General features: G+C 38.7%; 1 protein-coding gene across 2 annotated transcripts; it reads left to right on the top strand.

The window, feature by feature from the left end:
* The first annotated feature begins 20,716 nt into the window (after positions 1-20,716).
* Positions 20,717-121,329, top strand: Ankrd55 (ankyrin repeat domain 55). Of its 2 annotated transcripts, XM_004848511.3 has the most exons (12): positions 20,724-20,927; positions 21,215-21,305; positions 54,555-54,677; positions 59,524-59,654; positions 63,746-63,855; positions 72,135-72,195; positions 77,165-77,293; positions 97,251-97,435; positions 104,556-104,723; positions 109,009-109,643; positions 118,740-118,832; positions 120,712-121,309. In XM_004848511.3, exons 2-12 carry the CDS (start codon positions 21,266-21,268, stop codon positions 120,831-120,833), a joined length of 1,797 nt encoding a protein of 598 aa, XP_004848568.1. In that variant the 5' UTR covers positions 20,724-20,927; positions 21,215-21,265; the 3' UTR covers positions 120,834-121,309. The 2 variants fall into 2 exon arrangements, with proteins under 2 accessions (XP_021117069.1, XP_004848568.1); XM_021261410.2 differs by lacking the exon at positions 118,740-118,832 and having other exon boundaries at positions 20,717-20,927; positions 120,712-121,329.
* The last annotated feature ends 2,254 nt before the right edge of the window (positions 121,330-123,583 follow it).

Genomic DNA, 123,583 nt, shown 5'->3' with positions numbered 1-123,583 from the left:
TATAGCTGGTCTTTAGGTTTTGAGTCTCTAATGACTCTTAGGCAATCTCATTTTCAGTATACCAGGAAGAACAACTGATTAGATCAATCACAACACCTGAGCCCAAGTGATACAATCAGCAGCAACAATAGCATCAAGCACAGTTTAGAAAATGACAATTTGTGGTAGTTATTAATCTATCACTTACACATGTGAATTAAATCAAAATCAAGGACCATCCCAAAATATGTTTATAGTGAATAAACTCTTCAATATAGCAACTTTACCCTTTGGGATGGGGGCTTAGAAGGAGTTGGGGATGGAGGGATAGATAGGTAGGATAGGGAAAGGTTAGAAGTGAGGCCAGAGGGCACGGAAAGATCACGCAAACTCTAGGAAGCTGGTGAAGAGAAGAGGAGAAGACACAATGAAAGAACAAACACAAGAATGGAACAAAATATGGCAATAGGGAGGCTAGAAACTGTATTCACTTTCCTTTAAAACTAGTGACAATTGAGAGAAGGAAAAAGAGAAGAAAAGAAAAAGACAGAAAAAAAAATTCAAATTAGGACAGGAACAAAAAGGGAGAGAAATGAAGAACAAGATGGGAGGGAGAAAGTGAGAGAAAAACTGAAAAGAAAAAAAGAAAAAGAAGAGAAAAAAGGGAATAATTTGAAAAGACAAAATACATAAAAAAAATTTAAATTATTAAAAATAAGAGGAAAAAAATTACTTTGAAAATAAAAAATAAAAATAAAGGGCCTCCTTCAGGGTATGTCTCTGCTGTCACAATAGATAGCATGGGCAGGAGTGTACAGATATAAGTCAATTAGTCTCAGCAAGCCAGCAGCTGTCCCCTGAGGTTCAGGCTGATTGCTGGCTGAGAAATCAGCCACGTTGAGACTCAACACGTTGACATCTCACGTTGAGATCTCACATTGAGATCTCTGACCTCCTGCTGGGTTGGACTCTTCAAGTTTCTACTCTAGATTCCAGCTGCCCTTCCCCTGAAGATAGCACAGGTTCCAATGGGAAGTAATGATCCCTCTAAACTTACCAACTATGGTGGTCTGGTGTGCCTTTATTGCAAAGATTTTCTTCACTTTTCCAGTGGGCTTCAATTTTCATGTAGGAGCCTCAGAGAGGCCCTCTTTCTCTTATTCACTTCTGCTCTATCTTCTGGAGCTCAGATCAATGGCCTTTCTGACCCACTCCCCCGCTGTGGTGTGGATCCAGGTGCTGGCATGGCCCAGTGGCCAGAGGTGGAAGGGGGGCTGCGTTGGCACTCCATGAGCTGCTCGGCTCCTCTGCTCCTCCGTGCCAAAGGGGTGGTGCCACTGTGCAGGCCGCATGCTGCTCAGCTCCTCACTCTTGCATCTTAAGTTCTTCATGGTGACACTAATGTCTAGAATTCCTCCAAGGATATGATATTGTTTTTTATTAACTATTTTCCTAAGTAGAGGTAACACTTATGGCTTCTATTTGGCCTTTTCCACCATAATAGCCCTCACTCCACAGATTAGGGAATCAATATGGAATTCTGCCGAAACTAAGAATATCTGTCCCAATTATGTATTCTCAAACTAAGGAAATAACCTCAGGATGGACTCAAGGTCCACTCAATACACTATAAGTTGCACCATGGCTAAAACTTCATTGTCCCTATTCTTTTTTTTTTTTTTTTTTTTTTTGGTACCAGGATTGAATTTGGGTCCTTGGGCTTGCAAGGCAGGCGGCAGAACCACTGTGCTAAATCCCCAGTCCCCAGCCCTTTTGGCCCTATTCTTAACTGGAGGCCCACAATTATGTTTTGGGTCTCCTAGAATCAGCATTAGTTCAGAACCATTATCCAGAAGTCACCAAAATGTTTGATCATTTCCTTTTCCTCAGTGTATGCTGTTATGCTTTGGATCTGAAATGTCTCTTCAAAGTCTTATGAGTGGAAGGTGATTGGATCATGGGGTCCTGTACTCATTGGTGGATTCATCTGGAAAGGTATATCTCCCTTCCAACTCCTCCCTTCTCTCTTCACTTCCTAGAAACCACGGTTTGAGGAGCTTTCCTCCACCCAGGCCCTTCCACCATGCTGTTTCTGCTTGGAGCCAACCAACCATTGACTAAAATCTTGAGCCAAAATAAACCTCTCCTCCTCTAAGGTGTTGTTTTCAGGTATTGTGTCCCACTGACAAGAAAGTGACTAAGACATAAGTTACCCTGGTAAAAGGACATAGGTCCCTTTGGAGAAGGATGAGAGAAAGATAAGAAGTATGAATTTTTAGTAGTGGACCAACATGCTTCCTCAAGACCTGGCCTCTCCTTTATTCAAGGAGTTTGGAGTCTGTAAACTTTCTCAAGTCAGAGAATTTGCTGAAAAGCTGTGCTTCTCAATTGCTACAATTTGAGGTAGATTTTTGTTCATTTGCCCTGAAATTTTTCTGCTTATATAAATCCAGTAAAGATTTAATGGGCTTCCTGAAAACATTTGACTGGGAAGGGAAACTGGGGATGGGGGTGGCAAAAAAGAGAATAGAAGGGAACAATGGGGAACAAAGCTTTTGTAAATAAGGAGGGGAAGAGGGCTTAAAGGGAGGGGAGGGGAATGGGAGAAAAAGAAAAATTAAAATATGTCATGTACAGGCACAAATTCCCTGTGATGAATGTTATCATTATGTATCTAAAATGTACCAGTAAAATTAATTTTAAGAAAAAGATTTAGTGGGCTTCTTATTACCCTTCTGAGAAGACCATGATTAATTAGCCAACACCATTGGTCTGAATGAATCAGACCACTCCAATCATTGCTTTGCCATTGCTGTCCATTACAGTAAGTACAGTATGCCTGCCTTTGGCAGCTGAGTGCTACCACTTGGCCTCCACCACTTGCTAATCCAATTATACCCATCTCATTTAAATTTCCCAAGTGAGTGTCTGTGGTCCTCACCATTAAGTCTGGCACCAGAGAAGAGCAACGAAGGAGCTCTTCAAAGATGCTGGTGTTTCCCTCAAGTCTGTTGCTTAAGGTATTAGTGAAGGCTAAATTTTTCTGGACCCTCCTAGTCCATGATCAGCTGGCTCCAATGCAGAAACATCATGGAAGAAGAGTGTAGTAGAACAAAGCTACTTAGCTCGTGGGAGCCAGGAAAGAGAACAGGGGAAGAGTGCCAGAGAGGAAGAGGTAAAGGACCAGATATAATACTCAAGGTCATACCTTTATAACCCAGCCAGACATATCGAGAGCTGTGCTCCACCAATCCCATGGGCAGCCCCCAAGCTGATCAAGTTGTCACAATCAGGCTTAACCATCACATGCCTTAATCTTCCATCAGGGAGAGAAAATTCTTTCCAGAGAACCTGAGCTTATTAACTCTTCCATAAAGTTAAAAGCCCAGACACCTAACCTCTGTTCAGGTTCTGTCAGAAGATACCTTGTGCATTTGCATTAAAAATAAGGCAAGAATTATGAGTGATTTTCTGGGTGAATAATTCATGTTGTTTAAACAAGCCTTGATTGAGCATCAACCATTTACAAAGCAAAATGAGAATTTGAGCCCAGGTCTTATGACCCTATGTTCACTGTTTTTTCCATCACCACACATTGTTTAGGCTAAACTGCCAGGGCCCCACCCTTACTCTCACAGTAATATTGTATGCTTATATGGGAAATGCCATGGCCTGTGCAGCTGAAGGGTCCATGGAGGGAGAACAGTGGGGGATGAGAAAAAAGACAAAGAGATACAAAAGCTGGGGCCAGGTGGAGCCTTCCTCCTGATGGGAGATAGGGACTGCCAGGCAACTGCAGTGTGTTTCTCTATAGTGTTAGAGATAAGGGAAATGCAAAGGGAGGAGAAGGGGCTGGTCTATAACTGGAACCAGGAGAATAGCGAAGATCTGAAGAACATCATGCTTTGATGGTTTTATGGGGAATGGATGGGGAGGAAGGCACATCTACAGCATGGTGCCCCCAGCAGGGAAAGGCCCTGAGATTTCTAGAAAAATATTTGCGCCGGTATGTTTTTCATAACATGTGCTAACAAGTCCCCAAGCCATCTAAGTGTGGCCCTCATGCAGGGAAAGGCCCTGAAATTTCTAGAAAAATATTATTTGAGCCAGTATGTTTTTCATAGCAGGTTCTACCAAGTCCCCAAGCCACCTAAGTGTGTCCCTCATGCAGTAAATCCTTTAGAACTGTTGTCTTGTCAGAACATCTGCACAGCAGTGCCTGCTCTCAACAGCTGGGGAGGTAAAGCCCCACTGCAATCAATCAAGGAGACACTGGGTAGTCAGGAAGGAAAAGAGCAAATGGAGACTTTTTATTTCTAAAAGGATGTCAGGAAGTGAAGAACAGATCTGTTCAAAGAAATATCTCAGTTTTGCTTTGATTTTAAGGCTGAAAGATAAGCATATGTGTAGGCTGAAAGATATAAGCATATGTGTAGGAGGAAGGAAAAGGATAGAGAGGAAGAACAAATGAAATAACTGGTGGAAATTATATTACTAAGTATCTATAGGAAATACTATGTAAGACATTGGTCAAGAACTTGGCTATTTACATCAATTTACTTCACCTCAAAATACTTATATGGAAGGCGCTAATATTATTCTGTTTTCAAATGAGAAAAATAAGGCATTGCTTACACCGTATGTAGTTCAGAGACTGGAATTGGATTTAGCTACTCCATACCTATGTTCTTAACACTGGTGCAAATCTCTGGGGAAAGTTTCTGGGTATAACGAACTGCACTAGTTATGGAATAGCAATCTTACAAAGAAAAGACACTTGTTTCTTTCCAGGAGAAGGCATTGAGGAAAGGCCAGGGGAAGGAACAGAGAAATTCAGAAGAACAGTTGAGGGCATTCATCTTGGATGGCTAGGTTGATTCTTTAAGTTCCTTTAGATTCAAGATAGGGCCTAGACCTACTTAATAGCAAGTATATATAATTCTATTCTTCCCCCATGCTGATTCTGGCATACTTGCCCTAGTGCAAACTTTGAAGACACATTAATATCCTGGTGTCTATCCTGAGATTGTACAGCTTAGACTCTTGATGTTTCCTATGTAGGGGATCAAAGCTGATAGAGCAATGAACTCCAAAAGTTCTGAAACAATGCTTAGTCCTGTCCTTGGAGAGGTGAAAGAGCAAAGCACTGATAAGTCATGGATAACAGCAGAATAGGGTCACACATTATTCAACATCTAGTTCACAGATTCAGATTTACCATTTCTTGAAAAGAACCCAATTACAGAATTTATTGAAAAGAAAATCGATATAGAATACCCAGTACTAAATTATGTTCAAACTACACGTACCAGAAGATACCAGTAAAACCAATTGTGTTGCTCAGCTATTACTGTGACAAATACCTGAGATAATTAACTTATGAGAAGAAAAGGTTTATTTTGGCTCAGAGTTTCAGTCCATGACTCATTGTCCCTGTTGCTTTAGGTATGTGGTGAGGCAGCACATCATGGTGGGAGCATATGGTGAAGCAAAACTACTTACATTATGAATGAGAAGCAAAAAGAGAGGAAGAGGCTGGGGTTCCACAACTCCCTTCAAAGGCATACCCACAGTGACCTGCAGACCTCCCACTAGGTCTACCTCTTAAAGGCTCCACCACCTCCCAATTGCACCACCCTGGGGACCAAGGCATTACCACATGGACCTTTGGGAATATTTACATTTCAAATTAAAGCACTAGTTAAGGCAGTAGGAATTAGTGGTTAAGTAGCCGTAAGTTTGGTGTTTTATTATGTTTTGCTTTCTGTACTGTATTTTCTCAAATCCAATGGCTTGATGAGGAAGTGGTCACAGTTCAAAAACAGTAGTAGTAATCATCTATTGAGCTCTTTTAGGCACCAGTTACTTTATATGCAATGCTGTGCTAGTAAATCAGGGAAAGAGGGAGAGAGGGAGAGAGGGAGAGGAAGAAAGAGAGAGAGAGAGAGACAGAGAGAGAGGAAAGAAGAAAAAGGAAAGAAAATAAAAGGAAAAAGAAAGGAATATAGCCTGGCTTGTAGCAATTTCCATGGTGAATACAGCCACACAGCCAATTTCAAACTACCAAATCCAAGTAGGAACTGGTTCCTGCACATCACCATTTTGTTACCCCATTTCACCCTTACAACAGCCTTTGGGAGAGGCACCATTCTTACCTTCAGTGTACATCTTAGGAGGCATATTTAGAGAGAGTTAATAATTTTCTCAAGTACACAGAGTCAGAATGGGGCAGAGCTTTATGGGGAGCTCCAATATATGGCCCTAAAAGCATTTAGCCATAACCCAACTCTATTTTTACCTTGAAAAGAGCCACAAAGTTTCAAGGTGATAATAGTCACTAGCTATTAGCTAGTCTCCACCTCTGGCTAATCTCTGTTATAGATTCATTTTCCAAGGCCCTTAGGGTTTCCAAGGGTTTAGTTTATTTTTCTGAGTTTTCACTATTCAGTAGCAAAACTCTATGTAAACTCCCATGAGTATATTTTTACATAATATTTGAGAAGATATTCTAGCCCCTCCCAACACAAAGGATGGACTGACTTCCTGCATCAACCAGGAACTTGCGAGTCCTTTATCTAAGAATCCAGAATCTTTGGCTCCTGTCCAGATCTATTAAATCAAAATGTACCTCTTAAGTTAATCCCCAGGTGATATGTGTGCCCATTAACATTTCAGAAGCATTGATTTAGCTCACAACACTCAAACTGGGGCTCTCATTCAAGAACACCTCACACTGTAAGTTGATCTTGCAGTTGGCAGGGATTGACACTGAAGCAACAACACATTAAATGTTTTCATGCCCCATTTTCAATCACAGAACAGAACTGTTCTAGAGAGTGAGACTTTTGCTTCATTGTAAATATTCTACTCAGTCAAAGAGCCACAGGCTTCTCTTCCATTAACTTTCTTGGTAACCTCACATTTTACTTTTCTAACTATAAGTTCTATAAGGAACTTTGGAGAGCCAAGCTCAATTAGTTTCCTCTTAATGAGCTCTTCTCAAAAAATAATTCAAAGAAAAATATTCTTCTAAACACTCCAGAGGTTTTCAAGAAGGAAGGGGGTCAGTGAGGAGGAGTGAGATTGGGGGAGCAAGACCTCTATGACGTGATAACTTAATTCAAACCACAGGACATTGTTTGAACTTGGCCAATCATTCACAAATTAAAAAGAGAAGTAGAGGATACGTGGTCATAGAACTTAAAAAAACGTTAAAATATTCAGCAAATTTGCCATCTACATAGATATTTAAAAGCATTACGAGTTGGACTTTTATTTTTCCTTTGTTTTCCAAAATCCACTTTCTTGCTGAGGAAATTATCACAATCTAGATGCAATTGTATGCAAATCCCCAAAGTTTACAGTTGAGATGGAAATGCACTTCAGAGAAAGAAAAAATCAAAAATATCTATTTGGAATTTTAAATAGAAGGGCCCAAATCATTCTAAGTTATGAATACCCATGAAAATAGCAGATATGAGCCTAAATACATCTAAGTATGATAACAGGGTGAGAAATCCCATTATATATTTCCTCTAGACAAGGTAGGATAGCAAACTTGCCTTTTAGAAGCAGCATTTGTCAACAGAGTAAAAGGATAAAATGAAGAGCATCTTGTTGGCCCAATGTTGGGAGAGGGTTATTGCATTCTTAAGGAAAATGGTTATTCAGAGATATTTCTTCAGGCTTCTGGTGAACAAGAATAGCATCCAAGGACTCTGAGATGCCCAGAGACAGGAGGTAGCTCTCTTAGTCACCTGTAAAGTGGAAGGTCCTTATGACTAGGGACCACATGCCTAATCTGATCATCACCATTTCCCCAGCACCAAAACCATGCTTAACATGTAGTTAATACTCATTAAATTTATCAGGTGATTAAATGAATAAAGTTATGGCTTCAGATTATCTGCATGCTGGAAATACCTTATCAATTCCCACCCAAAGTTTTTCATGAAAATCAAAGTATATAGTAGCCCCAAAGCTAAAAAGGAAAGAAAAACATATGGCAAAGTCAGAAAGGGGAATGTCTGCACTAACTAGGAGTGGGATTGCTCAGGCTGGGAAGGAGAGGTAAAGGGTAGCACTCACTGCAGGGCCAGCAGGTTTCCATCATCAGTTCTCTATTTTGCCAAAAGTCTGATTTGTCCATTTGGGTATATAACATTTAGCACTTAACAAAACAGTGCCTATTACTGGCTACTGGCTACATGCACAACATTATTTTGGCACTGTGTCTTTTTTATTTATTTTTTTTCCCGGTACTGGGAATCAAATTCAGGACCTTGCACTTGCCAGGCAGGCGCAGCACTGCTGAGCTACATCCCCAGCCCTATGATTTTGGCACTGTGAGCAACAGATGATCAGCTCATGATTCAACTCATGCCTTCTGGAAAATTTAAAATTTAGTTGCAAATATAAGACTAATAGAACCAAAAAACAATGCAAAATGTCAGGAAGAGAGGCATCCAAATGTAATTTATGGTTAAGTTCCCCCCCCAAAAAAAATATATATATATATGCCAATTACCATAAAACTGAAGTTTTATTTACACTTATTTTCCCATCTGAGCATTATAAAGTTGAGTCTACTTAGTAAAGGAGAAAGATATCATATTGAAAGTTTTATTTTAATATGTCCAATGATTTTTAACTTTGTAATCTTTTACTTATTCTCAGAATTTGCAAGTTTTGAAAGTCTGTAGTAGAAAATTATATTTGTTCATTTAAAGTTGAAACTATGTCTATCATAAAAGGTTGATTTTTCTCGTGAACATTATGAATAATTAACCTACCAATTGATTTCATTGGTCTATTTTTTATTGACTCAACAAAGATAAATGACTATGTAGGTCTTTCTAGAGTAACAAATCTAAAATTACTTTTTAGTAAAACAGATAAGTGACTTCAATAGATTTATTTAAAATCAATGTAAAATCTCAATTTCCCACAATAACACTTTACATACATTACTAGATTCTAATTATTACAGCAACAATGTAAAATAAGCATTTTTGTCCTCATTTATTACTGAAGTTACATGATTTGCTCAATATCCCATAGGTAGAAATCTTCTAGAGCAAAACTTCTACTCAAGGTCCATTTCCAAGCTTAGTCACTGTTATTGCCCAATCTTAGCTTCCTTTCAAAGCAACTATTCAGAAATTTCTGTTTTTGCCCAAATAATATTCCTAAAATTTCTCTGTGAGATTACTTTTGATTAGCCACACAACCAGAATATCTTAAAACACAGCAGCACATCTGTATTCTCAAATGCATGGTCTCTTGTTTACTTTGGAAAATTTCAAGGACATCAGACATTCTTATGATCAAGGATTGGGGTTCTAATGCCACACTGTCAATTAACAAATCTTCAGCTTAGACATGGAAAAATCCTTCAGAGACATTTCATTCACTCATTAAATATGGAGTTATCACCTTGTCTCTGTGCTAGACTGCAGGGACATGGAGTAGACAAGGTCTCTCCCCTTACGAAGTTTATCTTCTTGTACAAAAGTGTCATCATTTGAATTCCCCCAGAAGCAGACTCTGAGACAAGGATTTCAATGCAAGTAACTTACTGAGAGGTGCAGGAAATAGCAGCAGAAAAGTGGGCAAGTAATACAGGGAGGGAACAATGGGCCATAAAAGTATGTTATTAAACCTGCTCTCACAGGTAGCTGTGGAGTGTAATCCTGAAAGAGACACTTGGCAAATGAAGTAAAACAGCTTGTGCCAGAATCATTCCATCAAGGGCAAGGGAGCTTTCTATATAAAACAGTTCTAGAGCACATGATGGCCTACTCAGCGATGGAGAGGAAATGGTTAATTACTTGGTACTTCCGGCCCACCCTTACAGTCAGCAAAATGGCCTTCCACCTTCTTCAAAGATGCCTTCAGACCAACATACAGACACTGGCATTTGGAAGCTAGCAAAAACACACTGACAGTTCTGGGGACTGACACCACCCACTAGAGGGAGACAGATGATGAGTTACAAAATAATTATAGATAGTGATAATTATAAAAGGGGGAAATGAGGTCATTTTATTAGCTGTGATTGAGATTGGGCGGGAAGGCAGGTAGTCCTTGAGATGGGAAGGTCGGGGAAGGCCTCTCAAAGCAGAAAGCTGGGTGGCAAATAGGGCACTAAAGGGAGAGAATTTAGGCCAGTATTGCTCAAAGTATGAACTGTGGCTAGTGGCAGTTCAGGAAATATCTGTCACCAGTTAGTGGCAAAGTAAGTACAAAACTTGTGGCCATTTAGAAATGGTTACTGCAGTTTGACATTGCCATGCTCTCTGAGCTTGTCATGATAGACTTATCTCATTGAACATGGACTTGACCAGTTTGGGTGTCCTCAAATTGGTATGGAAAGTCATGCACAAGAGCTTAGTGTTAACTATGTGACATTTCAAAGTTAGTTCATCAATTATACTGAAGTATATAAATATCTGAGAAAAGTAAGCATTTATTTATTTTTAAAACCTGCTAGTTTCAATCATTTTAATTTTCAAAAAAACTTTTTAATTTTAGATGATCATTAAAAATTAACTTATTGCCGGGGATTTAGCTCAGTGGTTCTGGTGTCTGCCTTGCAAGCACAAGGTCCCAAGTTCAATCCCCAATACCAAAAAAAAAAAAAATTTAAAAATTAACTTATTGTGGTAAGCTTTGTATTGCTTTTTGATCTCTATTGAGATATCATGTGCATATAGTAATATTCACTCTTATGAGGTGTTTAGTATTATGGCTGTGACAAGTGATTATAAGATGTTTACCTATCACCTCAATCAAGCCATTGACTATATCTATCACTCTAAATTTTTTCTCATGTTCCCTGGCAGTCCATCTCTTCTCTCTGGAAAGCACTCATCTTATTTGTATCTTGATATTTTATGCTAAGGATGCCTTATACATAGAATCGCAGTGTATGGCTTTTGTGTCTAGTTTCTTCAATTCAGTTTAATGTATTAAAAATCATGGATTGGCCCTCAGTGCAGAGGGTGTGAACCTTCTGGGCCACTGTACCACCACACACAATGCCCAGGAGCAGAGCCACCCCCAGATCAGAGCAGGTGAACCTTCCAAGCAGCCATACTACTGCCCCAAGCACAGAGGAGGTGAGCCAGGGCCACCCGGTTGAAATGAGAAGACATGTAAACAAGTCTCAGAAACAGACTTCCAGATCATCTAAAGCAACCATGAAAGGAAATGAAATGGAACAATCTGACACTCAACCACCTGGACTCCCTGAACTGGCAACGAAAGAGGACCTGAAAAAAATGAAATCAGAAATAATTTCTCAGGTAACAGCAGAGATTGTGCCTATAGTGCAAGACATGATTAATAAATCTAGAGAGGACACTGACAAAAAAAAATAGAGGAGCTGAGGAACATAATGGGATCCCAACATAGGAAGCAAATGGAATCCATAAAACAGAGGCAGACATTTCCAGGAGATTAAAAACTCCATTGAAAGATTACACAACAGAATGAGCCAATGTAAGGACAGAATTTCAAATATAGAAGATAAGGTTGCAATTAGGGACCAGAACTAGGAAAAGAAAAATTTCTTTTAAATAGTAAGGGACCACAAGAAACCAATCCAGCATCTGCTAGAAGATGCAAAGAAGAATAACATAAGACTGATCAGAGTCAATGAAGAAACAGGAGAGAGTGCAGATGACATAAAAAAAACTGTTCTGAGAAGTGATGGCAAAAAACTTCCCAAGCAGGGGAAAAGAACTTGACATACAGATAAGTGAGGCACATAGGACTCCAACTAGTCTTGATCAAAAAAAAACTACAAATAGGTATATAATAGTTAACATTCCAGAACAAAATTCTACCAGCAGACAGAGAAAAGAAACAAATCATATAAAAAGGAAAGCCTATCAGAATCACAGCAGACTTCTCAATGCAAACACTCAAGGTAAGAAGAGCTTGGAGTGACATATTTCAAACACTAAAGGAAAACACCTCCAACCCAGATTGATGTACCCTGCAAAATTATCTCTCAAAATTGAAGGTGAAATAAGATACTTTTCATGACAAAGAGCACCTTAGGAACTTCATAAATATCAAACCAGCACTCCAAAACATTTTAGACAATATCCTAGAAAAAGACAACAAGGATCACAACCACAGGAAGCCAGGCAAAATGAATCCATCAGCAATGACAAGAAATTAAAGCAAAGGAGGAGAATCCAACAAAAACAAACAGTCACGACAATGATAAGTCAATACATATCAGCTAAAACCATCATTGTTAATGGTCACAATTCACCAATCAAAAGAAATAGACTGGCAGAATGGGTCAAGAAGCAAGATCCAACAATATGCTGCATATAAGAAACACACTTAATTTAAAAAGAAACTCATAGATTGAAAGTTAAAGGGTGGAAAACAATGTACCATGTGACAGGAACCTGAAAAAAAGCAGGAGTAGCTATCCTCCTTTTAGACCAAGTGGATTTCAAACCAACGCTGATTAAGAGAGACAAAGAAGGACACTACATCCTTGTAAAGGGAACAATCCAAGAGGAAGAGATGACAATCATAAACATATATACACCAAACACTAGTGTGCCCAACTATATAAAACAAATACTAACAGACATGAAAAATCAAATAAGCACTAATACAATAGTAGTGGGGGACCTCAATACCCAACTGTCACAAATGGATAGATCAACTAGACAAAAAATAAGCAATGAAATACTAAAACTCAATCAAACTCTTGAACAAATGAACTTAACAGATGTTTACAGAGTGTTCCACCCCACAAAATCAGAATACACATTCTTTTCACCGGCACATGGGTCGTTCTCCAAAATAGATCAGATTCTCACTCATAGAACATGTTTAAGTAAGTGCAAAGGAATTGAAGTTATCCCCTGTATATTGTCAGACCATCATGCAATGAAATTGGAGATCAATACCAAAATAAAGCACAAGAATTTCATAAACACATGGAAATTGAACAACACACTTCTGAATAACCAGTGAGTCACAGAGGAAAATGAAGAACCTAGACAGCTCCTATAATTAAGTGACAATGACAATACAACATATTGGAATCTATGGGACACAATGAAGGCAGTCTTATGAGGAAAATTCATAGCAGTGAATACTGATATTAGGAAAACAGAATGAGCCCAATTAAATAACCTGATGCTAAACCTCAAGCTCCTAGAAAAAGAAGAGCAAGACAAACCCAAAATTCAGACAAGGGAGGAAATTATAAAGATCAGGGCAGAAATCAATTCAATGGAGACTAAGAGAAAGATACAAAAAAAATCAATGAAGCAAAGAGTTAGTTCTTAAAAAGAACAAACAAAATAAACAAACCCTTAGCCAACCTTATAAAAAAAAAAAAGGAAAGAAAAGGTACAAATCCATGCAATAAGGAATGAAAAGGGTGAAATTACAATGGACCCAGCAGAATCCAGAGGATCATCAATACCTACTTCCAGAACCTATACCCCAATAAGATGGAAAACACAGAAGAAATGGACAGATTCCTTGATATGTATGAATTACAAAAGTTGAATGAAGAAGACCTAAAAAGTCTAAACAACCCAGTATCAATCAACGAAATTGAAAACATAATTAAAACCTTACCAACTAAGAAAAGCCCAGGTCCTGTTGGATTCACTGCTGATTTCTACAAGGCATTTAGAGAGGAACTGCTGCCACTACTGTTTAAACTCTTCAATGAAATTGAAAGGCAAGCAATACTCCGGAATTCATTCCTGAAAGCAAGCATCACCCTGATCCCCAAAGCAGAGAAAGTCCCAACTGAAAAAGAGAACTATAGGCCAATCCCATTAATGAACATAGATGCAAAAATCCTTAATAAGATACTGGCAAATAGAAAGCAGAAGATCATCAAGAAGATCATACACCCTGACCAAGTGGGATTCATCCCAAGGATGCAGGGATGGTTCTTCTTACACAACTCAATAGATGTAATACACTGCATCAGTAGACCCAAAGGCAAAAACCATATGCTCATCCCAATAGATGCAGAAAAAGCATTCCAGAAAACCCAACATGCACTTATGATAAAAACCCTACAAAAAATTGAAATAGATAGTCTCTACCTCCATCTGATAAAAAGCCATCTATGAAAAACCAACAGCCAATATCATACTAAATGGTCAAAAACTGAAATCCTTCACACTAAAATCAGGAACAAGACAAGGATGTCCACTATCACCACTCCTGTTCAATATATAGTTTTGGAAACATTAGCCACAGCAATTAGACAAGAGAAAGAAATAAAAGGAATACAGGTAAGAAATGAAGAACTCAAATTGTCATTATTTGCAGATGACATGATACTGTATATAGAAGACCCCGAGAACTCCACCAAAAGTCTTCTAGACTTAATAACCAAATTCAGTCAAGTAGCTGGATACAAGGTCAACACATAAAAATCAATAGCTTTCTTCTACACAAACAACAGACTCACTGAGAGAGAAATAGGGCAAACAATTCCTTTCACAATAGCATCCAAAATACTGAAATACCTAGGAATCAACCTCACAAAAGTAATCAAAGACCTCTTCTCTGAAAACTATAGCACTCTGAAAAGAGAGATTGAAGATGCTATCAGAAAATGGAAATACATCCCTTGATCCTGTGTAGGAAGAATCAATATAGTGGAAATGGCCATACTTCCAAAACTGCTATATAGATTCAATGCAATTCCAATTGAAATTCCAGCAGCATACTTCACAGACCTTGAGAAAACAATCCAGAAATTCATTTGGAACAAGAAGAGACCCAGAATAGCAAACACAATTCTAGGCAATAGAGACATGGCAGGGATATCACAACTCCCAACTTGAAACTATACTACAAAGCTACTGTGATAAAAACAGCATGGTACTGGCAAAGAAACAGACCTGAGGACCAGTGGAACAGATTAGAAGATGCAGAAACAAAGTCAGACACACTCAGCCATCTCATCTTTGATAAAGGAGCCAAACACCCTCATTGGAAGAAAGCCTCTTTAATAAATGGTGCTGGAAAAATTGGATTTCAACTTGCCAAAGATTAAAACTAGGCCTATATCTCTCACCATGCACTAAACTAAAATCAAAATAGATTAAAAATTTAAATGTTGAAAGAGAAATGCTGAACCAGCTGGAACACAGGTTAGGTAGAACCCTTGAAGTCATCGGTGTAGGAAAAGATTTCATGAACAAAATCTCAGTTGCCCATGAACTAGCACAAACAATCAACAAGTGGGATCTCTTCTTATTAAAAAGCTTCTGCACAGCAAGAGAAACCACCAACAGTGTGAAGAGACAACCCACAATGTGGGAAAAAATCTTCACCTGCTGTTCTTCAGACAAAGGTCTAATATCCCGAAGCTATAAAGAACTTTAAAAAATCAGACCTCCCAAATTTAAAGGCCAAGTCCAAAAATGGGCATCTGAAATGAACAGACATTTCTCAGACAAAGAAGTAGAAATAGCAAATAAGCATATGAAAAAATGTTCAACATCACTGGTCATTCGAGAGATGCAAATGAAAACAATGCTGAGATTCCACTTCACTCCAGAAAGAATGGCTGCTATCATGAAATCAACCAATAACAAATGCTGGCGGGGCTGTGGGGAAAGAGGAACCCTGCTACACTACTGGTGAGAGTGTAGACTGATGCAAGCACTGTGGAAATCAGTATGGAGATACCTCAAAGAACTAGGACTGGAAGTCCCATTTGACCCTGCTATTCCACTGCTGGGGATCTTCCCCAAAGAATTAAAAGAATCATACCACAGTGATATATGTGCACCCATATTCATAGCGGCACAATTTGTAATAGCTAAAACTTGGAAGCAGCCCAATTGCCCACCAACTGGAGACTAGATAAAGAAAATGTGTTTTTTTTATAAAATGGAATACTTCTCAGCCATAAAAAATGAGAAATTAGAGGCATTTTTACCTAAAAGGATGTACATTGAGGCGATACTATTAAGTGAAATATATAGGACACACATGTGTAAATACCCAATAGTTTTTCTAGTCTGAGAAACTGAAAGTTTAAATAAGGACGAAAAAGTATAATAGATAATATGAAATAGGAAGAAAAGGGTCAAAGGGGAAGGGGAAGTGAGGGGGTAGGGGAAAGAAGAGAATGGAATTAATATGAGAAAATGAAAAATGGAAACAACATCTTTGTAAATAGGGAGGGATGGAGGGTTGAAGGGAGGTCAGGGAAATGGGGAAAAAATAAGAACCAAGGGAGATTAAGTAAAGGTGCAAATTTCCAGTGATGAACGTCATTATATTGTATACCTAAAATGTACCAATAAAATTAATTTTTAAAAATCATGGATTGATTTCTGGTGACATCAATTTGTTCCTTTTTATTGCTGAGTGATAGTGCATCATGTTTGACTTTTGAGGGTGGATCTCCCAATACTGAACCAACACTGCCATCCCTATAACAAAACCACTTTCTACATACTGCCAGATCTGACTTCTAATAGTTTGTTTTGTTAAACAAATTTCTATCTATGTTCATACTTTTTTCATCCATTATCTTTATCCAGTTTTAGGATTAGCACAATGTTGAGTTCCTAAAATGAGGGGAGAAGTGTTCCTTTTTGTTTTTCTGTTTTAAATGTTTGATATAATTTATCAGTTAAAATGTATATGAGCCTATTGTCATATAGGTAGGTTTTTAAGCCAGGAATATACTTTCTTTAATAGGTGCTATTCAAATTTTATATTTCTTCCAGAGTTAGTTTCATTAATTTGTCTTCCAAGGTACTTCTTAGAAGTTGTCAAATTTATTTCAAAACAGATTTTTGAAATATGCTTCCTATATCCTTTTAAATTCTGTAAAATCTGTGGGTTTTGTCTCCTAGGTCTTGATATTTTAATTTTAAAAATGTGTAATTGATATTGTGTAATAGGAAGTAAAGGTCTAAAGGAGCAGGGGAAATGAGAGAGGTAGGGGAAAGGAAAGTAGGGGAAAAATATGAGAAAAGGAAAAAAATGGAAACAAAATCTTTGCAAATAAGGAAGGGTGGAGGGGGTGAAGGTAGGTCAGGGGAAGGGGAAAAAAATAAGAACCAAGATATTCAATCATGTAGATTTGTCACAATTGTTTATCCATTCACCTGTTGATTAATATTTGGATTGTTTCCAGTTTGGGATGATAATAAGGTTGTTATAAACACAAATATGCACATGTCTTTGTTTTTCATGCGTAAATTCCTGGGAAATTGTGTCTAACTTTGTAAGAAACCACAAAACTTTTCCAAAATGGCTGCCCCACTGCATGTCCTCCATTAGCAGCGTACAAAGAAGAGTTGCAGCATTCTTTCTAGCATGTTCTGGGAACTTGGTTTGTTGTTATCAAAGTCATTCCAATTGATATATAGTGGTACTTTGTTATTATTTAATTCACATTTTCTTATTGATTTATGATGTGAGCACCTTTTTCCCTCATTCTTATTACCATGTTCGTCTCCTTTTTGATGACATGTCTATTTTAATCTTTGTCTTTTTGAAGATTTGAGTTGTTTGTTTTATTAAGTTTTGAGGATTCTTTAGATATTCTGCATGCAGATCTTTAACCAGTTTTGTGTTTTGCAAATATTTTCTCCCTGTCTGTAGGTTGTCTTTCTACTTTCTTACTAATATCTATCAAAGAGTAAAGGTCTTAATTATTACAAAGTAAAATCACAGAGGTTACTATGATTAAGGAAATTAATTTTAAATTTTATTTAATTAATGCATTTTAAGTAATCACATGTAGCTAGTGGCTATCAGACAGCACAACATAGTAATGCCTAAATGCACCTTTAGTGAACAATGAGTACAGTTTTGGTCATTATTTCATCATATTTTGAGAATGCATTGATCCATAATGGTTTGGAAATTTAAATACTTGATCCCTAACCAGAGATAGTCTGAGAAGCACTGAACTGGGCAGATGTCACAACATACCCCTTTCTGGCAGGGGCATTTCTCATTGTAAATTCACAAAGTAGCATTCTAGAAAGGAAGTGAATGACAAAGTGCAGAAGTGGAGGAATATTCTAGGTAATGTATTCTGAGAAAGTGTGACTGGAAGAATGGCATTTGAACTGATAAATGCTTACAAGTAACAGGAAGGTTTTGCAAAGTCTTTGGCATGGACAAGGGAGTAGCATATTAAGGAACACGAAGGAGTCCAGTGTGGCTGGATGTTGAGCAGAGGCACAGAGTGGAGAGGAATGAACTGGAGAGGAGGGAAAGGGGCCAGATTTTGAATGGCTGTACAGACTTGAGTGTCCTCTCTCCCTTTTCTTGACCCTAAATAAAGATTAATGTACCACAGGCCCTGAATATGGACATGTGCTTTCCAAGGGGAGAGGATGGACTGTGGGAAGCACAACAGAACTTTTGGAGTGATAGAAATATTCTATACCTTGACTGTGGTGCTGCGCAAATGCCCTGTTTGAAAAATGCACCAGAAGATATAACCCAATATTTTACACTAATCTTCGGTTGTATAGAAGCATCCCTATGTTTGCGACCCAAGAAGCAGACTGAATGATAGTAATAGTCAACTCTCAAAAGAAGTTAGGAGGTGGGGTTCTTACACTATAGATTAAGATGCTGAGGGTCAAAAAGTTGCATAGTTTGCTTGAAATCACACATCTGACAAAAAAAAACTCAAGCTCATGTCCTTTCCATCTATTTTATTGCCTTTCTTAAACATGAACCCAATGGATCCCTTTTACAAACATGAAAATGTGTACACATTTTAATTTGGTTTGGATAATGATAAATGCCACAGAAATGTAACAATTTTGGAAAATTTGCATTTAAGAGTTCCTCTTCTGTATTAATTTCCAAAAGTTTCTGTAACAAATTATTGCAAACTTGGCAGTTTAAAACAACAGGAATTTATTATTTCACAGTTCAGGAGACCAAAAGTTCAAAGTCAAGGTGTTTGCAGAGTCTCACCCTCTTCCTGCTTCTGATGGCTACAAGTGTTGTAGCCAACAAGTGGCTGGTGACTGCATCATTCCAACCTCTATTTCCATGTCTGTATACCCTCCTCTTCTTCTGTTTGTGAGTTTCTTATAAGGACACTTATCATTGAATTCAGACCCACCTGCATAACTCAAAATGATTTCAATTTGAACTCCTTAACTTAATTACTTCTGCCTAAACCCCCTTTGCAGGTCAGGTCACATTCACAGGTTCTGAGGATTAGAATGTGGGCATACCTTTTTGTGGATCATTCAACAAATCATTCAGCTCACTACCTATTCCATGCACTGCAACCTGGGAACTGTCTCTGGGCAGTGAACTGAAGAGTCATCAGGCTGACCTCAACTGTTAATCTTTTCCCACAATCACTGTGCTTTGCTCCCTGCTGTCTGACCATTGTTTCAGTGATGCCACTCAGTCTTCTGGTTGTTTAAGACAGGAGGTAAGTCCAGTCCCCATGACTCCAGTATGGCCAGGAGCAGAAGTTGCATCCAAGAATGTAAGCTCATTTGAGTGTTGAGATCCCTCTTGTCTTGCTGAAGCCTACATTGTTAGTGCCTATAGAAATGACTGGGCAGTAGTACTTCTTCCAAAGCAGTTGATGAATTCAGGATCAGATGAATGGAATTGAAGTTCATCTGAATCCTTTGTTTCCCACTTGTTTGGGGTTGAGTGGAAATATGACATAATGGAAAAAAGACATATGTTCTGCTTGTATTTTAAATAAAGAGAATACAGGGCATTTTGAAGGAAGAGACTGATGTGGAAAAGAGGATTGAATATTGTTGAGTAAGAGAATTATTATTATTAAGTGATAGTATTGGTTTTTTGGGGGGTTTTTTGGTACCAGGGATTGAACTCAGGTCCTTGCGTTTGCACAGCAGACGGCGAAACCACTGAGCTAAATCCCGGGCCCCAGGTGATAGTATTGTTGAGTGAGTGGTAGTATTGTCACAGGGAAGTGGCAATTGAATTGAAGGCCCTCCAATTTATTAATGGAAAATAATTGATGGGCACTGACAAAATATTAAATAAGAGAAAAGAAACATCCACTGTACTCTTGTTGTGTCATGTCTAGAATATAGAATTTGGTTTGTTTGAACTTTTTGTATCAGATTTTTATCATAAATGTAAAATAATAGATACTTTTTTAACGAGCAAAAAACCCACAGAGATTGATAAAAACAAATAAGAAATTCCCTACTCTAATTGCAATCCCCTGAGGTAACCAATATTAACAGTTTAGTATGTGTCTCTTTCAGTGTTCCTGTGAACATATATAAACATATTTACATATATAGTGAGTGGTTACTGGTTTATGAATATGTAACAAATGAAATATATAACATATTTGCTTCATTTAATAATAGATTAGTGACATCACCATCAGATGAATGTACATAGATTTATTTACCTCAGTTCTTTTAGGATAGAATATGAATTTACTATAATTTACTCAGCTACTTCTCAAATAATATACATTTTTCAAGTTTCACCACACATAATGCTGCAGTAAACATCCTTGTGACTGTAGACAGTTTTAATTTTGTCATCACAAATACTTGAACCTTGAAATATAACCTTTTAAATCCCACTTCCTTCTCCACCCTCCCTGTCAGTCGGAGACCAGAGCTGACGGGAGTCTGAAGATGAGACACAAAGTGGGTAATTATTCCATACAGCACATGGCCAGCAGCCTCCTCCCACAATATTTACGTCCTATTCCATTGAGGTGGCACTCTCAGCTCACGTGACCCAAATGCAGTTCTCGCTCCACCAAGAGCACAGCTGAACGCAGTCTGCATTGGCAGCTCTGCACATGCTCCGTCTGGCCCTGTGACTCCTCACTCACCCATTGAGATTTCTGTTGGTTTAAAGCGACGTTCCAGCTGCTGAAGCTCCGTGACCTGCAGCATTTTCCTGGCTCTCATCCAGAGCAGGTGATCCCCGTGAGCAGTGCTTTTTTTAGGGTTTGGGCTGCTTTATTTATCTGTTTGGCAACGAGTAATGTATAATACTTACACACAAGTACTGCTGATGAATGAGATTGTTAAGAGTAACTCTTTCCCTAGCATGAAAAGTATTTACCTATTTTTATCATTTGCCTTGACAACAACCTGCATCTCTAGTGCACTTTTAATTCCCAAGCAGGGGTCTTGGCAAGCAAGGCTGTATCCGACTGTTGTGTTGACTGCAACCTGTGAAATGATGTTTTTCTCCTCTCTAGAGACCTGGATACTTTTTGCCGTTCTCATGGTAAATGGTGAAATAAGCTACCATGGATTTCAGCACCTCTTCTGTATTTGATCAGCAAAAAGGTAAAACAGTGTTTTATTATATTCTTTGGCTCATAGCTTCATTAGTCCAACAGGAGGGATTTACAACTACAAGGAGAGGGGTGTGTGTGTGTGTATGTGTGTGTGTGTCTTGTGTATGTGTGTGTATGTGTACGTGTGTGTGTGAGATGTGGAAAGAGAATTCCACCTAGAAAACAAATCTGTTCTGAATGTTCATTTCTAATTTGATAAGCATCTGGAAAAGAAAAATAAGCTTACAGTGTTCTGTTTTACTGAGGTATTACTACCCACAAATTTTTTAAATTGAGTTGCAAGCATACCAGCTATTTCAGATGGTTCATTTTTATTCTGCTTTTTGAAATATTTAAAAATATATTAGAGAAAGTAATATCAGAAGAATATATCAGGTCTTTCTTTTTAGTCTGTTAACCCAGTGTTTCCCTGCTATAGCCTCATTAGCATCTCCTGATTTCCTTCAGGAATAAATGTTGCCCATATATATGTTGGGTCAATATAATAGCTCATCTGAGATTGTATAATGACTTATCACTATGTTATTATTTGCAGTGACAGGGTACATCTTCCTTCCTCATACTTTCCAGAATGGAGGTAGTTTCTACATGGAAAGGTTATTGTGAAATTAACTCATCCTATAACAAGCATGTAGCTAGCCATACAGTCTATGCATATGTATTTTGCATATGCAGTGCACATATACATATATATGTGATACACGTAATTATGTCTTTTTACATATGTACAGGAAATTTCTATTGTTTAAATGTAATAAATATTTTAGAATCTTTTTAAAAGTGTCTGATCTCTAAACCTTTTTCTACAATCTCTGAATATTCTTCAAGACCCTAAATTGTTTGCTGATTTCACTTGTTTTGGCTACAAAATGAAATAATGCTTTGTGCAAGCCTCGTTAAAAAAATTCATTGCTTTTTTCTTTTTCCCTTTTGCTGTTTTAACCCATATGTTTACTATCCCTCAATCTATGTCTGGCTTCATAGGTGAATTATTTTAGCTCAGTAAGTTTCTCAAATAGTAATTTATATAGATTTCTTAGTTAACGAATGTATTTTAGTATATAGTGTCTTCCCTAGGTCTTAACTCATTTTGAATAGTGTGTGTGTGTGTGTATGTGTGTGTGTGTGTGTGTGTACTTTCAGAATACACTGGTTCACACTGCGTTTGGACACAATCACCCTAGAAAAAAGGATTATTACAGCTCTGCCCACCACTACTCATTCCTCTTTGTACATTTTGTACCATTGATGACAATCAGCACAAGCAAAAATCTGCTTAGCAGCAAAGCACTTATAGTGGCTAAAAAGTGATGTTATTGAGCCATGCAATCCACAGAAAAACACAATGGGTTTATTTTTGAAGACTAATTCAAGGGAGCTGGGACTGGCTACAGAAGAGCAAGCCCTTCATAATGATTTCATCTGTTACACTGTGGGAACTTCTAGCAGGAATAAGCTCAAAACATAGCTAAAATATTAACTTAGAGCATTTATTTTCTTACTATACTTTTCATATGAGCAATTTCTCCTCCCTAGGCCTGATTCTCCCCCATAAAAATTAACCTTCTCCTCACTATCTCTATCCCTATTTCTCAATCGTTTCTATCTTTCTTGGGAGAATACACTAATGTGGAAGTAGCAGGGATTTCTAAATCTTATAGACACAGGTCAGAATGCAGGATTAGTTACTTCTTAGCTGTGTGACCTTGGTAAGAGACACAACCTCTCTAGGCCTTAGTTTCCTCAGAAATAAAATGAAGAAAATGATGCTTATGTAGCAGGATTGTAAGGATCTAAATAATGAGTGTCAGATTGCTGGACATGAAATAAGTATTTTCAAATCATATTTGCTGCAGCTGTTGTTTCTGTTATTATTACTACTGTGTTAGTGACCTTTCTATGGCAGGGACAAAATACTTGACATACACAATTTAAAGGAGAAAAGATTTATTTTAGCTCACAGTTTCACAGGTTTCAGTCTCGAGTCAGCTGGCTCCATTGCTTTAGGGTTATGGTGAAGCAAAACATCATAGCAGAAGGGCATGGTAAAGCAAAACTGCTCACCTCATGGCAGCTGGGAAGTGGTAGGGGGGAGCCAGAAGGAAGGGATCCACACGCAGTCCCCACAGTCATTCCCTCCTACCTCATTCCCTTCAACTGGCCCTTACCTCCTCAATGTCCATTCAGCTATGAACTCGTCGGTGGATTATTTCATTGAACAGGTCAGCGCCTTCATGATCCAACCACCTCTGTGGCCCCACCCTTGAATGCTGCTGCACTCAGGATCAAGCCTTCGACACTCAAGTCTTGGGGGACACCTCAGATTTAAACTATAACAGCCAAGCCAGATGTGGTGGTCCATAACTATAATCCTAGCACAGGGGAGGCTGAGGCAGAAGGATCACCTCAAGTTCAAGGGCAGCCTGGGCTATGTAGTGAATTCAAGGACAGCCTGAACTACATAGCAAGACCTTGTCTCAAAAAGCTAAAAAACAAAACAAAACAAAAACTATAATAACCAACTATAAGTTCTTTAAGCTAATGACCTGTTAATATCCAGCTTAAATTTAGCAGTTTTCAGATCAAATGAGGGTGTATTTAGTACTGGGCAACTAGATTACATTAATTGTTTTTAGAACCCCAGGGTACCATTTAGAGCAAGCTCTAGAGTAATAATTAATACAATGATACATGAATAGTTCTATTACGCCATTAATCCTTCCTCTTCCTTAAAATCAGGAAAGATCATTATAGGTTTAGATCATCAAATAAATTTCAAAGATTATATTATTAAATAAATTGCAGTGAAGTAACTTTCTCTGGAAAAGTTGAATGTGGACCTTAGTGGAGGGTTTTCCATGAATTCTTAGTGCCTGTGTTAGGAAAACGATGGTGATCCCGTAAAGAACACAGGCAGCCTGAATTTGGTGGCTCTGGGGAGAACCTCCTGGAGTAACTCCAAAGGAGAGAGTCCAAGTCCAGGTTATTGAGCTGGGTCTTTTATGGATAGGGTAGGGAGGTTAGTGGGACAAACTTTGGGCTGATGGGAGGTGGAGGGCTTGAGATTGAGGGAAAAAGAATGGCTGAGTACGGGCAGGGTGTGTCGAGTCTGAGCAGAGTAGGCATTGTTCCTGGGCTCAGGTTGGGGGGCTGCAGGATGTAGGAATGGGCTGATTGTTCTAGGAGCTCAGGAACTGTGGGGAGCTGGGGGGGCAGAGTCAGACCTATCAGTCTGGAGAATCAAAACCCTAGTGACATGGAGTTCACATGCTGATGTTGACAGGAGAATACATAACATCTGGAAGAACCTTAGAAGTCATATAATCCCCTGGTTCTCAAACTTAACTGCACAGGAATCATCTGGGGAGGTGTTAAAATGTAGACGCCTGGATCTTACCCAGGGAAATTTCAGTTTAATTGTTGTAAAATGTAATCTGACAAATGCTTCCTAGGATGTTCTGATGTACAACAAAGATTGAAAACCAGTTATCCAATTCATCCTACTAACATTTCAGAAGGGAGAACTGAAGCATGGAGACATTCAAGGATGGGCCCCTTGTAATATTGATCGCATCCTACTCATTATTAGCAGAGGACACTGGGCCCTCCCTGGGTGCTCTCTGTCCAAACATCAGGACAACAGGAAGATTCCTGGTAATCAGTGGGGGTAGCTGTGTACCAGCACTGGGCTCATGGTTGTCCAGTAAATGATGGAGCAATATAATGCCAAACGACCTTTAAGATTCCACCAAGATGGGCTGGGGATTTAGCTCAGTGCTTCTGCCACCTGCCTCAAAAGCACAAGGTCCCAAGTTTGATCCCTGGTACCAGAAAAAAAAAAAAAAGATTCCACCAAGATGAATTTAGTAAGCTAGAATCCTTCCAACTGTGTCTTTATTTCTCTTTGACTGATGGTCAAGATACTCATATACCAGAGTCGTGGAGACAGATAGACATTTGTACAAGTCCTGTCTCAGCCCTCTTCCAGTTGCATGAATTTCAATAAATTGATTGATCTCTTTGGGCTTTAGTCTCCTCTTCTGTGAAATGTGGATAACATTACATTGCTGGGGGCTTGTAGATCAGGTTATCTGATAGGCCCTGTGGTTTAGGGCTTTGCTTTTTAAACGAAGAGGGAAGAAGTGTGGGTCTTCAGAACTCCCCATTTTTATCTTGTGCATCCTGCTTTCCCCATAGCAAGAGCTCTCTGATCTCATGTGCTTTTCCTGGGTGTCTTCCCTCTCAAAGCCCACGTTAGGGAAAGGAACTATAGTAAAATCATTTACTACAGAACACAGAGATTCCTACTGAAGGTGATATATTATGTAACTGAAAATATTTGCATTTTTAGCTTTGCTACTACTTGTGGAAAAAGATTTGCTGTACCTGGAGGAATCCCAGGCTACAGAGAAAAAAGGAGAAATAAGGGTGCTCCCCAGGGCTTCACCCAGCCCTCTGTGCGGCTAAGAGTGAGGAGGGTGGACCCTGCTCCAATTCTGTGAGGAAATGGGTTTGATGAGGCTGAGCAGAGAATTTCCAGGCACTGAGGGAATTGTGCACTTGCCCCACTGTTTTCCTAAACCTGTTCAACTTCAAAACCATGTTCTTTCTGTCACAGTGCATTTCTTTCTTGGCCAGATATAAAGTTTAATGAAAAAAATTAGGTATCAGAAAATACTCAAATTAATGAAACATTTATTTTCATAAGCAAGCTGTTACACTGCACCATTGTGTTTTATATTTTTAAAGCTCCCACACACAGATGTACTAGTTTTAAATCCCAACTTCTCATCTACAATGGGAATACCAAACCAAAAGATTTGCACTTTGCTGAAAAAGCAAAAGTTTAAATCACAATATGGCAACCAGATGCTTCCAAAGGAAAAATAAGCAAATTTTGAAAGGGATTTGGGGCAAAGAGCAAAGGAAAGGCAGGAATAGGAGAAAGGAAGGAGACAGGTCTGATTTGGGCTCAGCTGATGATTTCAGGATCAGAAACTTGTAACAGGAGCCTGGAATGAAACCCAGGAGCACTGAGAATTCTGTGATTGGTTTTCAGATTCAGAGTTCAGATAAAGGGAGACTAAGTGGCAAATCACCAACCCACTGGTATACAATCAAATTACTTATTGCCTCTGAGAAGATGTTTAGCCTTCCCCCGTCTTGATTAAGAAAAAGGGGAAGGAAAAAGAGATGGAGACAAATCTCTTTTCCAATGTTCTTGCTCACTCAAGCCTGCTAGAAGACTGCTAGAGAATCTTTCAGCCTCTGTCTTTGTTCTGCACCCTTTTCCCCCTATCAACCAACTCCTGAGAGATTATGATAGGTCCTCCATTCTGTAGCCCTGCTGAAGTTCCCATCCCTTCCCACCTTAGGCTCTGGCTCTAAATAACCTGAGAATTCTGTTCCTTCCACTCTCCCCAGCTCCTTTTGCAGACATGTAAAGAAAAAAGTTCCTGAAAGATCTTATCCAAACAATCACCATGAAACTTCAAGTGATTTAGTATGACAAACTAGCACGAGGTGTCAGTGGTGACATTCTTCATCATGGGACAGCTTCTGTCCCAGGGGAGTGTGCATCAAGAGGAAGGATTGGGGAGTGGTATCCACAGGGAAAGAGGGCCTCAAGTGGGCAGCCACATCTTCTCAACCTACCCTGACATTGTTTCCTACAACTTCACTAGATCATTCATGGTTCTTCACCAGATCAATTTCTGACCCAACAGTCAGCTGGAACACCACACTGAATTTTTTTTTACCATCTCTATTCATTAACATCACAATACTTCCAGGATGAACCAACTCTGTTTGGTACATGATATCCAAGGATTTTCCCTTTGACATGATCATTTTGCCAAAAGGATATTTTAATGACACCTAAAAGAAAACCATTAAACTTATAGCTGTTTTTAGTATGTGACAGATATGAAACAAATCTGTCACCCATCCCCAAATATAGGATAATGTGGGAAAGTAAAAGTCTGGATTCACCAAGGTCTAGGGCTGATGTAAAAGATGGGAGGTGGATAGGCTAGACACCATCTCACAGAGAGATCACATTTAGTGGGGAGTCACACGCTGAGTGACAGGCTTAGTGGCTGAGTCACAGACTATGCTTACTTGTTCTCAGAAAGACAGCTGGGGATTCAACACAGTGTCCACTGGTTCTGAGAATTCTCTTATACCATGAATGAGCTTCCTTTCAGATTTTCTGGTTTATCTTTTAAAATCACAATTGTTTTTCCCCAATATTAATAAACATTAAAAATGAAAGCAAACTAATAAAATAGGTTTGCCTGCTTAATAAGAGCCCTTTATTTGTTTTTTCTTCGTAAAAACTGAGAATGGCACTTTCTCATTGATGAGTCTGTTTGTATTTTATTGGATATAATGAGAGAGGAAGCAATGAAAAGACATTTCACTCGACACAGGAAATATTTCCATTGCTAAGTGGATCCTCTGAACATTTAAAATGCACCTGATATGTAATAGTGTTCTAACTCTTTTTAACTTTTTATTTGAAAATAACTCTAAACTTACAGAAAATTAAAAGTAAGAATAGTATAGAGAATACTTGAATATCTTCTACCCATATCCACCTAATGTTAATTTTACTCCATTTGCTTTATCATTTGTTTTGTCTCTGTTGGTCCCTGTCTCTGTGTGCACACGTCTCTCTTTGTGTGTATCTGTGCGTGTGTATGTGTGTATACCTTTATTTAATCTACTGTCTGTATTCCAATTTTGTCTTTTGACCCAATAATGTCTTTTATAGCATTTCTCCCCAGTATGGAATCCAGTCTAAGATTGTGCTTTATATTGAGTTATCATGTCTCTTTGTTCTCCATTAAGCTGGAACATTTTCTACAAACTTTTTGTCTTTTATGATGTTGATATTTTTTATAATTATCATCTCTCTCTTTTGTTAAGTACTGAGTTCCTCCTTTTGAATTTATCTGAGACTGCCTCCTGATTCAGTTTATATTATACATCCCAACCAAAGCACTGCACAGGTGATGTGGCATCTGTCTCAAGTTAGCCTAATGTTGTTTAAATCCTTTATAATGTTTATCTGGGGGTAGAAGTGTTACAGTATTCGATGTCATCTGGTTCTAACAGAGTTAATAATTTTTTTTCCTAATTGTACAATTGATATCACCTTCTTCAAAAAAACTCAAGCTATATAAGAATGAATGCAGTATAGAAAATGTTGAATTTCCTCACTTAGCAAAGGGCTCTGTTCTTCAAAGTCTTAGCCACAGCCTGTTCCCAGCTTCTCAGTACCAATATGGATCCATGGAAACTCACTCCACATTGGTGCTGGGGAGTGGCTTCCAAAGAGAAACAGGAGATCAGGCCAAGAACGTTAAACATTACTTATGATTAGAAGAACAGCGTTAGTCTATTAAGCAGCTCCCATATGCCATGTACTGTGCCAAACCCTTTATTTCTATTATCACATTTAACCTTTGTCACAGCCTGAGACAGATTCCATTTTGATCCATCTGAGGTTACGTGACTTGCCCAAGCCACATGAGACAAGGAACAAAGTTGTTGTGTCGTCAACTTAGTCTTCTCACCTCCAGTCCTTTCTCACACTCTGCTCGCGACAAGGTACACCTTCTGGATTCTGACAGCCCATGCCCTATACCCTATCTTGACATTTAGCACTAGAAGGAGAAGAAACATGAGGCAGCTAGAGTCCTTGGCCTGATTCCTGCTCTCATTTGCTTAAGCTGAGCCAGATGTGACTCCCCTAGGCTGGGCTTCTCTTTGCAAGGCAATCTGCCAAGAGGCCTTAGCTCACTGTAGCAGCCCAGCCTTTTCTGGGGTGGGAGTGGATCTGGTCTCCATGGCAGCCTGCCTTTGGAGCAAAGAATGGACCCACATCCAAGGAGGAGGAGGAGGGGTTAAAAGGGTGAGATGCACCTGTGCCATTGATGTGGTGGGAACTGGGGATCTACAAGGTCAGGATTTGGCTATCATCAGAAGCTTCTGAGAGCACGTTTGTTATCATCCTCTGACTCAGTCCATTTGTTCTGGTCAGCAACACATTGACATTTCTCCAAGAGAGAGTTCAGAGAGCTCTGATGCTATAAACATGAAGACAGCACTTGATAAAAAAATTTTTTTCAACTTTGGCATCCTACTCTTCAGTTGTGGTTCCATCAACTTTACCCTTGAAACCACATCTTTGATCTTTGCTTCAACACAATAAACAGGCACATCCTACTAAGTTTTAAAATCTCACTTTTAAAAACTGTGAGAAAAACATGAATTACCCCTTTCATCCTTCTGATTATCTAGAATTATTTTAAAACATTGTCCTAGAGTTTTGATCACAAGTAAATTGACTTCATAAGGACAACAGAATATATAGAGAAATTGCCAGAGACCCCTGTAGTCAGGTTCCAGTACCCACCTGCCCAGTATATGATGCAGGCCTGAGAAAAAAATACACTAAGAGACAGAACTAGGAGAGAAAGCAGGGTGCCAGGATGACCAATGCCAGTGTAACCGACAAAGGAGCTGACCAGTCCCCGGCACTCACTTTTATTGGCACTCAATTGGGGTAAAGGTGATGTGTGGTTTCTGTGGAAATTAATGTAAACAAGGCTCAGAAAGGACAAGACAAAGCATTCTCCAATTAGGAACAGAATAGACAAAATGTATTATTGTAATTAGAACATTATCCTTCTAGTTAGAAGGTTTTAGTTGTGGGAACAGAATTTGGGTGCGAGTTACGCTGACCTCGGCACGTAGGCTTCTGTCAGACTCACTTCTACAAAAAAAGGCAATTGTGGGGTTAACTCTTCATGGCCTGCTTTGGCCATAATTAATATTCAATCCTCTGCAGAAATTGAAATAGGTATTTGGTATCAGGTGGCTGCATCAGAAACCAGTTTAAGGAGGGACCTTGGAAGTGTTTTGTCTTAAAGAGTAGTACTTTAAGAATTGAAAAGAATCTTAGTAAATGTATCACGCAACCTCTTCCATATGTATGAAGACTGAAACAGGGATTCATACTGGTACAGTTCCATGGCCGCTGGAACTAAATTGAATGCCCAAATTTCAGTGCTGCCTCTTAACTGCATCACTCAGCTGTTTAACATCTTTGCTACCCTCTTTCTTCACCTTGTAAGTTAAGATGGTGATACTATAAAGGATTGCTACAAAGAATAAATTAATACATAGAAAGCATCTGGAACCATGCCTGAGCCACAGTAATAGCTCAGTAAGCACTGGTGTGGGTTATCGGGTGGTTATAAAGATTGTTATGACAATCCTCAGAGAATTGTTACAAAGATTTAATGAAGCAATACATGCAAAGCCCTTGAAAATGTGCCTGGCCCATGCTAATCACTTAGTAAGCGCTACTGATTAGTATAAATGACTTACCTAAGGTCATATGGACAATTCATCTTTTCAAGCTGGGAGAAGTTCCCACCCTTTAAGCTGTCTTCTCTACAATGAATTCACAACAGAGCTTCCATTTTCATTTGAAAGGGGCGGGATTTGCTTGAGCAGAAAAACCACACAAGAAGCAAATTAATTCTCTAGAGAAGCTCAGAGAACTTGAAATGCTATTTCTTTTCCTTTCCTCTGTTCCTGATATTCTACCCTCTGAGAATAGATGCCTTTTAGATAAAAACTCTTCCCTTTGCTCAAAAGCCACCCTAGCTGTTAGCCTCCACCTTCTATGTCAGTACCACATAGTTGCTGGGCTTTATGCCGCTCTGGTAATCTCTCTAGTGTTGAAGTCACGCTTCATTATTTTAATTATTATAGTTTTATAATGTTGTACTATTTAATAGAAAAAATGTCCTTCAATAGTATTGTTTCAATTAGATTGGATATTCTTCCTCATTTTTTGTCTCCTCTTGTTTATTTTTGCCTTTGGAATGGTAACACAATTGCACGCTTTCAAGGAATTAAAAAATATGCAATGAATAACCCACCCACTCCCCTGCCTCCAGTCATCCAAGTCCCCTCTCCGGGATTGAAACAATATAACCAGTCCCTGGAGCACCCTTCAGAGAGATTTTAAATATTAATAAGCAAATACTTAATAGATTCTTTTTTTCTTTTTTGAAAGCTATGGCTGACAATTTATTCTAATAAGAATTAATATTTTTCTGATTCCTCTGTCCCCAAAACTGCAGGACTGCTTTGGCTGAAATGATATTAAATGTAACTGAATCTGGCAATAATTAAAATTTGCTTAAACTAGTCATGGTGGTACATGTCTGCAATTCCAGTACTCAGGGAGGCTGAGACAGGAGGATCACATATTTGAGTCCAAGCTGGACAACTTAGCAGGGCCCTGTCTCAAATTTTTAAAAATTGGTTCAATTCCCTAGTACAGCCAAAAACAAATGCTTATACTATTTAGTCTTTCTGTCTAGGAACATGGTGTTTACTTACATAAATTAAACTTTTCTGTTATATTTCACAGTAAAGTTCTATAGTTTTGTTCATTTGATTATGAATATTTAGTGAATTCCCATATTTTACATTTTCATTCTAATGAGTTATTTTCTTTTTCATATTATTTGATATAGACTGTTTAAGTTCTGACTAGCGTAATCGAGTCCTATTAAGTCTACTAGTTCTGTGGTTGGTTTCCTTGTTCTGCCTGAACCTTGTTCTGGGTAATAGCTGTAGTGCCCCTTGTGCTCCTAGGATTCATTCCAAGACTCCAAGTAGATGGCCTGGAACCATAGATATTACCAAACCCTCTATGTACTGTTTCTTCTTATGCATACATACCTATGACAAAGTTTAATGTATAAATTAGGCACACAACAGATTACCAATAACAAACATAGAACAATTATAACATATACTATGATAAACATTATGTGCATGTTGTCTCTTTTATTCAAAATATCATTGTACTTTCATTTTTAATTTAAAGGAAGTACTTTGTAGCTTCCCTTTGGCATTTCTGATTTACCAGCATCAATACTCTTGCTCTCTGGGGCTTCTACTAAGTCAAGTAATGGTCACTAGAATATAAGCACTGTGATGCAGTGGCAGTTGGCCTGATGACCAGGATGGCTCAGTGACTAATGGGAAGGTGGGATATATGACATGGACAGGCTGGACAAAGGGACGATTCACATCCCTTTGTGGGGCAAAGTGGGACTGCAAAGGATTTCATAATGCTACTGATAATGAGGTGCAATTTTTTAAATTACAAAGTGTTTATTTCTGGAATTTTCCATTTAGTATTTTCAGAAAGTATTTGACCATGTGTAACTGAAACTGAAGATTAGGAGAATACTGTTTATTCAAGTGAGAGGGGCAATACCACTTAGTGGTTGAAAATACTGGCTGCAGATCAGATGAACTGGTTTCAAATCCCACTCTGCCCCTTAATAGCTATGCAACTTTAAGAAAAATTACTAACCTTTCTGTGCTCAATTTCCTTGTACTATCTGTTTCATAAATTTAGTGAAACAAAAAAAGGGCCTAATTGAAATGAAACTGTTAGGACAGTGCCTAGAACATAAGTCACCTGCTGTATAAAAGTTAGCTATTATGATTGTTTTGTTCTTCCTTTGTGATTATTATACCCCATTTCTTTTTGCTTCTTATCTTACTGTATTAGAGTTGGTTATTTCTTTTCTTCTCCACTGTTTCACTGTTAGTTGTGATGTTTGCAATTGGTTTGAAAGAATTATATTTAATGATATTAAGAGTGTGAAGCCAGGCATGGTGGCACATAGCTGTAATCCCAGAACTTGAGATGCTGATGCAGGAGGATTTCCACCAGTTCAAGGCCACCCTGGCCTACATAGTGAGTTCAAGGCCAGCCTGAACTACACAGCGAGACTCTCTCAAAAGAAAAAAATGTAATCTTCTTGTACTTTCATGTTTAAGAAACGTATCAAATTTTACCAAATGCTTTCCTGTCTTTTATCATCTAATCAAGCACTTCCCCCTTGTTCTCCTGGTGTGATATATTTTATTAATGGATGACTTCGAGTCAAAATATCTTTATACTTTGGAATAAACTCTGGTTTTGGTGTGGTATATCATACTTTTCATACCCATCTAAATGTGATTCAGTACAATTACATTTAGAACTTAAAATTTTGTATTTACAAATTGATTGATCCATCTGGGTGTGGCGATGCATGCCTGTAATCCCAGCACTTGGGGGGCAGGAGGATTACCGTGAGTTTGAGGCCTGCCTGGGTTACATAGTAAGTTCAAAGCCAACCTGAACTACATAGTAAGACAATGTCTTGAAAAAATTTTTTTTGATTGATCCATAAGTACCTCCATGTGTGTGTGTGTGTGTGTGTGTGTGTGTGTGTGTGTGTGTGTGTACCATTTAGGCTAACTCTACAAAATAAATGAGAAAAATTTCACTCTTTTCTGTCCTTCAGTATAAGAATGATTCATTCCTTAATTATTAGACTTCTATCTTGACATTTTTTTAATCCGCTCGCATCCACTGTAGAAAGTTTATGCCATTGGCACGAGCTCTGACTCCATTCCTAGTGTACCACCAGCTCTTCACAGGTGTGCTTCCAACTTTGAGAGAATGTGTGCAGCTTTTCTTTCTGCTGTGAGTAGGAACTATAGGATGATGATGTCTGTCGGGCCACATGGACCTGTGCAGCAGAGTGGAGGGTGCAGTACAGGCTGCTGTGAGAGCAAGTGGAAGGTAGAAATGTAAAATGTTCACCCACCATGAAAGAAGGTTCACAAGTTCCCTGGGCTCGATGGAGACTTTGTCTGTGAGTGAACAGGTGGTAATAGACAGCAGAGCCTGTGGGTCAGACAGAAATGCAATCTGGGGCCTGACAGCTTGTGGCCTTGCCTGGGTTTCACCACTTGCTAATTTAGGGCAAGTCACACACTTGGTAGCTCTCTTTCCTCTCCATGAAATAGGATAATTGTAGTCCCTACTTCATGTGGTGAAAATTAAATGATTTGATTTATATAAAGTGCCTAGCACTGTATCTGATGTATAGTGAGCACTATAGAAGTGATGGCCATCAATATGACATCATTATGGCTGTTATTTAGGCAGAGATCCCCATGAGTACTGCAATAACAACTGATGCTTTTATACTGAGAGATGTTCTTCTGCAGATGTGATTGTGTAGCTGTTTTCACTATCTTCAGGGTTTTCTTCGGTCTTCTACTTCCTTCAGATGTGCTACCAAAAATACCAGAATTCAAAACTATACAAGAAACATTAAAAAACCTAAAAAATTTGAATGTGGATTGAGCAGAGGATTCAATAGAACTTGAATAACATTGGCCATATTCCCAAGTTCATGCATGAACCACTGCAGAGAGGATGGTTCTGGGGGCCCCTGCTTCTCAAGTTACAGTTCCAGTGAAAGGGCTATAGGTAGAGCCTCCTATGAAATGTTAATAATGATGTAGTATATAACTTTGTCATTACAAATTAGCAAGAAAAGGGAGAATTATCCAACAACTGACTACTTGGGAAAAAATTCATTCCAGTATACAAAAATAAAGTTTTAAAATTCCATATTAAATACAATTAGATGGTAACAAACAAGTACAAGTTTCCACCAGGATACCATTTTTAATCATAAAAGCAATGAAACAAGTTTTAAAATGCAGTATCCATAGTCTTTGACTTTCTAAATGTTGAAAATGCATAAAAAGTAACAAAACAAATGAAACCAAGAAATTAAGTGGAAAATAGGTACAAGTAACTGCAGCATCTATAACTAATAAAAGTGTTGGTGTTACTATATGTGAAACTTTAAAATGAATTGGATAAATATTTTGAAGTAACAAGATATAAAGAACACCAGTAGATAATTCATAAAATGGTCAAAAACATATGAAAAAAATTCTTTCTATGGAACAGTAAATGAAATGAAATGGCCATTGTTATTCTTCTTTCACATCTACACAAATTTATAATGCATAGCATCATTGAGGATAAGGTGAAATATGTGTTCTCAAGCATTGCTTGGGGATTGTGCTGGTCTAACCATTCTGGAGGGCAATTTGACAAAGTCAAATCCATTGACTCCCTGATTCATTTCTAGGACTGTAGTTCAGTGCTTAGAAAGGAAATCATCAAAGATACTGTTATGCCTTGCATCTAGAAGTTCCCCCTAAAGCTTCATGCGGTCATAGGTGGGGCTTTTCAGGGATGGCTGGATCTAGAGTGTGTTCTACTGGGATCAAGGGTGTGTGATTACTAAATTAGTTCACTGATTTGTTTGGCATAGTTCTGAGTAAGGTTAAGAGTGTCCTATCCTGTATGTGAGTGCTACCCACCCTAGTAGTCTGGATAAGGTAAAGAAAGAAGGTCACTTATTGCTTACTGTTTGCTACTTTGCTGCTTTGATGCCTTCTGCCTGCCATGAACTGTTTCTTCTCTGTGCTGCCCCTCTGTCATGCCAACCTGCCTTGGAGCCAGGCAATTATGAACTGTAACTTCTATAAACTGTGAGCCAAATAAACCTTTCATCCTTTAACTTTGGGTGTTGGGTATTTTGTTTCAGCAACAAAAAAAGTAACTAAGACAGATACCAAAAAGATATATGCGTCTTTGCTATTCTGAATTACACTATATTGTAATATATATTGTGATATAGTGTAATTCAGAATAGCAACAGAATTTTTAAATGTCCAAAAATAAGTGAATAATTAAATCAGTTGTGCTAAATCTAGTTAATGAGATTTTATGCCACATTTTACATGTAATATTTTCAAATCTTGACATGGGAAAAATGTTTATGGTATAATATGAAGTGAAAAAGAGTAAGTTTGGCATAGTAACATATGCCTTTTGAGAGGCTAAGGCAGAAGGATAGCAAGTTCGAGCCTAGACTGGGAAAATTATCAGCTTATTGAGAACCTGTCCCCAAATGAAAAATAAAATGGGCTGGGGATGCAGCTCAGTGTGAAGGCCCTGGGTTCAATCTTCAGAAGAAGGAGAAGGAGAAGGAGAAGGAGAAAAGAAGAAGGAGAAGGAAAAGGAGAAGGAGAAGGAGAAGGAGGAGAAGGAGAAGGAGAAGAAGAAAAGAAGGAGGAGAGGAAGAGGAAGAGGAAGAAGAAAAGAAGGAGGAGAGGAGGAGGAAGAGGAAGAAGAGGAAGAAGAAGAACAAGAAGAAGGAGAAGAAGAAGAAGAAGAAGAAGAAGAAGAAGAAGAAGAACAACAACAACAACAACAACAACAAGAGGAGGAAGAGGAGGAAGAGGAAGAGGAGGAAGAAGAGGAAGAAGAAGAAGAAGAAGAAGGAGGAGGAGGAGGAGGAGACTGAGAAGGTACACATACATACTACCCATATCCAAAAAATAAAATGTTGTTGACCCTGCTCCTTTGATGGCTATCAGGCTGCTTTCATTCTGAACGAGTGTCCTGCAAACCTGTTTGTTAGTACTCTTGTCAACACCCTTTATCTGATCCCCTCTTGTAGAAGAATTTCAAGGGAGGAGACAGAAGAGGAGCAGGAGGAGAGAGGATAGATTTGCTTAGTAAGTGAGCAATGGAGTGATCTTAGTTTTAGCTAAACTCACACAGGATCTCAGAGAATTTCAGTCCTTTTCTTCAGATTCTGACTTTGTATTTCAGTCCATAGGATGATTGGTAAATGTGGGAAATTTGGGATTTTCATCACTAGCCTGGCCAACTAGCCCTGCTGCCACTGACACACTGACAGACACCACCCCCAAGTGTCAGCCACAGCCATGAGGCAAATGTCCTACATTTTCAAGGCCCCATCCACTTCGGGCAGCAGCACCTTCCAGAACTTTCTCCCTCCTGTTCCCTGCCTCCTGGCCTCAAAGCTATTAGGAAGTTTTAACCCCTTTGTTTGCAACTCGGGAACTTCCTTTGTCTATTCTATCACGTTTGAATTGGGACTACTCATTCTCAGCCATGTCTATGTTGGGTGAAGAATGGGGTGTGGGGAGAGATAGCTCAGTATCTGAGAGAGGAAGATGGACAAAGCAGAGGCTCATGACTGACTATGCACTCTGAAGCAGCCACATCCTTCAGACTTCCAAGCTTCATCTCCTGCTAGCACTTTTCCTCAGTCCTACATTACATTATGCGGGGGTTAGAGGTACAGGGGTTCCAGGAAATGGGGTGCAGCAGGATGCAAATCCATCCTGCCACATGAGTCAAATACGTACCAGACACCTACATTTTTTAACCCGTATTTTAATATTGATTCTCCTTGAGTATATTCCTTCTTCTGATTTGTGTTTTGATAATTTCTGTAATCCAAAAAATTATTATAAATAAAATAACATAAAGTGACAGGTCAATTAAATCAAAATATCTGGAAATAGGATTCAGGTATCAGTTATTATTGTTTTCTTTTTAAGTTCCCAAGGTGATTCTAATGTATAATCAATGTTGAGATTTAGGAGCATAGTCAACCTTCTCATTTTACAAAATAGTCACTTAAACCCAGAGCCATTTGCAGGAACACTAGACTAAATACATTTTTATTTTCAAAGAAAGACTCATTGACATGAGACATCATTTCTGTGTTACCTTTTTAGATCTTGCAAAACTACAAGCTCAGAGCTCTGATGGCATGGTTTGAACAAGCTTTATTGAAACCATGTATTCATAATATGGGAGGGCTTAAGGGAGTTGCTCATTTATTTCAACTCTACTTTAGTGCTAATGACATGTTTTATAAAATTAAATGAGCAAAAAAAATCTTGATTTTCTGCTCAAACATTAGGAAGAAATAGCCTCCACTTCTCATTATTTTTCCCTACATCCCCAAGCCACTAAGTTGTACAGGCTGAGCTGGAACTTGCAATTCTTCAGCCTCATACTCCCAGAATGGTGGCATTACAGGTTTGCACTACCAGGCTCAGCTGCCTTAATTTCACCATTTCTTATATCCACCTTCTTCAATTTTCCAACTGGGAGAGAATATGCTAATAAAGTCCATAAGTACATATTTATTCATTATCTACAATATGTCTAACACTACTCTCACTTATATTATCTAAAGCTTAGGTTTTGTTTTGTTCCATAATAAGGGCAAAGCCATACAACCAAAATAATTATAAATTGTAGTGAGGTCCCCTAAAATGTAATCATTTACCAGTTGAGTCTTATTTTATGCTTTTACAAAGCAACAAACCAAACAGGTAACCAAGAATAACCCCAATATCATGAGAAGCTATTTCATTTCAATTTTTAAAGCATGTTTAGGAACCCACAATACAATAATCAAGGAAATGTTATCAATCTGTTACTGTAGACAGAAATCATACTTCTGTGGTTCAGTGAAATTTTAGAGAACACTTAAAGAAGAGACCCTGTCCAATCTGGAAATGCATCACTGATTAAAGGGGCATAAAATAGAATCCAGACAGTGAGCACATCCATGGAAAGCTGACAGGATGGAGTCACAACAGGTCATTAGGAACATGTGGAGCTCAAGGACCACAGCGTGATAGCCTTGGTCAATATCAGACACTTAGGCCAGTCATCCAAATTAAATTGTTTTCTTAAAGCCATTTTTAGGAGATCAAGTTACTAGAAACAGTTTTACAAGTGGGCACAGGAGAGGGGCACCAGGCAGATGCCTTTTAGAAGAGCCAAGGAGGAACGCCTCCCAGTCTTTCCCAGCCCAATAGTCATCGCTCATACAGTGACAGGTGATTCATTATTTTGTTCTCCATAGATGTTAGGTGCACACATAGAACATCAGTCATAAAAGGAAACTTAGAGGTCAACCTCCCTATGGGGCCAACTCACTGTATGCATCTCTCCACAAACGTGACGTGTTTGGTCAGAACCTGCTGAAGCATGGGTAGTGATGTGGAGTACACACCTCACAAAGTAAATCTCTGCTATTTTTAACATCTCTGGTCATTCAAAAGCTTTTTGTATTCCAGTTTTTACTCCAGAATTAGTCCTGGATCTACAAAAAACAATTCTAAACTATTTTTCCACCTTTTCCAACATCTGAAAGCAGCTTTATGTTCAACTGAGTCTACTCATCTCCAGTTAAACAAATCCTTCTTTATTTTACCCACTTCTCATCCTCCAGAGTCCCCAATTAAAATGATAAACACCTGACTAACATCTGTCATTTCTAGCAAGTGATAGAAGTAGGTAGAGTCAAATAGTTGATTCAGAAGAAAGTAAGGCAGATTGGAGGAAGAATGGTTGAGATAATAACACTTGACTTACTGTTTAAGTTCCAAAAGCAACTAGGCTAGAATAATTTTTCATCAATTAATGCAAGATTCTTACATTAATCATTTACCTGCTCATTTACTGAAGAAGTTTCTGACACAATATTTTAACATCAAAAAGATTTCCACAAAAATTCAGCGGATGAGAAAACTTATTTGAGTACAGCATACATATTGAATCAGTCAATAAATGCAATCACTCTATTCTAAAATTTCTACATGTTAAAAAGCATCTTTTAAAGAATTAATATTAAAATGAAAATGCATTCTATGAAAGTGCAACTTTAAGAAGCATATTTATTGAAGATAAACACAGCCATGCTTCCTGAAACAGAAAATCAAATTTCCAAAACCCTCTCTGTCCAGGAGATCTGCTAAACATGTCTTAGCATCTTCAGCTGAGAGGAGCATGCCAAGGAACACAGTGGGGTGGGTGTGCTGAGATTCAAGGAAATACTATATAGCATGACAAGTCTGATTATGAAGGAATGTCTAATTGTGGCCACATATTTCCCTTGCAACAATATTTTTGCAAGACTTTCTTCCCATAGGACAAAAATCTCTTCTTTCCACATCCACAACATGAAGGTTACTTTGACTCTTCCTTCCCCCAGTTGGCATATGCAGAAAGTTGGGATCTGTTTTTCTTTTTTAAATGTCAGATAGAAACTATCTTCTTTCCACATGAATGGCACTTTGTAAAACATTATTAAAGTCTCAGACAATATTCCCTGAGGGTCAGAAGGAAAAAACATGAGGCATAGCAAAATGTTTCAGCTCACAAAACCACTACAGCCTGCTGCAGAGGGTCTCATTGGGGGAAAGAAGACAGAGGTGCCTATTTATGTCAAAGCAGACATGTGTACAATAATATTAAATGGCACACTTTGAGCATATACTTGATGCCAGGCACTGCTCTCAGCATTTCATGTGAATTAACTCACTTTACTCACAGAACAGCCCCAGGTAGGCAATATTCTTATCCAATTTGAGCAAAGAAGAATGAACATAGAGAGATTAAGCAATTTGGCTAAGGTCATGTAGCTAGCAGATAAGTGGTAGTGCAGGATTCCAACTCTAGATGTTGGGTCCCAAAGCCTGTGCTCCTACCATGTTTCTATATTGTAAGTATGCTGTACATCACATGCTATATATGATAAAAGTCACAAGATACTAACTTCATTTCAATGACAGCCAATTGTATTATGGCTTTAAATTTGTTCCTGTGTCAGTAGAGAATTGCAGATGAGCTCTTAATTCTACCCTGAAGAACAGCACCATCTGGCTCAAGGACCACAGAGACTCTCTATCACCAGTGGGTGGCAGTGTTGTCACATGGAGTCTTGGGGGTGTGGTGAAAGCTTGGCATCTACCCTAAAGGTGAAAAGCTGCTGCCTTGGGGATAGATCATTCTGAGTAGCCCAAAGAATGTAACTTCTCTGCTGTCCCCCAGCATGCGGTATAATTCTCCAGGAGGAAAGAAGAATCTAAATTAGAATGCCCAGTAACCTATTTCTTTAAGTGAGTCCACCCAGCCCTGCCATAATGTCTCTAGATGTTTCAATCATAGATTAAAAATTTGTTTTCTCACTGGGATATGTTGTGATTCTTGGGGATAGAGACTCTACCACCTTTGTACCCGCACTCTTATTAATCTCTGGTAGGTGTTGAAAAGAATGGTTCAATGAGTACAGATAAGCTCTTTCAAGGGAATCTGTTCCATTCCAAGGAAGAGTCCAAAAAAGATCTTCAGAGTCCTCTGCAGTTGCTCACAATCCAGACTTCATGGGCCACTCTAGTGAGGGCTGAGTCATACAAGGATCCTCAGACTAGACTAAACTGTAGAAACTCTCTCAGACACCTGGTCTGCATGCTTGAAACTGCAATACCCAAGCTGCCCTGACACTAGCCTGACCCTTCCACAAGAGGGGCACAGCTTAAGCAGAGCAAGGTCAAGCTGACTTTTAAGGAATTTAAACAAAATGGACCACGTAATCAAAGTTCTTTGCCAAAGAACTTACAGGAACCCAAGGCAGAGCCACAATATGAAGCTCTAGAAAATGGGCCCACATTAGTGCAAAATCTGAGAAGCTGTGGGGACCCCAAACATTTCTATTAACCTCTCCTACATCTGAAATTCCATTACTAACTCTAGGCCTTTTGGGTTATATAGATAATTTATGACAGATGTAGGAATCAGTTAGTTTCTGGATAAACCCCCCAAAATGAGGGAAAGAGATAATTTCAAAAATATCTCTCCTTGTAATTTTGAGGTTAAAAATTAATAACCATATAAAGTATGTAACGTTTTAAAAAGTCTACTAGGGTATTTACCAAGGTCAAAATTACAAAGGTTAGAATTTAGTCAGAGTTAGTTTTAGAATTTCAAACTGTCAGTATCAAGGACTTCTTTTCTTAGTTATAGGCATAGTAATATCTGTCTACCCTTTTACTACTAGTGTATTAATGTAAAGCTAGTAAGCCACCACCATTTAAGAAAAAAATTACCTTGGCTAACATTGATGAGCATAGACAAATACAAATTCATTATAGGCAATTTGGAAAATAGAGAAAGTTCAGAAAAATAACCAAGAAGTTAGCTCTACTTTTTTTCCCAGTACTGAGGATTGAATCCAGGGCCTCGCAAATGTAAGGCAAGCACCCTACTCCTCATCTACATCCCCAGCCCTCTTTTTTTTTTCCAGTACCAGAGATTGAACTCAGGACCCTGGACTTGCGACTGAGCTAAATCCCTGGCCCTCCAGCTCTTTTTAATTCTTATTTTGCAACAGGCTCCCACTTTGTCTCCCAGGCTGGCTTTGAATTTGCCATCCTCCTTTCCCTTTTGAGTAGCTGAGATTACAGGCATGGAGTACTGCACCTGGCTTTTATTTTTCCCCCTTTTTTTTTCTATTTATTTTTGATGCATGTTCTTCTAGCCTTTTACATGTTTCATGTATGTACATATGTATGTATATGTGTTTCATATATATGTATATGCATTTATAATTTTTCACAAAATACAGTCTAGATCTTCGTACATGCTTCTTTCTTCCAATTTCCTCTCTCTCTCCCTCTCTCTGTAAGTTTGTGTAGCTTTCACCCAGAAAAGTGGGAGCCATTCAAAGTATGCTTCTTATAAAAAGAGATACAATGGTTAGATGGAGAGAGAAAGAGAGAGAGAGAAGAGAGAGAGAACAGGATTTAAGTCCTATTTGTTTATATAGATCTTTCAGCTATCCTGGCTTTGTGACCTTCAGTACAAAAATACTTTCCTGCCCCCCACTTTAGATTCCATAAGTCATTCGTATCTTTTGTACCTATTATTTCTACATCACTCTATTTCTACAGAAATTCTTTGTACTGTCTCCAAGGTTCGATGGAATCATTTGCATTGGCCACAGTGTAGATTGGCTGTTTCTACACAACCTCTAGACAATCTCCTACATTTCCTCTTTCTTAATCATTCTGGTTTGGTATCATATTTCAGGGCCAAGAGGATCTGTGAAGTACATTCTGTTCTGCCTCCAAGACCTTCCCTACCCTTGTACCTGTGCTTCACTCTGTCTCAGAATTCCTCAGCATGGTTTCTTGGTGATCTTCTAAACAACCCTGGCCATCTTCAATAACAGAAAAATTATTATCTTTTGTGATGACCTGAAACATTTACAAAGCTCTAACAATTAAAATACCTTTCTCTCTGTCACTCTCACAAACTACTATTTCTAATTGCTGATGTTTCACAGAACAATTTAACTAATGTCTGCATAAAAGCCCTTTGAAAATCAATCCTAAATACAACTTCAAAAATAATAAAATACTTAGAAATAAACAAGCAAGGAGGCAATGATGTACATACAAAACTGCTAAATTGCTAAAAGATTAAAGACACTAATAAATGAAAAGATATCCCATGTATCCTAAATTAGAAGTCAATATTGTTATGATGTCACCACCACCCAAAGCAATCTGTAAATTCAACATAATCTCTACCAAAATGTAATGTTTCTACATAAATAAAATAATTTATCCTAACCTTCATATGTAATCTCAAGAGACTCAAATAGTCAAAAGAATTTTATAAAAGAAATACAAAGTTGGAAGGTCTCACTGACTTCAAAGCTTACAACAAAGCAATAGTAATCAAAAATGTGGTACTGGCATAAAGACAGACATACAGTATAGGTAATTGGAATAGAACTGAGTGTTAACACCACTGCTTAAATAATTTCCAACAAGGCCAAGACCATTTCACAGGAAAGAACAGTTTTTTCCAGAATATAATGTTTAAGCAACTAGAGTCAAACAACAAAGAATGCAAGCAGACTCTTACTTTATACTATATTTTTATTTTTCATTTATTTTATTTTATTGGCACATTTGAGGTATACAATATAATGACATTCATCATTGGAAATTTGTGTCTTTACATAATCTCTCTTGGTTCTTATTTTTCCCCCTTCCCCTGCCCTCCTTTCAACCCCTCCATCCCTCTCTATTTACAAAGACGTTTTTTCCATTTTTCATTTTCTCATATTAATTCCATTCCCTTCTTTCTTTTCCCCTACCCCTCCCACTTCCCCTTCCCCTTTGCTCCTTTTCTTCCTATTTCACATTATCTATTACAGTTTTTAGTCCTTATTTACCCTTTCAATTTCTCATGCTAGAGCAACTATTGGGTATTTACACGTGTGTGTCCTATTTATTTCACTTAACAGTATCGCCTCAATGTGCATCCATTTAGATATAAATGTTTCTAATTTCTCATTTTTTATGGCTGAGTAGAACTCTATTTAATAAAAAAAAAAAAAAAGAAAAAGACATTTTCTTTATCCAGTCTCCAGTTGATGGGCATTCGGGCTGCTTCCAAGTTTTAACTATTACAAATTGTGCCGCTATGAACATGGGTGCACATATATCATTGTGGTATGATTCTTTTAATTCTTTGGGGAAGATCCCCAGCAGGGGAATGGCGGGGTCAAATGGGACTTCCAGTCCTAGTTCTTTGAGGTACCTTCATACCGATTTCCACAGTGGTTGCACCAGTTTACACTCCCACCAGTAGTGGAGGAGGGCTCCTTTTTTCCCACAGCCCCGTCAGCATTTGTTATTGGTTGATTTCATGATGGCAGCCATTCTTTCTGGAGTGAGATGGAATCTCAGCGTTGTTTTCATTTGCATCTCTTGAATGACCAGGGATGTTGAACATTTTTTGATGTGTTTATTTGCTATTTCTACTTCTTTGTCTGAGAAATATCGGTTCATTTCAGATGCCCATTTTTGGATTGGATCTTTAAATTTGGGAGGTCTAATTTTTTTAAGTTCTTTATAGATTCTAGATAGTAGACCTTTGTCTGAGGAACAGCAGGTGAAAATTTTTTCCCACATTGTGGGTTGTCTCTTCACACTGCTGATGGTTTCACTTGCTGTGCAGAAGCTTTTTAATAAGAAGAGATCCCACTTGTTGATTGTTTGTGCAAGTTCACGGGCAACTGAGGTTTTGTTCATGAAATCTTTTCCTACACCAATGTCTTCAAGACTTCTACCTTACCTCTGTTTCAGCCGGTTCAGCATTTCTATTTTAATATTTAGAGCTTTAATCCATTTTGATTTTAGTTTCGTGCATGGTGAGAGATATAGGTCTAGTTTTAATCTTATACCATATTTTAAAATTAAAAATAGATCAAAGACTCAAGCATAGGATCTAAAAGTATAAAACTCTTAGACAAAGGCATGGGAGAAAGCTTCATGACATTAGATTTGACAGTGATTTCTTGACTATGATGCCAAAAGTATGGGCAATAAAAGAAAAAAATAGACAAATTGGGCCAGGGATTTAGCTCAGTGGTGTCCCTGCCTACCTCGCAAGCGGAAGATCCTGAGTTTGATCCCCAGTACCAATAAAAAAAAAAAAATAGACAAGTTGGATTATATGAAGTTTTATTAACTCTTGTGCATCAAACGAAGCTATCAACAGTGTAAATAATTAGGTCATAGAATGAGAGAAAATATTTGCAATCACATATCTGATAAGGAGTTAATGTCCAGAATATATAAAGCATTACAACTCAACAACAACAAAAAAATCTTATTGAAAAGTGGGCAAAGAATTGAACATTTCTCCAAAGATACATACAGAGAAGGCCAATAACACACACACAAAAATGCTCAACATCATTAATCATTAGGGAAATGCAATTCAAAACTACAATTAGTTGCCAGTTTGCACTCATTAGGATGGCTATTATCAAAAAACAAAAACCTGACACACACAATAAATAAGTATTGGTGAGGATGTGGAGAAATTGGACCTCTTGTACTGTTGATGGGAATATAAAATGATACAACTACCACATAAAACAGTGTAGTGGTTTCTAAAAACATGATTATCTCATAATTGAACAATTCCACTTCTGAGAATATACACCCCAAAATTTAAAACAGGGTCTCAAAAAAGATTTGTATAACCATCTTTATGACCACATTATCCACAAATGTTTTATGTAAAAAAAGGTATATTATTATTAGAAAATGAGCTGAGAGACAGATTAGCAAATGAAAAATATTCTAAGATCATGATACACAGTGTATTTACCATGGTTATTCTCTAATAATTTTTGTTATGAAAAATTATTTTTTCATAAAACAGCTTTTATATTTTCTTTATTAATATTTACTTGTAATACATTAAAATAAAAAAATTTTAAAGAAACATGTAATAAAAACATAACATTGCACTCCCCCCCAAAAAGGTGAAATCAATACAAATGTCCCTCAGCAGAAAAAAAGATTAACAAAATATGGCATATACATACAATGGAATATTATTCAGCATTAGAAATGAAGGAAAATTTAACACATACTACAACATGGATGAACCTGTGGAGATTCTGCTCGAGAAATATGGTAGTCCTAAAAAGACTGCCTTTGGGACACACACACACACACACACACACACACACACACACACCGCCCCACTCCTCTGTACAGCCACCTGGTTCCACACTACAAAGACGCAGAGGACACCAGACCACCAGACCACAGTACTGGGTCCCACCACTCCTGGCCCAGAGGTAGGGGCTTCTGAGCCACTGTCCCACTGCTCCTGGTCCAGAGGAAGGGGCTCCCTGGCCACCATCCCTCTTGCTGCTCCCAACCCAGAGGAAAGGGCTTTTGGGCTGCCTTCTGTCCCACCGCTCCCAGCCCAGAGGAAGGGGCTTCCGGGCCACCATCCCTCCCACCACTCCAGGCCCAGGCATAGGGGCTTCTGAGCCATCAACCTACTGCTCCTGGTCCTGAGGAAGGGGCTTCCCGGCCACCATCCCTCCCACTGCTCCCAGCCCAGAGGAAGGGGCTTCTGGGCCACCATCCCTACCACCACTCCCAGCCCCTGTCCCACCTCTCCTAGCTCAGAGAAGGTGATCCTCATGGGCGCCAGCAGCATCCCCTGCCCCCCCAATCAAAATGAGAAAACACATAAATAAGTCTCAAAACCAGACTTCCAGATCACCTACAGCAACCCCAAAGGGAAATGAGATGGAACACTCTGATACTCAACCACCTGGACGCACTGAACTGACAACAAAAGGGGATCTGGAAAAAATGAAATCAGAAGTAATTTCTCAGATAACAGGAGAGATTGTGCTCTTAGTGCAAGACATGATTAATAAATCTAGAGAGCAGCTGAGGAACATGATGGAATCCCAACATAGGAGACAAATGGAATCCATAAAACAGATGCAAATAGATGTCCAGGAGATGAAAAACTCCATCGAAAGTTTACACAGCAGAACGAGCCAATGTGAGGACAGAATTTCTGATATACAAGATAAGAAAGATTGCAATTAATGACCAGGAAAAGAAAAATTGTTTCAAAATTATAAGGGAACATGAGAAATCAATCCAGTAGCTGCTAGACGTTGCAAAGAAGAATAACATAAGACTGATTGGAGTCAATGAAGAAAGAGGAGAGAATGCAGATGACATAAAAAACTCTTCACAGAAGTAATGGCAGAAAACTTCCCAAGCAGGGGAAAAGAACTTGACATACAGATAAGTGAGGCATATAGGACTCCAAATAGCCTTGATCTAAAAAGACTACCTTTGATTCCACATAAGGCACAGTGAGAGGGCTGGGGATTTAGCTCAGTGGTTTCACCGCCTGCTGCACAAGCGCAAGGACCCGAGTTTGATCCCCAGTACCAAAAAAAAAAAGATAGTGAGAGCCAAATTCACAGGCATAGAAAGTGGAATAGTGCTGGAAATAATGGGGAGTTATTTTAATGATTGTAAGTTTTTGAAGATAAAAAGAGATGGTGGTGATGGCTGTCCAATAATTTGAAGTACAAGATGCCACTGAATGATATACTTAAAAATGATTAAAATGGTAAATTTTATGTTGTTTTCTTTTTTTTTGTATTTTTTCCCCATTAACTTTATAGGTACATTTTAGGTATAAAATACAGTTACATTCATCATTGGTATCTTGTACCATTACATGAGTCTCTTGGTTCTTATTTTTTTCCCCTTCCCTTGCCCTCCCTTCACCCCCTCCACCCTTCCCTATTTGCAAAGACCTTGTTTCCATTTTTTTCATCTTCTCATATTTTTTCCCTTCCCTTTTTTCCCTTCCCCTACCCCTCCCAATTCCCCTGCTCTTTTAGACCTTTTCTTCCTGTTACACAAAATCAGTTATACATTTTTAAAATTACAATATTAAAATCTAGGAGACTTTACCACAGATTTTACAGAATTTAAAAGGATATAGAAAGCATATTATGAAAATCTTTTTTGAAATAAATTTGAGAACTTCTAAGAAGTAACTTAGAAAACAAATTAATGAAACTAATTCTGAAGGAAATATAATTTTTTTTTTTTTTTTTTTTTTGTACCGGGGATCGAACTCGGGTTCTTGCGCTTGCGCAGCAGGCGGCGAAACCACTGAGCTAAATCCCCGACTAGAGGAAATATAAAATTTGAATAGCACCTGTTAAAGAAAGTATATTCCTGGCTTAAAAACCTACCTATATGACAACAGCAGGCTCATAAACATTTTAACTGATAAATTTTATCAAACAAAGCAGATAAAAGAAGGAACACTTCTCCCCTCATTTTAGGAACTCAACATTGTGCTAATCCTAAAATTGGATAAAGATAATAGAAGAAAAAAGTATGAACATATATAGAAATTTGTTTAACAAAACAAACTATTAGAAATCAGACTGGCAGTATGTGGAAAGTGGTTTTGTTATAGGGATGGCAGTGTTGGTTCAGCATTGGAAGATCCACCCCCCAAAGTCATCATTTTAACAGAGGAAAGGAAAAAGCCATATGATCCTGTCACTAGTTGGAGAAAAAGTATTGGACCAAATTCTACAGCTGTTCATGGTAAAAGCTAACAGGAGACTAGAAGTAGAATAGCAACTTCTCAACAAATTAAAGACATGTACTTCATACTTCCAGTGAGAATGCCTTGTATGAATGGAGAAGATACAATGCTTTCTCCTTAAGGTGGGGAACAAGGGCAGATATGCTTACTCTTTATCTGTCCATTAAACTTTGAAACCTAGTCCCCACCAAAATAGTCTGGCAATAAAATGACACAACTAGGATAGGATTGGCACGGCAGAAGCAAAATCTTTCTATGTAGATGAAATGATCATCTACAGAGAAAATACTAAGAAATCTCTAGGAGCCCCTAGAACTTGGACTTGAATTTAGCAGGATTAGAAAACACAAGGTATATATAAAAATTCAGGTCTGTGTATACTTGCTATAAATGAAGAACTGGATATTGAAATTTAACAGTTATGTAGGAGTACAAAAGACCCAGAAAAGCCAAAAACAAAAGCAGTGTTGGAAGACGTTTAGCACCCAATTTTAAGACTTCTTCTAAAACTACAGTAATCAAAGCAGTGTTGGTGTAAGGAAAGACATATAGATCATTGGAATAAAACAGAGACTCTAGAAATAGAACCACACATATATAGTCCACTGAGTTTTGAAAGATTATTTAACATTAGCATTTTATAGAATATAAACTCGATTTAAGAGCCGAGGAAGAGATAGTGTCTTCAGCAAATGGCACTAGAACACCTGGTATCCGTATATAAAAAAATTAACCTCGACCTTTTTTTTCCATACATGAAAATAACTTGAAGGGATCTATGAACCTAAATAAGAAAGCCTAAAAGTATAAAACTTTAAGAAAAAATTATAAGGGAAAATATTTATGAATTCAGAGTAGGCAAGAACTACCTAGGATACAAAAAAACATGATGTATAAAAGAAAAAAATTGATAAATGAGATTCCATCAAAATTTAGAACTTTAAATGACATCATTAAAATGAAAAGTAGTCCTTAAACAGACCATATTTACAATGCATATAACCCATGAGCAGAATATATAAAGAATTCTTAGAGGTCATTAATAGACAACCCAACTAAAATGTAGACATAAGAAGATGATAAATAGCCAGTATAGCACAAGGAATGGTATGCAACTCTACAATCAGAAAAATACTAATCAGTACAATAATAAGATTGAATTATACACTCATTAGGGAGATGAAGTCAAAAGTTTTAAGCCTTGTCATGACTTTTTCTTTTTGTTGGATTCTCCCCCTTTGCGTTTAACTTGTCATGCCCAATGGATTCATTCTGCTGGGTTTCCTGGGGTTGTGATCCTCATTGTCTTTTCCTAGGGTATTGTCTAAAATTTTTTGGAGTGCCAGTTTGGTATTCATGAAGTTCCTGAGATGCTCTTTATCATCAAAGTATCTTATTTCTCCATCAATTATGAAAGATAGTTTTGCAGGGTACATCAATCTGGGTTGGAGGATGTTTTCCTTTAGGGCTTGAAATACATCACTCCAAGCTCTTCTTGCCTTGAGGGTGTGCATTGAGAAGTCTGCTGTGATTCTGATGGGTGTTCCTTTCTATGTGATTTGTTTCTTTGCTCTCACTGCTTGTAGAATTTTATTCTTCTGTTGGATTTCTGGAATCCTAACTATTACATGCCTATGTGTAGATTTTTTTTTTATTAAGGCTAGCTGGAGTCCTATATGCCTCACTTAACTGTATGTCAAGTTCTTTTGCCCTCCTTGGGGAGTTTTCTGCCATCACTTCTGTGAAGAGGTTTTTTTTATGTCATCTGCATTCTCTCCTCTTTCTTCATTGACTCCAATCAGTCTTATATTATTCTTCTTTGCATCGTCTAGCAGCTGCTGGATTGATTTCTCATGTTCCTTTACAATTTTAAAGCAATTTTTCTTTTCCTCCTCACTAATTGCAATCTTATCTTCTATATGTGAAATTCTATCCTCACATTGGTTCATTCTGCTGTGCAGACTTTCGATGGAGTTTTTAATCTGTTGGAAATCTGTTAGTATCTGTTTTGTGGATTCCATTTGTTTCCTATGTTGGGATTCCATCATGTTCCTCAGATCCTCTATTTTTTTAATCTGTGTCCTCTCTAGATTTATTAATCATGTCTTGCACCATGAGAAAAATCTTTGCTGTTATCTGAGTAATTATTTCTGATTTCATTTTTCCCAGATCCTCTTTTGTTGCCAGTTCAGAGAGTCCAGATGGTTGAGTATCATAGTGTTCCATCTCATTTCCCTTTGGGGTTGCTGTAGGTGATCCAGAAGTCTGTTTCTGAGGCTTGTTTATGTGTCTTCTCATTTCCATTGTGGGGGGGGGGTTTCTTCTGGTGCCCACGAGGCTCACCTTCTCTGCCCTAGGAGCTTGGGATGACAACGGGGGAGCTTCCTTCCAGGTGCTGGGACTGGTTCACCTTCTCTGCCCTAGGAGCTTGGGATGGCAGCAGGGGAGCTTTCTTCTGGGTGCTGGGACCATCTGAGCTTCACTGTCCTAGGAGCCTGGGATGGCGGTGGGGGAGCTTCCTTCCGGGTGCTGGGACCGGCTGAGCTTCTCTGCCCTAGGAGCCTGGGATAGAGGCAGGGAGCTTCCTTCTGGGTGCTGGGACCGGCTGAGCTTCACTGCCCTAGGAGCCTGGGATGGAGGCAGGGAGCTTCCTTCCGGGTGCTGGGACTGGCTCAATTTTATGTTGTTTGTATTTTACCATAGTTTAAAAAAAGAAACTCTTCATATGTCTAAAGGCTACCATCATGACCCTACTGAGTAATCTCCAAAGTAAACACATCTATTTCCTTCAACCATTTCTCATGTGACATGAGTGAAATCCATTTGTACCTCATTCTGGTTTCTCTTCTCTGAATGTTCTCCATCTACTTGTAGCCCCATTTAATCCACAGCCCATAGACCTCAATTAGAAACTGATTAATTAAGAATTTAATATGACTACTAGACTATTAATAATTCAGTGAGAGTTCCTACTAGTTTATTAAAACATTGCTAATTCCTTGGAGCTGTCTAAAATTCTAAATTCTTTTCTAATGTGCCATTACTAAAACCATTTATTGGTTAGAACTCTTTCAGTGACTGAAAAGAAAACCAAGCCATACGTACATGATCATGCAAACTTATTTAAGCAAAAAGGAAATTTACTGGCACATGTAAATGTCCTAGAGATGGTGCTGGCATAATATATATATAGCTTGATTCAAAGTTTCAATGATGTCGCCAGGCCTCAACCATTTCCTTCTCTTAATCTAGCTCTGCTCGCCTCCTTGTTTGGTCTTTGTTCCTCTTACACAGGTTGTTCACCCGTATGGTGTCACCAAGCTTCATGAGTTATGCAACAAAGTGAAAGTACTGTTTCCAACAATTCCAGTCAAAGTATGGACTCTATAATCTTGTTATAACTGGGCCCTGAATCAGTCTCTGTAGGAAGGATAATGCAAATGCTGAGTAGCTTTGTTCTAGGTCACAGCTTCCACCTCCTGAACAAGATGTAGTCAACTCCCTTGAATCATATTATGGGCTGAAAGTGGATCAGAGGTGGTCCCCAGAATAACTAGGTTAAGGTTAACATCAGGGGGAGGGAGGTTGGGCAACAAAAGGATTAGTTTCAACATTCTTCTGTTAGTTCAACTTGGTATTTTATGGAATAAGATATCTTACCTTCTGCTCATTCTTATTAAATATGATCTTATTTGAATCCTCCTGGCAAGGTGTCTTGAGGATCCTCATTCTATCAGGCAATGCAACCCCACAGTGTGATGAATATGCCTTACATATGTTTTTGCATTTGGTCATGAACAGGTTGTAAATATATTTGTATATATTATATAAGCACGTTATATAACACAGACACCATAAATACCTACAGTTCTGTTGTCACCTTTGGCAGCTCCTTGGCCCACCACCATTTTCCTTTCAAGGATCACCTTTGGATGTGCTCATATAGCCAGGTACCAGGCCAATCTTTGTGCTTACATCTGGGCCTTATTTCTTGTCCCAAAGGTATTGTGGGCTGTCTTAACACAATGTCTAACTACAGGGAAGGTTTTTGTTAGAAAGTTAATGTCCTATGCAATGTATGGGTTCTTTAGTCCCAGATTTCTAATGCTGTTTAGGTAAGCCAAAAAGGTTTTTTCAAAAAGGAGCAGTAGGAGTAGCAAAGTATGTGCCAAGCTCTGTTCTAAAAAGCCTATACAATTAAATATTAATTCATTTTCTTCCTCACAACAACCTCATGAGATAGGTAGTTGTTATCTTCATCATTGTCATCATTATCATCATTATCTGCATTTTAACAACAAGGAAATTAAGGTGCAGAGAAGGTAACTAGCCCACAGTCACACAGCTGGACGATAAAGGCAGGACTTGTACCCAGGTTATCTGGCTACTCCAGACAAATCAGGAAGCAACCACTCACCTTACAAAACAGTGTGTTTGTAAGCAAATCACTTGCAGTAAGTTCCTTCTGGTACAGGTTAAGTGGTTAAAAATCATTAATGACTTCTCAGAAATACTAGGACAGAGAAAACAAACCAAAGGATTAGGATTCCTGCCAACTAAAGATCAATTAGAGCTGAAAAGCTCTGGCATAAGGTCCACGTCAGTAGAAAAATATTTCTTTTAAAAACTTTTCTACACAAATATTGAGTCTCTCAACAATGACTATGCTTCGACAGGGGGTCATGCCTGGGAGAAGTGGGGTAAGTAGAGAAGCTCAGCACAGCATCCCACCAGTGGCTATCCATGAGGAAAATCTTGCTTGCCATCCTTCCTGTCCCCCTCCCAAGCACACACACCTAGAGTCATTTGATCCACAGTTCTCTCATCGCCTTTGTCAGTACTATTCATTGGCTCAGTAATGTTCCTGAGTCAGAGGGGCTGCATACTGCCCCATTTCTTCTGGAAAGATTATCTCTTAAAACTCCAGACAGTTGAAATGAAGGGACAACATACACAGACACAGAGTTCCAAGGACAAGCACCACAGTGGTAAGCCGTTAACTCAGCTTACAACTGACAAAGAATTGGGATGGGGGAGCAATTATCAGGGGTCCCTGTGAGAGATGATACTGCAGAGGAAAAACTGGTAGGAAGGAGATGGCTAATACTAAACACTGTGCTGGCTGGGAGTAGAAAGAATTGCCCCATCTCTCTCTCTCTCTCTCTTCTCCCTCCCAGTCTCCTGCCTGTGCTTCCTATGGACAAGCCAGAAGGCAAGGATAGGTTAGCAGGTCAGGAAAGTTTTCTCAGTGCAACTGGAAGAGAGAAAAAGGAGCACAGGGCCTCTCTCAAAAGTGGGTAAACTGAGTCATTGAAAAGATAAATAACAAGCTTCAGATAAAAAAAGGGAAACCCAGAACCCAGATAAGGGCCTTACTTCTCTCTTTGGTCTCACTGATTTTGAGAAATATGAAGCTTTAGAAAAATAATCATAAAACATCACAGATGTCTAACTCCTCAGGCTCCTTTCCCACATACAGCGGTGTCCCAGTTGCCCACAATGGCCCGTCTTTCTGCAGAAGTAGTGAGGGAACATGTGATTGGTATGACACAGCCTTCTGCCTGGATTCACTAGAAAAGTTTAATGAATCACTGCTGGGGCTGTTGTTATTCTTTGAGTGAATTCAATCCATACACTAACTGTGTGTCTGTTTGACTCATGAAGGTGACTCATCTGAGGAAGTTGACCTGACCATGGTTTGCCAGGCAGCATCTAACGGAGATGTCAATGCTTTGACTGCTGTGATTCGGGAGGACCCTTCCATCCTAGAATGCTGTGACAGTGAAGGTGAGATATCTTTGCATTTTGAACTCAAATTGTAATATTTAATCCCTTTAGATATGTCCTTTAAAATGAGCAATACAAATACAATTATCTCTGGCCACTTTGATACTGGAGAGACAAGAGATAGCTTGCCTGTGGCTATGTATAGATACTTCCATGTTTCTTTACATAAAGGTGTTAGACACAAAGCTTTAACTCAATAGAATAAACATACACTGCTCTCCAAATTTGTAGACAGGTTTAATGCAATTTCTTAAGAGGTACCCTTGGCATAGAGTGGAGACTACAATTTCTATCAAAACTCCAGCAAAATCTGTGTGTGTGTGTGTGTGTGTGTGTGTGTGTGTGTATGTAGAAAAGATGAGATAATCTAAAATTATATAAAAATTCAAAAAAACTAAGAGTTAAAACAATTTTGAGAAAGAAGAATAAAGCTGAAGAAATTTGTGTACCAAATTTCAAGATTTATTGTGTAGCTACAGAAGTCAAGACTATATGTTCTTGGCTAAGTGGTAAATGATAGAAAGGAACAAAGAACTCAGAAAAAAAAAAAAAACCTACACAAATACACCCAATTGATTTTGACAAAAGTATAAATATAAATCAGTGGATAAAAGGCAGTCTCTTCAACAAGTGTTGCTGGGAGCAAAAAGTTAGGGGGACTGGAGGGAGGGAGAAAAGGGGAAAGAGGGAGGAAAGGAAGGAGGAAGGGCTGGAAGGAAAGAAGGAAAAGAGACAAACAAACAAAGAAAGCACACTCAACCTAAGTCTAACACATGATACAAAATTAACTTAATATCAATCATGGACTTAAATGTAAAACATAAAGTTTAGAAAAAAATCCAGAAGAAAATCTTCAGGATTTTAGGGTAGGCAGACAATTCTTGGCCTTAACATCAAAAGGATAGTATATGAAAGGAAAATTTTGTAAATACAGATTCATCAAAAATAAACTTTTGCCCCACTGTTGAGAGAATCCAAAGACAAGACTGAGAGTGGGAGGCAATATTTGCAAACCACGCATTCCACAAAAACATACTGTTTTCAAGGTCACTGCTCCATAGACATATAGAATTATGTTACTTCACCCTACTTACTTGCAGAATAAACTCAATAGATTAACTTATGTGCCTCAGTTTCCTCATCTGAAATGATGATGATAATAACTCAAAGGATTTGGGATTTTTTTTTAAATGAGAATTTGATGTATTAATCCATCTGGATTTATGCCTGGCCCTAACAGGCACTCAATAAATATTAGCTATTGTTTGAAAAATATTACAAATAAATATTAGCTATTGTTTGGAATTTCATAACCAGACTGTAACTACTTGAAACCAGTCAGGACAAGACAGTGAGTCTCAGAGTGACTCAGTTTCTTAGCCCAAGTCCCACAGCTAGTAAAAAAGCTGAAATTGGAACTCAAATATCCTCTTCCCTCAGCCAGAGGAATTCTTTCTGCTCTTTATGTCATAGTGTACAGGGAGTAATCCTCTTGGACACTTCATTACTTGAAAGAGTGGATCATTTAAGGAAGCAAATGCTAAGGCTAGCTTCATGCATGCCACACCTGACCTACTTGCTTCACTCTTTATTTTGTGTAAAAATATCCAAACATAAAGTTCAGAAAACAACGTTATTCTGTATTCACTACCCAGAATTAACAATTTTGACAATTTGTGGTGGGGTTTTTTGGGGGGGCGGTTGGTTAAGGAAAAAGTTACAGACCACTTGAGGGCTCTTTCTATCCTTTTCTGATTCTATTCCTCTAAAATAACTAGCCACTATTGTGAAGTGGATGTGTATCTTTCCTGTTCCTGTTTTCTGCTCTAATTATATTCACATAAGTATATAATGATCCATTGTTATTTTTATTCATAAAATTTACATGAATAATATTGTATCTTTCTGCAATTTGCTTTCTTCACTGAAAATTATGTTTTCAAGATTTACTCAAGTGAGTACAAGTTAATTAAGTTTGTATATTTTAAACTGCTCTATGGTATTTCCTGGTGTAAATATAACATAATTTATGCATTTCTCTATTAGTGTTTATTTATGCCATCTTGTTAATTAATTTAATTCTTCGTTGATCATTCTTGATTATATCTCTGTTCATCAATGTGAAAGTTTCTTTATGAAATACACCTGGAAGTAGAATTTCTTGATCATATGTTATAAATATCTTCAATTTTATTAAACCTGTCAAATTTATTTCCACAATAGTTGTCTAATTTAAACTTAAGTGAATAGTAAGTTTCCAAATATTTGATAACAAATGGCACTTTAAACTTTTAATAATTACTAATTCAATATGTACAAAGTGGTATGAAATGTCTTATTAATATGCACCCCCTATTTGTGAGATCCCCTTTTATATATTTATTTTTTGTATATTTTCTTTGCCTTTTATATGTTTATTTTTTGTGTATTCTCTTTTGTAAATTGCTTATATATACACATGTACCTTTCTTTGTCTCTTACATTGTTTATTTCTTTCTGGTTAGATTGTTCTTTAGTTTAGGTAATAATATTTTCTTTATTTTAAAATAAAAATAATTTCTCCCAATAGCTGACCTTTTCATTTTGTTTACATGGTAAAGAAATTTTAAATTTGAATATAATTTAATGTAATAAGGCATTTTTTTCAATTTGTAGTTTTTACATCTCCTTCTGTAAGGCCTTACTAACTTTAAGGTTAAAAGGATATGCTTCTATTTTTTTCTAAAGTTGTTAAATTTTGCCTTTCATATTTCATCTGGCTATGTTTATTTGTGATGTGAAGTCTGAATCTAATGTTACTCTATGCCTTTAGTAGACCCAGATGGCCAACATCATTTATTAAATACCTTTTTTCCCCTTATGCCACTGTAGTGACATACTGAATTCCTGTACAGTTTTGACTGTTTCTTGTACTCTCTGTTCTGTGAATCTATTTGTTTTGATTTGCATAACTTTATAATAAATTTTGTTGATGAATAAAGTAATTTCTCTCCCTTTTTTCTACTTTAAAATTATCTTGAAATATTTTTGGCACTTATAAATAAACTGTAAAATTTTTCTTTTAATTTCACAAAAGCTTTGTTGAAAATTTTTGGATTTACATTGAATTTATTGATTCATTTTCAGGAAACTGATAGCCCTACTATATTGAGTCTTCCCTTCATAAACCTCTTAGATCTTTACATATTTAATTCTTCTTTTCTGTCACCCAATATGTTTTATCTACATGTCTTGCTTTTCTTCTGCTAGATTTATTCCTAAGATACTTTTATTGTTATTTTTATTACTTTTCCCATTGCTTTAGTTTCTAAGAACACCTTTTTGTGTACTAATTTTATATACAGCAATAATGCTGTACTATCTTATTTGTTCTGTTTTGTTTGTGCTGTACAAGGATAAGTATAGCAATTTGAAATAAATTTGGGAGCCAAATTTGGCGATGAATCTTCTGTCACTTCTCTCTGAACCTCAGAGATTCACTTATGCATTTCAAAATTGTTTTTTAATGTCTAGGTGCTAGGTAGAGTGGTTAGTACTCGGGCTACAGTGATGAGCACGAGATTTGTGTTTCCTTCCCCTTAGAACTTGCAGCTTAGAAGAGACAATTTTAAATAAATGATCATCCCAATAAATGCATAAAGAACTAAAAGTTATTAACAAAAAATAAAGAATGCTGAGAGATAATAACTTGGAGATCTACTTTACAACAGATGATGAGGAGGTATTCTCTGAGGACATTTATATGTAAGGTTGGATCTCAAGATAGATATAAATTAGCCAGGCAGAGCATGTAATTTTATGAAAATAATGTCTAAAACTTCTTTAGATTTATTTACTGAATATTTCAGATTCACAAATTGCTTCAATAACTGCCCTTTTTAGTAAGTGCTTTCCTCCACTGAAGTTATAATAACATTTGTTGACAGAAACAAGGAAAGAAGGGAGGAAGGAAATTTTGCCACTTTTTTGAGACTTGGCACTTCACTGCTGCTCTCATTCAGCACAGATACCTGAAAGTCTTAGAAGGGAGAAATCTGGAGAGGAATTGGGGTGCCAGCGTCTTTCAGTAAGGGCAGTGTTCCTCAGATCTTCTCATTCTCAGGAATTTCTGAGTGATAGCTTCTAAAGAATGATTACAAAGTCAATGTGAATCTCAAATCAGGAGACTTAAGCAATTCCCAGCTGTCAAAAAGTTGTGCCTGATGTTTGGTTTCCCACCCTGAGGAATGTGAAACACTTAGATTCTACTTCACTAGGCTGGCTTGTTCCAACAGCCCTGCAAAGTTAATCAAAATGTGTCACTTCATCTTTATTTTTGTTCAGGAAGAAAACACATTTTAAAAACCCAAATACCTTTGCCTATATTGATTTTAAAAGCAGAAAAATATTGATTGCAGGTGGCTCCTTTAGCAAGAATTTGTACAACCCCAGGCTAGGCTACCACAAAGCTTTACCATCCATAACTCCAATAAAAGCATGTTGGATCTGTCTTCCTGGCTGGAGTTGCTTTCCAAAGGCACTTCTTGATTCTAGACTTTCCAAGCCAAGTCAGAATGAACCTTCTTAAGTCCCAAGTTATCCTGACCCCACATGATTTTCATCATCTGCCCAAAATGTTTTAAACAACAATTTACTGAAAAATTACAGATGATTGAGAAAAGGCCAGTAAAATACAGTTTATATATAAATGTAGCAAAATTATCTTTATCTTTCTTCAGTCCCATACTGAAGTTCAACAGCTGGATTTATTTTACAAAAAGCAGAATAAATGAATAAGCAAATAAAGTCTACTCATAAATTTTATAAGTTAAACATTTTTAAAGGCTTCTGACATGTCTCATTCCAGGATGTACGCCCTTGATGCATGCGGTTTCTGGACGTCAAGTGGACACAGTGAAGCTGCTGCTAAAGATGGGAGCCAACATTAACATGCAGGATGCTTATGGCCGTACAAGTTTATGCCTGGCGACCTACCTGGTACCAACTTGTGTCTGTTAGAAGGACTAAGGAGCAAGGGTGCTAAAAGTGTTGTTCTGGGGGGGTCCCTCTTGAAGAAAAGTGCTCTTAATGCAGCTGGCCAGTGGAAATAGAACTTAAAGGTCTACATCAATCATCTTCAACATTTATATCACCACCTATAAGTTGATTTTATGAATTTAAGTAATTTTGGATCCTTCAAATGTCAAGAGACAGGAGATGTCATCATTAGAGAAACATTCTTTTCTATCTTAACAACATGAGAACTTGGAACATTTCTGGCCCCTCCACAAAAGAACGCCCTCCATAAATAACTCAGCAAGAGTGTTCTCCTTTTGAAGATCCAGTTAACATCTATGTGGGTAGGAGCAGTTAAACGGATACTCCAGGCTGAGGAATATGAGATACAGGAGAACGGGGAAGGGGAAAGGGAGGAAGAAATAGGGAAAATATCGTCTCAGTTCCAAGTCAGTGTTCAAGTTAGAAACTGTGTGATACCAGGCCTCACAGTGGATATGACAGTTTGGTGTTTCTTCAACCTTAGAACAAGCTTGGTTAAGGCTCATTGAAAATCCCTGAGCTCTCTCCTCTCAAATGCTCCCACTGATCCTTCTGGGAGGCCCCAGGGCTGCCTTGAGTCCATGTCAAATAAGTTTTAACTGCCATGTGGGAGGCACCATTCTTCTTCCTCCCCAACAAGGTACCCAGAAATCTTCATCATCTTCCTGTATCGCTGACCCATGTGTTTGCTATTGCTGTCATTAAAGTGACAGATTCACCTTGGACCAGCCCCACTGAGGTGCCCTGCTGAAGCAAAACACTTCCCTTCTCTGAACACACCACCCTTTCCTGCCACAGTCCAGCACAGAATGCAATGATGCATTGCCCAATCCTCACAGAGATTTCTTCAGAATTCAATTTTTCATTATATATTTGTATGCATTCTTTCTCTAGGACTCAAAAATATATATGGAAGAAATTTTTCAAAGCACAGTGAACAGATCTCTTGTGTCAATATCCTGTAAGGTGCATGTTAAAAATGCATGTTCCTGGGGTACACTCCAGACTTCCTAGTCAGACATTCAGGGAACAGGACTAGGGAAGAAGATGGAGATCTATGGGTTAAACAAACTTCCCTGGCAATTTTTATGTCCTCTGGAGTTTGAAAACCACTGCTCTGTGGGTGCTAGTTGAGATCTCATATCCCAGACAGATGTATGACTATCTTCTCAGTCACTCCTTTATATCATATGCGCTCCTAACTGCTCGTGCTGCAGATTTTTTTGGTATTTGAGCTGAGAAAAAGAGAACATTTACACCAATGGGTTAAAGAAGTAGGTAAACGTACCTTCTAAAGTTCACTACACTAACCTCTACCATATAGTGAGAACAAGCATTCTTTCAAATTCCTAAAATTCTAAATTTCAAATTTCTTTGGCTGTACCATCATACAAGGGACTTAGAAGCCGTGCTCTGCTAGACCCAAGTGAATTATAAGGGACACCCTTGAGCCTGAAAAGGTGACACCTTTTCAAACACCTCTTTATAGAAAGGCATTCTAAAGAGCTGGGTAAGGGAAGCAACCTATATGATACTATGTGGTGCTGTAACAGGATTAGTGAGACCGGAGTTAGGATTCTAATAGGCAGTAAGGACACTGGCCCCAAAATGGAATCAGGAAGCCCAGAATGGAGTCTGCTGAGTCATAACCCTCCAGGGATCTCACAAAAATATCTAACAGGTGTCCTTGGCTGTCTGGGATCTCCCCAGAGCATGATCAGGCCCATCATTGGCTCAAGGGTGCACAGGCCCTGAATGGACACTGCATGAACACTGCATAGATTGGACCCAAAAAAATATGTAGTCTCCTATAGGGTAGGGATTATACTGTTTAACACAACAGGCCAAGCTCCCTTCTAAATCCCTTAAAAATCCCTAGACAAAGAACCCTCATGGGTATCCTACTCAGAACCCCCTTCCAGGCTAGCAGAAACTTTACTTCCTTGCTTTTATATCTTTTACTTTCTTGCCTTGATATTTTTAAAATAAATTTGTTTGCACCTCCTTCATCCTACAGTTTCATTCTTCATCACTGTGGGACACCATCCCAGTATTCCATAACAGTGCCACATCCTTAGCTATGACCAGCCTCTCTGTGGCCCCCTAAGACAGGACCCTTTCGCGGTTCTGCAGAAGCCCATGGGAATGGATTGTCCTGGGGGCTGCACTGTGGAGCCCACCACTCCTTCCCAGCAGTGTTTGTATTCAAGTATTCAGTCATAGCTATAAACTCAGTGGACAGTGTTTATATGTGACTTTGAACAAACCACTTCACGTCTTTGTGCTTCTTTCTTCATTTATAAAGTGTAGGAAAAACAATAACCTAAGTTTATTACAATGGAAGGAAAAATGCATGTGGAATCAGCCAGCACATAGTAAGTATAAAACACATTTGTTCCTTCTGAATAGTAACAAGAGTTTAAGATATCTTCACTAGCTTCCTAATTTTTTTCTAGAAAAAAAAAATTAAAAAGAAAGAAAACCACATATACACATGGAGATCCAGGAAATGTTGCGAAATTATTTTTTTAAATGTTTCAAATCTTTCCCCACCAAAGATCTGCTTTTCAAAAACTGTAACTCTTGGGTAACTCTAAGATTCATTTATTATTCCTTTCTTTTGAATCTCCTTGTCATTTTTTCTGTTTTTAACCGTAGAGCTTTATGACTTAGACATTAGGAACTATAAAACAGGCATAATACACTAGTAAACTATGATTCAAAATTGACAATTCCAGAAAAATATTTACTCCTAAGACAGATATTATTAGTTTATTCTATAGAACCATAATTAATATTCTAACCTATGAATTTGATGTGCTTTTATTGACAGATCTTTTCCAGACTTCAAAACCAAAAGGTTCTTTTCTTATCATTATCCTCCTTCTTCCTGCATTTATTAACATTTTTGGTTTTTGATGCTTCCAATATTATGTTAGGGGGAAATCTTTAGTCATCTTTTTCATTTTACTGGGAAATTTTGAGACTTAACTATACACAAATGGAGAAAGGCAGGAAGCCTGCTTCTGAACAAAACAGAGAGTTCTCACATTATTCTTCATAAAAATAGTTTCATCTATTGTTATTCTACATATAATTTGATTGAGTAACTCCAGCAGTTCTGGATGAATGTAGGAGGCCTTCTCCACAACATGAGAACCAAACTTGAAAGTCGCATGGGACAGAGAGGGAGGGCTGGCCAGAGATCATTCCTGACCTTTGAAATGGAAGAGATTACCCAGCTAGAAGTGTTGCCCAAGGAAGGGACAATCGTGAGCTATAGTAATATCAGGTCTCAATCTGCACAATGAGTGGACAGCAGGGAGGAGGGACTAATACATAAGTAAAACACACCAGTGGGGAACCCTTGGAAGATGATTACAATACCACTATGTTTATGAGTTCAGCCTGTTAACATCAGATCCCTGCCCCTGGAGTGGGGCTTGGGTTGGGCTTCTAGGCATTGAGATGGGGACAACTAGAATAAGCAAGATGCTGTGCTATTGTTGCTAGTAAAAGTACTTAGAAGAGAGGACCCAGGCCTATGTATCAGTCATAGGTTAACTGAGGTGAAGAATGGACACTGGGACTCAGAAATGGTATAGGAGTCCACTTGTTTAGAATTGGACATTGACATCCAAGTTAGACCACTGACAAACATGATTTGGAGATAAGCCCACAGAATGAGGCCAAATCAGGTTAATCACCCCCAGTCACATGTCACCTGTGGCCCTGGGAACTGGTACAGACTGACCATATCAAGGATATAAGTGGTCCTGGAAAGGAGAAATGGGAGGCAAAAGAGAGAGGGAGTCTAGGGTTGGTCTTCCAGAAATCCTGGGAATCAGTACCTCAAGATTTTCAGCCTCTCTTGAGGTATCTAAATTAGAATTGTGACCCTTAACTACTTCAAGTCAAATAAACCATGCTTTTAGCCAAACCAAAGAAGAGGGGTGGGATTAGAGAAAGTTTGTTGGCCTGTGTTATAGGAGTTTGTGTTATATAATCATGCAGTTGCTCCTGCCTTTCAGGGTTGGCTTGAAGGCTGTGTGAGTCTGCTCAGAAATGGTGCCAAACACAATATCCCAGATAAAAATGGCCGTCTGCCACTTCATGCTGCCACTGCTGAGCCTGATGTGAGGTAAGCAGCCAGGTCCCTACAACATACAAGTTGGGAGAGAGTCAACTTACACTAGAAAATCATCTAATATCCATTCCTTGTAACTGATAAAAATAAAATCCATCCTTTTTAAAGTTTTTTTGAAGGTGTAGTAGACAGAGCAGAATAATCTTAAATTCATTCCTTTTCTATTTAAATAAGACATTTTTCTCCTAGAATTTGATTTAAGAAGAAATGCTATTTGTTATCTTCAGAATCCATATACTCATTCAATTAGTCGGTTATTCAAAAACTATTGAACTGGTTGAATTTTGCTATTTATTATTATTGAATTAGTATTTATTGAGCACTTATTATGGACCAACTATGGTTCTAGTCCCAGAGAAAGAGTTAAGTGGCCCACTGGTAAACAAAAGAATGAGACTTCTAATAATGACCAACATTTTGAAGAATATCAAACATGGTAAAAGGACCATGACTGGGTAGAGAGATTGTTGTCTAAACCCAGAATCTATTTTATATCTAGGAGCTAGGGGTAGTCAAAGAAGCCTGAGGCTGGGAGGCCAGGAGGTTGGAAGGAAAACCAGAAGCTTGGGCTCCTGGAAACCATGTAAACAAAGATCCTCAAAGAAAGTGGTTATACAAGGAGATCGAACTTTTGTATGATATTGAGCAACCAAGAAAAAGTTTTACCCAGACCAAGGGAAAATTCCTTTGCGTCTGTTTGGCCTCTATCTTCATTCCTCTAAAAGGCCCTCTCAGCAACTCGTCACAGTAATTACTACTATGAAATGGTAATATTGTGGGCTCTTCCTTCACTTATGCTTGTACAGCACATACCTTTGGCAGGAATGTAGCATTCCCCAGGCCCATGCTGCAGGCCAGCACCATAGGGAGTTTTTTGCATGCCTTGCTCTCTTCAACCATGTGCAAAACTAAAACCTAAAGTTCTGCAGGGGTATGGAGATGACGGGCATAATCAGGCTGAGAGATAACAAGATTTCATTTCAATCTTTTTACAGAAAAGTAAGGGGGCTTGGGAAATTCAGGACTGTTCCCAAGGCTTGCCTCTTATACTTGGGCTATTTCCAAAAACAACAGAAAACTAGGATTTACCCAAAGCTCAACAAAGCAAGGAAACTTAGAGAAGAAACAGCAAGCCCAGACAGTTAACAAACAATAAACATGGTGTGTAAGGAGATGACTCCCTTCTGATGAATGTTAAATTTTTTTAAAAAGACAAAGAAAAAGAAACAAGAATGAGTTATTTCCACACAAATATTTAGCCACCAAAATCATACTGTTTTTCCAAGAGTGGTCTTTAGAAAGTAAGTTTAAAACTTATTTTTTAAGATTATTCTGCCTTGATTTACTGTACTTAACTGCCTATCCCTGCCTCATTGACAGTAGTCAATTAAAAATCTACTAACTGATTCTGGAAGATAAAAATCCTAAGTTATGGTAATAAATGCTACTGTAGGGCCGGGGATTTAGCTCAGTGACACCATGCCTGCCTCACAAGCACAAGATCCTGAGTTTGATCTCTGATACGGAAAAAAAAAAAGCTACTTTAGCAGATAAAACCCAAAGCTCCAGTGTTTTAACACAACAGAAGTTTTCTTCTCAGACATGTAACAGTCCAATGTAAGTAGTGTCCTTGGATGATGGATGGCTCCCCTTCCATATGGCATTTGGGGACCCAAGCTTCTCCCATTTGTGACTCCATTATCCCCTACGATCATGGGGTACCCTTCATTCAGCCTGCAGATGGGGAAAGAAGAATATAGAGAAACCTCACTTATTTCTGTAAATCCTCAGCTTGCAAATGATACGATCATGTCTGTTAACATTCCACTAAAAACTAGTCATTTGAACACTCTGGGTATTAATGAGTCCAGGGAAGATAGTCCCCAGCCAGGAATCTAATTTCCACCAGTGATTCCCTTCCATGAAAGGGAAACACGGATTTTGGTGAAAAGCTAGCTGTCCCTGCCATCCACTCATGCACCTGAGAGGTGAGCTAAGTCTTGTTAGTCAAAATTACATTCAGGGTCAATTAGGACAATCAGATTCATCCTCTGAAATTATTGCAATAATAAATTGAAAACCAGTCACATAGATGTCCTCTTTTGTGGACTTGAATATCTCTTTTTTAATATGCCCAGTAGTGCCCCTGGACACTCTAGGGTCTCATTACATTGCTATAACTGGGAGGAGAGCAGAGAGCAGTGGCTTTGCCTTCACTTGAAATTGTACTTATTGACATACCCATCACCCTTGGATGAGCTGAAGCCAGAAAAATAAACATCTGTCTGTGTGCTGAGGATATGGTTATACTGTCCTGAATGGAGATTTGATTCTGAAAGATAAAATCCTGCTTTTGTCAAAGATAATAATACTAGCTGCTAATAACTAATAAAACCCAAAAGTTGAGATTATTCCAAAACCAGAATTATTTCTAGTAAATATCCTCAAATATCAACTGAGTTAAATCCTAACAACTAATGCAGCAAGTCAACTAGCTTAATTACCGAAAGAATATTTAGAAATCAGATTGCCTTAAAAAATTCCTTGTGAAATTATATTACTAAAAATTAAATATTTTATAGTTTTATTAAGAAATTTTATGGTCATGACAGAAACTGCATTAAATAACATCTACGTTAAATATTTAAAGCAGAATCTAGGTATGGTGGCACATGTCTGTAATCCCAGAACTTGGGAGGCTGAGGCAGGAGGATCACCACAAGTTCAAGGCCTGCCTGGGCTACATAATGAGTTCAAGGCCAGCCTGAACTGCATAGTGAGACCCTGTCTCAAAAAAAAAAAATTAAAGCAGAAACTAAGACACACTCTGTTGCAGAGTTGGACTGTAATCACCTATTTGTTTGTGAATCAGCATAAACTTTGAATTGTTTTCTGAAAAACTAAAAAAGAAGTGGTCTGGTTTATAGATACTTCTTAATCCTATCACCATAACGAGGAAAGCAGAGATCCTCTACTGGAACATTGGGAGCCTATTTGACCACTTGGTTTTCCCAGGAGAACACAAGCTGAGGCCAGCTTGGCTGAGCACTGAAGCATATAGGTCTGCACTTAACCTACTATGATGGTAAAAATGACAACAGTGATGACCAAAGTTCTAAATGTTTTCCATGTTCTTCCTCATTTAATCTTTATCATCACAGTATGCAGTAGCTAAGTCTACTCATTTAACAGATGAGAAAACTAAGGCATGGGAGAGCTAATTAATTGCCTACTGACATATGAATGTAACCTGCCCATTGGGGTTTCTTTGTTCCTCAGACCTATGATTGTCATATTGGCCATATTTTGTTAATAAGCCCTTGACCTATGTTGAGAGACCTTATAAGAAACAGCCTTACAAAACTTACTAGCTCATTGTCAGTACATTTTTTACTCATGACAGCATCTAAAATATCTTATACAAGCAACCACAGGAAAAATTTCTCATATAGGAGGAATTTCTGGGTTTCTTGGAAATTATTTTGTATTTTATTACATAGACTCTGATTTATGACTATGTTTCTTTCTATGTTTAGAAAACTCAAAACCCAACTGAAATCCCACTTCAGGCACATATGTAGTGCTATCACATCTTCTTTATTCTACCCTTCTTTTCGTTTTGTCTAGTTTCTTCACTTATTTTGTCTTCCTCCATGTAACTAAAATCCTTCTTAGGTTAAGGTCAAGAGTGACCAGAAGTCAGATTGAATTTAAACCTGGCTCCATCTCTTGCCAACTAGTTTTTTGTTTTGTTTTGTTTTGTTTGTGGGGGGGTCAAATTAGTATATCAAGGCCCAGCTAGCTTTATTTTCCAGAAAGTAGGGAAAATGAAAACCCTGCATTGTAGGAATGTAGACAGAAGTAAGCAATAAAAAATATGTAGGAAATATGGAACACAGCACCCAATATATTATCCATGTTCAGGAAGTGTTGTTGATGATGAGACTGATAATATTAATGATAATGATGATGATGTCATGGAAGATAAATAGAAAGACAGCACTGGTCAGCACTAATGAATGAAATCCTGTTACTGCCACTCCACCAGTTGCCATCCTCCCCTTCACCTTGGCACACACAGATCCACAGACACAGGTCCTAGTGGCTGCCACACATATTTACTGCAAAGGATGTCAGGATGTGAACAACATTCCTACTTGTGTTGATGCAGGGAAGTGAACTGCTGCTAGACTTCAGAACCCAGTGAACATTAAAATCAACCTTTCCGCCCTCCAAAAACTTCTTGTCACCTTCATTAATGCAGATACATCTATATTTTCGTCCTAATAGTAAGCAGAATGCACAGACCACAGGGTGTTTATACTGGTGCTAAAATCACTGAGCAAGCTCCCTTCCACTTAATGTTCACTGGAAATTATTCAGAGGGAAGCCTCAAACTAAAGCTGCTTATAAACAAGACAAGGGAATATTTCAGTTAGCCTCTGGCCTTTGAGGAATTCTGATTCCCTCACGGAAAACAACTCCCTAGCAAGCCAATCAGTGCCAATCTACATCTGTAGTCAAATCCCAGTGCAGTGGGGATCGAAGCAGATGCAGGAATAAGTGGTCTATAATTATGAACGTGAAGACATGTTGAATTGACAAAAGGAAAGGAACACAAGTTTCATCTCACAAGACCCCTTCCTGCTTTGAATGCTGTGCTTCTCAGCAGGTCCAACTTTTTCTCCTTTCAGATCCCCAGGGCTTTTCTTGCTCCCTTGGCTGGACAATCAGAGGGCTCCAGTGTAAAAGAAGGGGCACAATCATTAAGACAAAACTCCAAAGAGAACAGAGTCGTGTTTGTACAATGCTGCACATGCTAGTGTTGGAAGGCAAGGAGCAGTTTCCTCTGAAAGCAGCCACAGGGCTCTCTGAAGGCCTTTTTCATGGTCTCCATAGTTACTGGCAGATTCCCCAGCACTGCCACAGTGCCAGAAGCTGTGCCTGTTTTCATCACTCTTGACTACAGCCAGAAGGAGGAAGGAAATCATTTCCTCAGGGTCCTGTTCTGTAGTCAGGACCTGCTCTAACCTGGTGGGGCTGTTTCTCTACAGCATATTCTCACATGCAGGCAGCTTCAGTAAGAGCAAACAGCTGGCTTGGGAACCATTTTCCCCACCCATGATTGGGCTTTAGTTGAACAGGGGAGACTCAGAAAAAAGAAGGCAAGAGCTTTTAAATATATTAGTCATCATATAATAGCTATTATAAGTGCATTGTATGCATTGACTCACATAAAGTCATAGCAAATCTTTAGGAATTGGGAACTATAATTATTTCCATTTTACAGATAAGAAAATGCAGGCATAACAAGTTTCATAGCTTTCCCAAGGTCCAGGTTGGTTGGCAGGGTATGGAGAATCCTACCCAAATTGGGCCAGCCCTGACCCTGTGCTTGTATCACTCATGTCTGAAAAGGTTCCTGCTGTGGACTCAGGCCTGCCATTCTGGTACCTGAGCTGAAGTGGGCCTTATGCTGCTGCCTCAGAGATCCAAAAGCAGGAGGGAGTTGGAACTGCTGCTAATGGGAGTTGTGAGCAGAAATACCCCTGACAAAATAGCACAAAGTGGGAGCTCTGAGAAAACAAGATGAAGAAGACTACAAGTTATGGAGACTACCAGTTATGGCAATGGAGACAGATGTAGACAAGCGTCTTGCAGACCACCTTCCTATAACACAAAGCAGCAAAGAAGTGCCAGACTGAAACCTCATCTGCTTTCTAGTAGCCTAGTTGGGCTGGATCACTGAGCCATTATGATGTGACAGCCTTAACGAGTAATATAGACATTTGGTTTGTTCTGTTGTGAAACAAGAGAGAGACAGACGGACAGACAGACTTCATCTGTAAATTTGTGTTTCGCTTTGAAAATCAGTGAGGCTTACAGACAGGAATTAAGTAGAGTCTGGCAACATAGATTGGCATAAATCAATCAGGGTCGTGACAAGGAAAATGCAATATCAAAAGGAGGCAACTGAAGAAAGTCTAGTGGAAGACTATTTAATACTAATCAACAACAGATAAGTTAACTCCCTACTTCATCTCAACCTTCAAGAGTAAAAATGTTTACCTTTAGTGGAAAAAATGTCACCACTCTCTAGGCCAAAAAGCACAATCGTTGCCAGAAAGGGGGTTCCCTTTCTCACCTCCTCTCGCTTGTGCTCCTACTGGCCAAACCCAATCCCAAGAGTGGATGCTACTCTTAGAGGTCAACCTCACACAAGGATATTTCAGAGCAGAGAATGGATTTGAGAGGCAAATAGAAAAGCATCCAGGCTTAGGTTCATCCCACAACCTTCAGAGACCCACCTAGCATGTGACAAGAGCTCTTGCTCTGCCCACCTCCATTCTAATCCCGTCAGAGCCCCACTTCCCTCAGTGAGATCACTGCACCAGAGCAGCTCCAGAAAATCCTGTCTGCCTATGGATAAACTCAGTCTACTCAGGGCTAACTGAGAATAACCATGCTGAACCCAGCTCACCACCAGCCTTCCCCACTCGCTGTGCCCCAGCTAAAAGGGCTTAAATAATAGCCACTAATAAGGATGGGGGAATTGACAGTCACCATTGAAATCCTCCCTCCAGCCACAAAGCAGCCACATGGGAAATATATGAGAAAATATATCTCATGATGAAATAATTATAAAAACAAGAACAGTATTGTCTAAATTCATTTATTTTTATAACACCTTCCTACCTGACAGAGGGTGAGTCTAGAATTCAGGAAGCATAAAAGAGATGTACTGCTTTCAGTCATGGCCACTGATCCTTTTAAGTTTGTGTGCCAGGAACTTTCCACCTCTTGTGTTACTCTATCCCCCATACCACTGCTGTTTGTCATTCCCTCTGTTTTACCCTTGAGGATACAGAAGCTCAAAGAGGTCACATAGCAGTGAGGTCAGAATTACATCTCAGTAGCAGCCTGGCTCTCCAAAAGTCAGTGACAAGACTAGATTTAAACCATAGGCTTCCTTGCTATTTCACCCCCACAGCCTATGACCAGAATTTAATCCCTACATAAGCTCTCTGTGTCACATTTACTACTAAAGCAAATAATTACTCTATCTTTCTTTTCTTCTAATATAAGTAGCAACTTAAAACTTAATGCTGTAGATGTGAACTAAGAATAAAAATGGATTAGGAAAGAGACTAAACAATTTTATTTTTCAAATAATTCTTCCAAAAATAATTTTGAATTTCATTCACTGCCTGCTCTGTACTATTCTTTATCTTCCTGATGGATGTCCATTGAGTAACACATCTACCACTTTTCTCAATAGTTTCCAACCTAGCTGTTTACCAGAATCTCCAAAACCACTTTTCTGAACCATAAAAACTAGGCTTCTCCCAGACGTGTGTTAGAAATCCTGAGTTTATAGTGCAACATTTGTGGTTTTACAAATCTTTCCCAGTGATTCCGAGATTGGACCAACACTCAAACTTCTAAAGTTAAGAGTCCTAGAAATAACACTTACTGTGTTGCAGGCATGCTGTAGATACTTTGTGCATATTAACTCATTTAATCTTCAACATTGAGCTATAAGGAAGGTTCTTATTGTCCCCATGTCACAGATAAGGAAGCTTACACACAGAGGAGTTAAGTAACTTGCCTGAGGTATGGACTTAGTGGCAGGGTTGGGATGTGAATCCAGGTAGTCTAGCTCCAGAGTCTGGGACCCGACCACTGTGTCCAACTGTCTCACTCTCTCTTATAGAAAGAGTGCTGACCTCAGTCAACTCAGTATGGGACCCAAATGGGATAAAAGCTTGCACTTCAGAATCATTGGTCACTGTTCCACACCAGTTACAGTCATCTTCTGCTCAGATACTTCTCTAGTTTGCAAAGAATGAGCAAAATTGTAAATGTGGACTCTCTGCCAGTATTATCAGTGTTTAAAAGGCATGACGTAGGTACTCGGAGAGAAGCAGTTTGAAAACACTAAGATTACATGAAATGAATGAAGAAGCACTGAATGATTTTGGTTCTTGAAGAGCATGCATAAGGTAAGCTGATGAATAAGTACAGCCTAAAGACTCACTTTCTCCATCCCCCACCCTCCTTGAGGAGCATCAAAACAGTGAAGAGGTAGGACAAGACAGAGGTACTCCTCACAGACACCTTCTTAATCATTAAACTGATCTTTCTCTCAGACACATGGGAAGGACCCTCATCTTCTTTTGGAGACTTTCAACTGACTATCTCTAATGCTGTTTTTATACTTAATATAAGGCCCCATGACTGTCCTCTTGAGCCATTTCTGTTTTCCCTTTTAGGCTCTTGACAGTCCTGCTGCAACAATCCAACCTCAGTGAAATTAATCACCAGGACAATGAGGTGAGTCTGCTCTCTCGGCCACAGGCAGTCATTCTGCTTGTGAGTGGTGGGGTTGGGGCCTCTCTGAACCTTAGTTCTTCATCTGAGAAGGAAGAAAGGGAGAACATTTTTGTGTTCCTACCCTGAAAGGGAAGTCCGTGTCTCCACTGCTTATTTGCAGGCAGAAATGTATCCTCATCATGGGTGTGGGTAGCTTCTAATAGGAAGAGCTTTGTTGCATTAAACTGTTAGGCCTTAGTCATATGACTAAAATTTTGTAATTTCCCTCTGGACATTAAGAAATAAATATTGCCCTCTCTTCTCAAATCCCCAAAACTCAGATGGCAAGCAATAGTTCCACATGTATTCTCTCTAAGCAAAAGAGGATAGAAAGCTAATAATTCTAGGCTAGCTGCTCCAGAGGCCACATTATTAATCCTGGTGATCACAATTGCTGCGCCCTTCATGTTGCAAAAGCAGTGTTGTAGATGCTTCCAAAAGACAATCTCCAACTCGAGCAAAGTTCTTAGAGGAAAGTCAGTCGGACACTGCAGAACCGCCCAGGAGTAGCTTAGGTTCTGGCTATAATTATGCAACTCTAAAAAAAAAAAGCAATTCTGGTTTTCATTAGCCCATCTGCTTTCTTTAACAAGCTTCTTAAAACCAACTTAAATTCTGGGGTTTTGATGGAATTTCTTTATAAATATGTGTTTGGTTTAGCTGCACATTACCAAGAAGGTCCAGTAATAATAAAACAGTCTAATAATACTGAAAGCACAAATATACAAAATTCCATACTCCATTATCTTTGAGGAGGCCAGTTAGCCACAGCTAATGGGGTGAGAGGTAAGCCTCCTAATAGCTTTCTCTTGTATAACCCCTCCCCATCTGTCTTGAGCCTTTTGCTAAAGGCCTCCTCCTGATAGCATTAGTGACCACACACCAAAAAGCCCCTATTTGCAGGCTGGGTCTGAGGTTGCATGCCTCCTGAGCTCAAGTCACACACTGCTTTCACACCCCTAATTTTCAGTGGTTTAAAGCCAGACTCCAGAAGCCCTGTTTTAAACTTCTGCTTTAAAAACAAGAACCAGAGATGAAACAGTCCCACTGATCACTCTCTGCCCATGATGTGAAAGCAGAGTGCTTGAGTGACTGCACTTTATGTCAGCAGATTGCTAGGCGAGTTTCCAACCACTTCCTCCACCTCCAGTCCCTGCCCTCACCTGAGTGGGTCTTATTTAGGAAGGTAGTAATTCAGTCATTCATATACTAACACTAAATTACACTTATAGATCTCCAATTCTGTCCACTCCCCAACTGAACCAACACCTACCCAAAAAGCCATAGTGTCCTTTTTTCCTCCAGGTTGGGAGGCCTCAGGTTGATAGAAACAATGAAATTAGACACACATCTTTCTAAGAGTCATAATTGCAACATCTTGCAGATAATGTGTGGCAAATATTTTAAAGCTCCTTTGTTCCTCCTCATGCAAAGTGACCTCTGTAGGAAGATTCCTTCTGCGATTACACCAATATTTGGACCCATGGAGTTTTAAGTGCAAAAAGTAGTGGCCTCAAAAGGGGCACTTCCTATGCAGTGTCATAGTTCCTCTTCAGTCTGTGTCACAGCAAGTCTGAAATCCACCAGAAACTAACTCCTGATGTTTGCCTGTATTTTTCATACTACAATATATTTGCCATATATATTTAATATACAATCGTCCCTTGGTATCCACGGGGGATAGGATCCAAGACTCCCCAGGGTTACCAAAATCTAAAGATGCTCAAGTTCCTTATATAAAATGGCATAGTATTTGCATAGAACCTATGTACATCCCCCCATATACTTTAAACTAACTATAAATTACTTATGATGCAACTTACTAATGAAATGTAAGTGCTATGTAAATAGTTGTTATACTTATTGTTTAGTGAATGATGACAATAAGTCTGTACAAGTTTATTACCAACATAATTTTCCCCTAAATATTTTCTATCTACAAATGGTTGAATCTATAGATATGAAACCTATAGATATGCAAAGCTCTGTTTGTGTGAGTATGTGTGTGTGTGTGTGTGTGTGTGTGTGTGTTGTCAGTGTTAATGTGCACCAATCAGTATATATTTGCAAGGGCCAGAAACTCTTTTCCATTGAAAAATAAGGACAATTATGAAGGCTAGCGGTGCAGTCAGTGGTAGATTGCTTGCCTAAAACTAGGCCGTATGTTTGATCTTCAGTGCCTAAAATAATAATAATGACAATTCTAAAATGGAAATAACTCAGCCCAACCTCGTATGTTACTGGAGATGGAACCCAGGGCCTTTGCATGGAGCTACATGTCCAATACCCTGCCCCATCTTTTTAAAAATTTTGACACAGGGTCTCACTAAGTCACTGAATTGCTCAGACTAGGCCTCAAACTTGCAATTCTCCTGCCTCAGCCTCCCAGAATGCCAGGATTACAGATGTAGATCACCAAGCCAAATTCGAAGCTTTCATTTTCATTTATTACTTGGGTAGAATTTCTATATTTAGCTTCTCTATGTGTTAAACAGTCACCCTCCTTCACTCTCCTCTCAACTATTTTTTTTGGTACCAGGGATCAAATTTGGGACCTTGCACCTTTGAGGCAGGCAGCGAAACCACGGAGCTAAATCCCCGGCCCCCTCTCAACTATTTTTTAATGAGCTCCCATTGTATATGAGGCATGGAGATAACAGTTAAAACTGACACACCATACATCTGCTAAATACCAGGAAGCAAAACCAGTAAAGCCAGAATCAATGCTTTTTAATAATTTAAATATTACAAGTAATGCAATAAATTCCTTTTGATTGCTTCCACCCTGCTACTTTTGCTCTCCGGTATTCACTGTTTGATATATCTCATTCCCAATCTTTTAAATATATATTCGTGGAAACTATGGAGTATTACATAAAAGATATCACACCCCAGCCCTTGTTTCCAATTTTTTAAATATCTTTAATCCTGGCCATTAGAGAAATATAAATTAAAACAACACTGAGATAGGCCCGAGGATTTAGCTCAGTGGTTCTGCTGCCCGCCTCGAAAGCACAAGGTCCCGAATTTGATCCCCTGTACTTAAAAAAAAAAAAAAACAAAAAACTGAGATACCATCTTTCTCCAGAAAGAATGACTATCATCAATAAATCAAATAATAACAAATACTGGCGAAGCCATAGGGGAAAAAGGAACCCTTCTACATTGCCGATGGGAATGTAAACTAGTATAGTCATTATGGAAATCACTATGGATAGTCCTCAAAAAATTAAAAATAAACATTCCATTTGACCCAGCTATCTTACCAAAAGAGGTAAAGTCACCATATTACGGTGATACATACATATTTGTGTTTATACCGATACAATTCATAATAACTAAATCTTGGAAGTGGCTATATGCCTATCAACAGATGAATGGATAAAGAAAATGTGGTATTTAAACACAATGAAATACAACTCTGCCATAAAAGATGCAAACAGATGCACCTTGAGACCATAATGTTAAGGGACATAAATCAGACACATGAGTTTAAGTAGCTCATGGTTTCTCTTATATGAGAAACCCAAAATGTAAATGAAGGGTAAAATAAAAGATAGATAACAGGAAGTAGGGAGATCTTTTTCAAATGAGAAGGGGAACAGAGATGGAGGGAGGATAAAGGGAGGGAAGGTAAAAGGGATGAAAAAAAGCAAAGTGAAGAAAAATGGAAATAGAGCTTTTGCAAATGGGAAAGGAAACGAAGAGTTGGAGGATGCAGGGAGGGATAAGAGGGGAAGGGAACAAAAAAATGAATTAAGATGTGTTATCTACATGAACTAACCCCCCCAATAAATGTAATCATTATGCACTGCAAATGTGTACTAATAAAAAAAATCTAGGGGGCCAGGAGTTTAGCTCAGTAGCGCCACACCTGCCTCACAAGGACCTGAGTTCGATACCTCGTACAAAAAAACAATTTTTTTAAAAATATCTTTAACACTGAATACTGTTGGCACTTCTTGATGAAGCCAATGGCTCTGAAGCAAATGGAACTGAGAACTGGAAAAGGAGTGATTTATGCAAAATTTTTAAAAATAAAATCCCTTGTGTTCAGTTTCTAATCTCATGGGCCTAGTTGAAAATGAAGGGGAGTCTTTAAAATACATTAAAGTACTCAAAAGTAAAAATCCAGCTATTTAAGTAGAAGCAAAACATTCCACTCTTTTTAGACCAGCATTCTCTTCTACATGGAACCAATTCTTTGAAATAGCCTCAAGAATATCTCTGGAGTGTTATATGACACTTGAAACTTGAAACCTGAAAACACATCATAATTTATAAATTAAAATATGGAGCTGGTTAAGAGGATTTAACATTCTAATTCCAGTGCCCTACAAACTTCAATCCCTAGATTAGTTCCACGCTCACTGGGACTTGGGAGCTCCTTTAAAGCTCAGTTCCCCTTCTATAAAGTGAGAGGGACAAGTGCACCTGTCCCTGCCCTTAAGGTGGGGTTTTGCATTCTACCATGACTCCCATCTCAGTGACCTTCCTTGAATATCCTGTCTCTGTGACAGGTGTGACAGGTCCTGGGTGTCCTCTTGCCATGATTCCTCTTGCAGAGGCATTTACAATAGGCTGTACCCTCTTAGTTATTCTCTAACACAACACTCTTTGTGTGCACTTAATCTAGAAAATCCTCTGACAGGTCTGCGAGCATTTATTAGCTGTCTTCTTTTATCAACAAGCAACTTCCATCAGAGCAAAGATCTTATTTATCTTACTTTTATCCTCAATACCCGCTCACCTGACAAAAACAAAAGCTTAACAAATACCTATTAAATGAATGGTTTAGCAAATGAGTGATCTAGTTAGCAGCAACCAGCCCATTTGGTGATGGTCCCCGGACCTGGAGAGAAAGTGTTGCTTCCAGTTTCCTCCCAGGACCCTGTGCTCACTTCTGCCCCCTCTGCTGGTTATTTTGTAGGGAATGACACCACTCCACTGGGCGGCTTTCCACAACCAGCCTCAGCATACCCAAATGCTGTTGAAGAAGGGGGCAGACCCCACCCTTGTGGATAAGGACTTTAAAACAGCTCTCCACTGGGCAGTCCAGGTGAGAGATTGGCTGGTGTGCTGGTCTCAAGTTTAAATGGTATAAAGCAGAGTCAACGATTGTCTGAACAGGTCAAATGTGAAAGATAGAATTCTTGCAGGTGCAAGTCCTGGTATTGATAGGAAATATCTATGTATAATACAGTTGATAAGATTTCCTCTGCCCTTCTCCCCTCCTTCCATATTCCAAGGAACAACAGCAAACCTGTCACTTTGGAGTCACTATCTGCTTGGGGATTTCTCTCTCTCTCTCTCTCTCTCTCTCTATCTCTCTCTATCTCTGCCCCCCCCTCACACACACACACACACACACACACACACACACACACAAAACTTCCCTCCATCTCAATGCTTGCTACTGGCTTACAGTAACTTTCAAAGGACTACTGGAAAATCCTTTCAAAATCCTTGGACCATGAAGTTCTGATTTTCTCCTGTCCAAATCCTCCATAACAGTGTCATTGCAAGTATGTTGAAATCTATGCTGATGTACAAGGACAGTAGCCTGTGATCCTGCCTCACCATCACAGAAGGGACCTGCTATCAGTACATAGGTCCAAGATATCAGAATAGGCCTGTGAAATCTAGACAGGGTCAAAAGAAGATAGAGCTGAGAATAAAGTGAAAGAATGGTGATAGCTAACATGTACAGAAGCACTTTCTATTTAAGGGAAATGATTAACGAGGGTAACAGGTTAACAAAAGAGTTATATATTCCTTTCTTCAAGGAGAGCAGGACTGTGCTTCCTTCCACAAACTTGCCTGCTCTGCCTTTGGATGCCTAAGTACAGGCTGTCCCACTGTTTATTCCCATTGGCCCAGAAAGGGTCCCTTTTGGGACTAACATCCTCACAAAAGGTGTTTCTCCTGCCCAACTGGTTTCAGTCTCTGTTGCCATGTGCCAGGCACAGCAGAAGTGGGCACCTGGGGCTTTCAGGATTGACACATGTGGCTGAGGTAAGGGGAAACAGAAGTGATTTGGAAACTGCTCTGTTTTGGTCCCTCTGCACTTGACTTCGGTTACTCTGCACCAGAGCCAGTCCTGGGCAAAACTGCAAAGTGAGCAGAACTTGTGTTTGTCATTTCCACCTGCCCTGAGCACCCTCCTACGTACTTTCAGTATCTAATCGCCCTCCCTGCCCCACCTGCCAATCTGCCCCCATGGCCTGCAGAGCAGGCCTTTGGCCGATCGGGGGTCATCACTGTTGCAGTGGCCCCAGAGGCACCCAACCCGGCTCCCAAGAAGTCCCCCACGTGTATCTATCCTCAGCTAAGGTGAAAATGGCACCAGAACCAGCATCTTTTATATGTTTACCTTCCACACCCTTACACTCTGCCTGCCTCATCTCATTCTGGAGTGTGTGCTTTGAAAAGTCTCCCCAGTAATCGTGACTGACCTGCCTCCTCTGCCCGCCCCCCCACTTCCTCCACCCCTGCCACAATTTAGAGCCACAGCCCTAGACCTGATCTCACAATGGAATCACCAGCAGTGCTTGTAAAATGGCAGGTGCCCAGACCCCACTATGGACCCCCGAGTCTGGCTGTCAAGGGATGGGGCTGCTGTCCTTATCCTCTAAGAAGCAGTTTAGCTATAGCAGAAGAGCAGCATACTCAACTCAGGAGATCTGAGTTTGTATTGACAGAAGTGAGTTTGATCTGAAGAGAATCACCAACACCTTTTTGCTTGCCTTAACTCTCCATGAACCTTTGAGGGGTATGAATGAGACCATGCATTGACAGTGATTTAAAATGTGCTATGGACCCGGGTGTGGTGGTGCACGCCTGTAATCCCAGCACTCCAGAGGCTGAAGCCAGAGGACTGCAGCAAGTTTGAGGCCAGCCTAGGCTACATAGTGAGTTCAGGGCCAGCCTCAAAAAACCAAAAAAAAAATTAAAAAATTAAAAATTTAAAAATAAATAAAATCTGCTATGGAATTAGAAGAGATTATCATTTTATTGTGGTTCCTGATTTCCTCCATGAAAACTTGTTTGTAATACCATGCCTTCATATTCAGTCTCACTACCAAATGATACAGCTTTTAATTTACTAAATTCATTAGGACCATCTGAAGAATTTTTTTTTAAATTTTAAAACATATAACTTTATTATCAAACACACACATATACAAAAATTAAAATTATACAAAGAAAAACAATATAAGGAAAAAACTATAATAATATTCAAATATAGTAGAACTCAAAACAAAACTGAAAAGTACTTAAACATTTTTCCATATAATTTTTTAAAAATCTCAAGCATTAACAAGACATCAGAGGATGTGATTTGTTTCAAAAAGATTTTCAAAACCAATATTGAACAAATAGTGGTCTGGAAAAAAAATTCTCGTTAGCTAGTAGACTCCACATAGGCCAAATTTTTTTTTAATTTAAATTTCAATACAGTCATATGACATGTGATGGAAACATAATCTGAGAAATATGTTTTTTGGCAATTTCATCCATGTGTATCACAAAATACCACACAGAGTGCCAACTTCTAAGTGCAAACTGAAAAGGTATACTTCAATCATCTGTGATGGCCCCTTGGTATTATCCAAATATGCAGTTAAACACGAGATACATGAGGTTACCACTGGCATAGCAGCACAGTGTTTTACAGTGGACACTTTTATATAAGTAGGATTATGCTCTAAAGGATGAAAAGCACAGCATGTTATGATAAGTACCTAAAACAGTAACAGTCATTTATCACACTATCAAATACTGTGTACTGTACATAGTTGTATGTCTTTCTTCAGGAAACATACCCTTCTCTCCTTTGATCTCAGTGATTCTTCCTTCCCAACCCACTGATGAGCTCCAGCCTAGTCTCTATCTACATCTCTTGCTGTAATTTTAGACACAATCTATATATGGATTCTTTCCAGAGTCCAGCCTGTAACTCTGATCTCTCCCCTTCCCCTCCTGCCACCCGTACCCCTTGGAACCTTTTCTTCGTATTTCAGATTATCGATTATTCATTTTAGTCATTTTAATCCTTAATTACACTTGCAGTTTCTCACACTAGAGAAACTATTTGGTATTTACACATGTGTGTCCTATTTATTTCACTTAAGAGGATGGCCTCAATATGCATCCATTTAGCTATAAATGTCTCTAGTTTCTGGTTCTTTGTGGCTGAGTAGTACCCCATTTTATAAAAAAGAACTTTTAAGCAATACTGATGTACAGGTCCCAACTCTTAGATTCTCACTGAGCTGTCCTGGAATGGGAAGCCAGGCATCAATATTTTTTAAAGCTCTATCCTTCCCCAGGAAATTATAATGTGCAACTATGATTGAGAGCCATTATGACAAATGAATTCATATCAATAAATGCCAATATCTTACCTATGCCTATTTATTATATTTGCATTTTCAACCATGATTGTATAAGCATAATGCCTCAGTCATTTATTTGATCACTTAATAAATATTTCTTGAGCATCTAGTATGCGTTTGCACTAGAGGTAAAATTATTGACAAGAAGTTCCTTTTTAATACCCCCACTATCTTAGGCGATATTCTATGTGTGAGTGTGTATGCTTGCATCCACTTTTCTGAGGAAAGAGTCCACAACTGTCTTCAGTTACTCTGGAAATCAGCGACTACCCCTGAAGGGTAAGAATTGTGACTCTGGAGGAGCTGTGCCCCCTCTCCTTTCCTTGTGGTTAGCAGTAAAACTCAAAACTTCTGTATTCTGTCCTTTACACTGAAAAGACTAAGGGTAATTCCAAATGTCAACTGAAATCATTATTATTCTTGCCTTCTTGAGCCTTCTTGTTCATTTATAACTCAGGACGAACATTGTGCTCCTTTTAAAGTTTTCCCAAATGAATGAGTTTATTTCCCATTGTCATTTATTCCTTTTTCTGAACTTCCTGCTTTTCTCTGAATCATACAATGAGATCCCACTTAAAGCCATAGTGCTTTGAAATAATTAAGTCTTTGTATTTGACCTGGATAACCAAAAACAAAAAGATCTGAAATATCAGGCACAGAAATAAACTAAGTTCAATGTCTGCTCCTCTGTCTCAGGTCTCTTGGTAGTTGACAACCCACAGCAATGGGCCATTGTCTTCTTTCTGAAGACCCCATATGTCCCAGAGTTGCCACTGCTTGGCTGTACCTGAACTCACAGTGAGCAATTATCTTCTCCACATGACAGTCTCCCATGATGGCATTCCAGTCCCTGAGGGACACTGCCTACATGTGATGGCACCAGCTTTTCAGCAGTCCATACAGGTATCTCTCTATCTCATCCCCCTTTCACTCAATGGGGCAGAAGTTTAGTCCTGAATTCTCTTATTCTTCTTCAGGGAGCTCATCCCCTCCCATGGCTTCAACTACCATCCAGTTCAGAAAAACCTCAGATCAGTAACCAGTTCTGACCTCTCTTAACTCTTAACTCAAGGCCTACATTTCCAGCTCTAGTGAGCATCTCTCCACAATTTCTCACTCGCACTGTGAACTCAACATGGCCAAGCTGAATGGCCTTACCTTCCTATCATATCCCATCCTCCCAGTAGATGAAGCCAAAGACTTCTGAATAGGCTGTGGGTGTCCCTTCCTTATCATTCTTTACATCCAGTTGGTTATCAAGACCCCTCAATTCCACCTCCTCAGTCTCTCTTGTCTCTCTCCCCTCCTTTCTATCCTCACTGCTCAGTCAGGGACCCAGCAGGAGATAGCATACTCAGATAGACGTAATTGAAGAGAAAGTCATGAAGAGACTATTTACACACAACCCAAGGGATAGCAAGAGAAGGCTGCCATTGGACTATATGGACCTAAAAAGGCACCAGAAGGAGAAATTGATTACTTTTAGTCTATTTTGTGCTGACATAACAGAATACCAGAGACCGGATAATTTATAAAGAGATTTATTTCTCACAGTTTTGAAGGCCCAGAATTCCAAGGCTGGGAGGGACCTGTTTCATACTATACCACCCCATGGCAGAAGGCCAAGAGAGCACACAGAAGAGAAAACAAGAGGAAAGGGGGCCAAACTCATCCTTTCTAAGGATGTCACTCCCATCATAATAAAGCCATTCCTGAGATAAAGGGCATTAATCCATTTATGAAGGCAGAGCCCTCATGGCCTAGTCACCAATTAAAAGTTCTACCTCTCAACACAGTGGCACTGGGGACTAAGTTTCTAACAACTGAATAGTGAGGGACACATTCAAACCCTAGCACCAAGACTAGCAATTCTGCAGTTATAGGAGGACACCTGGGAAAGAAACTGCAGCTGTTAGTGGAATAACCCTGCTTTCAGGTCTGGAGAATAAACCCAGGGCTTAGCATGTGCTTGGCAAGTGCTCTATCACTAAGCTATATTTCCAATCCTTTTTAATTTTTTCTTTTGAGATAGAGTCTCACTAAGTTGCCTAGGCTGGCCTCAAACTCACCACCCTCCTGCTTCAGGTTTCTCAAAAGCTGAGATTACAGATGTATAGCACTATACCCAGCTAGGTATTTGTTCTTGGTTTTTTACAGTCTTTGGATTTTGACAACTATATAATGATATGCACCTACAGTTATAGTATCATATGGTGTAGTTTTGCTGTCTTAAAAATACTCTGTGCCCTCCTTACTCTTCTGACCCTCCCTCTCAGGCCTTGGTAGCCACAGATATTTTTATTGTTTCCATAGTTTTCCCTTTTTCAGAATGCCATACAGCTGAAACCATAAAGCAAGCAGATTTTCAGATTGGCTTATTTCACTTAGTACAATATGAATTTATATTTTCTTAATGTCTTTTCAAGTTTAAAAGTTCATTTCATTTTAGTGCTAAGTAATGTTCCATTATTTAAATGTACAACACATTTCATTTACCCACTTACCTGCTGGACGACATCTATATTGCTTCTGTTTTAGTGATTATGAATAATGCTGCTATAAACATCAATGCACTATTTTTTGTGTACACATAAGTTTTCAACTCCCCTGGGTAAATACCAAGGAGCACAATTTCTGGACTGCATGGTGAGGAAGCGTTTAATGTAAGAAACTGATGAACTGTCTTCCAAAGTGGTTATACCCATTTTGCATTCCCACTAGCAATGAATGAGAGTTCCTGTTATTCTACATCCTTGCCAACATTTGGTGTTGTCAGTGTTCTGGATTTTTGCCACTCTTACTGGTATGTAGAGGTAACTCATTGTTTTAATTTGCATTTCAGTAATGAGATATGATCTGGAATATTTTTTCATATGTTTATCTTTTGTACATCTTCTTTATTATTATTATTTTTAGTAGTAAGCTTTAAGTCTTCTTTCCATGTTTTGGATAATAGTTCTTTATCAGGTATGTCTTTAAAAATATTTCTTCCCAATTTGTATTTTGTTTTGTCATTCTTTTTGTGCTATCTTACACAGAGCAGAAGTTTTTAATTTTAAGGAAATGCAGCTTCTCAATTCTTTCTTTCATGGATCATGACTTTTGTGTCATACCTAAAAAGTCATCACCAAACCCAAGGCCATCTAGATTTTATTCTATGTGGTCTGAAAATTTTATAGTTGTGTGTATTATATTTAGGTCTGTGATCCATGTTTTGATTCAGTGTTTTTAAAGGGTCTTCTGTGTCGGGATTCATTTGTTTGCATGTAGAGTTCCAGTTGTTCCAGCATCATTTGTTGAAATGACTGTCTTTTCTGTCTTTACTCCCTTGTTAAAAATTAGTTGACTTTCAGGCCAGGGATTTAGCTCAATGGTTTTGCTGCCTGCTGCACAAGTGCAAGGACCCAAGTTCAATCCCCGGAACCAAAATAAATAAATAAATAAATAATAATAATAAATTGTTGACTTTCTCTGTGATTCTATTTCTGGGCAACCTGTTTTTTTCCCATTGATCTATTTGTTTATTATTTTACTAATATCATACTGTCTTGATGAATGTAGTTTTATAGTAGGTCATGAAGTCCAGTTGTGTCAGTCCTCCAACTTTATTCTTCTCCTTCAGTTATTGTGTTGGCTACACTATATCTTTTGCCTCTCCATGTAAACTTTAGAACCAGTTTTTTCAAGGTTCACAAAACAATTTCCTAGTATTTTTATTGGAAATATGTTGAATGTATAGATTAAATTTGGAAGAACTAACATTTGACAATATTAAATCTTCCTAACAATAAATGTGAAATTTCTCTCCACTGACTTAGCTATTTTATTTTATGATGTAGATCTTGTTATTAGACTTATGCTTTTTGTTAGACTTATACTTAACATTTCACTTTAAGGGTACTAATGTAAATGACATTGTACTTTTGTTTTAGTCCATTTTCTATTGCTATAAAAGAAAATACCTGACACTTGGTACTTTCTAAAAAAAAACGGTTTGGTTCATGGTCTGAAAGTCCAGCAGCATCACTTCTGCTCAGCTTCTGGTGATGGCCTCAAGCTGCTTTGTAAAGGATAGAAAAGCAGAAATCAAGTAACTGTATTCAAAGAGAGAGGGAGGGGACAATACAGTTGATCCACTTTATGACAAGTCACTTTTGAAATAAAACCCACTTTCATGAGGACCATATAAATCCCTTCATAAAGATGGACCTCCCAATCACTTCTTGGCCTTTTGGCTAAGACCAAGTATAAAGATAGACCTCCTCTGACCTAATTATCATACCTCTTTAAGGTCCCACTTCTCAGTATGATTACAGTGCATTACACTGAAAGTTAAATTCAACAATGCTTTGTCAGAGACAAACTACATACAAGCCTTAGCAGTTTTTAATTCAAGTTCTACTTGTTCATTGCTGATATAAAGGAAAATAATTGACTTTTGTATATTAATCTGTGTCCTACATACTCACTATAATTGCTTATTAGTTTCAGGGTTTCAGGGATTTCTTAGTGTTGTTGTTGTTCTTCTATCTTTTCAGATTTTCTACACAGACAATGATATTATCTACAAAGACTGTTATAGTTCTTCTTTCCCACCCAGTATAATTTTCATTTCCCTTTCCTGTCTTATAGCATTAGCCAGCGCTTTGAGTACAGTGTTGAAAAGGAATGCTGAGAGCATCCTTGTCATCTTCTTCCTGTTCTTAGCTGGAAAGCTTCTAATTTTTCACTGTTAAGTATAATGTTAAATGTAGGTTTGCTAGAGACATTCTTCATCAAGTTGAGGATGTTCCTCTGTTCCTACTTTGCAAAGAAATTTTGTCGCAAATATGTGTTCACTTTGTTAAATGGTTTTTCTGTGTCTCTTGATATTATCATGTGATTGTTTTCGTTTTTAGCTTGTTGATGTGATGGATTACATTGATCTATTTTCAAATTTAGAACCAGTCTTGCATACTCTAGATAAATCCTACTTGGGCAAAATATATAATTCTTTTTATATATTTTTTGATTTTATTTGCTTATTTTTGTTGAATATATTTGCTAATTTTTGTTGAACTTATTTTTCTGTAGTTTTCTCATAATTTCTTGGCCCAGTTTTAGTATTATGGTGATACTCACTCACAGAATGAGTAATAAAATATTCCCTATGCTTCTATACTTTAAAAAATACTGTAGAGAAGTAGCATAATTTCTTCTTTGAATGTTTGGTATAATTTATTAGTGGATCCATCTGGTCCTGATGCTTTCTGTTTTAGAATGTTATTAATTCAATTTGTTTAACAGATATGGGTATATTTCTACCTTCTGTTTCTTCTTATGCATGTATTTTGGCAGACTGTGCATTTTAAGGAATTGGTCTATTATAAATAGTTTATCAAATTTTAGGCATAGAGTTCTTTGAAGTTTTTCTTTAGTATCTTGTTCATATTCTTGGTATCTAAACTGATGTTCCTTTTATAATTTATGATATTAGTAATTTGTGTTTTCCTTCCCTCACCTCCATTTCTTTAATTAGTTAAACTAGAGGCTTATTATTTTTATTGATGTTTTTAAGAAATCATTTTTTTATTTCATTAATGTCCTCTATTAGTTTCTTTTTTAATTTCATTGACTTCTGTTATAATTTTCATTTTTCTTTTCTCCTGCTTTCTTTGGATTTCATTTGCTCTTCTTTTTCAAGTTTCAAAAATACAATTGACCCTCAAGTTACGACCAGCCTGACATACGAACAATGGGTTACAACTGGAAGTTTAGTTTTAACTTATGATCAAAGTCTTGAGTTACAATCAGAATGCTAGCTACTTATGCTTCCAGATGGTCTCAGATACAGATTTAACACTTGAAGAGTTCTTCTGGAAGGAACATTACAACATGGGGTTAATTGGGCGATCCTGGGCCAGTGTTTCTCTAAAGACACTGAGATTTTGCCTGTATACAGGAGAGAGACTGTGAAGGTTGTGTGGAGGAGTCTGAGCCTTCAGTTAACCAACTTGAGTTACAACCAGCCCTCAAGAATGAATTACATTACAAAAAATTTAAAAAAAGAATGAATTACATGAGGGCCAGGGATTTAGCTCAGTGGTTCCACTGCCTATCTTGAAAGCACAAGGTCCCAAGTTCGATCCCCAATACCAAAAAAAAAAAAATTACATTCATAAGTCAAGCTTCCACTGTATAGAAATTTTGACGATTGATTTAACATCTTTCTCGTTTTCAAATAGATGCATTCAATGCTATAAATTTCCTCTAAGCATTAATTTGCTGCATCCCACAAAATTTTGGTATGTTTTTATTTTCATTTAACTCAAAGTATCTTTGAACATTTTTTGTGTTTTCTTAATGTGCTATTTAGAAGTATGCTGTTTAGTCTCCATATATTTTATGATTTTCCAGTTATCTTTCTGTTATTGATTTATAGTTTAATTATACTGTGGTCTGAGGGCATATATTATATAATTTTTATTTTATTAAATTTGTTAAGGTGTGTTTTATGGCCTAGAATATGGCCTACTTTTATGAATGTTTCATGAGAACTTGTTAAGAGTGTGTACTTGGGAATGGGGATGTAACTCAATGGTAGAGAATTTACCTAGCATATATGAGACCCTAAGTACAATTTCCAGCAATGAAAAAAAGAAAGAATGTGTATTTGTGGAACTGGGATAGTGGAATATGCCTTAATCTCAGCTACTCAGAAGACTGAAGCAGGTGGATCACAAATTTGAGCCCAGACTGGGTAACTAAGCAAGACCATCTCAAAATTAAAAAATTAAAAGGGCTAGGAAAGCTCAGTGGTAGAACACTTGCCAGCATGCCTGTTCTTATTTTATTTCTAAAATGTCCCCAAAAATTCTCACATGTGTGGAAGGTTGATTGGATCATCAAGGCCCTATATTCATCAGTGGATTAACCCACTGATGAACCTATAGCCAAATGTGCTGTTAGAAAGTGGACCTGGTTGTGGAAGAGGTGGACTACCAGGGATGTAACCTGGAAAGGTGTATCTTTCTCCCCAGGTCCTCTCTTCTCTCTGCTTCCAGGCTTTTATGATGTAAGAAGGTTTCCTCTGCCAGACTTTTCCACCATGCCATTTCTGCCCTAGAGACAGCTGACCAAGGGCTATAACCTGTGCTCGCTTCAGCAGCACATACACCAGGGTCTATAACTGTGAGCAAAAATAATCCTCTCATCCTTTAAGTTGTAGGTGTTAGACATTGTGTTTCAGTGACAGGAAAGTGACAAAGACAGATTTTGGTATCAAGAGTGGGGCTGTTGATGTAAATATACATAATCATGTGGTTAAGAAACCTTTGGAGGCAGTTTGGAGGAAGAGTTTGGAAAGATTTGGACATATTGCTAGAGAAGCTCTAGAATGCTGTTAGCCAAGATTAATGGGAGAGTCTGGTCAGAACTCAAAAGACCAGAATGCTAGCCTGGCATGGTGGTGCATGCCTGTAATCCCAGCACTCTGAAGGCTGAGGCAGGAGGATTGCTGTGAGTTCAAGGCCAGTCTGGGCTACAAAGAGAGTTCAAGGTCAGCCTGAACTACATAACATAGCGAGGCTCTATCAATGAAAGAAAGAAGAAAGAAAGAGAGAGAGAGAGAGAGAGAGAGAGAGAGAGAGAGAGAGAGAGAGAGAGAGAGAGAGAGAGAGAGAGAGAGAAAGAAAGAAAAGAAAGAAAGAAAGAAAGAAAGAAAGAAAGAAAGAAAGAAAGAAAGAAAGAAAGAAAGAAAGAAAGAAAGAAAGAAAGAAAGAAAGAAAGCTGAATCCTGATAGAAAAGCAGGCAATAAGATTTGGCTCAGGAGATTTCAGATGGGAACAAAGACTCCATTGGCAGTTCGGCTAGAAGCCATGTGTGTTACACTGTGGCAGAAAATTTATCTACATTTGCCTGAATCTTTGAAGGAGATTAAGACTAAGTGTAGTGGAGTAATTATTATAGTGGAGGAAATTTCAAGGCAGCTTAACATTCAGGCTGTGGCATGGATAATGCTGGCAGCTTTAGCCAGGTTTATAGTGAGAAACAGAAGGAAAAAGTCCATTTGAACAGTTTTCAGTTTTGCAGAAAGGGAGTCCCCACAAGACAACATGTTTACTGAAAAGATTAACATTTTAAAAATAGGCAAACACTTTGTATCAGGACAATAGGAAAGATGGCTTGAGGCCATCTCAGGAATCAGCAAGATCACAATGTTCACTAGCTCAGGTTTGTAAAAGTATAAAGGTAAACTCCTTTGAAAGATTTTTCTTTGATAAAAGAGCCCCAAGGTACCCTACTCAAGAAGGAATGCCTAGGAAATTGGTTCCCCAGGATTCATTTCATAGTGCTTAGCTATCTCAACACTCAGAGGCCTCTGTAGCCATGATCCAAGAAAGTCAAGCTACTTTGGTGCTACATTTCACCACAACTTTCCCTGGGAGCTCAAGTGGATGGCACACCTTGGCATCATCCATGTGGTACCGGTTTTCAAGCAATGCAGAATGCAAGAGTTTTGGGGTCAGCGGAGCTTCCACCTAGACTTCAAAGGAAGGCCCAGGAGACCAGGCAGTGTTCCTGAAAGGGCAGCATGTGAACCTATGAAAGTGAAGCAAAAATTCAATGGAGGCCCCAGGAAGTCAGAGAAGCCAAAAACGTGGAATGTTCACTGAGGAACACCACAGCCAGTAAGCAAATCCACCCCAAGAGAGAGACCATAAAGGCTACAACCAGCAATGCCATAGGAGCAAGTGTACTTGAGCCCTTTGGATCTCACATTTCACCACAACTTCATGCTGGACACAGAGCTACAGGATTTAATGTTCATCCTGCTGGATTTAATGTCCAGTCTTGTTCTTGTCTGATTCTGCATTACTCCTCCCTTTGAGAATGGAAATGTTTACCCTGTGCCATTGTATGCAGGTAGTATTTAAATTTCTTTTGATTTTTATAGGGACTTACAGCTAAGACTTTTTCTTGAGTCTCAGAGGAGACTTTTCAACAATGCTGAAACAGTCAGGATTTTACTGACTCTTAGAAAAGGACTAAATTTATTTTTCATAAAGACATGCACATGAGACTTTTGGGGGCCAGGGCAAAATGTTATGGTTTATATCTAAAATATCCCCCAAAATTCTTATGTGTTTGAAAGATTATTGGACCATTGGGACCCTATAGTCATCAGTGGATTAAACCACAAATGAATCCATAGCTGATATGCTGTTAGGAAATGGGCCTGGTTGGAAGAGGGGGATTACTGAAGGCATGACCTGAAAAGATATATCTCCCTCCTCCTTTCTCTCTGCTTCCTGGTCACCATGATGTGAGCAGCTTTCCTCTACCAGAGCTTTCCACCATGCTATTTCTACCTTAGAGCCAGATGACCAGGAACTATAACCATGATCCCAAATAAACTTCTCCTTAAAGTTGTAGGTGTCAAGCATTGTATCTCAGTAAAAAAAAGTGACTAAGGCAATAACCAAAGCTGTGGATTCAATCCATAGGACCACAAAAAATGTATCTTTCCTATGGTAATCCTTACTTTGTACACATGAAGCTCTGGGTTCAATTCCCAGTACACAAACATTTTTTTGGAAATTATTTTGTTTTTGTTGAATGAAGTAGTTCATAGATGTAGATTATATAAAATTTATTGATAGTGTAATAGTTCAGCTACATCCTTACTGATATTCTGCTTGCTACATCTGTCCATTTCTGATACAAGGATGTTAAAATAGATTTATAGCTTTTCTCCTTGAAGCTCTACCCATTTTTCCTTCCCATATTTTGACAACTTGTTGTCAGGTACATAAGGATTATTATATCTTCTTGAAGAATCAATTACTTTATCTTTATGTAATGTCCCTGTTTATCCATAATAACTTTCCTTGCTTTGAAGTTTGTTCTGTTTCAAATTAATATTACTACTCCACTTTCTTTGAATTAGTGTTTGGATGGTAGATTTTTCTCCATTCATTTACTTTTAATCTATACATGCTTTTGTATATAGTAGGCTTCTTGTAAACAACATATAATGGGGTCTTATGTTTTGATTCACTCAGCCTCTAGATCATTGGTGTTCAAAGTGATTATTGATATATTAATATCTACCATGCTAGCTGGTTTCTATTTGTTGCCTTTGTTCTTTGTTCCTATTTTTGTCTTTCCCTCTTTTTTTCCATTTTTCAAGTTTTTAATTACCTATTTATATGATTTCCTCTTTCCTTTGTTAACGTATTAGTTATATTTCTTCTTTTTTTTTTTTTTTTTTTTTTTTTTGTACCAGTGATCAAAGTTGGGACCTTGTGCTTGCAAGGCAGATGGCGGCATCACTGAGCTAAATCCCTGGGCCTCTTCTTTTTTTTTTTTAACTATGTCAGTGATTTCTCTATAGTATGCAAAATATTCTACAACTAATCCAAGACTATTTCAAATAATACTCTTCTACCTGCCATGCCCTAATCTCACCTCACCATGACTAAGTCTGAGTCTTTAATGAGCCTGTGCCTCTGGGATATGAACTTTACAAGAGGTTCTCAGGGGTTTTTTCCTTTCCCCTTAGGTAGGAGAATATGACTACCTAGAGCAGAGTATTGTACTACATTTGGTTAATTTACCTTAGGGAAGGTAAGTCAGGCTCTGAAACTCCAGCAGATTAGGCTCTGGTTACCTAGTTTTTCTTGAATGTCTTGGTGTATTTCATAATGATTCCTTTTCCTTCCCTCCATTAAAGGGACATTGGAACTTGTTTCTGACATTTTTTTCTAACGTTTATTGTGAAAAACTGGTCAAGTTCATGGAGGCAAGACTCAGACAATTATGAGTCCCCCACTCTATGTGTGGATTCCTCAAAAGTTGTAACTCTCAGACCCATCCATGTGAAGCTTTTAGCAGTTCACCAACTGTATTTCAGTTTACCTGTCCCAGCACAAGTTCCCACAGAGATTTCTGTTCTGAGATGTCACCATTCTTTATATCTTCCTGTCTCTCTAATCTTGGACTCAACAGTTTTTCCTATGACCTCACTTCTCTTGTGGATCTAAGAAGAGTTCTAAGCATAATATTTTCAGCTTAACCAAGCCTTCTGAGAATATAGTACCTTAATACTATACAATTTTTCTAACAATAAAAATTCCAGGCATGATGGCAGATCAGTAAGAAGGGAAAGTATTACTGTCCCTTAAGTTTCACCACCACCCACCTACACACACATACACTTACTAGAAAATGAGTTTGTTTTGGATATTCCTCAGTAACACAGTTCTTTCAGTGTACTCCACAAGTGAGGACAGAAAGAAAAAACTGAACTAAATATAAAATAATTATTTCATGTTTGCTTATTCAGTGTGATTAAGGAAATTAACACACAGAGTTGATCTCTGTCAACTCTTTGAACTGTGTCAAAATACTGTAGATATATATTTAACTCCAAATAACATCAGAATGTGAAAAGATAATTATGAATGCTATACACCAGGGCCACCTCATAAGGTGAAAGAATCTTTGAGCTTGAAAAGACTGCACAGGTCATTTAGTGTAAGATTTGAGCTCCTAGGTGGGAAAATAGGCCATAGGGAGGTCACCTGTTGCCCAGGTGCACCCAGTACTCACACAGAATCTCAGGCCAAAGAACTCCCTGTGCTTGATAAACGAATGACTCAAGATACGTAAATCCAGAGCAAACAAAGAGAAAATCAAGTTTACGAAACCAATCCATTACTCTGGGAGCAGAGACCCTGAACTGCAGTATTAGTCAACTTTTTGTCCTTGTGGCAAAAACATCTGAGATAGAGATAAACACATTGAATGGAGATTTAAAGATTTATTTTGGCTCACTTTCTTAGAGGTTTCAGCTGGCTACATTGCCTTTAGGCCTGTTGGCAGGCAAAAGCACATAGTGGAGCAAAGCTGCTCACTTAATAACAGCCAAGAAGGAAAAAAGGGAGAAGAAGGGATGGGGGCCCCAAATCCCCTTAAGGCAACCCCCCGTCACCCAACTTTCTTCTACTAGGCTATACCTCCTAAAATTCCACCATTTCCCAGTGGTGCCTCAGGATGGTGACCAAGTCTTTGACACATTGGTCCTGGAAGACAATGCAGATCTAAACCTAACATCCGCTGGGGAGGCTGGAGCCTTGAAAGGCTAAGTTAAAATGGCCTTCATATGTCACCTCCCTGTGCTCAGTTGCAGAGAGGAAGGGAATAAGTGAGGATAAGGAAAAACAGGGACCAGCCTAGAACTAATATAATAAGAGAAAGAGGAAAGGCAGTGAAAGGAGAGCAATGAGGAGAAGAAAGAGAAGCCAAAAAGGGTGATTAAAATTCAATTCTTCTGGTTTTGCCCATAGTTTATAAAGGCTTGCTCTATGCATGTATTTATTCATTGTTCAGCAAATATTTACTGTAAGTTATTATTTATAAGGTGCATTTCACCAGAAAGTTCCCAGTCATAATTTTAGCAAGTACACAGTCTCCAAGCATCGATATTTCATCGTCAGACAACTAGAAACAGAAGCCAAGCCCTTTCTTCACACTGACACAGAAAGCAGAGTTTGTCCATATTAAGCATCAGTACCTTCAGCAACATGCCTACCCCCTCCCACCAATTCTCTTCCACTTTCTCTCAGGAAGAGTCAACCCCAGGCTTCTGGGTTCAGCAGCCTCTGGGATCCAGGCCAAGAAAAAAGCCTGGATCCAAAAGACAAGCTTCTCCCTCTTGTTAGCCCCAAACCTTCAGTTCTCAAGTGTTTACACTGCAGACTTGCAAATCCCCATCACAGTCTGACATGCCTGGCTCCAGCTGAACTTGTGTGCCACAGTGATCTTCTCAAATCATAAACTACCCAGTCCTTTAAAAAGGATGTGTGGCTAAAATACTGGTCTCTATTTTCTATAGTCACCATCACAGGACGAGCAATGCAAACATATCCTGTCATTCAAGACAAGAAAGAAGATTGGGGTTCTCTCCAAAAGGAAGCCACCATAGAATTAATTCCCCAGACATATGTTAATAAATAACCAATTAGTTCAAAGCTTCCCACTAGGCCCTTCAAAGGTCATCTGGAATAAAGAGGGTCCACAACAACAATATTAGAATCATCCTGTTGTTTTAAAATTCACTCTGCCTATAACTAAATCTTATGTAGTAAGTCAGCTTTCTCCTGGGCAAGTCTTATTCTGAGTCAGGCTTTCCCAACACTCCTCCCCCATGAAGGATAAAGAGAAAACAACTAGGACACAGAACAATTTCAAACTCCAACAGTTTCAAGAGCACATGAAGACACTGCCTGTGAATAAAAACAAAGCCAATAAATACTACAAAAACAAATACATCCACATTCCTGATCTGGCTGCTTACTACAGAATTCTCGATCTCAGTAAGAACATGATGTGTATAATACCGTTATTTCCCCTATTTAATAACATTCCCACCAAATGTAAATGCACTCTCTGTTTTTCCTAAGGGCCCATCTGGGCAGCATTCTCATTTCTTCTTTCTTGGTGCATCCTGCTCTCTGTGGCTCTGCCTGGCCTCCTACCTCTGAGACTTCCTTTGGCTGACACCCAATCCAGATTGGTAAGAAGAGGATACTGTCACCAGGAGACCATCGTCCAGGGACCCAGATTACAACTCAGTGCTCTCTAGGGCTCCCTTAAATTCTCATGAGTGTGCACCATGGCAACCTTCCTAGGAGAAGCTTTTAAAGTATCTTCTGTTTAACTGTAAAGAAGGCCTCAGCTGAAGAGGCACACATCACTGCTACTGATGTTGCAGATCTTAGCAGCCATTTTCTCTTTGGCTCCCAAGTATGAACAGGCAGGATTGAATAACCAGACCAGATCATTCCTTCAGTCAGCAACAGAAGGGTGAGGTGGTGAAACACAAGGACTCTGCAGAGTCCGGCCTGGCTTGTCTACTTCTTAGCTGTGACCTTGGGCAAATTACTTAATTCTTCTGTGTCTTCATTCTCTAATTTCTACCGCATGGGGATAATAATAGCACCTACATCATGAGGTTGTCCGGATTAAGAAAGTTAGTGTGAGGAATGGCTTAGAAAACTGCCAAGCACAGAATGTTCACTCAGTAAATACAGCTAGTGCCATTATTCCTAGGAGGATCTTATAAAGAAAGGGAAACTATAAGTGATAATATTAAAAGTAAAATCCAAGTGTAGAGGCAAAGGACTCATCTGGAAAATCAGAACAAAAGGCATTTGGAGTGAAAAGAGTAAAAGGGAGTAGGGGTGGAGTCTGCCTTCACTTATGCAGAGCCAGCAGCCTGCAGTATTCCAGCTCCCAAGACACCTGGCCCCTGGGACTGGCTGTCAGCGTCCCAAAGAGGCAGGCACAGGGGTCCTGGGCCAGAGTCCTTTTTTCAATTTACCACTTCTAAACAGCTTCTCCCAAGGCTCAGACAAGGAGGAAGAAAAGAAGGAGGAGGAAAGGAGAAAGAAGAGGGGGAGGAGTGTGATTTTGTTTTTTCCATCTGTGCTGAATGCTCCTTCTTCCCCAAAGAAGGGAAACTGTGACAGGGCAGTTTGCCCTTTGAATCACCCTGGCTGAATTCCTTTACTCTTCCAGGAAATTGTAAACAAAATTAATTAACTGAGTTGGCACTCTTTTCTGTTTTCCTTGTCCAATGGCTAGTGCTTTTAAAGAAAAATATCTCTTGACTGTTTAAAATATGTTTCAGGTTCCTTCAAAATACATTTGATAACATAGAGTGAAAGAATCTGAGACAAGTTGCTAACATGAGCATGAAAGTCCCAGTGTGCTCAGAGTAACAGACTTCTGAGGACAGGCGTGCTGTAGAATATAAATAGTTCATCGAAGGTACTTTTGAATCCCTGTTAGACAAAGAAGGATGGAGAAGGAAGAAGATATAAGAAGGAAGGTTAAAGGAAGAGAAGGAAAATGTCTTTGGGCAGGGACCACTTTATGGGCATGTGACAAGTATAGCCATAGAAAGCCAGGTGCTCATAAGAAAACCGTGTGGTTGGGGTACAGGGCTCTGTGATCGCCATCTGGAAATTCTCAGTTTGTTTTGTAAGTAAAGTCTGATAGGACAATGGAGACTCTAATCACACAGTTCTGCCTCCCAACTTCCCAGGACAGATTTTCAGCCCTCAGCTCCTTGGCTCTTATCCAGCAACCCTGCTGCCCTCTGTCCCTGGCAAGGCCTGGGCACAGACAGACTCTGAGAGGGTGACCCTTGCACATGTGCCCAGTTGCAAAGAGGGTCTGCATTCATGGTAAGAATCCGCAGGATGCCACACACTAACTAGCAAATAAAAATCACCATGACAGGTAGAGAGAGACACAATAGTGCGTCATTATGCCACCAGTTTTTTTTAACCATAATCGTTTTCTTGTTGCTTTTTTTAAAATGTCTTTTTCTTTTTGCTGTACTATGAATGGAACCCATGCCCTTCACACTTCCTAAATTGCCCAGGCTGGGCTTGAACTTCAGGTCCTCCTGCCTCATCATCCCAGAGTGCTGGGATTATAGGCATGTGCCACCATGCCCAGCTAACCATAATCTTGTGAGGCGTTGTTAACATTAAAGTTGCAGCCAGACACAACGGTGCACATCTGTAGTCCCAGTTACTTGGGAAGCACAGACAAGAAGATTAGTTGATCCCAGGGTTCAAACTGAGCCTGGGCAACATGGAGAAATCCTGTCTCAAAAAGTGAAGAACTAAAAGTAACCATGCCGGTTTTCAGCCATCACAGAGAAACAGTATGAACAGACCTAATGAGCAAGTTTCTGCCCCAGTGTCCTGTCCATCAGGCTATGTCTGATGTTAGTCAATCTTGTCTATATTTAAGTACTTCCTTAGTTCACTAATTATAGAAGACAATTCATCTCTTATGGGAGATAAATCCCTAGAGAAAACTGAGATAAGTGGAAATTTGTTTGCAATATTAAATGAAACTTATGAGAGGACATTTATTTGAACTAGGTCTCCACCCTAGGCCCCGACAGATAGACTATATATCAAAACAGAGTTACCCATGCTTAAGTTCCAGTGCCTCCAACCAAAAGTAAGTTGTTACCTGACCTTCAGAGAAATCAGGAGAGAGAGAGAATAGCTCAATTCCCCCAAATGTCTTATGTCTAATGGGCACGACAATGAAAGTCTTCCTTTAATTCTTACATCCTTTCATCCTTATAAAAAGTAACTTGAAGTAATCGGATGTCAACCAATCAGTTATTTTTCTGTTGTTCTGTCTCTCTGTCCCTACCTTAAAAGAAAAGTATCTTTGAAATGATCAATCTAATTTTTGTTGTTTCTATTTTTTTCAGTCATTGTCTACCTATAAAACCAAACTCTTTCAGTCAGCCCATTGGAACACTTATTCTATTTTATAGAATGAAGAGTTGCTTGATTTTAGTATAAAAAATAAAGCCAATCAATATCTTACCTAAATTGTTTAATTTTGTCCTTTTGGTCCTTTCAGAGATCATTTGTATAGAATATATATTCTCTCTCTCTCTCTCTCTCTCTCTCTCTCTCTCTCTCTTTCTCTCTCCTGCCCTCCCTTCCCCTCTCATATTTTCTACTTCATATTTTTATCTTGACAGGAAAGAGCACTGCATTGGTCATCATGGGCTTTCTTTGACTTTTTTTCAGAGTGGAAATAGAATTTTGTGTTCCATCATTCTGAGCCACCATCAGGGGCCATCTGTAATCAACTATGACGATGACAGTGGGAAGACATGTGTACACATTGCAGCGGCTGGAGGTTTCAGCGACATTATTAATGAACTGGCAAAAGTCCCTGAGTGTAACCTGCAGGCTCTGGATGTGGATGACAGGTATCCATGCCAACTCAGAAAATGCTGGAAACTACCAAACATCTTCCTCAAATATTAATTGTAAAATAAAGACGCTTAAGGAGTCATCCTATATGACTATATCCTTCTTGCCCGTAATACACATGTGTTTGTGGCAATAAAAATTGCTCTATTTTAGTAAGAGGAGGGAAAATCATTGTTATGGAGAGAAATGCTGTGACTACCATATTGTCAGATTTTCCACTTTTTTGTTAAATGTTTTCAGTGTTCTCTGAAGACTTTCTGTAGATCAGCTTCCTGCTATATGATCTTTCTGATCTTAATGGTAGGTTTTATTTTCTTCTTCATTCCTGGATTATGTCATGAGTCAACAAGTTCTTGTTATTCAGAGGAGACCAAAAGAGAGATTTTACATTCTAAACAAAAATGGGCTCATAAAATTGCATGGGACTTTATCAGGCGTCTTTCAGTAATTCAAAATATATTGTCTGGAAAAGGAAAATGGGTCTGGAAAGGTGAGACTTATCTCAGTGCTAGTTAGCAACTCAATGGTGGTTTATGCCCTTGCCTTCCAAATTTAAACTTTTCAACTAAAATGTCCTGCTTGCTTAACTTTTATTTTTGTTAGGCATTGAGTCAAGGGAAATATAACAAAAATATAACAAAAGCTATTGAAAATAAGTATAAGGCTTACTACACATTATGTTTGGTTTTGTACCCTCTTCTAAAGTACAAAATTAGCCGCTTGCTTATCATGATTTTAGATGTCCCAAGAAAATTTTTTCCCCAACATCTCAAATTATTTTAACACAAGGAAAAAAAATTAGGGTACCACATGGGTGTGGGAAGCTACAGGTGCTCAGCATGGTGATTTAAATTACAACTAAGGTATAAATCATTGAAATTAGACTTTTTCCTAAGAGCAGGTCTGGTCAAGCAGGTCAGAAAGAAGTATGTTGGTACAAGGAGAAAAACAGAATGACTCATAAAGAAAAGAAAGAAACACATTTCAGAAAGAAGGCCAAAGGGGAAGTTTGCCTACTTCAAAATATCCCTAGAACCAGCTCTGAATAGAACAGTTTTCATTTTACACTAATACAACTATAGTAAGAACAATCCAGTTCCCTAGCTCTCAGGAAAGAAAGAAAAAGAAGGGGAGGAAAGAGTACAAAAGATCAGGTCCTATGAGAGTTGAAAGGGAAGTAGAATCTCAAGGAAAGCCCAGTTCCCGGGTGGATGTAGCAGCACAAGCCTCTAACCCTAGCTACTTGGGAGGCTGAAGCATGCGGATCTGAAAATTTGAGGACAGCCTGAGATCCTGTCTCAAAGTAGAAAATGAAGAGGGTTAAGAATGTAACTCAGTGGTAGAGCTCTTGCCTGGCATCTTAAGTGAGGCCCTGAGTTCAATCCCTAGTACAAGGTGGGGGGAGGGGGTCTTGTTCCTGCTTGAAAGCTCAACTCAAATGCCACATTTACTGATCAATCATTTTGACACCTCCATTTTGTTTTATGCTGAACACACAACCATGTCTTCACATTGAATGCGTAAGCTTAGGTTAGTCATTTAATTTTTTCAAAATTTTCATAGGTTTAAGTGCTTTAAGCATTTACAACCTTTGTGACTTCCCTTTCCCAGTGAAAGATTTTCCTACAGAAAGTTTTTATGGAAAGGGAAGAAAAATGGTAGATTTTAAAAGATATAGGAAAAAAATGGAGAACTTGTCCTTCTACACATAAAAGCACATCATAAATCTATATGATATTAAAAACATTGCAGTACTTACCTAAGATTAATGGCAGAGAATGCATGACCTAGAAACAGCCCTTATATTTTAAATGAGCCAATGTCATCAGTCTACGAGGTCACAATTCACTTTCCTAAGCAACTCATTTATCTTCAGGGAGGATAGTCTTTTATTATCAAGTTCTCCTCCCTTTGTATTTCTGGGAATGCTCTGGTGAGTGTTTACATGTTTCATAAATGAGTTCTTGGCTACTGACCTCACCCAGTGCCGCCTCCTTACACCCACTGTCTCTTGACATCCAGATGTCACATCAGCCTGCTGCTTGTCACTGCTCAGTTTCTTCCTAATCATGGGCCCTGAACTTCAGCTCCCTGGTGTGATGGCTGAGACCAGTCTCATGTTTGCAGGACCATTCTGAAGCTTAGCAGTAAGAAAGGAACTATAGAAACTTGAAATCGGGCACTACAAATTTGCCAGTAATGCCCTTGGTGTGTTAACCAGAGGACATCTATATGTTCCTGTCATTCCTCAGCAAAACAGCTTAAGTCCTCTCATTCCACCGTACTTCTGGGCCTCTTCCATGGTGAAGGTAAGGGGAATTAAAACAGTCACTCTTAGCAAGTCCTGTAAGGGGGAGATTTCACACAGCTTGGAAGTAAATTGCTGCATGTTGGGAAGTCTGACTAGATCAATGTTCAACCCTCTGCTACTGACTTTATTGGTAATATATTCTCTAAATAAGAGGACGTAGTCTGTGGATGCCTCATATGGTAGAATAAATAAGATTGTCTGGAAACCTTTCTCACATAAAATGAAACAAATCATGCCTGCCACATTCAAACAGGGGGTGTGATTGATTACTGAACTGACAATAATATATGGCTCTATTAGGTGTTACAGAATTGCTACCTATAGCATAACATAGCGGGGAGAAGGATATTTAATTGACAGAGGATATAACCTATGGGTGCGGACTAGGGGGTGGACTGTAGACATTCATGCTGCCCAAATACCCAGTCCAAGCCCCTTCACAAATGGCTCACCCAGGACTTCTCTGCTCAGGCCCCCAGCTGCCTCCACACCACAGGGTTGCTTGGGTCTCTCAGGAGCTCCCTACTGCCCAGGGTTCAGGCCTCAGCACCAGGCTCAGGAGAGGACCTCCATGCCCTCCTTTACAGAAGAGGGCAACCATTCTTTTTGTGGAAAACCCCATTCACCCACGCTCCAGGAAAAAAGAATTGCAGAGGGCCAGGGATTTAGCTCAGTGTTTCTGCCACCTGCCCCGCAAGTGCAAGGACCCAAGTTCAATCCAAGGTACCAAAAAAAAAAGAATTGCAGAGCCCAGTAGTGTGACACCAACACATCATCCAAAATACAGTCTATTCAGTCTTAACTAAAACCATGTGTAGAATCAAGTGTGCAGTCCCTTTTCACGGTATTTTCCAGGGTGGCCTGAGGTCCATCTTTGACCATCTTCTGGCTCTCTGCTGATCTCCTTGTGGCAACTTCCAAACAATTAAAAGTGCACAGCTCCCAAAATCAATAACATGTAGACACAGAGCTGCATAAATCTGCACTTAAGAAAGAAAGAGTTCTTTACACTAAATATAATCTGCAGAGGTACAATTCTGTCTGCAGCAGGGTAACTTTCTATGTGCTTCAGCTAAGTCACAGCTTCTAAATTTCTGCTGTACATTAGAAACACTTCAAAACCCACTGGGACCTGCTGCCAAAATGGATAGTCCAAATTTTCATTTCTACTTACAGAATTTTTTGGACAAGTCTAATATCATTCCAAATCATTTTATCATTTGTGTAATAAAGAAAACTGTAACACAAAAACATCCCTCTATTAACTGTCTTATTGAGCCCCTAAAGGCATGAGGTACTGTCTTAGGTGCTGGAGAGAAGGCAGTGAGCAAAATGCTTCCTTTTCCTTCCCATGTAGAGTATAAGAAAAGGGTGGAATATTTATTATACCAAGTATTAATGTTATGTTACAATCTACACTTTAAAGTTATAATGATTTTTATTATCTATAATTTAATCTAATTTCTGGTTTGGGTTCATCTCAGTAGAACAGCGAGAAACATTATTAGCCTCCATCTTTTCCAGCCCCGCCCCACCTTTCCTTATTGTGCCATGCTTCTGGAATTGTTTTTAAGAAGCACCAAGGTGGGTACCATACAGAAGATGGCTCCCTCATCTTCTGTCCTTGTCCCTTCAGGTCTGATGATGTCCAACTGTTTCCATGTTGTAGTTGAGACACAGTGACCTTGGGCTCCTGAGGTCAAACAGTCCACACAGCTTCCCCTTCTGCCAAGGAAGAAAAATTCTGGACCACTGCTCTTGAATCCAGCCATCTTCTATGCTCTTGTGGCCCTCTTAGAATATCCACATTGACAGCTGCAGGTTGTGAGGGCTAGGGACAAAATCTCCCTTTGTAGGCTCAGGTAAATGTTTTGCCTTTGCCGCAGATCTGCTCTCAGTTTTTGTTTGTTTGTTTGTGGTTGTTGTTGGGTTTTTTGTTTTGGGGTGGGGTTTTTTGGTACCAGGGATCGAACTCAGGACCTTGTACTTGTGAGGCAAGTCCAGCACCACTGAGCTAAAGCCCCAGTTCTCAGTTTGGGATTTGGCTTTTACAAATAGAAAGATTTTTATCTTATCTACCCCACCACATCCTCCTCCCTGATATTTAGTGCAAAATCAACCATTCCTTTAAATAAGGAAAAAAGGGTAGAAAAATATGTATATAGGTCAGGCTATAAAAATATGATACTGTCCCATCAACAAGTGACATTAAGAAAATTGCCCATGTATTGGGAAGACAGATTGGCTCCATGCCTCAGTGTACTACCAAAATCCACACATAGACATAATCATGGTTTTTCTTTAAATTTTTAATCTGTACAAAGCTGGAAGAAAATATTAGTTTTCTTTTCATTTACGTATAGTAAATTTTACTTTTTTGCTGTACAACTCTTTGAGTATTTTAGTATATGTGTTGCTGAAGCAATCACAAGTCTGAGTTCAATGCCAGGCATGGTGGCACATGCCTGTAATCCCAGCACTTGGGAGGCTGATGCAGGAGGATTGCCATGAGTTCGAGGCCAGACTGGGCTACATAGTGTGCTCAAGACCAGCCTGAATTATAGAGCAAGAACTTGTCTCAAAAAAACAAAACAAAACAAAAAAAAGTCTATGAGTTTTAATGCAATCACCACAAAACTCAGAACAATTCCAGTATCAGCTCATGTTGCCCTTCTACAGTCAAGCTGCTCCCATCCTAAGCCCTGGTAACTACTGTTTGCCTCTCTATATATAGTTTTGCCTTTTGCAGAATATTATATACACAAAAATACAGGTTGAATATCCCTTAGCAAAAATGTTTGTAATCCAAAGGGTTTCTGATTTATGAAACTTTTGAACTTTGGAATATTTCCATATAGGTACTAAGATGTGTTGGGGTAGGACTCAAGAATAAACATGAAATTTGTTTATATAAACATGACATTTATACACATGACCTAAAAGTAGTTTTATACGGTACTTTTAGTGTGTTGGAATTTTGACTACAACTTATCACAAAGAGATCAGATTCAGAATTTTCTACTGATGGTTCTATGTTGGTACTCAGAAAGTTTCAGATTTTGGAGCATTTCCAATTTCACATTTTCAGATTAGAGACACTTGGCCCATATACACTGTATAACCTTTTAGGACCGACTTATGTCACCTAGCAGAATACATTTGAGAGCTATCTATATATCAGTAGCCTGTTCTTTTTCATCTCTGAGTAGTATCCCACTGTATGGATGAACCATAATTTATTCATTTTCCCACTGAAGGGCATTGGATTGTTTCCAGTTTGGGGCAGTTATGATGATGCTATATAAACATTTAAGAACAGGTTTTTGTGAGAATGTAAGTTTTTGTTTCTTTAGCTATATATCTAGAAGTGGGATTTCTGGGTCATATAGACAATGTATGTTTAATTTTAGAAGGGATCACCAAACTATTTTCCAGAGAAGCCATTACCATTTGACATTCCCACCAGGAATGTCCAAAAGATCCAGTTGCTACTATTTTCACCAGTACCTGGTATTGTGTACCTTTCCTTTGTTTTGACTTTATTTTTAATAGTTGTGTAGTGGTATGTCCTTATGATTTTAATTAGTATTTCCCTAAGAACAAATGATACTGAGCAGCTCTTTACATGCTTATTTACCATACATATATCTTCTTTAAAAATGAGTCTATTCTAATCTTTTCCTAAGTTTTAAAATGGGTTTGCTTTCCTATTTTACAGATCTGAAAGATTAAAATTACAAGCACTTTGTTGGATATATGATTTGTAAACATTTTCTCCTACCTTCTGGGTTTCTTTTTATTTTCTTAAGAAAATATTGGCTTTGTAATTTAATAAATGTTTAAATGCTGTTGAATATTTATTCACCTTCTCACTAATAAAGAACTTTCTAAGTATACATTATGAAAGGTAAAAATATGGAAAGGTAAAGGGGATTTTTTTTTAAAATTGTGGATAAATCACTCAAAAATTACAGGTCAGGTAACATATTAGAGAAAATGTTTACATAAGAATAACCTATAAAAGATTTATATATTTCAATATATTAAAAAGCCCATACAAATTAGTGAGAAAAACCATGACACTAATAGAAAATTGGACAAAGGGCATTAAGAGTCATTTCTCTTTTCTTTCTTTTTTTTGTAGTGCTGGAGATTGAATGACCCAGAGCCTTCATAATGAGCTACATATCCGGCCCTTTTTTATCTTTTATTGTGAGACAGAATTTCACTAAGTTCTTATGTTGCCCTGGCTAAGTTCGAATTTGAGATCCTCCTGCCTCAGCCTCCCAGAGTGCTCCATGCACCATCACACCCAGCTAAGAGTCATTTCAGTGAAAAATGTCAAATGACTAATACACATATTTCAAAAGTAAAGAAATGCAAAAGAAAACAATAGCAAAATATCATTTTACCTACTAAGTTGGCAAAGGTTTTTAAAGATGTTAATAATTCTTGATATTAGGGAAGAAGTAAAGACTCAGCTGTAAGAAGTTGAGTTAATCTTTCTGGAAGCCAGTTTGGCATTATGTGTGAAGAATCTTAACACTGTTTATACTTTTGACCCACTCCTTCCTCTTCCAGGAAATTCTCAGAAAGGCCAATGAAAGTGGAAAGCCAGAGAATACTTAGAGCTGGAAGAGAGGCTCCTCTATGTACTCATCTTCATCCTTATGCTCTGTTTCATACATTCTTTTTCTATACTCTAAACAGCAACAAGATTTTCCTACTTCACCCTGACTTTGTGTGGGAGTTGCCAGCTAAGCAACCTGTACTGTTTATGTGCTCTCCCTGTGTGGTTCCTGCAGGACACCCCTGCACTGGGCTGCAGCTGCAGGGAAGGCAGAATGTGTCCAGTCACTGCTGGCGCTGGGCATGGACAGCAACCTGAGGGACATCAACGAGAGCACGCCTCTGGCCTATGCGCTGTACTGCGGCCACACAGCCTGTGTCCAGCTCCTTTCCCAAGAAAGCAGGTGAGGACATCAAGAGACACTCATGTGTTTCTTCCTCTTAAAGATGTATAAAACTGGACAACTTTTCTCAATCACCAATATGTGAAACCAGCAAAAACTTAATATAATTATATAAGTAAATAATCATCCAATTAATTATATGTGCTTCCTATCATCTAACGTAGAGTGAAATGTTCTCAGCTGTGTGGAACAAAGTAACAGTAAAAGCCTGGATCCATCAGCCTCACACTCACTAGACTTGAATCTCTGCTTTCCTCCTTCTTCCTTTCCATGGTCTCTTCATCCTCCTTTTGCCTAAATCAGCAGTCCTGAAATTTTCATTAGCAGGGCCCTTTTATACTCTCAAAAAGTATGAAGAACCCCAAAGTTATCTAGGGATTACCTCATCAATTCTTATGGCATTAAAAATTACAACTGAAAAATGTTTCATAGAATATTTATTTAGTGATTCATTTAAAGTATAATAAATCCATGACATTTCCATGTTAACATAAATTCCATATTTTAACTAAAAACAGATATTTTATTTACTATCTCTACTTTCTGAAACAAGAAAATTTTAATAAGAGCTGCATTGTTTGGCATTTTTGGCAAATCTCTTTTCTTTTTTTTTCTTTTTTTTGGTACCGGGGATCAAACTCAGGACCTTGAACTTTCGAGGCAGGAGATGGAACCTCTGAGCTAAATCCCCTGCCCTGGCAAATCACTCACTATCTCACTAGAAGCTTGGCAGAAGGCGGTAGTGTTCCCACATAGCTTCTGCATTCAATCTGATGTAATACAGTGTTTTGGTTGAGTATATGATGATAGTCTGGCCTCACCTAGACAGGTAGTTGGAGTATTTCAGGTGATTTTTTTCCTATACTGTCCCACAACCTAACAATTAATAGTTTCTAAAATGATTAAGTGCAATGTGATCTCTGTCACCATATCAATTTGTTTTACTTTGTTTATTATTATATCATACACTTTAAATAGGTCTTATGCCCACACGTGATTTTATTCTTTGCATTGGTCAATTGGTTCACTTAGTTATATCTTTAAAATGACACAGTTCATTATATAGTATCAAAAAGTCATTATTTGTTAACACCAGCAATGATCTCACCAGAAAAGCCTTTATGTGTTGGGATGTTATCAAGCTTACAGTATGGGGCTGGGAATGTAGCTCAGTGGTTCTAGCGCCTGCCTCAAAAGCGGAAGGACCTGAGTTTGATCCCTGGTACCAGAAAAAAAAAAAAACAAGCTTACAGTATGAATATAAGTTTTCCTAAATTCCAATTTTTGCTTGAAAGCTCAACTTTTGTCATTGGCAGCAATAACTGTCAAGTCATTTGCATTGAAATGGCAGGCCCACTTTGTTTGGTTTTAAAATAAATCATTTAAGGTATACAACATGATGTTTTAATATACATATTCATAGTAAAATAATACTACCCAAATTATTTAACATATCCTTCACTTCACAGTTATTTTTGTGTGTGTGTATACTGAGAATACCTAAATCTATTTCTTAGCACATTTGCACCATAGAACACAACAGGAGGTAATTTGGATCTTGAATGTTCTCTCAAAGGCCCACATGTTAAAGGTTTGGTCCAGGGCCCTGATGCTATGAGGCAGTGGCAGAACTTTTAGGAGATGGGCCTGACAGAAGGAAGTTAGGTCACTGAGGATTTCCCACACAAAGGATATTGGAACTCCATCCCCTCCTCTTCCTCTTTGCTTCCCTGCTGTCCTGAGGTGAAGTTTCCTCTGCCAGGCCCTCTTGCCAACATGAGGCTCTATACTGCCAAAGTGACAGGGCCAAAAGCAACCACAGACTGCAACCATGAGCCAAAATATATCTTCTCTCTTTAAAAATTGTTTATCCCGAGTATTTTTTCACTGTGAAAGAAAGCTGACTAACACAAATATTATTAGCCGTAATCCTCATGCTATACTTTCAATCTCTAGACTTATTAATTCTATAGTGTTGGAGTTTTGTACCCTTTGACCTGTATCTTCCACACACACCCCTCTCTACCCTCACCTCTGATAACCACAGTTGTACTCTATGTTTAACAAAATGTCTGCAAATACAGCGGGGATTTAGCTCAGTGATGCTGCTGCCTGCCTCACAAGCTCAAGGTCCTGAGTTTGATCCCCAGTACCAAAAAATAAAAAATAAAAAAAGTACAAAATGTTTGCAAATATCCAACTCCACATCACAGGAGTTTTCATGGTGTTCCATGAAAAAAAATACATTAGTCAGCTGACAATCCAACAATGGCCCAAGTGCCTTGCCTCAAGACAACTGTCAAACCTCCAAATACAGTACAGTTGCTCATGAGTGTTTCTTATTTCATTAAAAAATGTATACTCCAAGGGTAAACGTTTACCAAATTAATTGCTTTTACTACCTCAACAGGAAAATACTGAGTTAAATGCCTTTTAAAAAATCTGCACATGATTGATACACTGTGAGGCTAATTTGTGCTAAGGCTCCTACAACTTTACTCATATTTCTATTACATCATCAGTGCAAAAGAACCCAGTAGAAAAGACAACTGCCATGTTGGTATTATGAATATAGTAATTAACCTATATTGTGACTATAGTATTAACCTCATGAAACTCCTGGAAGAACCTTGGTGATGCCTCCCTGAGCATTCAGTGAGCCACAATTTGAGACCCATTGGCCTAAATCATAGCCTGTAACAGGAGGAGGAGATGAGTGTAGAAGATTATGTAAAGGTGCAAATTTCCAATGATGAATGTCATTATATTCTACACCTTAAATGTACCAATATAATTAATTTTAAAAATTCACCAAACTGGAATTTAATAACAATAAGCATAGGGACATACTTTCATGGGAAACTTGAAAGAATGTCAGAGATCCCCTGTAGTTCTTTCTGGTAGTACTAAGGGTCCAGAAGCTGTCTAAAGTATTTCAGAAAGCTTATTGAAAGGTGAAAGAATAAACATAAAAATATATCATGGAAACAAAGATTCAATTATGCACTGAGTGACCTGTCCAGAAGACATTCATTATATGCATCCAAAATAAGTGGATGCTTTTCAACAGATTACAGTGTCTATCTCCCATGAGTAATGCTGCAGTCTGACTTTTAACAGTATGCATATGGGTCAGCTTGCATCATTAATTCATTCTGCAGAAAGTATTGACTCAATTGTGGTCTCAAAAGAAAATAACACAAAATTGTCCAAGGAAGAAAAACAGAATAGTACCAGAACCAGTGGTGCACACCTGTAATCCCACCACTCCGAAGGCTGAGGCAGGAGGATCACTGCAAGTTTGAGGCCAGCCTGTGCTACGTAGTGATTCAAGGTCACCCTGAATTGCATAGCGAAACCCTGTGTCAAAAAAGAAAAAAGAATAGTCCTTCAGAAAAGTGCTTGCCATAAGTAAAGCCAGCCAGACAGCTGAGTGTTTTTCTTTAGAATTTGCTTGTGCTTTGGACATTGCTCATTTTTCTTCTGCTGCCACACCCAAACTCTGGCATGCACATTTCTTTAGCTGGAACTCACAGTAAGGCTTCTCTCCCGGTTTGGTTTTGTATGCTTCTTTTTAAAAGTATTTTTCAACAGAAGATTTAGTAAAAAGGGAAAGGGAAAACAACACATGAACAGCATAAAATGAGCAAGGTTTCTGGAATGGATAAGGTCTGTACTCTGTCCCTCTGTCCAAATTCCCTGGAATCTCCTTCAGAGAAAGCTTAAACCTACTTTCTCCCTATGTCGGCAGCTTCTACACTCTTTCTACTATATGCAACCTGAACTTAAGCTTTTGGCCTTCTTCTCTTTATTATTATTAGAGCTCATATTCCTTTTGACTGTCATTAAGAACAGAGCACAATGGGCTGAGGATGTGGCTCCGTGGTAGAGCTCTTGCCTTGTATGCACAAGTCCCTGGGTTCAATCCTCAATACCACAAAAAAAAAAAGAAGAGAGAGCACAATAACACATTAAACTAAAGTCAGTTTATCTCTTAGTTAAAGTAGATTATGTGGGGGTAGACATTAAAGGATATTCCCTGAAGGACTGAGAAGGATCTGATAAGAAATTACTGCGTGACCAGGGGACCGATCTCTTCTGTGAGAGGACCGTGAAGGATGTGAGTTTGCACATCAGCTTTAACTTGACAGGACTTTGGGGTTATCTATGGATAACTCCAGACAACACAATCAAGCAGATGGAATGGGTGTTCAGTATCTTGGTTAGTAGTATTTTCTCTGCTTTCTGTCCTCACACACCATCCTTGTTCTTTATATTTCTATAGATCAGAGCCTGCTCGACCCCTGCCTCCCCAAAACAGTCGACCCCAGAAGAAGGAGGGACGGTTCAACATGCTTGACCAAATCTTCTGCAAAAACAAGTTAGAAGAGCAGAAAGCCCATCAGAAGGATCACAGCAAGGACCGACCCAGTGGGGAGGACACCTCAGAAGTCGATGATATCACCACCACCTTTGACTGCATCATGAATACCAACTGCCGAGAACAGCCTGGTGACCAGGTGGCTATGGTTGACCTTAAGAAGAGGACCTCAGAGAATTCAAAGTACCTCTTGCCAGAAAAAAAACTTCTGGCCCGTAAAGGGCTTCCACCCATCAGAACGCAGAGTCTCCCACCCATTACCCTGGGCAATAATTTCCTAACAGCTTCCCATGGGGCCATTTCCCAAGCTGCCCTGAGCCCTGACACTCAGCACACTGCCCAGCGATCTCAGAAAAGTCGAAGTGAGCAAGATTTATTAAGTAACAAGACTGGCTCCCAGATGTTGTTAGATAAGCCCTGGAAGGGTGATTCTAATCAGGTATTCTCCTACAAAGTTTGGACCGTGTCTACTTCTGAGAAGCTGCTAGACAGGCTGCTTGCTCCACCACATCTTCCTCATCTACACAATCCTCCATCCGGTAATGTCCTTGCTTTCCTCTTCTTCATTCCTGACAGTGTCTGTACTGGAGGTATTTCATGAACTTCCAGACTGGGGACTGGAAGGCCAGTCACCTAGAGGCCAAGGCATGAATAAGACTAGGGGCACTTTTTTGTGTTGTATTTCCTGGACTGTCACTGAGTTGGAGTTTTCCAGGCTATGGAAATGTTCTGTCTTTCCACTCTGAGAGCAATCAGGTTAAAGTGTGTGATGTGCTTTCTCATCTTCCCAGCAAAGATGTGTGGTGTCTACTAGCTTGGAACAGAAATATTACTATTTGTACTAAAAAGAATTGTTAACCAGGGATGGTGTAGCAAAATCACCTTCAAGGAATTGATTCGTTTGTGTTATTGTTTTAAAATCAGGCATTTACTCCCCACCCCAGACCTCCTGAACCAAAATTTTGGTGAAGAAGGAGGGAAAATGGCAATCTCTGTTTTATACGTATAGGTAACCATATCCACATTTATGGTTTAAGTCTCAAAACACATCAAAGGATTATGTGGCAATTTTTTTCCTGCTTCTTCTCTCAGTATCTGGTCCCCTTCATACAAAGCTACTAATGTTTTTTTTAATCTTTCCAGAGATATTTCACATATATGTCTACATTTATGCACATGAAATATGTACACATCCCTTTTAAATAAATGTATCACAATGAAGAATTTATATTTTATATACATACATACACATGTATATATTATCTTCCTTGTACATACGTGTATCGCTAAATAATTTTTTTCAGTACTGGGAATTGAACTTGGGACCTATACATGCTAGTAAGCACTCTACCACTGAACTACATCCCCATCCAACAACAAATAATTTGTTTTAATTTTTTAAAGAATGATTCATATGTGATTCGATCCACTCCAGAGCCTAGGAATGTCTAGGACTGAAAAACAACTTCCAAAATTGTTCAGTCACATAGTACCTTGGTTTGCTTTTTAAATGAATTAATTGCCGATATTTAAAACATGACATTTTATAAAAATTTAGACATTCTATCTTCTCTTGAGAAAGTTGAAAATCTGACAGCAATGAATCCAAATTCTCATGTGGCAATAGTGGGCTGCGAATGAGTAACCACTGTGCCTTTGGACACCACCTGTCCCCAGGGCCACTCAGTCTACACCACTAATTCTTCATCAATGTCCTTCTGTTGTTATTTTTCATATATTAAGGTTAAGAGAAAACATGATCTATTTCTTGAGCCCATAGTTCTGTCAAAATTAGAAAATGAAAAACCAAGAGGTTCATGTGTGTGTCTCTGTGTGTGTGTGTGTGTGTAAAGCAGAAGAGGGAGAATGTGTCTTGTAGAATGAGAAGCATGCCTTCTTGTTTAATATGCAGGGTGGGGGACTCTCTTTTCTCACTGACATATGCCTGATCCATGAAGGCTTTGAGGTAGAATATGGCTTCCCTTGTTCATATTTATACATATTTAAGCACAGGATAAACACATGCTTCTTCTGCAAAGCACTGAAGCATTTGGCTAGTGGCTTAGGTAATGATTTTGCAATTTTTTCTGCAGAAGGATAAAAAAGAGAACACATGGTTCTGCCATCTTTTGACACTTTAATGGCCTCTAAGGCCTCCACCCAGCTTGCTTTCTGAAGTTAGTACTGTCCTAACCAAGCTAATGCCTTCTTTACTTGAAAGTCTTTTTCTATTCTATATACAGTCTTGGGATGTCTCTGTTATATGAATTAGGATTGGGTTCAACTATCTGTAGCAGCAACTCAAAGTCACAATTGGTTAAACAACAGAAGTTTACTACATTTATTACTGAACCAGGCCCATTTTTGCCCTCTGCATAGTACACCAATCATGGAAATAAGCTTTGCAAAAGAGAAAGTGTTTATTCACAAGGCAGCTAAGCATAGTGGAGGTGGGAGGCCCAAATTTGAAATCTGTCTCACCCAGGATAGTGTTCGTCAATATTTATGATCTGAAGAAACAGGGTGGTTTTAAGGCATAGGGAAAGGTGATTTGAAGGTGAAATAATCAGTATTCTGCACATGCGTAATCAATTTTCATGGCTCATCATGGGATGCATATTCAGAAAATGACTGCAATAGTAAGATCTGAGGCCTTCTGATATCAAAAGTCACCCATGGACATCTGTGCAGACCCAAGAGTTGGTGGCCACAAAAGTGACCTTCAAGTTCTGAAAAATAATGTTGGAAACTGTCACCATCATGAACCAAAAGTCGTACTTCTTATCTACAGCAAAGCTAGTGAGTGACTAATAACATGTTGTCCAGCTGTGTGACCTACAAAATTAGCAATTTTCAAGCCCAACTGAAAGCAAATAACTAAGGAGGAGTATGGAGGGCCAGAGTCAGAGAAGCAAAAAGTACAAAGGATTGGCTGGTGTAAATGAAACTAGACCAGCTATGCTCATTGTCTAGTAATTATCAAAGTTGGGGTTCTGTCCTCCCATGGAGTCTTGGAGGTAGAGATCTCACTAGTTTGATGATTATGTTCTAGAGAATGTCTCTCAGATCCTAGAGAGATGCTCCTGAGCAGCAAGAGCTACATATTTACAATTATAGGTTTTAATGAAGGCCCAGTTGTGGCCATCAAACAAGGGCTCAGTTTTTCTCATATGAAAGGAGTTTGAAGTAGGCATTTCCCACAACTTTGTGACTCCTTGGATCTGTTTGCTCCATAGCCTAAAATGTGACTTCTACCCTCCAAGTGACTTCAAAGACTGATGGCTCAACAGGGAGGAAAGAAGGGAGGAAGGAAGGGAGGGAGGGAGGGAGGAAATGGATGTTCCCCAGCTGAATCAGCTCCCATTAAGAAGTCCCACAGGGCCCCCACTTCTGCCTGCTTCTCCTTGGCTCAAACTTTTGTCATAAGACCACACCTACCTACAAGGAAGACTGGGAATTTTAGTCTTTTAGCTGGGCACATTATTGTCTTTCCAAAAATTAAATTTCTGTTTCTAAGGGAAAAGGAATAGAAAATGTAGATTCTGCCCCACATACCATCCAAAAATTCCTATTTTATTTGAAATAAAAGGACATTAATATGAACTTGGTTTGGAGATTTGTTTAGTTCCCAAGGAATTAACTGGAAAAATCCTAGGGCAGAAGAATAGCACCAAAGGAGAAGTTGAATTCTCCAAGAGATTCTTAAGAAATTAGCTGTGCTTATATAGCAAACAATTTATTCTTTTTAACCAGTATTTTTTACTGTTGATTATAAGTAGGAGCCATTCAAGACAAGTGAATCATGGTAAGATAAATCTCCCAAGAGTCTTCAGCCTATAAATGAGCTATGAGTTATATGGATTTGCTAAAAGAATTCAGTAATTTAGCAAATGACTTTTTTTTGAGGTGCTAGAGATCAAACCCAGGGCCTCATGAATGCTAAACAAGTGCTCTACAACAAGCTGCACCCTGAGTCCCAAACTGACTTTAAACTGACTTTCTTCTCATGTTTAAACATAAAGTCATAGGATTTTTAATGGAAGAATCTTAGCTATCCCATCACTTGTTAAGTTATTAAGTGTTAATCATACTAATTTATTAGAAGACAATACATAGCAGCAAATAGGAGACGGATTCCAAAATCAGACTGAGTTCAAACTCCAGCTTTGCCACTTAATTACTGGTATTTAATCTCTCTGAGCCTTTGTTTCCTCATCTGAAAAAAAAATAGGAGAAAAATACTTAACTGTAGGACTATAGGTAGCCATTAAAATTAAATGGGTTGATACATGTGAAGCAAGACAGTGACTTGCATGTAATACTGTTTACATGTACTTGCACATTTTGTTTTAACTGCTGGTAGGACCCTAGGCTAAGCATTACACTGTACAGACGAGCATAGATGACCTTTATTTTAAAGATGATGAAATGTAGGCTAGACACAGTGGTATATTGCTGTAGTCCCAGTTACCTCAGAGGCTGAGCCAGGAGGATCCCTTGAGCCCAGGAATTAGTGCCCAACATGGTGAAAGAAATAGAGGAAGGGAAGGAGAGAGGGAAGAAAGACTAGGAGAGAAGGAGGGAGAGAAGAAAGGAGGAAGAGGAGGAGGGAGGGAAGGGAAAGAAAGGGAAGAAGAGGAAGGGTGGGGGGAAAGAGAGGGGAGGGGAGGAGAAGAAAGGCAAGGAGAAGGAATGATTTAAGCAAGCGTACTAGCCAATTGCTTGTCTTCCTCCTGCTCCACTCTGTCTCAGAGAATTATGGTTTCTGGACCTCCTTGCCAGCTGACTTCCAGGTAGTTTCAGCCAATAGGAGGCACTGATGGAAAATTAAGAGAAGAAAGAAATGAGCAGGAAAACATTTCTCTGCAGGCAGCATCCATATTTCCTATGGAATTCCTAATAGGCTCCAGCTCCTCTACCTCCCTCCATGCAGCTCCTTGTTCTATGAAGCTGGCTTCTGCTGGCATCTGGGCCCTGGCAATACCCTATCTTGCTGCTTTTCCTTCAGCCGAAGGAAAGTTGCATCATTCTGCTATGGCTAATTTCTGGATTGTTCTTTCATTTTGCCCTCTGCTTGACTTCCAGATATAATCGATTTTCTGTATTAATTCTCTGCTTGGAAAACCTAGACAGGTGTCTATTTTCCTCAATGAATCCTGATTGACAAAGCAAGAAACATCCTTCTGGGCCACAGTGTTCTGCCTCTCTGAATACATGAGGCCCTTTCCAGTTACAATTCACACAACCTAGAAAACTTCAATTATTTTCTCAGTCTTACAGCCCATTAGTGATATATCCAGAAAGTGAACCCAGAGCTCCTGAATAGAAGGTATCACCAAGGCAATGTCTTTGTCTCACTAAAGCTTGAAGTCTAGCTTTAATTGGTATACCAATTATCTACTGTGTAATTTTCTTATCCATTACATTATCCTTTCCAAAATGAAAAGATTTCCTTGCCTTACAAATTTTATCTTTATGAATGTTTTTAACTCAGTTTGATGCTTTGATTTTGGAATTACTGAGGCTTCTGCACTACAGTCGAAAAGGTCCACTGAAGTTTTTGTTAGTCTTGGCAGGTTGAAACTTAACATATTTCTACATTGAGCTTCCATATTTTTTGTGAAATCTTGGTAAAGCAATTGGATATTGTAAATCATACCACTGTGCCACCAACTTGAACTTGGAGAGTCCCTTTATCTTTGAATTTTCTCCTTTCTTACTCCAGGTTCAGCAGAAATAAAATGGGCTAGCAGTGCTACCATGTGAATTCCAGGCAGTGTTTACCTCTGCAACCCTGAACCTTTAGTTGTAATGATGATTGCTGAACGTTTACTGAGACTTGTTAGTGAGCTAGATGCAGAGAGATGAGGGATGAGGCACATATTCCAGTGAGATGGAATTTGGAGCACCTCAGCTTAATTCATTGTGACCAGCTTTCAGAGAAAATGGAACAGAAATCTTTGTGGTGTTTCCTGCAAGCCAGCACAAGAAAAGTAAGACAGTGCTCACTTCCCTTCTCCCTCAAAAGAGAACTTCTTTATCCATAACTTTCTAGAGTATCCCAGTAACAATGTACTCTTCTGGTTGGGTAGGTTGGCTCTTGTGGCCCCTCTGTTTAAAACCACCAGTGGCTTTTCATCTTTGCAGGACAAAAGCCAGATTCCTAAACTGGGCAGGCAAAGCATCACATCATGGTCTGGCCTGCTTCCCCCTCTCAGCTTGTGTACCTGCTGTCTCAAACCCCTTCAACAGTTCCGTGAATATCTCTCAGTTCCTTAAAACTCTGATACCTTTGCCCTATATGACATCTTTGCCTATGTTTTGGGTTTCTGTCTGCTGTGTGAGTGACAGATTGCTACAATCTTTAAGACCCAGCTCAAAACTCTCCTTCTATGTGAGGGACACCCTAATCCCTATAGGACTTGTTCCTCTTTCTTACTATTCCTAATAAAAAAAAAAGTAGTTCTACTTTGTTGAGCACATCCCTTTCAACTGCACTAACAGAAAGTTTTTAATCTCCATTTCATAGATAAAGAGACTGAGGCCTTCCCTATGTAAGGTCACAGAGCTATCTAGGAAGTGCCAAAGCAGACATACAAACAAGGTCTATGTAATTCAAGAACATCTTTACCCTGGGGGACCCTCCATACCCCTGTAATGCCCTAACATACTCTATCACAGCTGTATTGGTCAGTTTTCCTGACACTGAGACACAAAACCTGACACTAACAACTTAAGGGAGGAAAAATGTAATTTGGCTCATGGTTTCAGAAAATTCCATCCATAGTCAGAAGGCAGGAACACTAGCAGAGCAGGGAAACAGTGCCAGAGAGAAGGGGGTAAAAGACTATATAGAGACCCCAAAGCCACACCTCCATGACCTATAAAGACACACCCAAGCCAATCTACTTTAATCATCACAACAGCACTACTCACAGGGCTTCAAAATTACAAGTTTACCATCTTTCATCTTGATAGGTCTCCCATTACCCCAGCAGCTATTATGTGTAGTAGCTGCCCTCTTCCTATGGTGCCTTGCCCCCTCCCCTGTGCGACGTCATGCCAAGATGGTTGCTACCACCAAAGAACAAACCCTTCTTCCCAGCATGACCCTGTTCCCGCCTAGAGAGTAACCTAATACTTGCTCACCTCCTACCATCTAGTGATGTCACCAGCTCCTCCATTCCCTAGTCACTACCTCACTCAACCCTGCCTCAGCCCCTACAAACCCCACCCCAGTCTCTATAAAAGACTCTCCCTGCCCCAGCCATATTGCTTTTGTCTCTCCTTTGTTCAGAGACAGCCCCGGAAGATCTAGTCCCCTAATAAAGGCTTGTTGTGGCCTGGTCTGGTCTTGGTTTTGGGCCCTTTTACCTGACACATCTCACTTAAATTTTAAGACTCTCCAGACCCTTTTCCATATCCTCCTCTCTTTGTACCCTCTAGGGTCTGAAATACAGTGAGTTCTCAATAGATGATCACTAAATTTAATTTATTATTATTATTTTCAATCCTTCACTCACTTCTGGTTCCTTCATGTAACTGTGAAAATCTTTCCTGCCCCTTATTCTAGAGTAACGGTCTTCAGTTCTGTCCCCACATGCCAGATTTTCCCTAGAAGTACCTCCAGCATCAGTAAGAGAGCTTTGGGCTATAAATAGCCCCACACATTTTTTTTTAAATGGGCAAAATACCAGCATGGAATAAGGTTGAACTCTCTTCCCTTCTCCCAAATCCCTGACCAGGGTCCTCTCTGCCCACTTCTCCCATCTTAACAACATTGCCTTAACTCCCAGGGAGACAGAATAGTGTAGATTTTAGGGTCAAACAGATCTGGCCTGAGTCTAAGCTCTGTCACTTACCATCATGTGACTGAGCACATTTTAGAAGCTCTTCAAACCACAGGGTCCTATATTAGAAGGAAAGGTGTGCCTACAGCAGTTGGCCCCCTGTCCCTCACAATCGTAAGTGGTTAATAAGCATTATCTGTGATTAACAGTAGCTCAATTTCTTGGTCTTACAAATTGCTGCTATCCATACATTAAGGTATGAGCTGATTTGAATTCTAGTGTAATTCAACCCAAGAATATTTTATTAGTAATGGATAATGAAGTCATTTGATTTTCAAAGTTAAAGCAATAAAATATAATGACATATCCAGAAAAACTGGACGTTTGGTTCAATCTCCATCAACTGACACTGCTGGGTGGCTGTTCCTACACAATCTACCATTGTGGTTGATGCTTTTGCCACCTTGTGCTAATGACTGCTTTCTCCAAAACTCTGTGAGCTCTGGTTGAGGCCATGAGTAGTGTCTCAGGTTTCTTCTTACTAGACAAAAGATCATGTTTGTCTGTCTGTCTGTCTGTTTTCTTTTCTTTGTGTGGGTTTTGCTGTTTTGTTGTTTTTTGTTTGGGGTTTTTTTTGTTTTTGGGGTGTTTGCTTGTTTGTTTTGCTAATGTTGACTGAGTCCTTTACTTCACAAGCTAAATGTTTTACACTTGGTCTCCAATTTAATCTTTAGGAGGACTGGAAAACACAATTATTTTCACCATTTAATATAAAAGGAAATGGAGAAGAAGTTATCTCATTTGCCCACAGTTATTTAGTTAAAACACAGGGAAGCAAAGAATTAACCTTAATCCTCTCTGACCCCAGCACTCAAGATCCTACTCATTATGCTACTTTGTCACTTTTAAAATGGACTTGACTTTTGTGTACTTCTATTTTCAGATATCTAGAATATCCCTTTCCTGTCATCAATAGTGTGCTGGATGTTTAACAACTGGCTTCAAGGAGAAAAATCAGTGTTTTATTTCAGTGGTGTAAATACTTCCATCATGGCCAAGTTCAAAACAGCAGGGTGTGCTGGAGACAGAACTCAGTAGTAGAGTGCTCACCTAGCATGTATGAGGCCCTGGGTTCAATCCTCAGTACAGGAAATTTTTAAAAGGTAATATGAACTAGCTCATAAAATTCCTGAAAATGTAAACATCAGCTCTCCAGAGTAGGTTCAAAGGGCACACGCAGCTCCAGCGCACCATTGCCTACCACCAAAGTTAAAGAATAATGATTTCCCTAGTGGTTAATTCAGCAGTTTTCTAGGTCAGTGATTCATAATCCAGCTGCATATCTGAGTGACCTGAAGCTGATGATAATCTGACACCTCACCTTCAGAGATATTCTGATTTAGTTGTGGTGCAGCCAGGACAGTAATAATTTTGTTTAAATTCAGGTCATTGCTGTATGTTGTCAGCATTGAGAACTACTAGGAAAAAGACAATCCTACTCATCACTCACTCATCAAAGATAGGATACACTATGCCAAATCTATATTACTTTTATTTTTTCCAACTTTAAGTTTTATCGAGTGTGTGACCAACTTTTCTCATTTATAAATTTTTATTCAAACTAGTTCATTTAAGAAATTCTTTCTGGTACCTTTTCATTTAAACAGTGAGTAGCATGTAATAAAAATGCAATAAAGCATGGCTATTGTTATTCTTCTCATTGCTCTTGTTAACACCTTAAATTTAGTGATCTCTAACAACTGTTACAATTCTTTTGTCCTTTGAATTTTATAATTTGCACTTGGTTGAATCTTCAATGATTGATGCAAATATGTTTGTCCCCAGGACAAAACCTGCAGCATCTCTCCCCAAACAGACCCAAAATCAGGGACCTTCCTTTTACTCGGAACAACCTTGCTCCCCTCCCAGACCAAAAATGTAAGTAGTATGAATCTTCCTGAGCTTCCTTTGCAACTAATAACACACCTAGACAAACAAAAAAATTATTTTATTTTATTTCCATTTTTAAAAGAACATCAAGTGCCAACACTTGCAGGAAAATAAAGGCAATCTTTAAAGCTCCATTAAACTCAGTAATGCTTTTTTTGTAATTATAAAAAGAATATCCCTTCAGGAATTTTTGTGTTTGAAGTATAAAAATGGTAACAGAAGTTTGTTTTGCTATGTATTATTTAATGTCTTTAAGAAGGTGCTTTAAATATTTTTAAGACTGGTCTCTTGACACTGGATTCCCTACTATGTTGGACACACAGAAATATGTAACATCTATGTATTATAGCCTATGCATTCCTAAACAGAAAGGAGATGCTTTTCATTAAGATTGTTTAATTTATTTATTTGGCATTATTGATTTATTTTATGATATTTTATGCCCAAAAGACCCCAGAATTTTCAGAATATAAAATATATTCTATTGGATGAATAATCTCCAAATTTGAACTGCCTAAAAAAAAATCCCCTGGAATGCCTATATAAAATAGATTCCTGTGCCCAACATCTAGAGATTCTGAGTTTATATATCCAAATATTTATACTCCGAGGCAAGTTTTATTATTATTCCCATTGTACAAATGGCAAAACAGACTTCAGAAAGTGTACGTGGCTTCCCTAACATCACTTGGTGATAAGTATCAGAGCCAAGACCAAAACTACAGGATACGAGTCAGCTGTCTTATGAAACAGCAACACTTTGCAGATTCTAATTTCCTTCCTTCTTTATCTTCTTACTCCACCCTGCTTATTTATCACACACACACACACACACACACACACACACACACACTCAGAGAACCCCTCTACATCCTCTTAATTGTAAGTTAGATTATTTAAAGGCTGTCCTATTTCAGATAAGTTCCTCAACCTCAAGAAGCCTACCATACTCCCAGCCTGGTAAGACTGTTAGGAAGGTTCAATAACATATCTACCTATGTAAAACACTTGGCTCACTGTTTGCACAGAATAAATATCCAATATGCCTTTTCTTCCCCAGGCTAGAGTTTAAAGGGGACCACCTAAGAGTCCTAGAACTCTTTAGATAAAAACAATGGGGTCTTTGTACAATCTCATCTTTTTGTAGATGAGTAAACTAAGTGGAATAATTTGCTCCAAGTCACAGAGTTAGAAACAGAAACCTCGACTCCTTCCATGATAGAGGATTCTTTTTGAGCTTACTGATTGGTGCAAGGTGAGAGTTTGGGATGGTGTCTATTTTTAACATTGCATGAAATTTGAGTCTGAACCCATTTTTCAGCAGAACTATAGCCACAAAGCCATCTAATTAGGGAGAAATGCCTTAGACTTGAAGGGGGAGGTTACAGAAGCCAAAGAGAGGTTTTCCTTGGCAGAACCCAAAAACTTTGCTTTTCACAATATTCAGGAGAGAAGACAGAAATCTCTGGTCAGCTTAGAGGCAGAAAAAGAATGCTGAACTCTTCTTTAAAAACCCTGAGAACCTTTGGAAGTTTGCATAAAGGCACAGTACAAATGTTGTAGGGCAGATTTGGAGCCCTATGCTGACCATCCACAGTTGCTCCACCAGGCTCACAGAGCTTGTTCAGCATTGTGAGCAAACTTGGTTTAGTCTTGTATTTGTGCACATTTGAAATCCCTGACTACATGTGGTGAGCTGAATGGATACACATTTACAGCTTTCCTCTGCAGTACAGCTCTCAGCAACATAAGTTTCGTGGAAATCCCCCATTCCTTAAAAAATAGCACTGGTTTTCTACACAGTTCCTCAGGAGCATCTGAGACAAGAAGATCTTAAGCTTATTCCCATTCTGTACTTTCTCCCCAGTTCTATCTGGAGAACCTCTACGAACAAACCGAGTACTTCCTGCGATTCCCAGTCAACGGGGACACAGCACACCTGCTGAGGACAGTGCACACTCTGCCAATCCCGCCGATAATGCAAATTAACTGCAAGCTGCTAACAGCAGAAATACAGATGACATATATGTTCCGTTCTCAGAGCATGAGACTATTCTCATTTGTAAAAACAAAGACTAATTTAGAAAGCTGCATCTATAAGCCATTAACAATTTTATAATTCAAAATCTCTTATTCCAAATAAAGATACTTCCTCATAAGCACTTAGAATACAACATTTCAGTGTGCATATATTGTAAGTCTATGACATTATGTGACCTCTACATGCCAAAATGTTTAAAAATGTGTATGTTATTAGCCAGGAAACTTAGCTATAGTTGGTTTGCTTTGTGGCATGTTTACTGTTTTGTCTATTTGCTGAATTATTTTATTTTTTTAAATGTATGCTTTGAAAAATAAAAAGTTTTTTAAAAGGACATCCCAGACTTGTTCTTCACATGTATTGTATTTCTACTTTGGATTGACAAAGCTTAATAAAACCAAAGTAATAAATTCTTATAATCAGTCTGTGGCTTTTAAAAAATACAATCTTCAGCAAAATATTTTCTAACATTGTCAGTTCCTGGCTACAGTTCAAACCACTTGACAAAGTTTATATCTCTTCTTTGTTATTTGATCATTTCTACTGACTATTGTTTTCAGATATGATTGATTATTTCAATAGTGAGCAGGTCATCTGAGCTGGCCAGGTGTACATCCTGGCCTAACAGAATTAAATAGGCATTTCTCACACATCCCTCAAATTATGTATTTAATATTCTTTTTTTTTCTCTTTCAAAATAATGGTTTCTGCCTACTTGAGACTTTCCCAAATTTAAGACTTGGTAAAGTTTTGAAAGACTCCTACTAAGACATTGTGTGCTATGTGGTTTGATTTGGGCTACAGGCCTGTCTGTATAAAGGTCAAGACGAAGTCACATAACATGAAGGTCACTCACTGCACCTGGTGGCAAACACCTGTAATTCCAGTACTCTAGGAAGAGGAGGCAGGAGGATCACAAGTCTGAGCTCAGCCTGGGCAACTTGACAACTTAGCAACTTAGTGAGACCCTGTCTCAAAATTAAAACAAAAAATTAAAGCTGGGGATGTAGCTGAACGCAAAGGCACTGAATTCAATCCCCATGACTACAAAGGAAAATAACAAAAAAGGATGACAATCATTCCACGTTAGTTCTATGTCTGCATATTATTTTGTAAGTATCTCAAGTAAACATTCACTACCTCATACTAGTATTATTTGTTTAGAGAGGTCATACTCCACCATAAACTAGATAGAAGCTGGTCTAGAGCCAACAAAGCAGACATTCAATCATTTTTTTTTTAAATTTAAAACACTGTCTCCCCATGTAATACAGGCTGGTCTTGAACTCCCTATCTATCCCAGACTGGCCTTGAACCCACCTGCCTCAGCCTCCCAGGAAATGGGATTACACATGTACACTACCACATGGCTTCAATCACTTAAGTCTTTTCAGAAAGGAAGGCAGTAGAGAGGTAAAAAGAGTTGGAAAGGGAGAAGGATGTAGGAAGTGTGGAGGCCATAACCCCGTTTTGACAATGGTAGTTGTTTGAATCAGAGATTGTAAAACAGAAAGCCCTTAGACCAACCTCCCACTCTGAGCAGAAGCTAAAGGGAGGGCAAATCCTGGTACAAATATAAGAGCTCTCAAGATAGCTTCCGGAGAGTTTTCTTTTTGGTTGTTGTTTGTGGGTTGTTTTTCTTTGAAGAATCATTCTTTGTAGGCATCAGACTGATAAACTGTTCAGTGTGTCTGAATCCATGTCTATCTGCTAGTAGATGCCTTGCCCTAAACCACCTAGATTCATCAGGGTAATTTAGCCTTTACCTCAGGGTTAACCCCAAAATCTCATTGGCTAACATAATTTGTTTCTCAGCTACAATACATGTCCCACACCAGCTGTCAGACTTGGCTGAAGTAGATTCCATCTTGAGACATGTTTCTTGTGATAAAGCAGTGGAAACGAGACATAAATCTCATCTTTTTTTCTCAGATTTAATTTGCCAAATAATGTGGACATGGCTAACTTCAACGCAAGACTGGGGTAGAGAAATGTAATCATACTAAGTGTCCAGAAAGGGGAGAATTAGAATATTTATGAGTTATCAAAGATTATCAAACTAACAAAAGTTCAGCTCCTGGGTGATAATTTGAGGATCTTGATATGCCCCTCCACTAAGTGGATAACTAGAAAGTCAAAGCAATTTTTTAAAAATTATACAGCTTTGAAAACTGTTACCATCCCCTAAAAAATACCTACATTTATTTGTACACACAGACAAACAAAGAATCTTCCGATCTTGGACCTTGACATGCAATTTGGTTGTATTTGTTGGCTATGAAGAAGTAGCATGTTGGCTATGAAGAAGTTACCACTTCTTTAAATAGAACAGCTGTCCTTTCATCGTCAGATAAGGTTGTGTATTGGGAAAATTCATTCATGGACAATATTTGCTGGCCAAATCAGGTATTAAGCACTATAGTTTGGATTTGAAATGTCCCTAAAGGCCTATGTGTTAAAGTATTAGTCCATACCTTGGTGCTTTTGGGAGATGATAGAACTTTTAAGAGGTGACACCTCATGAAGGTCTTCTGGTCCCTGGATGTGCCCTTCAAGGGGATAGCAAACCCCGGACCCTTCCTCTCCCTCTTTTTTGCTGTCCAGGTCATGACATGAGTGTCTTTATTCACTGTGCACTCCCGCCACGATGCACTACCTCAGCACAGGTCCAAAAGCCATGGGGCCAAGTGACCATGGA

The sequence above is a fragment of the Heterocephalus glaber genome, unplaced genomic scaffold (assembly GCF_053883595.1).
Source record: "Heterocephalus glaber isolate CG9 unplaced genomic scaffold, H.glaber_assembly_v1.0 deba00001538, whole genome shotgun sequence".
Lineage (NCBI taxonomy): Eukaryota > Metazoa > Chordata > Mammalia > Rodentia > Bathyergidae > Heterocephalus > Heterocephalus glaber.
This window is presented reverse-complemented; position numbering and strand designations above follow the sequence as displayed.

Coding starts and splice junctions, on each gene's coding strand:
- Ankrd55 (XM_004848511.3), top strand. CDS start 21,266: ATGGATTTCAGCACCTCTTCTGTATTTGATCAGCAAAAAG. Junction 21,306..54,554: donor TGTATTTGATCAGCAAAAAG/GTAAAACAGTGT, acceptor TGACTCATGAAG/GTGACTCATCTGAGGAAGTT. Junction 104,724..109,008: donor CTCCTTTCCCAAGAAAGCAG/GTGAGGACATCA, acceptor ATATTTCTATAG/ATCAGAGCCTGCTCGACCCC.